The sequence below is a fragment of the Cinclus cinclus genome, chromosome 5 (assembly GCF_963662255.1).
Source record: "Cinclus cinclus chromosome 5, bCinCin1.1, whole genome shotgun sequence".
NCBI lineage: Eukaryota > Metazoa > Chordata > Aves > Passeriformes > Cinclidae > Cinclus > Cinclus cinclus.
Window position 1 is genome coordinate 5,206,564 of NC_085050.1, and position 142,899 is coordinate 5,349,462.

At 45.2% G+C, this 142,899-nt stretch overlaps 4 protein-coding genes across 5 annotated transcripts in view; 1 reads left to right on the forward strand and 3 right to left on the reverse strand.

Annotated features, from left to right (window-relative positions):
- Positions 1-7,952, reverse strand: part of SUCLG1 (succinate-CoA ligase GDP/ADP-forming subunit alpha) — a 16,488-nt gene extending 8,536 nt beyond the window's left edge. Inside the window, exon 1 of the mRNA XM_062493302.1 lies at positions 7,669-7,952. Coding sequence (XP_062349286.1) covers positions 7,669-7,720 — 52 coding nt within the window. The 5' untranslated portion in view covers positions 7,721-7,952. The remainder of the gene's footprint in view (positions 1-7,668) is intronic.
- A 17,316-nt stretch (positions 7,953-25,268) lies between these two features.
- RPIA (ribose 5-phosphate isomerase A) lies at positions 25,269-42,366 on the reverse strand. Of its 2 annotated transcripts, none has more exons than XM_062493303.1 (9): positions 42,132-42,366; positions 36,589-36,649; positions 34,476-34,531; positions 30,603-30,662; positions 29,849-29,913; positions 29,454-29,522; positions 28,806-28,947; positions 28,229-28,328; positions 25,269-26,530 (listed from the first exon to the last, which is right to left on the reverse strand). In XM_062493303.1, the coding sequence occupies exons 1-9, from the start codon at positions 42,312-42,314 to the stop codon at positions 26,433-26,435; spliced, it is 834 nt and encodes a 277-aa protein (XP_062349287.1). In that variant the 5' UTR covers positions 42,315-42,366; the 3' UTR covers positions 25,269-26,432. The 2 variants fall into 2 exon arrangements, with proteins under 2 accessions (XP_062349287.1, XP_062349289.1); XM_062493305.1 differs by lacking the exon at positions 42,132-42,366 and adding an exon at positions 39,311-39,475.
- A 7,515-nt stretch (positions 42,367-49,881) lies between these two features.
- Positions 49,882-91,091, forward strand: EIF2AK3 (eukaryotic translation initiation factor 2 alpha kinase 3). Its single transcript, XM_062493306.1, has 17 exons — positions 49,882-49,914; positions 56,664-56,793; positions 71,327-71,521; positions 73,133-73,263; positions 74,970-75,204; positions 75,459-75,621; positions 76,507-76,644; positions 77,173-77,295; positions 77,837-78,057; positions 78,382-78,494; positions 79,518-79,640; positions 80,873-81,022; positions 82,051-82,819; positions 86,730-86,897; positions 87,473-87,574; positions 89,775-89,837; positions 90,905-91,091. The coding sequence occupies exons 3-17, from the start codon at positions 71,342-71,344 to the stop codon at positions 91,079-91,081; spliced, it is 2,856 nt and encodes a 951-aa protein (XP_062349290.1). The 5' UTR covers positions 49,882-49,914; positions 56,664-56,793; positions 71,327-71,341; the 3' UTR covers positions 91,082-91,091.
- A 3,449-nt stretch (positions 91,092-94,540) lies between these two features.
- On the reverse strand, positions 94,541-102,204 carry LOC134044140 (histamine H2 receptor-like). The gene is made up of 7 exons (XM_062493229.1): positions 102,159-102,204; positions 101,630-101,679; positions 101,176-101,229; positions 100,688-100,727; positions 100,284-100,557; positions 96,399-96,575; positions 94,541-95,213 (listed from the first exon to the last, which is right to left on the reverse strand). Exons 1-7 carry the CDS (start codon positions 102,202-102,204, stop codon positions 94,541-94,543), a joined length of 1,314 nt encoding a protein of 437 aa, XP_062349213.1.
- Between the last annotated feature and the right edge of the window lie 40,695 nt (positions 102,205-142,899).

Sequence of the window (142,899 nt, forward strand, 5' to 3'; positions counted from 1 at the left end):
AACACCAGAGTTTTGAGGGGATCACAACCAATTTACTCCCTGCACGTGTTGACATAAAAACCTTAATTTATACATAAGAGTAAATCTGGGAAGGCACAATGCTAATGCAGGATCTCCAACAGATACACCAGTGTTCCTATTTAGCCCTTTAGCTCTTTTAAAACAGTGACACTGAAATCAAAGTAACAGATCCTGAATCATGGCTCCCAGACTGACCTTGTTCAGACACATCTGAACAAGGGATTATATTTTTCTTTTTAGGAAGGGAGTAAAAGCTTTTAGGGAGAAAGAAGTAAAAAAGTATTATGATAATGCACAGAATTTGTTAAGATACATTATTAAACTATTACAGTAACAGAACTTCTATGGGTTAGTAAATATGCAGAAACTTTTTAGGATCCACATATGCACACATTTCCACCACAGAGCTACACGGTTCTCTCTTGCCAACTAAAGTTTATTGCTACACTGCTTTTATGCTTCAGCTGTATTCAAAGGAGTGAACAGAAAAACCAAACCATGCCAGAAGCAGCCTACACACACCAGTGCTATTGCTAAACCTAAAGTCTTTACTCTGTGCTTAGAAGGTACTGGCAAACCCAGGGTTTAACTCCAGCCACCTCCTGCTGCTCTCTAAGGAGCTGCAGGAAATCCTCAACTCCACACATTCACGAAGTAAAACTGTACAGAAAGTTACAGATTAGGATGCAGTAAGCTTGTAAGGAAAGTGGCAAAAGTGCACTTCAGCTTAGTGACCTGCAGAGTTTTAACCTAAACCATAAAAAATACTGTTGCAGAACTTGCTATGCCAGGAAATACAAAACAGTAACAGACAAAATCTATGTGAAATCCTTAGGAAAAGCCATAAAAATCCAACTGTATCCTGGGCTGCATCCAAAGCAGGGTGGGACGGTCAAGGGAGGGGATTCTGTCCCTCTGCCCTGCTCAGCTGAGACCCCAACTGCAGAGCTGGGTCCAGATCTGGGGCCAGATCTGGGGACCAGCACAGGGAAGATGTGGAGCTGCTGAAGTGAGTCCAGAGGAGCACAGGAAGCTGGTGAGAGGGATTGAGCACCTCTGCTATGAGGAAAGGCTAAGAGAATTGGGATTGTTCAGGCTAGAAAAGAGAAGCCTCTGGGGTGACTCAATTCCCTTCAGTACCTGAAGGGAACTTACAGGAAAGATGGAGCAAGACTACTGACAAGGGCACGTAATGACAAGGGGGAATGGCTTCAAAGTGAAAGAGAGCACATTTAAATTGGATATTAGGAAAAGAAAACTGTACTGTGAAGGTGGTGAGGCCCTGGCACAGGTTGTCCAGGGCTGTGGCTGGAGTGTTCCAGGCCAAGCTGGATGGGGCTTGGAGCAACCTGGTCTAGTGGAAGGTGTTGTGTCCCTGCCCACGGCAGGGGGGCAGAACAAGATATTTAAGGTCACCTTCCAACCCAAACCATTTTGTGATTCTATGATTTTATGAAAATATGTCTGAGATTTAATGAACAGGGCTACCAAGCTGGCTCTGGGAGGGGAGAAAGAAGCCACTGCTACAGAAGACAACACAGGATGATCTTTGTCCTCAGCTAAAGACTTGGCCTTCCTAGGCAGGGCTCCAAGGCCCTGCACCTGCATCAACTCAAAGGCAAATCTGGTGAAGAGCAGCCTGACTCCAGCAAAGGAGAGGCAAAACAAAAACAAGAATGGCTGGAATGCTGGTCAGAAGAGCAGGGAATCAATCTACCTGAGCCCAGCCACTCAGGCAGCTCCTGAGATGGGACTGGGTGATACCCAACTGTGAGGACAGCAGAGGATGATCCCCCTTGGGAAGGAGCTGTTACAGCTCTTACCACCAGCGAGGCCTTAGGGAGAACACTCCAGGCTTCCAGGAGAATGGGAATGACTGTCTGGAAATGGGCCTGTAAGGGGAAAGAACAAACAGGCAACATAAACTGATTCAGACCTAAGTTTTATAGAGTCTGTGCCCAACCTCTGACAAATCCACCTGCAAAGCAAGATAGGGATGCTTGCTAGCCATGTATCTGTCACTGAGCAATTTCAGTACTTTGAAAAAAAATAAAAATCACAGAATGAGTCAGGTTGGAAGGGCTTACAGTGGGTCAGCTGGTTCAACCTCCCTGCTCAAGCAGGGTTGTCCTACAGCACATTGCACAGTATTGTGTCCAGACGGTTCCTGAGCATCTCCAGTGAAGGACACTCACTGGAGATATTCAAGTCTCAAAGTCTCTTTGCTGTTGACAAACTGACAAATAGTCACATTTCTCTACACCTTACAGCAATTCTGCACTCCCTGTTCAACTGTTCATTCCAGATATATTTTCAGGTATTTATAACATTGCACAAAAACATTTTTGAAAGCTTAAGTTTGTCAGTCTTTCATTTTCAGAAAACTGCATAAATATCTTTTCCAAGGATAAAAACCTTTTGAGCATTTTCCAAATTACCCAAAAAAAAAGAGAAAAATTAGGCACTGATATCTAAACCACAGCTTAGAATTTAAGCTTTGTATGGATTTACCCTTGAAAACCATATGTACTTCTTACACTATTGTATGGCCATCCTTCAGAGAAAATACAGCTGGTTCAAAAATCCTGGCTACAGATTAGAGCCATTTGCTGTCTCCAGAGACAGGCAGCTTAGCATGGGCAAATGTCTGGAGAGCAATATACTTTTGAACCAATTTATGGGGAAAAAAAACCTAAAAATCACCTTGCAATCTCTGGGCTGGATGAGTCTGAGTTTCAGGGGTTTTTAATATGGTTTGATACAGTTCTGTACTTGTGTTCCTGGCCCCACCTGCAGCAGCAACGTTTGCCCCAGTTATCAGCAGAGTGGGAGCAGCAGGGTCAGGGGTCAGGATGAGGTTCTGCTCCACCTGGCACAAACAGCAAGTCCTGGGTGCAAGCAGCTGGCAATTTTAACAGTTAAGACAGATACAAGAAGAGAAGGAAACAGGTGGAAAGTGGAAATGGCATGCCCAAGTTCACAGCAGGTATGAGTCATAAACAGAAGCCAAGTCTCAACTTCCACCCAGGACCTGCTTCACAACTTCCAAACCCACCCAGACAATCGATTTTACTACCAAAAAAAATCTGTGTGCTTAGGCATAAATGCATGCTGCTTCAAGAAGACTGAAGGGAAAAAAAATTTGGAAAAAAAAATGCTCTTCAGCTGTGAACCAGCAAGGCCAAACACATTGCTGATGCTATTTTAATGCTCACATCTAAATCACAGGCCAAGTTTAAAAGGTGAGGGCTCCAGATTAAGTCCTAGAGCATAAGGACAAGTCTTATCAAATCCAACTCTTCCCAAAAGCACAGGGGAAATGTTATATTTTGTTAAATCAGAGTTCTATGATAACATTACCATGTCCAACAAAGGCCTTGAATAGACCTTTAGCAAAAAAAGTGCACTAAAAAAAAAAAAAAAAAAAGACTGGACAATCTTTCCCAGGCACAATATTCATTTCTGCTCCACCCCTGTCCAGTTTGTGATTAAAAAATAAAGTTATACAAATAACAAGATGCATTGGTTTTTGCCTTTTCAGTACTTTAACTTCTACATAAAAAGTGAGGGGTACTGTGGCAAGAGCCTACTTTGGTCCATTGTAGAGGAAAACCAAGCAGTTATGAAAACTGCTCAAGTACCCAACTCCTGCTGTCTCAGGGGAGATTAGAGAAGCAGTATCTAAATTTAGCAATGGGGCATAAGCTTGTATATGGAACACAAGCTGTTCTACACTCAAGAAACCTTATTAGAAACCAAGGGACAGAGTTGCTCCAACATCACACAGTGCTGCTGGTTACTCTGGCATTTCCAGGCAACAAGGCCCCATCCAAGAGCAGAACTCACTGCAGTACAAATACCTGGAAAATCCACCTCATTTACCTCTTAGGAAAAAACTCACAATCCCGAGGCTCAAGCAGGACTTAAAGCTCACTTCTGTATTACAATCAACAAGCCTTTCTAGAAAAATACCCTATTATTTATCATGGAGTCCAAATAGGAATTTACATGTTGAGAAGAAAACTGAACCATTTACAAGGTATGTTAAAGCACACAGGGCATTTAAATACCATTTACACTGAGCTTTCAAGCTCTCCTTGAGTAGCAACACCTCTCAGGTACAAATCTCATTTAAAACAATGCAACTCAAGCTACATTTCATGGAACCATAGAATGGTTTGGGCTGGAAGGGACCTTTAGAGGTCTTCTAGTCCAAGCCCTTCCCTATGTGAGTTATGGACAGCACAGATACTAAAGGATGAATCTCTCCTTCATCCAAACTATACAAAACTCAAAACTTACTATTTTCAGGGCTTCTTGTAAGATTTCCTATGGACACAAATCCAATCAAAAGTGTCTCCTTCTTACCCATATTTACCCCAAACCAAAAAACATAAGGAAATTTGGAAGCTGAGGTAGTATCCGAGGCTGCTCATAAAACAAGGCCAGTACAAAAAGCAAGGTGAAAAAACAAATTCCTCTCCACAATGACCTGAGCTGACACCTACATTGCCAGAAGACTGAAATTCTTTCTCTATTGCTCCTTGAAACAGCCACAGACCCTGGAGATGAAGGAAGATACTCCCTTTCTTTGCTATTACCTATTTAAGGAAAGAAGAATGAGTGAAATTCTTCCTCTACTGCTCCTTGAAATAGCCACAGAACTTGGAGATGATGGAAGATACTCCTTTTCTTTTCTATAACCTATGTAAGGAAAGAAGAAAGCCTTAGAAATAATAGGAGCTCCAGTGTAAGGGAGGAAAATGGAGGCCAATGCAGGGGAAGCTCAGGGAAGGACTGAGGTATGAGGAACGATACTTAAAATGCTGTGTCTTTTTTTCCACACACCCATCCCAACCCCACCTCTTTATCTCCCATCAGTTAAGGGCCTTCAGTTTGCTCCTCAGAATTCCTTTCCGTATTTTCTACATGTTTAATTTACACTTTTATGACCATCTCCTTTATCCTTCCTCTGCCAACAAATGCAAGGCCTGAGGAAGACACAACAGGAATAGTTCTGGGGAGCTCCTGACAGTGCAGAGAAGCAGAAACCCATCACCAGAACTCACCCCTGAAGTTATCAGTTACACTAGCAGAAGATGCTCCTTGATGACAAGGAAGTCTTCATGCTATTGAGGGATGGCCCAAAAAATCTTACTCCTTTGTTTAAGAGGATTACATACTCCAAGGATTCCTGTTTCAGTCCCCAGGTTCTCTTCTCTCACCCTTCCTTTGCCAAATTCCTGTTAATTATGGAAACCCAGATCTGTGACCATGAAACAGGAGTTAAGGAATTAAGTACATTAATCAGGCTGTGAAGGGCAGATGCAATGTCTACACTACACCCATCACATTAAAACAAATCTAGGACTAGAGGGAAATGACATTCAGAATATTTTCAGTTCTTTCAACACATCTCTCTTTCCTAACCAAAATCTCTCCTCAGTACAAATCCTATTTCTTGTAACCCAACAAGCTGCTTTTCCCCAGGTATCCTCCACCAAGCATGTGAGCAGGGAAAGGTTTGTGAGCTTTCCTCCCTCCACACTGTTGATATAAAAACAATTAAGGAATTCTTCACTGGATTGTTATTTCTGCAGCAATTCTTTCCCAGGGTTACTCACGTAATTACTGTAATCTTTTAACCCAAGAGCTCTCCAAAGCCTTCTAACACATCCAGGACATTGAACCCCTAATCCTGACTCTCCAGACAGTTCAGATGCCCAAAAAAACTCTTCAAGGGTGTATGGACAAGCACGAGTCTCTCCTGATCCTGTCCATACACCAGCAGTGCTCTGAGCTGACCTTTGAGCAGCACTCACCATTCATTGACATATTCATACTCCATTCCCACAACTTCCTGATCTCAACCTTAGGGATACACACCCTGCATGTTTCCTTCAGCAATGCACCAACAAAAACAAGGTTTGCATCTCTTTTGCAAGAGAACACACTGGACACTCATGATTACAAATCACTAAGAGAAGCAGAGGCTAACTGTTAGTGAAAATAAACATACAAATTTAAGGTTTCAGTAGTCTTTAAAGGGTAAAGACTATCAAACCAAAGATTTCCAATGAAGGAATATTTCATCTTGCAAGAGTTTCTGTAAAAGATTTCATGAACAGCTGCAAAAAGACACTTCTTGAGCCACTTAGATTTCTTCCTCCTTTCTACCCCTCAAAATAACTTTAATAACTATTCCCTGAATCTCTTACTGCTATTTGTAAAGGGAACAATGTGGGGTTTTAACACATAAAACTGCGCCCAAGAGTAGCTTTTCTGGGAGTATAAATTAAACTAAATTGGAAGGTGCTACATTCCCATCTGTTCCCCTCCATCAGAAACAATTATTGGGCCCAGGGGAGCCAATTCAAAAAGCTGAAGTGGCAGAAATTAACAGCATAAATAGTTTTCTGATACTGCTTCTGGAGAACAAGAGGCAGGAATGGACATCCACCTGGACAGCAGGTGTGCCACAGGAACTACTTAGACCAGCCTGTGGTTGTGAGATCACATTACCTGACCTGCAAGTCACCATCCTACAGAGACAAAAACACTTTGTATGCAATCAAATGAGGTAGGTTTAAGTTTGTTCATTCATTTTCAGCTATAAGAACCACATTAGTACACAAATTCCTCTGTTTAGAGTCCTGGTAACTGCTCTTGTGCCTGGGCATACCCACACTGATCTCACAGAATGGTTTGGGTTGGAAGGGACCTGAAAGCCCATCTCATTCCAGCCCTGTGTCATGGGCAGGGACACCTTCCAATAGACCAGGCTGCTCCAAGCCCCATCAATCTGGACTTTAACACATCCAGGGATGGGGCAGCTACAGCTTCTCTGGAAAAATTGTTTCAGTTTTCTCACTGTAAATAATTTCTTCCTAATATCCAATCTAAACTTACTCTCTTTCACTTTGAAGCCACTGTTCTTGTTCTCTCACTACAAGTCTCCTCTTCAAGAGGATGCAGCCAAAAAAAAAAAAAAAAAAAAAAAAAAGCACACTGGAAAGGAAAAAAAAAAAAAAGGAGGGGGGAGAAAAGCACTTTATTTTTCATTGTGATGTCCAGAACAACACTTACTAAATGTTTCGAGCTGAAGTACTAGTGTCAGACTGCTCGTGTTCTCCACAAAGGGAAGCCTACAACCTCATTCTCGGCAACAAAAAGAACTTTACCACGCTGTGCTGAAACCACAGGGAAATCCAAGGCCCTCCAGAGGCCTCCAGCCCTCGCAGTGACCAGCCCCAACCTACGGGCTCCCTCTGGCCCTTGCCCTTCGGAGTCTTTCCGGGGCTACAGCACCGAGAACCTTTCCGTGCCCCCACCCTGCGGCCGCCCACCCTCCACGGGAAAACTTCCCACTGCATTTAGGAACAGCTCCCTCGCAGCCCGGCGTGCCCCTGCCCCGAGTGGGGCGATCCTGCCCCGCTCCGAACGCCCAGCGAGGGCCCGGAGCGGCGCCGGGAGCAGGCGGGGACCCCCGGGGACACCCCGAGTCCCGGCCCGGTGCCCGCGGGCCGAGCGCGCCCGGCCGCGCTCCGCCGTGACCTTGCCCAGCCCCCGCCCTGCCCTGCCCGGCCGGGCCCCGGCGCTGCCCGCGGCCCCCGCGGCGGGGCCGGCAGGGCCCGTCCCGGTACTCACGGCGGAGGAAGCGGCCGAGCAGGCGGGCGGCGGCGGGGCTGCAGCGAGACATCGTCCCGTCCGCAATGACGGCGGCGGCGGCCCCGAGCTCGGCCCGGCCCGCCCCGCCCCGGCGGCGGAAGCGGCTCCGCGGGGCCTTCTGGGTGTTGTAGGCACCATGAAGGTGGGGAAGGGCTCCGGGATCGCCGGGGACGAGCCGCGACCCGGCACCGCTACGGACACGTCAGTCTGTCCTTAAACACCGCCAGGGACGGTGGATGTGAGGAGCTGCTGACTCTCTCCAAGGCAGGGGGGCCCTGCAGAGAGACCCCAACAAACGGGAGGGCTGGGCAGTCACCAGCCGTGTGAGCTTCAACAAGGGACAGTGCCGGATCCTGCACCTGGGATGGGACAGCCCTGGATGTACGGACAGGCTGGGGAATGAGGGGCTGGAGAGCAGTGCCAGGGAAAGGGACCTGGGGGTCCTGGTCAGCGGCAAGGTGAACGTGAGGCAGCAGTGCCCTGGCAGCCAGGAGGGACATCCCTGTCCTGGGGACATCAGGGACAGCATCGCCAGCCGGGCACGGGAGGGGATTGTCCCGCTCTGCTCTGGGCTGGGGCGGCCTCACCTCGAGTGCTGGGGGCAGCTTTGGCCACCACACAATAAAAATGACATTGAACTATTAGAGAGTGTCCAGAGGAGGGCCACAAAGGTGGAGAAGGGCCTTGAGGAGAAGCTGTGTGAGGAGAGGCTGAGGGCACTTGGTCTGTTCAGCCTGGAGGAGACTGAGGGGAGAGCTCCGTGCAGGTACAAATCCCTGCCGAGGGGAAGAGGAGGGACACACACTGATCTCTGCCCTGTGCCTGGGGACAGTGACAGGACTGAGGGAATGGCCCGAAGCTGTGTCAGGGGAGGTTCAGGCTGGATATCAGGAAAAGGTTCTTCCCCCAGAGGTGTCTGGGCACTGAACAGGCTCCCCAGGGCAGGGGTCACAGCCCCAGCCTGACAGAGCTCCAGGAGTGTTTGGACAATGCTCTGGGCACAGGGTGGGACTCTTGGGGATGGGGCTGGGCAGGACCAGGAGCTGGACTGGATGATCCTTGTGGGTCCCTTCCAACTCAGGATAGTCTGTGATTCCATGACCCCATCACCTCACAGAATCACAGGATGGGTCAGGTTGGGAGGAACCACAGTGTGTTACCTGGTTCAACCCCTGCCATCAGCTATCTCTAGAAACATGTCCTGAAAATATAACCAGTGAAAATAATTGTGTATTTGTGGGCATAGATGTGCTGTGGGAGTGGGTCAGGAAGAGACAAAGTGTTGCTTCAGAATAAAAATAAACAAGCAAAATCATACTCTGATTTTTTCCTGATTTATTAACTGTGTCCCTAAAACTGAAGCTGTAATGAATAAAGCATCCAAATGTTAAGCTTCTTTTGAGGTATATATGATCCCCTTAGGAAGACACACACACACACACAGATTTTATAAGGAACTACCTCACTACTAAAAGATTTATTCCTGGATCCATTTCCAAATCAATTTTTCTTTAGGCTTTCACTAAGACTCTTGTGGAGATTACAGAATTTGAGTTAGACCACAAATGCCTCATCATTCTGTATACAGAAGCATTTTACTTTTTCAGTGTAAGATGAGGCTAGGCATTGCTGATTTGATGGTTTGGGGTTTTTTTAAACCTCTGTAGCAGAAACGTTTCTTCAGTCCTTTGCATTCAAAACCTTACTTTGTATAGAGTCTTTTGTTCCTGTAATTAACATTAATGCAGGGCGTCATCACTCTTAACTGTTGAAGTACATGAAATTGAGAAAAAATAAACTTATTTTCAATTGTTTTAATGCAGTGGTTTGGTTCCTGTCAGAGGACACTCTGTCCCTCTGACATGAATTTTGCTGATTTATTCAAGTGCCTAGAAGGAAACCATTCATCCCAGGGAGAAACAATGCAGCAATTATCAACACTCAGGTAGCAGCGACAGGGGCTGCCTCACAAAGCTCAGGTCAGTCCCAGTTCTAGCGGGGTGGCCAAAGGACTGCTCACTGTCCCAGGACTGCAGCCCCTTATGCCACAAACATTGTGGTGAGCTTCCCACCAGGCAGAAATCCTTTGGGATTATTTTGTTGCCCAGAAAAGCTGTGAATTCCCCATCTCTGGAAGTTTTTGAGACCAGACTTGATGGGCCTCTGAGTAGCCTGGTCTAGAGGGAGGTGTCCCTGCCTATGGCAGGACCTAGATGGTTTTTAATGTCCCTTCCAAGCCAAACCATTCTGTAATTCTGGGGCAGGAGTCACACACTCAATCCATACAATAAACTCATATTAAAAAACTTAAGGTTGTGTTCAGCCTGGTATCTGTACAAACTGCACAGTTGGTACAGCCACCAACTGCACTTTGTGGGCAGGTATTTAGCAGCATCCAATACACCCCTGATTTCCCATTCAGAATCTGAAGCAGATTTGTCTCCTGGTGCTGGCCAGAGATAAAAGACATCCCACTGACAAATGCAGGTTCCAATAGGGAGGGTTTAGCAGGAAAGCCATCCTTGGAGGGAAAGCCTGTATTTAGGGAAGTGCTAAACCAGAGACAAGTTATCGAGCTGCTTTAGCCCTTACTCACCTCAGTGGTGACTCTGGACCTACATTTCTGGAATCAGATGATGTCTGGTCGCTGTCCCCCAATCTTACTCTCGATAAAACAGCCCAGCAGCTTGAAATCCTCATGAGTCTTGTTAGCTGTAGTGTCATCATCACCTCCTATCACTGGAACTTGAGCATGTACAAACAAATTGGTCATTCCCCACCATCTCCCTGGAATCAAGGCAGGAACCCAAGAATGAAGCTAAATCTTGGCCTCACACCTATCTAGCTTCCAGCAGCTAGACGCAGCTCACCCTTCTAAAAACAGGCAAGTTTGTGGGTTTCTAAACTTTACTTTATAGGTTGCAAGTTAAAATAATCCCAGCATCTCAGCCCTGGGAAAGTGACTGGGGGAGCTGGACCACTGCTCTCCTTTCCTTTGAAAAGAGCACAGAGAAATTCAGAGCTGAGGATTCCCTCAGGAGGGATTTGCCACACTAGTGCTTAAACCTGCTTTATTTTGAGCCTGCAGCTTGTGGTTTTCAGTAACAGAGCTATGGCTGAGAGCATCTACTAAGGAATTAGTTAGAAATTGACTTGCTGGGACTTCTGTAACTCCAGAGAGCAGAGATAAGGACCAGTGGAGAGTTGTGGCAGGGAAGGTGTAGGTGGAGCAAGAAAAAGATCATCCAGCTTGCTCTTTTTCTGTGCAGTTCCCATTATGCTTTCAGCAAACAAATTCTAGATTTTGCTTCTGAAAGATCCTGCAAACTTTTGTGGTACTGCTATTAATATAGTTATTTTGGGGAGGGGGAGGTGGTTTCAGTATTATTAATGCCAAATGAAAATAAAGGAGCACACAAACACTACCCCTCATCCCCTGAGCTGTGCCACGGCTTGGTATTTCTAAACAGGCTGACATTTCTACGGTGCTTCACAAACAGGAGATCAGATTTCAGCTTGGCACCAACTGTGGTCACAACATCAACATCGGAATTGCTTCAGTGAGAAGTCCCAAGGATGGACACCTGCAGCCTGCCAGCCTCAAAATGATCCTTTCAGGTCCATCATGGCTTGGATTTTTACTTGAAGGAAGATGCTGACAAAGACCTGTGGTGATCTTCATCTAAATAGTGTTTTTTTCCTTTGCTCTGTGATTTGAAGCAAGTCTGGCTTTGTCACATATCAGGGGCTTATCAGGGCTTACTCATTTTAGTCAGTAAATTTTGCCAGAAATGCTTCAGCAGCTCCAGGTCTTAGAGAAAAGCTTGACATTTGATGGGTTTTTGTAGCAGTTCACTGGGCTGCAGCCATACACCTCCCACTGCCTTTCTCCCTCCTGGAGACCGGGCAGCCGAGCACAGAGATCTGGTTTATTAAAAACACAGGTGTCAGACCTGGGGCTGCCCCACAGTGCTGGGAAAGGTCAAGTCCTGCAGACCTGCTCTTCCAGATCATCAGGTTGTACTGCTGGTCACAGGGACTGAAGCAGAGTTGAAGATGGGAAGGGTTCATAAAGGGAAAACAGCAGACTGGGACAAATTCTGTTCTCAGAAACCCTGCACAGGTTTTCCTGGTGTTGGAGAGGGATACAGGATCCTGCAAAGCCTCTGCCACCCAGGAAGAAGCAGGAGCAAAATGGGATGTAAGTTCCTTGAAATGCATATGCCAGAAAATGGCTATGGCTTGTCCCCCTGCTGTCAGAAATTGAGTTTGGCTGTTAATTCTTCCATAGAATCATGGAATGGTTTGAGTTGGAAGGGGCCGTAAAGACCATTTCATTCCAACTCTATTTCCTTGCCCTGAAAAAGACTCCACTGAATACCAGCAAATCCCTGTGTGATAAATAAACTCAAGTCTTCTTCCCTGGAGGCCACGTTGGTTTTTAAGGTTTCAGGATTGTGGGGTGCATCTCAGCAGGAGTTAAGCTGAAAGCTGATAAAACCCTGACATCTAAGGGCCAGAACTGCAGCAGTGGAAATAGGGGCATTCCTTTTGACCTCAGCATCCCTGAAATGCTGTGGTTCATGTGTCTCTGCAAAATTCATCATGGAGCAATGATTTTTTTTACCCTTGTGGGGTTTAAGAAAGCCATAATTCTGAAAATCAGCATCAGAAAATAAGGGCGTGGAAAGGACTGGGAGCACCCAAAAGCCACATCCAAGAGGAAGATCTCAACCTGGCTAAATTGTAGCACAGCCTACAGCAGATCAGGTATGGTCTGGTGTCCCCAGAAGTCACAAACACGTGGAACAATGTGTTCACCTTCACCATGGAGAGTAGTAAATCCAGCTACTTCCCTTTTGTCCTGTTCCCCCATCATTGTCATCAGCTATTTCATAGGGAGATTGGTCCGGCCACTGCAGGACAATGGGGCTGGGCAAGGCAGGACTCTGTGATCCTGGAGGAGGAACTGGTGGCTTTTTTTAGCCCCAGGTGACAAACTCCTCCCTCCAGCAGTCTCCTGGGCCTATTGTCTTAGTTCCAGTGATGTTCACCCACCTCTCCTGGAGACACACACACAGAAGCACAAAGAGGAGCTCAGTTGCAATTCTTATTTAATTCGGCATCATAGAGCCATGGAATTCTTTGGGTTGGAAGGAACGCTTAAAAGTCCTCTAGGCAACTTCCCTGTCATGAGCAGGGACACCTTGCACTAGACCAAGTTTCTCAGAGCCCTGCCCAATCTGAATATATATCAACGCCTTAAGAAGTGCTGAGCTGAGAAATTACACATTTTTACTCCCTTTTATTGGATGCCATCAACTCGTTTTCAGTGGTCAGACAGGTCACCTGCAGTCTGGAAATCCCAGAGCTGGCCACAGCAGCTTCACAAACACTATTCTGTTGGAATTTTTTGCACTAAAATTGTTTTTTGTTTCTGGCACTGTGGGATTTATGAAGAGTAGAAATTCTCCAGAGTCCATCGTTTCTCTGAAGGCTTAACAGCCCCAGAATAAAATATGAATGTAGATTTATTCCACAGCAGGATTTCTCTTGCACCTAAATAAAAAAAGAATTTTGCTCAAATTTGTTGTTGCACTAAAGCCAGATTTGTCCTTGCAAAAGACAACATTAAAAGTACCCAGATTCTTTCCAAAGTAGAGTTTTATTTGATGTTTTTAATTTTGCAGAAGTCTTGCTGACACAGCAATGTCAGCGTGCAAAGTTCTGCAGGACCAAGTTAATGTTCTACTGAAATCCTTTGCTTCGGGGCTAATTCTTGAATGTCTACAAAATGTATACAAATGTCTAAACTAAATCCACAGGAGCTAATCCTCATTACACAACCTTGCAGTTAAAGTTGGAGCAGCAGCAGTGAAGGCATTGCAGTGGCAGCATTTGAGACCTGGTGACCTCTGTGAGATCCCTGTGGCTATTTATCCTTAAAAGCACAAAATCAGCTTTTACTAAGCACACCTATTTTTCATTTTTAATATTATTTTATTTAGTATATATTTTTCATTGGCCAGGGAAGCTGTGGTTGCCCCATCCCTGGAAGTGTTCAGGGACAAGGCTCTGACCGACCTGGTCTAGCAGAAGGTGTTGCTGCCCATGGCAAGGTTAGAACAAGGTGGTCTTTAAGGTTCCTTCCAACCCAAACCATTCCACGATTCCCTGATTTTTCCGTGCATTGTAACAACCACGAACACCACTAGATGTCACAACTGCTTCACTGTTCGACTGCTCACTCCTTAACAGCCTTGCCTGAAGAATTGCAAGTTTAACTGAGGAGCAAAACACAAAGACAACTAAGCAAAACCAAGGTTTTGTCCTCAGGAAGTGCAGGGTGCTTTAGGACATACCTTTCTCGAGAAAAAAGAAAAACACACACAAAAAAAAAGCGTTTCTCAAATTCTCAGATTTTGAGCATAAAAAGGCTCTGCAATTTGTTCAATATGAAGGAAATTAATGTGCAGGACCACCCTGACCCTTTGAAACCACAGCAAAAAGCTGGTGGGAAGAAGTTTGATGTGGGACACAGAAAGCAAAGTGACCACAGATATTATTTTTGCTTTTATTCTGATAATTTCAGTGCTGGAAGTGACTTTCCTGCACTTTCCCTAGTTATAACATATGGCATTTGTGTTGTCACTGAGGTTGTTGATGCTTGATGGTCCTGGAACACACAAGCACCCACCCACCTCCTCCTACTGAAATAGTGAAGAAATAGCAATAACATCAACTAAACTTAATTAGGCCAAACTCGAGGTGTTTTCTGTTGCAGGAGCTAATTTTAGGTGCCAAACTGCCACAGAGGCTGGCTATATCTCTGCCCTATTTTAGCAGCTCGTGGCAGAGCAGCAAATGATTGGAAGGTGAAGGAGTGAGCACAGTTGCTTCAGCCCATGTGAAGGTCAGGGAAGAATATTCTTCCTCTGTTCCCAAGGCAATCTGATTTCTGTCCCTGCTGGTGTTATCCATAGGAACCTGTTAATCCTCAGGACTTGGCACTGAGGTTGCCACAAAAGAAAAAGACGCTATTTTTGGAGGGAGGTTCAAACTAATTATCTCCCACAGGCTTTTAGGGAGTTTTTCTCCCTCCCCTAAACACAATGTAGTCAGTGCACCAGCCTGTGCTATCATTGTGTGCATGAAAATAATAGCAAAACTGAAGATAATTAATTCATTTATTCACTCTCTCATGACCAGTAATTGCTCCTGTGGATTCCTTTCTCACTCCAGTGACAATTATTGCAAACAAAACCAAAACTGAATTCCTGTGAAATTGCTGTTAAAGCATTCCCTGAAGATGAAAAACAAACAAATAAACAAAAAAAAAAACAAACAAACAAACCACCAAACCTAAAACTAATAAAAAAGTACAAAGAAAAAGAAAGCAAAAGTGATTGTCAGAACAACAGCACCTTACAAGAAGCAGTGTACATCTTGGTGGGGATGTTCTCACTGTGCTGAATTGTGAAACAACATCTTTGTGAGGGGAAGAGAAAGGGTAGACACTGATCTCTGCCCTGTGCCTGGGGACAGTGACAGGACTGAGGGAATGGCCCGAAGCTGTGTCAGGGGAGGTTCAGGCTGGATATCAGGAAAAGGTTCTTCCCCCAGAGGTGTCTGGGCACTGAACAGGCTCCCCAGGGCAGGGGTCACAGCCCCAGCCTGACAGAGCTCCAGGAGTGTTTGGACAATGCTCTGGGCACAGGGTGGGACTCTTGGGGATGGGGCTGGGCAGGACCAGGAGCTGGACTGGATGATCCTTGTGGGTCCCTTCCAACTCAGCTTATTCTGTGATGCTGTGAAGAACCTGGTTTAACTTAATCCCTAAAATGGATATGAAATGGGAAAGTCCAGGAACTTCAGCTAAATTAGTTCACATCTGAACTGTCCTCTAAAAGCTGAGTGCATTTAATGGGAAAACAGATTTTAAATCCCACAGAAAATAAATGGCAGTTTTACTCTGAGTGAGCTTTGAATCAGACCTGCAGTGGGTTCCAGAGGAAACCCACTGGAGGTGCTCCCATCTCTCTGGGGATGTCCCATCACAGGGCATTGGAAGCACAGGCAGGAGCTTGCTTTTCCTGAGCAAGGGGCATTTTTCGGTTCAGTGGCGTTTCTGCTTGGTTACACCACTTCAGTGTGTACCACAGAGGAGTGTTAGCTGTCTGCTCTCACACTCCACTGAAACACCCAGGCACATTTACCCTCAAACTGAAATATTTGCAGTATTTAGATTCACTAGGATTATTGACAGGTTTAGAATGAGACAAGCTCAAGTCCTGTAGGAGACCACAGCAAACTACCACTCACACACCTGTGTATGCCAAAATACAATTTTGATTAGACTGACCTGTGCAAGACAAGAAATATTTGAAAGATGAGGTTTTAAATGGCTGATTCTGGCTGTGCTTCCTCCGTGTTGGGGTGGACTGCAGAGGAAGAGGTGGACCACAGAGCAGGGGGTGGACCATGGGTTAGGACCCACATGTCTCCCCTGTGACAGGAGCCCAGAGTGGCACAAAGGTGTCTGAACTGCCTCAGGCTTGGGCAGAGGGTTCCCAGCCTGTCTGCATTCACCTAATTTGCATGACTTGCCCATCACAAGATTATTTATTACAGTGGCTTTAGTCAAATTCCTCTTCCTCACTTTAAAGCTGTGCTTTGTCCATCTGACTTCAGATGCAGCCTAAAACCAACTGAGGCAAATGAGTCTGTCCAAGCTGACAGGCTTTGCTAAGTGAGCATCTCTGCTGGACTCAGTGGTGCTTTCTTTTGAGATAACACCAGATCACAGCTCATCACCCAAGCCTGATGTCAACTCCCTTCATGACTGGAGGGAAGAGAAACTTGGCCCGTAATTTGCCCTGGAAGAAAAGAGAGACATTTTTTCACCCTCCCAACACCCCCCATTCTCAATATGCAACCCGGTTTTTTCTAAATCAATCTAACAAATTCTAAATGAAAACATTAATCACAGCTACGGATATAGCCCCTCCTCTGCCCCACATCAGCCTGGGAAGCACCCTGTGAGATCCAGGTAGGCTTCCTCCCTTTGGTGAACTTCCCAAGCTGTGCCAATTGGACCAGCCCACCCTCAGGGCTTGGAGCTGTATCAGAGATGCCTCAGGTGATCATCCTCAAGACACCAAAAGTTCCTTGTTGCCTTGACTCTTTGGACTGACCTCCCTATGCATTGCATATGCTTCTCTGAGGACGCCTTGCCTGTTTCCAGAAAAACAGGATGGTTTCAAACCATCTGTTTATCACCAGGGGTGACAATTACTATTGCTAGGTGAAAATTGAGAGTTCTCATCTCTTTTGTCTTCTTGGAACTCCACTGCAAAACAAACAGCCCCATGGCTGGTCAGGTTTGGTCACAACCCAGAAATTCTCTTTAGCAACCTGGCTGCTGGAACCTGAGTGCATTAAATCTGATCTTTGTAGGTGATGAAGACAATGACAGGGCTGATACTGGATTTAGGGGGTGACTGGCTGCCTGGCAAGCAGCCCCATCCCCAGCACAGCCACTTTCACCATCCCTGTGATGGGGAAGTAAACAACACAAATTTGAGTGTGTTGGCTTCGTCTCACTCTCCAAAAATCACCTGTCATGTTTCTGCAGTGACCTGGCTGGTTCCCAGAAAGCATCCCCCATTCTCACACATGGAACCCACAAAGATTTCAGCACGTGAATCTCCATATCCTTCCCCTGATCATACCTTTGCGAAGAACAAGCCAGTGGATGTGTCCCATCAGGGATCTTTCTGTGAAACACCTTGATTTTTAAAACTGCATTTCACTCAATCTTTCAAAACATCTTTCCTCTCCATCTGTGAATCCATCTGCAGCTGACAGTGCTTTCTGGCTCATCAGCTCCACCCACTTCACTGGAGCTGTTCCTGCTTGGTGTGGAGGTGAGGAGCTCTCACCGTGAGTTGTCACCCTCTGATCAGTGGAAGCCTTTTACTACATCATGTTTTCCTAGCAAGTAAGCAACAACTTGGGCCAACATGAGCTACTCTGTATACGTGAATAGATCTGAAAAAATCTCTCTGCATCCTCCACTGAATATTCTGAATTCAGGAAAATCTGGTAGCCATCCTTTCCACTTCCACACATCCCTCCTAGAATCTCATTTTCTGCTCTAAACAATGCAACACTTTGCTAAAGTGGTATTGTAGTTCTCTGGTGTTGAGAGACTGGTTGGCAGGAGGGGATGTGGGTTGCCTTTTTTCTGGGATGAGCACACCCAGGAGGTGAGGGGTCCTGCCTAAAATAGAAGGGGTGAATCCATTTGGCTCTTCCCATAGGGCTCTAGGTTTGTCCAAGCTCGTGTAGCTTTTGAGTGAGAAGTTATGTGAGATAAATCCTACTGCTGATGTAGGAAAACTAGGAGTAAGTTGTTCCTGGTCCTGCTCTATCCATGTTTGATCAGCAAAATGGCTGCAGAGATGGATCAATAGACAAATAAATGAATTATAGCAGAAAATATTTATCTGTGCTTGGCCAGCCATCTGGATAAATAGCGATATTGATCCTGTAAATAATGATATCCCTGAAATACCTCAAGCAATAAATACAGGTTTTAGGGCATGAATTTCTCCACTGAACTTTTCTTGAGGAAAGCATCCATGCACTACAGAGTAACAACAACATGTGGATTCTCTGTCTCACATTGATTTTTATCTTATGTATTTCTCTTAAATTAGTCAAATGAAGATTAAAAAAGGTATCAGGCTTTTTTCCTGTCTCATTTACTGAATATTCAGTTTGGAGCCCTGAGTATTATTTAATCGAGAAATGTTTGAGTCTTCTAAGCATTCATTGACCAAAGAAAGCTTATTTTCCCCTTTATAACCAAAATGTCCCCAAACTGGATGACTGAAATCAGCTTCAAGAGCTCACATTAGGCACTGAGTGACCACACCACTTTCAGGCAGCTTAGAGTAAGAGCCGAGTTAAAACCCAGAACACCATTTTTAAAATGATGTCCCCTGTGTGAGATGCCTCCAAGAAGGCTTGAAGAGAAATAAAGGCCCAAGGCCAAGTCAGATCAGGCCCAAGTCCTGATGCAGAGGGATGCCGAAGTCCGGAGCGAGGGTCTGGGTGGTGCTGGGCACGGGGGGCTCAGAGGGGACAGCAGGGGCTGTCCTGTGCTGGACACAGCCAGCCCCAGGTGGTTCTGTGCTTGCTGCAGGTGCTGGGGTGTCCCTTTGTGACAGAGGCTCTTTGTGGCACAGCGGCTGTGCTGTGCCCGGAGGCCACTGTGACCTGGGGGGTTTTTGAGGCACAGAGGCCGGGGTGCCACTGCCCAAGAGAACCTTTCTCGAGGCAGCAGCTGCCTGAGAACCTCTGTGGGAAAGCATGACACAGACACCCGAGGGCGAGTCCCAAAACCTTGAGGTGAATCCCAAATCCTCGCCCACCCAGGAGCTGCTGAGCCTGAGGAGGCAAAGGATGAGCAATGGGGCAGGAAAGAGAGGCTGGTGATGGGACAAAGCCCTGCCACGACAGCCCCCTCCACCCCACGCCTCCTCTGTCCCACAGATGGACTCGAAGCAGCCGCCGGTGGACCACAGGCAGCCACAGAAGGAGAAGCACTGCCCAAATGCTGCTCCTGAGGCACAAGAGGCAGCAAAGGCAGCAGCCCTGGGCGAGCAGGTGCCCTCAGCAGGGGCACAGAGTCGTGTGCCACCCCTGCAGAGCCCCTGCTCTCCCCCAGGCCCCTCGTGCGCCCAAACCCTCAGTGGGCAGCGGTCAGTGCTGGCAGCACCAGAGCCCAGGGAGGGGGCCTGGGCCAGCAAGGAGGAAAAGAGGGAAGCCTGCCATCCCCTTGAGCCCTGCCGGGGAGAAAACCACATGGAACAAGAGCTTTCCCAAGGGGAAGTCAGCAGAATCCTGGAGCTGTCCCAAGGGGAAAACAACAGCGACAAAACAACATTGCATGAAAACTGGAGGAGCATCACAATCCGGACTATCTGGCTCAACCCCAAGTACCCGGAGCTCTTGCGGGATCCCCTCCAGGAGCAGGCAAAGGCAGCAGCTCCTTCTGCCTCAGATGAGCAGGTGCCAGCATCAGGGACGCAGAGCCCTGCCCAGGACAGCCCCTGCTGCTGTCCCTGTTCCCCAGGGACCCAGCTGGCAGCCCAGCCCCTCAGTGACCTGCAGGGTGTCCACAGGCAGCCCTCCAGCCCCAGGCGGGCTCTGCAGGCGCTGTGCACCCTGCTCTGGTGCTCCTGCATGGAGGTGCAGCTGGATGATTAGCACCCGCTGGCAGACTAATTCAAATCAGTTCACCTGGGGAAGTTCAGATGTCAATAAATATTTCCTGTATTTCCAAAGAGCTCAGGAGAACCGTCACTGTCCTTCGTTAGTGCACGGAGGCTCAAAGCAACCAACACTTTTCCTGCAGGAGGACATGCCAATAAAAGATGCTGATTTGCCAGCACTGCTCAGGGACCCAGATGGGTTCCAGCAGTAGCAGATATTTGAAAATCAGTGTTTTCATGGTTGTGGTGGCCAAGATGACCACCTCACCCACGAGAGCCTCTCTGGGAACACGTAGCAGAGCACAGAGGGCACCTCTCCACATTAGCTCCCCAAGGTCCTCTGCCAAGAAGTTGTCATCCAGGTGTCTTGGGTATCTCCTGGACCTGTCTTTTCCCAGTTAACATCTGGCCACTGGAATTGCCCCACAAGGACAAGGGTGGTTGGGTTGCTAGTGTCCTGAGGGTCCTTAAAGAATAACTCCAATAGGCTATGTCCTGACTGGGTCCCAAGATGCCAGTGAACAATATCCTCTGACTGGTGCCCAGAATTCTGGGCACTTGGGGTGAAGAAATGTCACTTTGAGATAAAGGAGCTTGGATGAAATATTCCCTGCTGACCTGGCATATGGCAGATGTAATCAACTTTACTGTCAGTTCACTGTCTCTAGAACATCCATGATTTTTAAGTGTCAGGTATTAGATTTACTCCAGGGAAAAAAATCCCAGCTAAGTAACCAGAGGGGTTTTCCTCTTCACAACTCAACATAGGCCAAGCTCATCTGTGGAGAGGAAACATGGAACTGTGCCTGCCTGGGAGCCTAAAAACAGTTCCATCTGATTTTCAGAAAAAAAATAAATAAATAAAAAACAACAAACAAACAAACAAACAAACAAACAAACAAACAAACTACCTTTTCTATATTTTATACAGGACCCAAAACTGATTTAGTTGAAAAACAGAAAAGCCAAGAAATTTTCCAGGAAGGCTGGATTAAATGATACTGAACCTCTGTGTAATGTTTTGATGTGATTGTGACTGTCACATGTGGAAAACGGTACAATCCAGTGAGCAGAGATTTTTTCTAAAGATTCTACAGCTAAGGATGTTCAATTTGCTAAAGGATTCTTGCTGACTTGCTTTAAAAGTGATAAAAAGCTCTTGGCCAGCCTTGCTGGTGCTGAGGCAATGGTGTTGATGAGGCAGAACATCCCAGGAACTGGAAATGAAGTCCATTGGGCATTTGTAGGCATCAGAGATACAAATTACAGCAAAGCAACTCCTTGAGCAGCTTCCAAGGGTCAGATGAGGGAGCAATAATGGCCTTGGGCTGCTGGGGAGCCTCTGGAAGGAGGCTGGAGAAGGCTATTGGTAGCCAGGGCTATCACAGCATCAAATCCACAGGAAAACCCACAAAGCAGCAAATCCACAGAGCCCAAGGAAGAACACTTAGTCCAGCCCCCAAAGCCCCAGCCAGGGTCAGCACGTGCTGCTTGAGCTCTCAAATAATGATGAAAGAAGCATTTATATCATAAATGATAAACCACAGCCCACAGATGACCTGCAGAGAAACCTGCAAGTACCCTGTCCAAAATGTGGTGGTCTATGGTAAAGAGACTGGGTTTTTCCAAGGTGCTCAATTGCAGTGGATCATACCCTGAAAACCCTCTCAGTAGAAAGTGTGATTATCTGCTCGCTCTTCAATTAGACAAGATTTTGGTCTATGTTACTGATGAGCTGTTGGATTTGACCCTTCACTGATCTGGTCCAGCCCTCACTAAATTATATATAAAAGTAAAAGAAAGAATTACAATCTCCTCTTCAAAAAATAATACTCATTTAAGGGTTAGAGGAAGGCAAGACTGTCTTCTTTTTTTTTTTTTTATTTCCAGCAATAAATTAAGATAGTAAGAAGAGCATCCCAGTGTACCATTTAGATTTACAGTGGGGTTTTTCAATTTCATTTGTCATTGCCAAATACATTACATTGGGATTAAACTGTACAGGTTATTAAACACTGATTACGAGAAGACAGAGTGCTGTGGCAGGCAAATAAAACTTACAAGTTACTGAAATTAAGGCTTTGAAAGTGTTTTAAGGGAATTAATGTTTAATTAGAGATTTTGATCCATAAGGCATTCTAGTAATAGCTTCAATAGGAGATTACACAAACCTGTGAGACATTTATAAGTAGAAAGGGTACTTGATGTAGTATTTTCTTCAATTAATCCTGTGCTGGAAGGCCACCACGAGGGAATTTAGAGTTTGGAGCACAATAAAAAAGACCATTCCAGTGAGCAGGCACTTCAGCTTCTGTGAGGGTTTTTTGCATTATCAAATTCATGTGCATGTATTTTTAACAATATAGCATGAGATGAACTTTGAATTTAGTGTGATTAAGAATATTTCTAACTCAACAACCCCAAGTGCACTTGGATATTGAAGTGTTGGGAGGTTTATACATCTGAGGTATTTGGCTTAATAGTCACTTTTTTTCTTCTGCTGAATTTCATCTTTCTGTTACTGACTTCCAGAAACAACATAAATCATCAAAAGCATTTTGCTTTCCAACATGATTGATGGTTTTATCTTTCACTCAGACATTCTTGTACAAAATCTTCTGTTTTCAGTAAAAAAATGGTTTATGTAATTTCCTGTAGTCAAACCAAGTGACTGATCCTTCACTGTTTTGTTCACTACATTTAATGTTGATGGTCTGACATGATTTTCACAAGGCCAGAAGTGTCATTAAGGAAGGGCAAGAGGTGTTTGTGTCGGTAGTTGTAAAAATACACACAGAAAAGTCTCATGCTCTGAAATAAACCTCCTGGTCCCAGCTACCAAGGTTCTGGAGTTACAGGGATGATAAAACTCCCATTAAAGTTACTGGAAGGGGAAATGAATAAACTTCAGAAGTTTTGAGTACAAAAACCTGGCAGTTTTAGGTCTTTAAGTTCATCTTTAATCTGAAATGCATCACCTTTCTGCTGATGTACTGAATGAAATAAAGCTGCAAAGACATTTTTGAGGATTCAAATGGCTTGATAAGTTTGAAAAATCACTTTGAAAATGAGGGCATCTTTCCTTTCCCTCCTCTTTTCCTGGTGCAGCTGGACCACAGTGGCACTACACAATTTTTTCTTAAGTCCACACAGTTAAAAAATGGATCTGGCTTTATGTTTGAAAGATATTAATACATATTACAGTTTACTAATATTCCTCACAGCTAATTTTTATCACTGGTTATGCCATGCTGGATTTCTCCTCATCATTTTAGCTGTAATTGTTTGGTTTAATACCCAGAGCACACATCCTCTGTGCTGCCTTCTTAATTATTTTCACCTCTTTTTATGTCACATTTCTCAGATCAGTAATTATGTCAGATCATAAACCCCATCCTACACTGACTATAATAACTTGACAAATAGTAATACTTTCTATATAATATGGAACAAGGTGACTTGGTTTAACAAAACATGTAATTTCTTTCTAGTTAGTTTAATTAATTTATCTTAATTATTTAACCGAGTAACCATAGGTTAATTAAATTGAATCTGATGCACTCTCTTACTATACTTAGATTCCCTTTTTTTTTTTCTCTCCTGAATGGGACTAGTGTTTCATTATCTCTGTTGCTCATTAATTTTAGTGCTGCTGTTGCTCTTGAAACGTTTCTTTCCTCCAGGGCCAAGTTAATCCATAATTCAGTGCTAATGGTAAATCTCCATGCATTACCCACCACACACAACCCAAAAGGCAACAGGGGGCAGGGCTGGATGACATCAGGTAACAGAACACACTGCAGGAATGCACCCTAAATAGCCACAACCAGCCTGCCTTGGGTGTAAAAGGACACCTCCTTCCACCTGCTTTTGATACCATTTTTTTTCCCAATGCCATCTTCTAAAAATATATCCCTGCTTTTCATCCTAGGGTGCAATGGAGCAGGGTGGGACAGAATGGGCAGCCCATTTCTAAAGGCTTCTGAAGGCTCTATTAAAAAGCACCTTGAAAAATCAAAGCCCAGAGCAAATGCCACAGTGAAAGCAGCCAAGGTGGTAAAATCAAATTCAACAAACTCAGGCTCAGCAGCAGCTGCACTGCTTCTACCCAAGGAAGTGACAGGGAGCTGCAGTGCCTGCCCTCAGCTGGAGATCTACCACAGCATGCTCACCTGTAAACTGTCACCTCTCCAAGAACGTCTGTAATAATGGTGACAGCCTAGAAGAGCAAGGACCAGGGACTGGAAATGCCTCTGCTGCCTGTGCACTTCGCTTTCTTCAAGCATGCTTGTGGCAAGGCAGCTGAGCAGTCAAGTGTCAGGGGGCTGTGCTGTGAAAGGGCAGAGCCAGGGCACAAAGCCACCCCAGGAGAGGATGGACTCCCTGCACCACACCTGAATGTGCTGGCAGATGAGATGAGGGTGGTCATGACAGATGAGGGAGCCTGGCAGCCTCCACAGGAAAGGACACGACCATCCCTTCCCAAGAGCCCCTTAAGTCAAACCCCATCTACTGACTCCGCAAATGTGAGCTGGGGGAGCTTGCACAAGGATTCAGATGCTAAATTTTCTCCAGGGATTTTAATTCCACACAGACATTTTAATTCCAGCTGTGTGGTACAGTGCACACCGTGCCCATAGCCCACAGCCCAAGACCCACTCGAAGTCCCACCCCAGCAGGGGAAGGAGCTGCAAAAGCCCCCACAGGATCTACCCCAGCGCCCAGAGCAGCTCAAGAATCAGACCTGCCCATCTTCAGGCTAAGGAGCCCCTGCTAAGCACAAAGCTGAATGACATCACAGCTGGTCCAGGGCCAGAAAGTAATGGTGTAGTAATGGGTTTATTGGCTTTTTGAGAAGGCGCTGTTTGATTTCAGACAGAGGAGAGTCAACAGCAGCATTCACTCCCACTAATCTCATTTCCAGCAGCACGCTGAGTGAGAAGGCACTTGGGCACAAAGCTGTGCTCAAATGCTCTCTGTTTACCCAGGATTACATTAGGAGCCCAAGAGCATCTCAAAACAGCTCCTAGCCAGAGCTAGGGCTTTGCAAATGGCTTCTGCAGCACCAGGCTTGCAGGAAAAGAAATCCCAGTGTTTCCAGCAAGCTGCTGACAGTTTGGTCAGTACAAGAGCTGGATTTAGATGTGCAAATTGAAGACTGTCTGTTGAGGAAAGTACTGCAGGTAAGTGTTGACCAGATAATTTGGTTCATTTTAAATAATTCATTTACCTTAAGCAAAAAGAAATCAAATGCAGAAGAGTGGATTTGGCCAGGATGTGGTCCTCTTGCAAGGGGGAAGTCAGAAGTTGGTCTGACATTGAACTGCCCCACTATCCAGAAAATAAGTCACTTTGAGAACAAAATTATCACCAAGTCTGGTATAACAGCTCTTTATTTCAGTGTCTAAAACACAAAGAGAGGGCTTGCATATCGACATCAGAACCATGCAAAGCACCTATACACCAAAAATGAGATATTGAATGAGTGTCTCTCTCTCCTGCTACACATAGAAAATTCAGGCAGGAAGACTCAGTTTTCCTGTGCGTTCTGCTTTACCATCCACAAATCAACCAGCTGTGAGAAGTGATCATCAACCTTCATTCCAAACCAAATAATTTGCCACTGAACACTATTCCATACTGCCCTAAGCTGCTAAAATATGCTCCTGTAAACTTCATCAAGCACCCAGTTCTGCTCTTGGTCTACAAGGACAAAGTCCCAAATACCTCCAGCTACAGGACAGACTTTAATCAGAGGTACTGAATTAAATGAGAGCAGTTTGGCTCAAAGGATGAATGTCTCCTCCATACAGAAGCCCAGAAAAGGCCCTTATTAATGTCCCAGAGAGGGGGATGTAGAGACCACCCTAGGCTCAGAGAATTGTCTTGTACACAGAGGACAACCAGACATCCTGAACTATTAAAAAACCAGTGGTATAGAAAAATAAAAGGCATAAAATACTGAACCAAAAAGGTTCCAAATAAGGCATCAGCGGGTCCCAACTGGACGTGCTCCTGTTATATATGTCACCCTTCCAGCCAAGATAGTTAGGAACAATGCATCAGGATTGTATTTCTGACCTCCATCATTAAGCACTATGAGCAACCAGAAGGGTTCAAGTTCTCTTTGAAAAAAAAAAAAAACCAAAAAAAAAACCTCAGAACACAAAACCAGGGAGTAATCTTTTTGGTAAGTATTTCTTAGAAAAGAAAATAAAAATGTTAAAGCAATTTGTTGAAACGACTCATTAAAAAAAGACAACATTCCTGTAAAGTAAAAATATATATATATAAATAGAATCTATTTTTTTTCTTTGTTTGTTCATTTGTTGTTTTTTTCTTTTTTAAAAAGACATTCAGTATCACGTCAGCGGATTCTGATGGGCTTTCCTGCGACAGCCGCTGCTCCTTAAGGCAAAACGTGGGGTTGGCACCGAGCTGAGTCCCCGTGGCACGGCCCTGTCAGCAGGGCTGCTTCTCCCTCACGCTGATGGAGCCGTCCTCCATCCCAAAATACACCACCTGGGCCATGTCGATGAACAGCCCCGTCTCCACCACACCTGCGGGACGAGAGGTCGCTGGTTACCACCCCTGTGCTTCCGTGCTTCTGCTTAAGGGTATGTTCTGCCCGAGTTAATGCTTTAGTCCAAATTATAGCCTCCCACCCACCTTGTGAATCTATCCTGAATTACCTGTCAATCCTACCTTGTGCTAACCCCCTGCCTGGAATTCTTCTTTGGAAATCTCCTAAAAACTCCCAGTCTCATTAGTCCATGTGACCCAGTTCCCCCCGCCCACTGGATGATGCTTTTAGGATGAACTTAGAAGGGAAGGATGAACCTTGCCTTTGCCCCTCCCCAGAATTTCTCCAACTTCCTGATGATTTGTACCCTACCCATGAACCTCCCCCATATTTCAACTGTTGCACCCTTGCATTTTTGTCTTTTGCCCCCGAATTCCCCAGAGTAATAAATCCTCTTTATCCTGTGCAAAAGACCTCCCCCTCTTCAGATCCTCGACACATTTAGGCTCATCCACTTCTGGGTAGGGAAGAAGCTCTTCTTCCCTTGGCAGGTCCATTTCTGAGCAGAAAACAGTGCTGAGACCACACCCGCAGGATGGAACAGATTCCATTATTTACTATTCCTTTCTGAACCAAAAAGAAATGCAGGGAAGAAGTTCCTGGTGTGCAGAGCAAGCAGGCAGTCTGCTTCCAGTACAGACACAGCTCTAATGATACAGAGATTTGTACAGCCATGGGCAGCAATGGGATTAGGATATGATGGAGCACTGCACCAGGGGCAGCCCAGACCAGCAGTGGTCACCAGAGATCCCTTGCAACCCAAACAATTCCGTGATTCTGTGACAAGCACTGCTAAAGGAAGCAAAACCACTGACCAAAAACAACTAGAAGTTACTGGCCACTCTTCACCCAGCCTACACCCACAGCCTCTGCCTGGTCTGGTGTTTCAGTCGTGGAGCCAGGACAATGTATGGCTGCTTTGTGGGGATGCTGGCATTTGTGCAACAACATCCCAACCTGTTCCTGCATGTTCTGGCAGCACATGAGCAGTCAGTGAAGGCAGTTGTGTGAAGGCAGGACTTCGGGGACAGGCTTTGCCAGCTAACCAGAAAGACATCCAGATGCTGCTTCCCTGAAGTTCAGAGAGTGCCAGTGCCCCTGGGCAGACCTGGATGGTCCAGAGGCAGCTCTTGGCTGGGCAGCAGGTCTCATGCAAGGCAAGAGTCCTTGCAAAGAGGCTGTTTGATTTGCAAACAGAGCACTCAGCCACTGCTGCTCGAGCCCAGCAAGAGTTTGGGTACACTTTATCCTCACAGCAAGGCCAGCAGGGAGGGCTTCCCAATGGAATGGGATGCAGAGTTGTAAGAAGCTCCTGGAAAATGGCATAGCACAATGCAAACCCTCCCTCCAGAGTACACTGGCGTTTCCACTAAAAGTCCCTCTCTAAATGGGCACAAGGAGAGTAAGGAAGAGGACAGGACTGTTGTGCCTAATGGGAAGCAGTGTCACATCAACCAGCATCACTACAGGTTTTCATGGAAAAGCCACATGGGCACAATTGTACCAATTGAGCTGACTGCTGTCAAGTAGAAACAAATGCAGGGATCTGCAGGAGGGAAGAAAACACACACACACATTTCCTCATATCCAGGAAAGACCTGCCACAGTGCAGGTTACTTATCACACACCAAGCCTCAGCCAGCTTTTGTGGTTTTAAAAAAATCGCAGACATCACCTGGTATCATTTTTATAGCGGTGTTCACTTCACGCCACTCATGAATCTTGTCAAATTTCCAGTCCAGGATGAAGTTCCCATTGTCTGTCACCACAGGGCCCTGGAAGCAAACCCAGTTGTCACAGCAGGAGTCCTGTCTCTCCTGATCCCAGCCAGGGATTGTCACAGCCCTCGCTGGGACCAGCTGTGGTTTAGCATCTTCATTCAAGCAAACTGGGGCTGTCCCCACAATAAACCTGTCAGTGAAACCATCACCCCCAACTCGAGACCCTCTTTGGCAGCTCAGACTGCCCTGCAGCCCCCCAACACCCCCAGAGCAGCAGCCCCAGACCCAGGCTGCAATCCCTCTGCTCCCTGCTCTGGGATGCTGCTTTAGGAGTCACAGCCAGAGAGGCTTTCAACAAACACCTAAATACACAATTCAGTCACCAAAGTATATTAAGGAGGAATTGCACAAGATGTCACCTGGGGGACTGAAAGCCCAGATTTCACCAGATGAAGGGTCAGACCTCTGGTCCTCCCTTTGCCCACATTCAGGTGGTTCCTCAGGGGAAGCAGGGCTGACAGGGACACTCACTGCTTTGTTAACAGCCATCCGCAGCTCCACAACACCACCAAATTTTTTGGTCAGGGCTCTGGTGACAGGGACGTAAGCCATGGGGATGACCTCGATTGGAACTCCCTTCTTCCACTGCTCCCCAAGGCTGTCAGATTTTTTCCTGAGGGCACAGTTTGAGGTGGGATTAGTGCTGGACATTACACTGCTGACACCATTAACATCACCCCAGGCCCTTTGCAAGCCCCTCAGGCACAAAGCTCAGGAGGACACAGGGTCAGTCATGCGTGCCCTGGTGCAGCAAGAGCCAGTTTCATGTTCTGTGCTCTATCCACTCACAAACCCTGTTCTGACATGTTTTGGACAAGCACAACAGGAGTCGTTTTTTCCACAGCCCCATGGCTGGAAAATTTATCCCATGCTGACAATCACTGAGCTCAGAGAGCAGAACTGCCAGTTCCCCACAAGCTCTGCTGACTCCCAAGCAGGCCTGCTGAGTTGAAAATTAACAAAAAAAGATAAATTGAATTGCTGAAATACTGGGAGCCAAGCTAATTTCCACCCATTCCCGCTCTCCTGTAACCATTGGAATGACAATAATGGCCTACCACAGCACCATCTGAAACCTCCCATGGAGGAGAAAGGTATTATGAACAGTAATATCTTTACCTGTAATCAGCAATAACAATGAAGCACTTTGCAAATCCTGCGACTATCTTCTCCTGTGTCAAGCAGCCACTGCAAGGGGGAAAAAATATAAACAAAACCAGAAAACATCAGACTGCTCCTCACTGTGCCTAATGGCTTTCAAGTCCAGACCCCTCCAATATGTTCTTGCTGGTTTTGGTGCTGGCTTTTCCCCACACCTTATCCTCCTTATCCCCACTCCTCACTTTATGCCCCTTGTCCCTGGCAGCCTTGGCCAGGAACCATCTCTCACTGTGGGTGCACACACACCCCTGCACAGCATCCTCTCCAGCCCACCCCAGAGACACCCACAGCCACACAGGGATGCTCAGAGCCCCCACCAACCAGCTCTGGGACAGACAGACAGCAAGGCTCACCCGCCACCTTTGATAAGGTTGAGGTCAGAGTCCACCTCATCTGCTCCATCAATGGCAACATCAAGCTGTGGGAAGAGGAGAAAATTGATGTGGAAACCCCTCCTGTGCAGTGTCCAGGCCCTGCTCCTGCTGCATCTCCAGGGTGGAGTGTTCCAAGCAGCAGTCACAAATGTCACCAGAGCTGGGACCACCTTGGTGCCAGCCTGACCAGAGACAAGTGTCTGATGGGCCACCCAAGGATACCCTGAGACCACCCAAGCCCCTCCAATAACCACAGGCATGTGAGAGGAAAAGAAACCCAAAGCAAGAGCTGGCCTGCAAGGCACATCTCTTTAGCCGCTAGTGTTGTTTAAGGACCAGTGTGCAAGATTTTCCCAGGAAAAATCTTTGACAGTTCAGCAATATCCCTGTCTCAAGCCTCATCATTGATAGATCATTGAGTCCAACCATTCAACAAACCCTGCCAGATCCCCACTAAACCATGTCCCTATGCTGATTCCACCACTGCCCTAGGCAGCCTGTTCCAGTGCTTAACCAACCTTTGAGGGAAAAAATTTTTCCTAATATCCAGTCTGAACCTCCTGTGGCACAACTTGAGGCTGTTTACTGTTGTCCCAGCTCGAGATCTCACTCATGTTCTGCAGTGTGGCTGCCCAAACTCAGCCTCAGGGGAGGACTAAGGAGCTTGGATGCTTTCTGAAGGACCAGGTGAGAGGAAGGCCAGGTGAGGTTTCATCTCTGTGGTCCCACTTACCTCTGGATTTCGGTCCAAATCACTCAGTGTTAAGCCATTCTGCAGGATCAGCTGACGAGCCTGTGCACCAAGAAGACAACAAACACCATTTACCAGTGGCAGGAAAGGAAAACAGATTCTTGGTGTCATTCCCTGGCTGCAGAAAGGATGGAGCCTCCCTGGGAGAGCTCCACTGCTCTTGTCTGAGCTCGTGGAGAGGCTGCAGCAGGAACACACAGCAAGGAGAAAATTATGTTTCCAGACCAAGAAGTTTAATCAAGAGAAAATCCTACTGCTGATTTGAACTAAAATGCCCAGGTGGTGCAACAGGACTCCTGGGTTTGGGTCTCTCCATACTAAATAGCAGGAGGCCTCATCAGCTTGGTGGGAATCTCTTGTATCTAAGCACTAAAGCAGATATGGAATTTTTAAATCCTATGCTGTTTCAGCTTGGACATCATTCTCCCTCGCACCTATCCAGGCCTTCTTATCTCCTCTGGCTAAAAAAATGAGACCAAGAAAATAAAATACTTACACCACAGCAACGTGGAACAAACAGAGAAAATGTTTTTCATATTGGAAATAAGCTAAAAAGTGAATAACAAATGCACAACTCAGGGAAAGTGTGGGAAGCTGCTGAAACAGCTCTTGGTGGCTCTGATCTATACTTCCTGCAGAGGCTGAGTTTCCCTCTAGTGGCAACACAACACAGGGCACTCAGAGCTGCCCTTGGCTCAATCCCTCATCTTAAACAGGGAATCACAGAACTGTTTAGCCAGGTTTACCAACATCATGTCCAGCCCTTAACCCAGCACTGCCCAGGCCACCGCTAAACCTTGTCCCCAAGTGCCACACCCACAAGGCTTTTCATCCCTCCAGGGATGGTGACTCCACCACTGCCCTGAGCAGCCTGTTCAGTGCTTGCTCACCTTCCCAGTGAAGAAATTTTCCCTAATAGCCAATCTAAACCTCTCCTGGCACAACTTGGGGCCATTTCCTCTTGTCCTGGTATTTGTTACTCAGGAGAAGAGACCAACCCTGACATGGCTGCCCCCTCCTGTCAGAGTTGTGGAGAATGAGAAGATTGCCCCTTTTCTCCAGGCTGAACCCCCCCAGCCCCCTCAGCTGCTCCTCATCTCACCTGTGCTCCAGACCCTTCCCCAACTCCACTCCCTTCTCCAGCCCCTCAGTGCCTTTCTTGTCATGAGGCACAAAACTGGACACAGGATTCAAGGTGTGGCCTCACCAGTGCCCAATACAGAGGGACCATCCCTGCCCTGGTCCTGCTGCCACACCAGCTCTGAGACAAGCCAGGTGCCCCTGCCCTCCTTGGCCACCTGAGCACATGGTGGCTCCTGTTCAGTCACTGTCACCAGCACCCCCAGGACCTTTTCTGCTGGGCCACTTTCCACCCACTATGCCCACAGCCTGGAGCTCTGAATGAGGTTGTTGTGGCCAAAGTTGAACTTCAGACCATTGGCCTCGGTCGGTCCATCCATCCATCCATCCATCCGTCCGTCCGTCCATCCGTCCGTCCATCCATCCGTCCATCCATCCGTCCTGTCCAGATCCCTGCAGAGCCCTCCAGGAGATCAACTCCCACCCAACTTGGTGTTATCTGCAGCATCTCCAACTGGTTCAATTTTCTATGTTACACATCATCGTTTGTGTGAGATTCCCTCCTTGCACACACTCTGCTACCATGCTGCAGCTAGACCAAGAAACCCTAGTGCAATAGCCTGGGTCAGCCTGATTCCCCTGAATTCTACCCACTAACACTAGCAAAGTGCATCAATCACAGGTACTGGCATCCCAGAAACATTAGAATTACCAGGTGGCACTCCTGGCAATCAGATACTATTTGAATAGTTTATCATGGCATTCCATAGCATGCAATTTTAACACCCATGGGCTGTGGGTCCCTAAGGACTCACAAAATGAAAGGAATAAAAATCAGTGGGTTGGCATTCATCACATGGTGTTCACAAAAGGAGATTTCAGGGATCTGGAGAATTGAAAGCATTGAAAAACACTGTGCTGTACATGCAGGCCAGACCCTGAACAGTCAGCATTGTGGCAGCAAGGTGGCTTGGCTCTCTCCAGGCTCTGCTTGCAAGGTGATGGGAGCAGTGGGAATCAAAAGCAGAGCTCCCATAACTGAGGGAAAAGTGGTAGTAACTGCACAGCACTGGACAGGAGCAGTCCCACCCCGTGCTCTCGGCACACGTCCCGGTGAGAAGAGACAACGCAAACGCCAGGGCACAGATACTTACCCTGCTCTAGCTTTACTGATGCTGATGGATTAAAGACCTGACAACAGGGAAGGGAGGATATAAAAGCCCACTGAAACCAACTCTTCCTTGCCAGTGACCTCAGGCAGCCATCTACACCTGTACATAGTGAAAATAAAATGCTGTTTTGCTGACCTGGGAACGCCCCACTCGGAATTGGCTGAGGTCTGAGGGACTGCAAGAAATACAAGGAAGCCCCATGTTGGGAATTTTAGCTCCTGCAGGTGTACAATCTCTCTCTTCCCTTTAACAGCAACTTTTTTTGTTTTACGGGTAAAAAACTCTGTGGTGTTAAATGAACTATGGCAACATTTCAATGCAGGACAGGCTCCAGCCCACACACAAGAGCTTCATCAATATATTCTTTAAGAACTAATGACTGAACTCAGAGCACTTCTCCTAGATTAAAAGGGGACATGGCATTTCAGGGTGGGAATCGTTTGAGACAGATCAAAGACAGACTCTCACCACAGTCTTCATAAGCAACAGAAGTACTGATACAGGTAATTTTTTTTTTTTTTTTACTTTCTAACCTTTGCAGCACCTTTCACTACATCCCACTTGTTTGCAACAGCTGGGAAGAGAGAGCCCTGTCACCTCCACACCTAAACAACTGCAGGGTAAGAGGATGTTAGGTTCTCCTAAGATTTTAGGATAAGCCAGGTTGGTCTCTATCCAACCTCCAGGTCAAAGCAGGGTCAGCTCCCAGTTTGCTCAGGGCTGTACACACCCAGTCCCTGAAAACCTCACAGGACAGGCTCTGCCACACCTGCCACACTGCCTGACTGCCCTCACAGTGACAAGGCTGTGACAGAAGTGCAGTCCCCAGGCCCACACCAGGACCATGAGAAGAACACATGCCCAATTCCCTGACTGAGGTATTGCCACTCAGCCTTGAAGACCGCTTGTGTGATTCCCACCACGGCACCTCTGCCTGCCCAAAAGGAGGTTCCCATCTCAGGGAACAGAGGCAAAGAGACCAAAGCCAAAGGCCAAAGGCATGGGAGGTGCTCAGAAGTTTCCCCAGCAGATCTGTATTCCACCACCTAGCCAGGTTCTCCCTCTCCCTCCAGCCCTCTCAACATCTAGCTTGGTATGAACCAATTCCTGCAAAGGCTGCACAGCAAACAAGAGGTTAAGCCAGTTTCTCTTCTGCAATTTCTTATCAAATCCAGCTGATGCATTTGAAGTTCCTGCTAAAAACACACGAGCTTGCTATTATTCTTTACAGCTGTCAGGGCTGATACAGACTCAAAGGAGACAAAGTGTCTCCAGTGAGCTTTGCACTACATGTCTGGCTCACCACTAAGCAGCATTTTCCTGCAAATGAGATCCAGAGGAAGCCACATGCCAACCCTAACACAACCAGCCTCACCTAATTGGCTCCAAATACACCTCCCAGCCCTGAGCTCAGGTCAGGGTAACACAGCACCATCACCTTCTTTGTGAGATCTTTCTGTAGGCTGCACCACAACTGCTTTCACTTTTGGTTCATTCACAGCACTGGGAACCAGAAAGAGCCAAGGTGGTCTCCCACAGCCCAGGGGGAGATCCCCTGCAGGAGTGCTTGGACTGGCAGGAAGCAAAGGAGGAAAGCACTCACCTGAAAGGATGTAGGGATGCAGACAATTGTCAGGTTCTCCTCCTTAACTCGCTCAGCTGCAGGAAAAAAGAAGAAACCTTGATTTGTTCATGGCACAAGGCAAAAACACAGCAACTTGCACTTTAAGAAACCTCAGTTCAGTACAGCCCCTCTTATTCACTGCAATTACTTGCTTGGCTTGCAAATAACTCAGTCACGCTCAAAGCGCAAACAGGTGCTCCCCTCTATGGGCTGAGGCTCAGTTTCAACAGTCAGAAATGTTTAAACATCCACTCTGAACCAGCCCAAGCCACCATGAGCCATTAACCTTTATGTCTCCAGCGGCAGAGGAGCCCCATCAGCAAATCCTCACCTGGGAAATCGGCCCAATCCCCTCTCTCACTACATTAGACAGATTTTTGCTGCTCTGCATGTAAACACAGAGCTCCAGCAGCTGCCTGAAAGGTTTGCTGGCTTGTTGCCCTGGGGACATCACATTAATTTACTATGGAACATTTAAATATATAGCAGGGAAAAAAACTAATAAAGTACAGTATTCCATTAAATGGAAGGAAATATTTCCTCCCCAGGCTAACCTCAAATGACTAAAATCTATTACTAAGATATCATTATGGACAAAATGTTATTTTAGTAATTACAATACCCAGGCACAAGCCAACAGCCCAAGAATCAGCAAGAGCTCGTGCACCAGAGCAAGTACACGAGCCACATGCTCTAAGGTAATGCTGCTGTTGGAAGGACTGAACATGCAATACATAAGGCTGGATATTGTTACAAGCCACATCCCAGTTCTAAAGCAATCAGGAGACATGAAAAGCCAGAATTTGCAGCCTGGAACAGCCACACCTCTTCAAATACAATAGCCATTTATTTAGAGATTGATTCTGTGCTCAAGCAGGGAGTGGTTGCAGTTCTGAGCCAAGCCCAGAAGGCTGACCAGCAGCTCCCGGACAATAAAGTGCATCACACACACAGAGTGGGGAAATGGATGACAAGGGGCAGCCCCAGCCCTGCTGTGTCCCTGCACAGTGAAGGGCTGGGCTGTGCTCAGAACTCAGCCTGCTCTGGGCCGCAGGAGAGCTCTGCCCAAAGGAGCTGGAGGTCACCAGGGGACTCCCCAGACAGGCAGAGCCACCCAGGTGGGACACACTGAACTGTGCTGCCCAGGGAAGTGGTGGAATCTTCATACCAGGAAGCATGGATGTAACACTTGGGAGGATGGTTTGGTGGTGAACACAGCGGTGCCATGCTGGATTTGAGGATCCTGGAGGTGTTTTCCAACTTTAATGATACTGTGGTTCCCCCTCCGTATCCAAGCAAGGCCCCCAAGAACAACAGAGCTGATCCTGCACTCCCAACCCACCATGGCCCCCACGGCTGCTCTGCTCTGCATCCAAGGACATCCAAAGTTCAGCACCTCCACAAGCAGATCTAAGGCTGAGAGTGCCCTGCAAAGGAACTTTAAACCTCTGCACCCTCTGTAATGAGCCACGGCAATAATTAACCTCACACTCACTTTACAAAACTGCATTTGCCTCACTTGAATATTTTGCTGAAATTTTCTGAGTCACACCCTGAGCAAACCCCTCCACTTGGAGTAAGCAGGTAAACCTGGCTGCAGGGTACATAAATAAAATAAATGCAGCAGGATTTCACATTCCTCATTTTCATTACACCTCAGCAGGGCTCTCGGTGTGAATCGTGTGGATATGGGGAACAAAATGATCCACAGGCAAACGAGTTAAAGGAAGCAGAGCAGCTGCATGGCCCCGAGCCACACAGCAAGTCAGCACTGGGCAGATCTGGGCAAAGCTGGAACCAGACCAAGGAGTTCAGCTCCAGTTTCTGGTGGGTGCCAGTGGAGAGCTTTCCCTGGCTGTGTGGGGAGAACAGGTGGCAAAACATTACCTCTTCAGGATTCTCAGGCAATAAATTTGGAGCCCAATACCCAATTTTAACCTTCAGCTTCAAGCAGGACACAGCAGTCGGTGAACAGACCAAGGCATCAGCTCTAAGTCAGCACATAGGTGATTTAGGGTGTTTTTCAAGTAGTTAGGGCAGATGGAAAAGGGGAATTTTTGTGGTGGGAGGGACAGGAAGGGCAGCATCCTACCTAATCGTTGCACCGCGTGTACAATCGTAGATCCGCTCCCGATCCCAAGAACTTGATTGTTCTGCAAATCAAAGAGAGACAGAGGAATGCTGTTACTGGAGGCTCCAGATAGTCCACTTTTTACCCAGTAAAATTGGCATTGTAAACACATGCACGATGAGCCCTGTCCAGGGATGCACGTGGACACAGCATCTCAGCACTCTGCAGGCAAGGGAGGGAACACACTGTGCCAGTGAGGGCACGGCCATGGTCTGCAGCCAAGGGATTTTAATCAACTCTCCCTCTCATTAAAGGACATGTGCTTGCTAATTACCAGCACAGTCCGATCTCAGGGTGTTCAATGCACACTCGCTGGTGGTTGCTGGCATTCCATGAAAGCTCTCCTGCCGGAAAGCTGTGAATTTCAGACAATACCACAGAGGAAGAAGGGGAAACAACCTCAAGATAAAATCTCCCAAGGAAGCCACACAGCAAAAGGCTGGGTTTGCTGCCAACCATATCATTAGTAAACAGCACAGATGCACCAGCAGCCAAAGCAGAGAGCACAGCAGCTGTTCCTGTGAATAATGAAAAATGTTTTCCAAAACAGAATGTAAAGCTGCCTATAGGAAAGTCCAGCAAAACTTGGAAGGTGGTTGAGCCTGGCAGCATGTGGTGAAGAGGATGAAATTTTAACCACAGGTCCATCCTGGCCCTTCTCTGTATACTGCCTGATTTAACAAGGATCACTGCCCTGTGATCCATAGCACAGATACACTCCTAAAAGGTGCTGCAGGCTGAGGGTGGGTGGGTGCACTTATGTTACTTCTGCAAGACGTTCTCTGCCACGTCAGCCTCTGTTTATTATCAACTCAATTTCCCACTCCCTGTAAGTGACCTGCAGCCTTCTGCACTTCCCATTTTCAGTGTACTTCATTTTCTTTGGATGGGATCCAAAGCTTAATTTGACTTAAAGAGGCCCGGGATCACCACAGAGACTTCAGATGAGGAAGATATGAAGACAACCAGAGATGCAGGCATAGAGCTGTTGTGCATTATCTCTTAGACATTAGACAGATCTGGAGCTCTTTCCTCATGTGCAGCAAATCCGGAGTTCAGCAGCTGTGGAAAAAGCCACACCTGCAGCAATTCAACCAGCTAAAATCTTGCTGTCATGAAAGTTTTACCTGGAAAGATGAAGTTCAAGACAGGTCAGACTCCCCTAGGATTAGTAATTTCTCTTGCTCCTTCAACTTAAAAGCTTAAAGAAAACAGAAGTTCTCCAAAACGAGAGGCTCAGTTTCCATCCAGCCCTCACTAACCATCGTGACTCTGCAAAAACTGGGCAGAGCAACAGGTCACTGGTGCATACCTACAACGTGGCCAGCAGAAACACAGCAGCTCCTGAGGTTCTCAGTGTCACCCACCCAGCAGGCAGAGGAAAGCGAGGCCAGCCAAGGAAGAGGCAAGCAAAGCTGTGCAGAGGCTGGCAGGACATGGGCAGTACCAGTGTTCCCAAAAGACTTGCTGTGACCTGGGCAGAGGCAGTTTCTTCTCTTTGCCCTCATTTCTGTAGGGTGAGACAGCTTCTTGGAGTACCTGGGTATCCTAAAGGGATGGGGAAAGCCTCAGCATTGATGACTCCATTGTAAGGAAGCAGGAAGAGCTCACAAGGGTCCCAGCCCATCCATTTATCAGTGATCAGAGGTGAAGCAGCACTTTAAATCAGTCTAAACTGGTGCTGTCACAGCCCTTGACTTACTGCGACTCCCACCTCTCCCTCTTCAGCTCCAATCCCAGCCAGACCAGGGGCAAAAACAACCACAAAACATCCAGTTTTAAAAACAGGGGCAGGGCAAACATTGGTGAGAAGCAGAGCACTAAGGAGCAGCACCTCATGCAAAAAAAGTTTACATTTTGAGCTGTTCACCAAAAGCCCACCAAACAAAACCAAGGCACTGAGCTACAGCACAGCTGAGGACCCAAGTATGGGTGAAGTGGGCAGCGACCACAGCATTTTCTCAGCCAATCCAAGGGCCTAAAGACACTGCCCAGCATTACAGAAGCCAACAAGACAACACACATGGAGCAGTATCAGCAGCACATGGGCACTGGCCAGTCTAACCTAAGATTCCAAGGTCAGAGAAGAAACAGCTCCAGCTAAAAGCAGTAGATAAATACAGAGCAAAGCCCAGAGTTTGCTCAGTGCTCTCTGGGACAGCAGGACATAGGGCAGTACCTTCCATTTCTAAGAGGCCTGCCTTCAGAGGTGTTGTATAAACGCAAAGCCAGCTCTCCCCAAGCAGCTTACAGCTCTAAAGCCCCAAGCCCTTGCCAGCCCTGCTCCCCCACGGATCTGACTGTCACAGCCCCATAGTCTCTGAGGTTGGTCATCCCACTATCCCCTCCAGAACTGGGGAACTCTGCTCCTGCAGCTGCCTGGGGACAAGTGCTGTGGTAAACACACCAATCTATCTTTAATTTACCAAAAAAAAAAAGGGAAAAAAACCAAAACCAACAGCAACAAGTTTTCCTCTCCTAATCCCCCCTCCCACACCCAGGTTTACATCTGCCACACAAAGAGCTGCTGTCCTGGCAAGGCAGGGATGGGTGTGAAGGTGGATGCCAAGCAAGGAGCCTCATCCAGTACCACTCCCAAGCCCCCAGTGACACAGATTTATGGCACAGTTAAGCAAGAGAGATTTGTCCAGCAGAATCCAACCCTGATGTTTCCCTCACATACCTGCTGTGCAAGGGAAGCCCTAGCTTTGCTTTCAGAGATAATGTTGCTCCCTCCTGAGAGGTCTAATAAGCAAACACAAACATATCCATTAAAAAGAACAGCTGGCCGCTGACAGGGCAAACTGACAGCTGAAACCATCCAGCTCCTGGGCAGTGACTGAGCTTCTTCTCCACCACTTCTTGAAGCCAGCTTGCACAAGCATTGGGGTATTACACCAGACACTGCCTAGTTTACTTAACCAGCATCACAAGCTGGACATTGAACTTTCATGTTCAGCTGGAACATAGCCAGAAACATTATCCTAAGTTTGCCTGGCCATAAAACAACACAAAGGCCAGCTATTTCACTATAAAAGTCCAAAAGTACTGGTTTTACCACAAACAAAGGATTCCTCATTTATGATAAGTCACAGCAATACTGGCGTCTTGGCTCCACACCTTGTGAGACGACTCCTTCCTCCCACAACCCCTCAATGCACAATTTTGGGCTTTCCTTGGGTAATAAAGGGGATTTTTATGCAATTGCCAGAGCCCCCAGGCTCTCCCATCTCACAGACTGGCCACTTTTGATCATGTTGGCCTGGCAGGGGCTGGGTCTCACCCAGCATGTGGCTGTGCTCTCTCAGGCAGGTACAGACTGCTTCGAGGAAGGGGGCTGCAGAACAAGCCAAACTTTCATGGGACACAAGGGAAGCCATCAGCAACTGAACCCAGCGAGGGGGAAGCAGGAAGGAAACGGGATTTTTTTCTTCTCCCCTAACTGCCAATATCTACTTTCTTAGCAGCAACTCCTCACCCCAATTTCACCACTGTTATTGCGAAAGGGCTGGCATAGAAACTCTGATAAACCCCTGCGTGACTGTAACCGTTCATCTTCCAAATCAGGTTGTGCCAAACTTCAGGCAGCTCCAGCCCTATCTGACATTGAAGGGGCTGATTCAAGCCCATGGCTGCATTTCCCTCCCTGCAGAGGAAGAAGCCCCTGGTCAGGGACTGTTGCTCATTGCCTGGGTGCTCAGAACTGGGGTGCAGCAGCAGCGTGTCCTGGACTTGGAGAAAGGAGCAGGACACGGCATTAGCCTGAACTCCCACCACAGCCCTGCTTGCAGGAGGGTGCACAGTGAAAGCTTGGAGATGGGAGACATTACCCCCAATTCAATGTACACAGCACTGAGATGGATCACGCAGGAAGCTACTGCCCGGGAGGCACACACTGGGTAAGGAAAAGCAGTTTTCTCCTTTTGCCTCAGCTAAAGGGCGTGGAGTCCAAAGAGAAGGAGAAAGAGGCTCAGCAGGACCCACCCGTGTACCCCAGGGTTCCTCTTTGCACCCAGGACTGTTCATGCCCCGAGTGGTGTCCACTGCATGCATGGACCTCGGGGCTGCTCTGTGCACTGCAGGAGTCCATGCCACCCGAAGCCCATTCATGCCCTGGAAGTTCGTACATTCCATGGCCATTCCATACACTGGGGTGTCCTGGCACTCCACAGCCTGTCCCTGCAGCTGGAGCTGCGTCACACAGCCCTGGATCTGTCTGGGGCACCCCCACGTTTTGTGGTCACTCTGTGTTTTGTGGAGTCCCTGCACCCCAGAGCTGCTCACTGCACCCCAAGGTCTATCCACGCACCAGAGATTCTGCATACCCCATGGCCCCTCTGTGCATTGAGGGCTCCCAGCACTCCAAAGCCTGTCCCTGCACCCGGAGCCGCTCCATGAACCGCAGGGTCCATCCGTGCTCTCAGAGAGTCCATGGCAGCTCTGTGCTTTGGGGTGTCCCTGCACCCCAAAATCGCTCCATGCATCCCAGGGTCCGTCCATGCACCGGGGGACTCTGCACACCCTGTGGCTGCTTCGTGCTTTGGGGAGTGCCGGCACTCCAGAGCCACTCTGTGCGCTGGGGGATCCGTGCATCCCGGAGCCTGCCCACGCACTGGGAAACGCCGTGCACTTCACTGCCACTCTGTGTACTGCGGGGTCCCGGCACCCCAGAGCCTGTCCCTGCAATCCAGAGCAACTCCATGCACTGGAAAAATCCGTGCACTCCCTGGCCGCTTTGTGGAGTCCCGACACCCCGGAGTGGCTCCGTGAAACTCGCGGCCACTTGGTGCATTCAGAGTCCCGGCACCCCATAACCTGTCCCTGAGCCCGGAGCCGCTCCACGCAGCGCGGGACCCGTCCGTGCCTCTGGAGATTGCGGGCACCACATGGCCGCTCCGTGCAGTTTGAGAGATCTCTGCACCCCGGAGTTGCTCCGTGCAGCCTGGCGGACTCCACGCACTCCGTGGCCCCTCGTGCACAGGGGAGTCCCGACTCCCCGGAGCCTCTCCCTGCACTCCGGGATCTCTCTCTGTGCTGGGAGCGCTGTGCACTCCAGAGCGCTCCATGCACTGGGAAGCTCCGTGCACCCCATGGCTAGTCCGTGTACTGGGGTGTTCCGGCAGCCCAGATCCCGTCCCGGCACCCTGGAGCCGCTCCGTGTACTGGGGTGTCCCGGCAGCCCAGATCCCGTCCCGGCACCCTGGAGCGGCAGCGTTCGCTTGGATGCTCTGTTCACTCTCTATGGCCACCGCATGCATTGGGGTACACCAGCACCCTGCAGGCACTCTGTGCTTTGGTAGGTCCCCGCACCGCGGAGTTTCTCTGGGCTTTGGTAGGTTCCCGCACCGCAGAGTTTCTCTGTGCTTTGATAGTCCCTGCAGCCCGAAGCCCCTCCGCGCACTCCGGGTCCGTCCGTGCTCCCGGAGGCTCCGCGCACCTCGCGGCCGCTGCGCGCACCGGGGCTCCGAGCCCCCCGCGCCCCGCAGCATCCCGGGCTGCCTCACCTGGACGTGCTTGTCCACGGCAGCGAAGGCGGCCCGTTTCTTGGCCTCCTCTGCCATGGTGCTGCCGAGCCGCCCGCGGGAGAAGCCGCGCCGCGCCGCCGCCCGCCCCGTTCGGACCCTCCCTGGCGGCCGGGCAGCCAGGGGCGTGCTGCGGAGCAGGGCGAGCCGGCCGGGGAGCCGCATGCCGGCGCGGCCCGCCCCCGGGGGGCTCTTCCTCACGGGCTGCAGGCCTGGGCCGTGCCGGCTCCTCTCCTCCTCCGCCTCCACCTCCTCCTCTTTCTCCTCCGCTGGGAGGCTGGGACTTGTAGTGCTGCAAGCGGCGAACTACAGCTCCCACAATGCCCGACAGTCCCAGTAGCAACTTGTTGCATCGATCTATATACATATATAAATACCCTTATTCGGGTTTGTCAGGGCTGGAAGGCTTTAGGCATTTCCGCAAAGAGCAGATTGATGCGGGAGTCCCAGTGGGAAGTGCCGGGGCAGGAAGAAGGATGGCAGGGGGAGCCCTTGCAGGAGGCCAGGCAATGCACCTCAGCTTGGGGACTTACTGTAGCTCCGGTTGGTCTTCCCCAGATTTTGAGGAAGGGCCTTTCTTGGACTTTCAGTCAAACTTTGGAGCACGATCTCCCTCGAAAGTAGCAACATGCATATGAAAAATGCCAGGGGTCCTCTGAGCACATGATGTCAAACAGCACTTAGTCCTTACCCTGCCCTGCAGGAAGGTCAGGACAAAACCCCATGGACACCTCCTGTCCCGAGTGACACAGAGCCTTTTTTCATTTGCCATAGTTTTTCCCTCTATCCTGGGTTGACCTCTGATGAAGTTGTTTTTGAAACATTTTAAAGAGACAGAGCAACCTTGAAGTCCCTCTAAACCGAGTTTCCACTCCTGCGAGCCACATTACCACCATTCATAGGCACTTCAGTTTCTCTCCAGCTGCAATCCCACAAAGGTGGATGAGAACTGCAGGTGTTTACCTCTATTACTCACTCCAAGGTCAGGCCACAATTCGTAGAGAATAATCTTTGTATTTGCTCAACAGAAAAGCTGCCGCTGACTTCTCTTTTTTAATTCTGTGTATGACTGGATTGCTTTCCTGCCAACCTCTGCGATTCTGCTGTGATTTTCAAGGACTAGAAACATTTCCTTTTGTTCTCTCTGGGCCGGCACATCAGTCCTTGAACAATGGAGTGGGATTTCAACAAAGACTCTATTATCATTGCCCGGTTTATCTCAGCTCGGTGAGGCCCTACCTTACCATACAGAGCAGGTGACTCGGTGACTTGCTGTGAAGAGCAGAACGTGATTCTATGCAGTGGTTCAGTGCCAGCTGGCAACGATTTTTCCTGCAAGTTACACGTTTTAAAGTGTAAATACACACATCTAGTGGGATATATATTCAGAGGGAATCAGACCTAAGCCCTGTGTTCTTCCATGATGCAAGAAGGGTAAAACTGAACAAGCAGCTGGCTGAGCTTTGGGAGACATTACAAGAGCATGTAGTGACAGGACAAGGGGGAATGGCTTCAAACTGAGAGTAGGTTTAGATTAAATATTGGGAAAAAGATTTTACTGTGAGAGTGGTGAAACACTGGAACAGGTTGCCCAGAGAAGCTGTGGCTGCCACAGTGTTCAAAACCAGGTTGGAAGGAGCTCTGGACAGCCTTGTCTAGTGTAAGGTGTCTCTGCCCACGGCAGAAACCAGATGATTTTTAAGGTCTCTTCCAACCCAGGCCACTCGATGATTCTATGATTATTCTGTTCAGTATCCTAAGTATCTGAAATGAAGAACAGTCACTAGGGTTTTATGATGAGTCAGGAAGCCCATCCTGGGCTTCTCTCAAATCCCACTGTTTTGGGGAGTGTTAATGCAGAAGTGTGGGGTGATAAACCTGTTGTACCCTCACAGCAATGGCTTTGGCTTGAAACACATCTTGCAGTGCCCCGGGAAACACAAACATTTCCACTTCTAGATAATGATCTTTCTGTTAGCAATTTATCTGAATCTGTTGGTGAATTACAGCTTCAGTGAAAGCAGAAAATCTTCCATTTATGCTGTGCTGAGCCTTGCCCGTGTACAAAAAATTGGTATTGGACATTTTAGAAATGGATCTTCTGTGAATTTCAGTAACAACCAGCTCTGTTTGCAAACAGCCATTTGTCCAAGCCTGGTTTTGTCCTCCTCTCACCCTCTGTGCTTCAGTCAGAGGAGGAGTTTGAACCTGCTTTGAACAGACATCCTACCTGTCAAACAGTGGCAACTGCGAGGTGTTCACCCCAACAAAACCCTCACTGAGGAACAGAGCAGCTCAACCTTTTCAGGCATCTGCCTGACTCTGGGTGCTGAATTCTGCATCCGAGGCTGAAATTACATGGTAGGAAAATTACATGGTAGCTGAGATAACAGCTTGCTGTTGACTCCCTTCAGCCACCATCCACATGCAGCCTGTGTACAGAGTTTATGCTGGTGCTGGCATTCCCATGACCCTGTGCTGATTCACCTTGCCATGCAGGCAAGGAAAGGCAGTTTCTTCTTGCCAGGTGAGTGAGGTTGGTGCAGCCAAATTTAATATATCTCTCTGAAAGGGAGTTCTGTAACTGGCTTAAGCTGCCCTGGTCTAAGACAGAAATAGGGGAAAGGAAAAAAAAAAAAAAAGGAACATTCCCACCTCAAAAAAATCAAGGTCAGTTTTCCTTGACCTTTCCTGAGGAAGGCAGCAAGATTTATCAGTCGGGAGAGGGAAGGCTGTGGGACCATCTTCCATGGCAGGCTTAACCCAGGCTAAACCAGCTAGAAATGTGCATTCCAACCTGAGTGAAATCCTGGGAAGGCACAGCCCCTCTGGGTGGCAGAGGTGTTGATCCAATTAACTGTACTCCTCCCTCATTGATTAGGCATGAAACAGCTAAAATGCAAGACCCATTAAAGTAAAACTTCACCAACATACTGGTGAAACCAAGTGGAAGATTGAGAATTTCCCAGACAAACTCTCTTTCTGGTTGGCAGCAGCACTCTAAGCCTGTCACATCCCTGCAATTTACATTCCTGCAACCTAAATTTTTTACCCTGCAAACTCCAGTTCGGTGACATTTCCTCTGAATAACACCTGCCTCTCTTCTTGTCTCTGATTTGATCTGTCAGTGAAGAATTACTCGGTTTTATTCTGCTTCTGAGAAGGCATCAGCAGGGATGCTGGTATGCTAATTACAACATATGCAGCTTTTGGAAGGTCTGGATTCTCCTGGAAAAGGGAGGCACCAGGAACGGCCCTGGGCACAGGGCAGCCACGAGGTGGCACGCTGGGCTTTCACTGCCGTGCCTCGCTCTTCCAGGAGCAAGTTATTCGAGAAAAGCAGGCAGATCTTCGGTGGAGTTATGTAAAACATCATTCCTGTTAACATCCATCCATCCATCCTGCAAGAACAGGCTTTGATTTCCACATAAGTGGCTAGTCAGATTCAAAGTTATTGTCATATGACTGAAATAGATCTCTTATGTCAGTCAAAACAGAATGGAGGATGTGAGTCATGCTTTGCAAAAAGCAGGAAGTTTGGTTTTGTTGGCACAAATTTTTAATACAGAGAAAATTATAGGGCTGTATTGCCATGTTTCTCATAAGGATTCGAGAATAACGTTGTCCATCCCTTGGAGAAATGTTTCCAAAACAAGAAAAAAGAGCTTTTGCATTCTGATTCTTATTCATTATTCCTCGGTGCCACGGAATCTGGGCGGAGTCTAGAAGAAAACGCGTACTCTGGTGAAAAGTGCCAGATCCTCCCCAAAATAAAAGGCTGCAATCAGAAGGCTGCTATCTGGGGCGGGGTGTGGGAGGGAACACAAGAAAATGAGGTCATGCTCATGGCTGTGAGAGGGACACTTGCACGAGGTGACTGTTGTTTTGCCTTAAGTATAATAAACCATCGTGACCCAGCACAAAGGTATTAGGACAGGTCTAGTCGTGACACATCCTGATATTCTGGAAGTTTCTGGGGTCTGTGGTTATGTCTCCAAGTCCCTCAAATAATGGGTTGGACAAGATATAAGTTACCGTAAAAAACATGGCAAGGAATTATCTTTTCTTCATTGTGTAGAAATATAGCGGAGTTTAAAATTTAACTAAATTTACCCTTCAACGTGACTCTTCAAAATATCACCGTGCAAGAAAAATGAATGTAAATGGAGACAGGTGCAGGGGAGAGCAAGTTAAAGCAGAGAGCCAAATGTGTAAGGGAAGAATAAAAGCCTTTGGCTTGGTTTGCCTAGAGAAACAAGGAATTTGATTACTCTTTATAAACATATGAACGGGTAGACACTCAAGAAAGAGGAGTTATCTAAATGAAATAGTAGCACAAGACCATATGGGTACAGTAATAAAATGCCATTTAAGTTACTAAAAATAACATGCACTATTTGGCATGTGGCACAAGGTAAATTCTTTTGGACTTTGTTATAATGAAGTAAAAAAAAACCCAAACAAAGATCCCTGGATTGCAATTCAGTGGTTGGCTGGGGAGCGGTGTTTGTGACCTGAGTTTGCACACACCTTGTGCTCTAGAAGAGTAGTATTTCAAAATCATCAGGAAATAAGAGTGTAAGCAGGAAGAAAAAATTTAGGTAGAAGTCTAAAAATGACAATTATGAGCTCTTTTAAAAGAATTCACTGGGCGTTCAAAGAGCCACGAGTTCAAAATCGAGAGAAAAAAACACTGGCAACTCTTGTTTTATTAATGGATTGGAGAGTGTGAGTAAAATTAAAAAAGAAATAGCCAAAATGGAGAAAGCAGGAAATAAGAAAGTGTTGGTATAAATGAGAAGCTGTGAGAAGCAGAGTAGTTATTGGAAGTGAAGCACATCAAAGGAAATCCATAGCTGGCAAGGCTAAATCCCAGAAAGCCCTAGGAGTGAATGGTACAAGCCCATTAGATGGACATGATTAAAATGTCAATAACAATGCAGAAGTGTTCATTGAACATTTATGATCTATGTTTGTAAAGAAGCAGGAAGATATGTGTATGGGGGGGTCACTTGACAGTGATGTGATTAATTTCAGTGCATTAGTGGCCAGTGGAGCTCTTGTCTTCCAGGGATAACTGTGGCCCATGAGGTTGGAAACAGCTGACAGCAGACATCCCTTGTGTGTTGACCACCTTCTTTAGTGAACCTTGATAGACCAGGGCAACCCTAAGAGGCTAAAAAAATGCCAGGTTGGTGCCAGTCTTCAGGAAAGGAGGCTGCATGATATGGAGTAAATGTAGATTTAACAACATCAGATCTATGGATAATGTTTTGGATAAATAGCAAAAAAGGGTGTTATGTCACTCATTAAAGAATTAGTAATGCCAGTCAGAGGTCTAACAGAAATCTCATTTCATGCTTCTAAAAGACAGCAAAAAAATTCCATTTCCTCTGAAAGGTGTAATAAACTTTTAAAAACATTTTTACTTAGGGCTGCACAATATTTTAATTAAACAGGGTAATAAAGCATCAGTGAAGAATACATTAAACATTGGTCACAGAGATTATTTTTTTAGAAGTGGTTATAAATCACTATTGAATAAGGCTACTTCTAATAGGACCCTCCAGGATCATATGTGCTGTACTAAACACACACATAATCAGTATTTTCATTAGTCATTTGGAAGTAAATACAAAATCAGCCCTAATCCAGTTTCCAGATGACATCCTCATCAGTCGTACCATCAGTGGTACCACCAGGATGACAAGGACTGTTCTTCAATGTATGGTAAACTGGATCTGGAAAAAAATGGGGGGAAACTGATCCTGAAGGGGGCAATGATCTACCATATATATCATTTATATCAAGTATACCATAACTAGAGATTCACAGAATGACTCAGGTTTGGAAGGGACCTCAAAGACCAACTCGTTTCACCCCCTGCCATGGCAGGGACACCTTCCACCAGGCCATGGTCCTCAGAGCCCCATGCAGCCTGGCCTGGAACACTGCCAGGGATGGGGCATTCACAGTTTCCCAGGACAGATCTGTGGACACATGGAGAGAACACAAGTTTAAGGTACCACTGAAGCATGGAAAAACACTCTGTAACTCACAAAATAAGTTATAAGAGTAGGTATGTATTTATTCAGCGCTGAGGTGCATGGGGGATAGCTCCTCCAAAAACATGCACACCTTTGGCAACCTGCCCCTCTCATTCTCTACAAACTGAGACTACACAATACACCAATTCCTATTCACTGCCTATCCCTGCTTCACATTAAAATTAGTTTCATGCCTCTTTTCGACTGCGCATTGTTCCTTTGAGGTTGTTCTGGTGGTCGTCTGGGGGTCTTTAGGATGAAGTAAATAGTCTTCTTCTCAGTTTGAACTTTTTACCTTGCCTCCTTGTGCATGCTCTCTTTTTAGCCCTTTGGTCATTTTCTGCACTTTGGCATCAGTTTTCCTGGTCTCAGAGGTCTGAGGATCCCCTTATCCTTTGGTGTCTGTCCTTGCATCTTGTTTGCATATTCTAGCCCTTGACCTCACCTTGTAGCCTTGCTCTCCTCCTGTTCTTGTAAGCACCGTAAATTATAGCAAACAATACGGTTTTGTCAGTCCCCCTTTTAGTCTTAAGCATTTCTTGATGCTTGAGTCTTAATTCTCAGATTCTCTATTTCAGCACAGGGGCTTGCTGAGGCTGTTAGGACACCCGGCCAAAGTGCTGCGGCTGCCGGCCATGGGCCTGTGCGGGTGGGCACAGAAAGCCCGCAGAAAGGTGGGGTCACCGGGGGTCAGCACAGGCCCTTTTCAGTGTCAGGGGGAGGGTTACCTGCACCGCCCAGAACAGCCCGGAGGGGCACCACCGAACGACGGGATCAATTGGGCTGGACAAGCCCTCTGGGGTGAGCCGAGTCCCACCTCTGTCCGAACAGCCCCTGGCATTCAGTGCCGTGTCCACTCTTCCCTCGGTGCCCCCGGGCGGTCCCTCCCTCACGGCCCGCTTCCCGCCCGACGAGTCCATTCCGCTCCGGGCTGGAGGGAAACATTTCTGCGCTCTCACCCCCGCGCCGGGTGGTACGCGCCGCTAACCCCGCCCTGCCGGCGCCGAGGAACAGCCACGTCTCCAGCCCGGCCGAGGAAGGGGCGGGGCTGTGCCGCCCGCGCGCCAGCCGGCAGCCAATCGGCGAGCGGGCCGGTGAATCATGCGCTCGGCGATTGGCCGGCGCGGCGGTAGAGGAGGGGGAGACAGCGGCGTGGCTCCGATTGGCCCGGCTGGCTCTGTTGACAAACACCCAGCTCCTCCCCGCCCCCCACCGCCGGACGCGCCAATCAGAAGGAAGCGGCGGGCTGAGCGGCGTGGCGGCGGACCAATGGGGTGCGTGTCCGCCTCGCAGGGGCGGGTGCGCGTGGGGTGCCGGTACGTGGCGGGCGGGCGTGGCGCGGCGGGCAGGGTTGCGCGCGCGGCGGGCGCCCATTCTGTGGCGGCGACAGCGGCGATAGCGACGGCGGCGTTCATGTCCTAACGGGTGGCGGCGGCGGGCGAGCCGGGCCCCTCCATGCGGGGGCCGCGGGGCCGCAGCGCTCTGGCCGCCTTCGCGTATCTGGTGCTGCTGGGGGTGGCGGCGGGCGGCCCGGAGCCGCCGCCGATCGATGCCGCGGCTGTGGAGGCCGCGTTCGGGCTGGGGGCGGCCGCCGCTCCCGCCGCTCTGCCCGCTGGGTCCGCGGACGTGACAGTGGAGGACGATGAGGGTGGTGTGGCCCCCGCCGCGCCCGGAGAGCCGGAGGCTGAGGGCAGCGGAGAGACCCGGACCGGCAGCAGGTGACCGGGGGAAGCCGGTGACCGGGGTGGGAATCAGTGTCTGGGGCTGAAGGTGGGGTTCAGTGCATGGCTGAGAGTGCGGGGTCGGTCTCTGGGGTTAGGGTCGGTGCCTGGGTGCGGTAGGGGAGAGCGTCGGTGCCTGGGTTGGCTGTCGGTACTGGGGTTCCTGAGGGGGGGTCGGTGGCTGGGTGGGGTTCAGTGGCTGGGTGGGCGGTCGGTGTGGGCCGGCTGAGGTGGGGTCAGTTCCTGGGAAGGCTGAGGGGGGTCAGGAGTCAGTGGCTGGGTCTGGTTAGGGGCAGTATCAGTGCTTGGGATGGGGGTCGGTGTCTGAGGCTGTTGAAGGGTGTCTGTGACTGGGCTGGGGGTCAGTGGTTCTCAGCGTGGAGCTGCTGGGGAGGGGGCTCGGGTCCGGTGTGGGAGTGCTGGGTGGGGGTCAGTGCCTCGGCGGAGAAGGGTGCAGTGTCCAGGGTCGCTGTCTCGGGGTGCTGCGGGGGACACGACTGAGTCTAAGCTGGGAATCAGCACCTGGGGGTGCTGGGGAGGGGACAGTCCGTGGGGAAAGGGCTGCAGCGTCCCGGCAGACCTGTGTGGGAAAGGGACCGTGCAGGAGTGGGCTTGGACGGGAATATAGCGCTGGGATGGGTCGGGAGTGTTGGAGGGGGAAGAGTGGAGTGCGGAGAGGGAGAGTTGCGTTGTTGGGTTGTCTTAGATAGAATGGTGTTTGGGAAAGCGATGAAGTAAGGATGTGGCAGGCTGCTGCGTGGGACTGGACTGTGGGACCCACAGGGAAGTGTCCCAGGGCCGGAGGAGAGGTGCAGGGAGAAGGGGTGGAAGGGACGAGTCCCGTGACGGGGCTGGAGTAGCGCTACAGGCATGGACAGGCTGGACCGAGGGGGAGGCAGGGACAATGAGGAAAAGGGATTTCGGGACCTCACCAGCGCTGAGATGCTTGTTCTTTACGCGGCTGTTAGCAAGGAGAAAGGGTGTCTTAGTTCTTAAACAAACAAGCTGCCCGATGTCACGCTATGTGACATCTGGCCCGTCTGCTTACCCTGGCAATACCACGTCTCGATCCCTTCCTTAGTCCCAGGTGGCAGTTCTGTGCCTGCGGGGAGGAGACCCTAAAGTAGCTCTAGTCTAAACTCCTCCCAATACCCGCAGCTCACAGGTGTTCAGAGCACGCTGTCCCTTTTTGTCACTGTTTTGTTTTAAAGAAAATGCAGCTCTCCCGCGTACTTAATTGTCTGTTCAGCACAGAACTGCAGTGTGCCTGAGGGGAAGCCAAACATGCAAGGCAAATTGATGAACAACTTTCAGAATATAACAAGTGGAAATAAAATACTTAATAACTGCGTGTGGCAAGAAGCTCAGGCAGAAGCAAGACTTCGATGAATGAGTCAAGTGCTGAAATGTTGCTGAGCTGATTCCAGTCTGTTTCTGAATTGGCTGAGAACGATGAGGTGATAAGCCACAGCCAGCGTTTAAAGGAAGAACGGCATGACTAAATACCTGCTGTATTTGAAAACATGAAAGTGAATAGCCCAAAGCTTGTTCCTAGTATGCCTAACCATTCACTTAAAGCAAGAAACTGGCTGATAACTTGGCACCCTGTTTTCTTGGAGGACAGTCTCACCAGTTAGCAACAGATCATTATTTTGTGTATCAGATGATCAAAATACCACCTGGTTTATTGCAATTCTACTGTATTCAGTTTTTGATAGAACCCTAGTTTATTTAGCCTGGAAATTTTTTAAAAATATATTTCTGTTTGCCTTCTAGAGCTAAGTAGAATACACTAAAGATGTTCAATGTAGTAAAATAGGCCTGAGATTAAATGTAGCTGCTCTGTAATTGATTAGTATGTAGGAACAGATTTGCTGTCATCAAATAAAAATAGAATGGCTGCCTGGCCATAGTGTTTGCCTGCATTTCTTTATTTTTTTTATTAATCTGTGTTTCTGAGATCTCCACTCATCTCAGCTAATTGTTCTTCAGCAATACCCAGGCAATATAGAGGTCAGCATAATCTGGGGGGGAAAAAAAATAAGAAAAAAAAAAACAGAACAAAATCAAAACCCCAACTGTCTTTGCTGTAGGCAAATGAATATAATCATCTTGATTGGAAGATCTATTTTGTTTTTCTAGAAGAAAATACGAGGATTAGTGATTTACTGTGCTCTTTACATACAAGCATGCAGGGTTTGCTTTTGGAAAAACTGCTTAGAGCTGAAGTTTAACAAACAGCCATATTTGCAATGTCCCAATGGACTTTTGAGGGTTGAGGGTTTTAGTTTTGATGATTCTTTTAAACTGAAACAGGAACGGTGGCAAATGTACCAAGTTAAGTTCTGCTTTGTTTTTCTGACATAAGCAACTTATATGAATGAATGCAGAGTTTGGTGAGTGAAAGGCTGTTGGTGAGCTAAGGAAGTATTCCTCCTCTGTGCTGTTTGCAACTTCCCTTGCTATCTTAGCTCTTTTGTTTGTAGGTAAATCGTACCTTCACTTCTGTAAGGTAGAACAGTGCTGTGCTCAGGCCTCATGATGTCAGAAAGTGGGCTGTGTTCATTATGGGATACTAACCAAGGTTTTCAGGGCCAGGACTGGCCTTTTATCCACGTATGTGGAAGCTTGAAGTACATATTTTTGCATCATTTCAAGGGGGAACATTATGACTGCCCTGGAATAGCAAGTTCCTGTCTGTGGGTGAAAGAGGATAGGAACTGGTAAGAAAACATTTTTCATTCAGCCATAGAGGCTGTTTTCAGATGGTTGGGGTCAGGGAAGTGTATCCAGATGTGCTTTCATAGTGACAAAGTGCAAATGAAATCTAACTATACAACATTAGCTTCTTCTCTGCCAGCTGCTCCAATTACTCATAACTCTTTATGCTCCATGAATTGGCCCATTGCTTTAGTCCTGCTGTTGGCCATCTGTAAGGGCTCAGAAGGGATTTTGGTCTCCTCTGTCACTTGGTTCACAATAGGAGAAATGCAGGTCTTTATTTTACTAATGTTTATTTTTCAGGTGAAGGATGCTGGGATTTAAGTGACTGGCTTATTCTGAGTAATTTATTTTGTATCTTTTTTGTTCTGGTCCAGGCTTTTGGGGAGACTATTGAATTATGATTTTGTGGTATTGGTGATTGGGGTTTGTTTTTTTTTTTTCTTCTTGTATCACTGTGATATGATTCACTGCCTGGTATAGTCTGTGATTTACTGTCAACAAGCATTGATGCAGCCTTGATGCTGTTTGTCTCTATCCACTTCCTTGGTGTTATAGTTGTGACTTTTGACCTTAAGCTGGGTAGTATTTTGTGTTTTCCCTTCTCAGAAGGGAATCTGGTTTGGTAGTGTTTTCTGAAGAGCTGTGTGTTCCTGGAAGCTGGCTTCTTTGGTCAAGGCAGTCTTTCAGCTTTACCCCAGACAGGAAGTGATGTTGGTTAAACCAGCAATAAGGTGCTGTTTCTCAGAAAATAAAAGAACTTATCAGGCCTAACCAAAATATAAACTGAGTCAGGAATTCCTTTTATTTTCAGTTTATCAATTTAGTTGGCCCAAAGATGCATCAAAAATATTGTTTTTTCAGTTTAATGTAATGGAATTACAGGAATTGCAGCCCTGACATCTTGAGCCAGCAAAGGCTGGCAAACAGGTGGTGGAAAGGACTCTCTTTATTCTGGAACTATGGCTGTATTCTGCTCATGTTTCTAAGAGTTTGATGCAAGAATTGGCATCGTACACTGCAGTAAATCCACAGTGGCATTCTGGGGTGACAAAAAGCAAGTCACCCATCTGTTTGTTTTTAAGCTCTGAAATATTTTCTTGAAGTAGTTTCCTAAATTTCTTTTATAATAATCTGTTAATTTAGTGCTTGATTAGACTACCTGAGCACCGGAAAGATCTCTTGTCACCACTTCATGCTCCCAGTACACAAAGCTGCAAGCACTGGAATGTCACAGAAAAGGGGAAGGGAAAATCTGACAGTGAGAAAGTGTAACACTAGAGAGAGTCTGGGTACAAATTTCAGATCTTACACTCAGAGTACAAGTGACAGGGTTTTAACTTACTGGAGTCCATAAAAGAAGAGGAGAACAGGTATTAAGATTTTAACTCATAAATAAGTAGAGTAAGGAATGAAGGATTTTATTAGAAGAGTAAGGAGTTTTAGCTCTTTTTTCCTGGTATGTGATATTGCTGAAGAGCAAGATGAAGCTGGAACCAGAAATGTGGCTGTTTAGTTGAAAATTAATCACTTTTTTAAAAAGCAGAGAGAAATGGATGTTTTCTTACACCTGGTTCTAGTTCAAAAGGCAGCCACACCTACGATTTAGATATAGCTGGGCTGAGTCCGTTCCTCTGTCTCATGGAAGTGTTTGCTCAGTGGGTGAAACAAAGCCCATTCTACAGCTGGGGACAAACCAAGGAGACAAACCTGGAGTGCCACTGCACCAAAGAAAAGGTAGGATTTTTACAGTGTGCAGAAGTGGTTGGTTAAACCAGTTCCTCCAGGTGTGTGCTGCTGGCACAAAGGTTTCCCACACTCCCCTCCTCTTTCCTAATCAGCTGAACTTAAAACTGAAGTGTGGTTACAGCACAGTTTGGGTGGCTGGAGGTCAGGGTGCAGGTACAGACTCCAAAACCCTTGTCTTGAGTGGCGGTGGAGAGGCTTAAATAGTGAGGTAGCTCCTTGGGAAGGTTCAGGTTTGCATGTGGTGGGGAAAGATAATACAGAAATATAAGATACAAAGGCTTGAAACGTTGCTTACTTGAGGGAGAGGTCAACAGGAAGAATTAGATAAAGGAAAACAATGGGAGTACACGGGAAGAAAACATTTCACAGCGCGATTTTAGGATTTCTTTTCTCTGCAGTATGGCTGCCAAAATTCCTTTCATTCTAACTGCATTTCTACCTCTTTTTATAACCTAGTTGTCAGGAGAATCAACATAAAATTTAAGTAGACCCACTTGGAATAATATTTTTTTATGCAATGCTAGAGGGTTTCAGATAAATTGCTTTACCGTAAAGCAAACAGATTGTGTTAAATATGTGTCCAAGGCCTTTAGTGTTTGAGCACTTGTTTACAGTACTTGAAAATAGTCAGTCTCCTGCAATCTGGTTTATTATTAACCCAGTCTTCATTTCTGTACAGTTGGAAAAAGTGTTTGTAATCAGCTTATGAAAACTTATATCTTCTACTGTGCAAATATTTGCACAATTGGCATTTTTCTAACAGTTTCTTAAACTTAGCTTTTGGAGGAATATGATGCTTGGCCAGCTTCAGTAGGAGCTGCTATGGCATTTTTGGAGCAGGTTAAAGATACCTTTATTTTTCTGTTTATTAGTAGTGTAGTGCTATAAGCATTATAAAATCCTGTAAATTGTGTGGGTTACTTTAACATGTAAAACGGCCATGTTTTACATGTTTTTGTTAGAGATGATGTAATGAGCCACTCTCCCTGATTATGTTTTTAGATCATGATTTCAGTTTTTCACTCCTTAAAGCAAACTAGTAACCCTCATCACTTCCTCCCTAAATTCCCTGTTACTACACCATTAATTTTGGACAAATGAATATATTTGGCCAGAGTTTTACATAATAATTTATTGTGCCTTATTGTTTAGAGATTAATATACATGTCTGTGTGTGCACCACCAGCCCCCTACCCTTTCACCCTCACCTGAAACTGGTTAATCTTCCCATCAGTTTATTTGCACAGTTCCTTATTCTCATTGAAACCAGTGACTATAAAGGTCCTTTTGGGTCACTAGATCCAGCCCCCCTCAGTGCAAGCAGCCTGTGAAGTGATCAAGTTCTGCTCCCTCTGCCTTTGAAGATTGGTGAGCTGCTGCAAGCCAAACTGACAACACAGTCCCAGCTTTTTCAGGTCAGAGAGAAACAATCTTCAAGGAAAAAAAAAAAAGGCCCTTCAGAAATGCCTTGTCAGTGCTTTGTCTCTGATGTATTGTTTATTTTGTTTGTTTGTTTATTTTAATACCGGAGCTCTAGCCCAACCAGAAATGCTTTTTCTAATTGTACAGCTCTGTAAGAAACAAGATTTACTGAAATTGAGGAGCTTCAGGCACTAGAAATCAGCAGCCAGCCTGCCATGGTCTGTATCCTCAGACATCAGGCTACTCAAAGCCTAAGCTACAAAACCCAGTTTGGTTGCTTTGTGGTCTGCGGGAGTTGGAGGTTGGTTGTAGTGCCCTGTGTGTGCCTTTGGAGGGACTTGTTTTATTCAGAGACTTAGAAAATATCCCAGAAGTTTGATGTTTATTCCACAATCATTGAAAACTTAGTTGCAACTTAATATTTCTTACATCCTGATTGTCTGGCTTAATAATTTCAGGTTTAGATTGTTTTGAAAGGATGTATTAAAGATCAGTTTGGAAGGGCCTGGAAGAAGTGGGATCCATACTGTTTGTATAAATATCTCCAAAATGATCTCATTCAGTATTGTTGTGGTAACATCTGCATGCAAGAGCAAAAAGTCTACTGCCTACCTCTGAATCTGAACTCTGAAAGTGCCTTACAACATGGAAATTAGTTTATGACACCCAGCCGAAGACTTCAGTTCTTCTACTCTGTTGTTGGTCTGGGTAGAGCTACCCACTTGAATTGCTTTTCTGCAGAATACAGAGACTTAACTTAAGGGTTGGAGTTGTATTTTACCAAGCATAAAAGGCAGCTAATGGGTGAAGTCCATGCTGCTGTAGTTTTGACTGTGCATGTTTCCAACTTGCAGATCTCTTGTAATTATCAGCACTTTGGATGGACGAATTGCTGCACTGGATCCCGAGAACAGCGGGAGAAAACAGTGGGACCTGGATGTGGGATCAGGTTCTCTTGTATCATCCAGCCTCAGTAAGCCAGAGGTAAGGCTGCATTTCTTTCCTGACTAAATCTTTAAAAATGGAGATCTGTAATAAAAGGAATGCAGCTTCCTCCCTCTTTGGTAGATGTTAAATAATGGAGCTTTTTAAAAACGTAAAAAACTTTGTCAGTACTATTATCAAACTTTTTTTTTTTAAGTGCTTACATCATGTTGCCATTTCAAACTGGAGTGTGTCAGCATTTCAGCCTTGGGATTGATGTATTTGGTAACTATCAAACTAGATGATGTAACTGAGTTGGGGAATTGTATGTAATTGCTGATTGAAAACAAGTTACTTGTAATTTCGAGCAAATGAAAGGATCATCTGCTTTGTATTAGTAGACTGTGTCTTGGCAAGTACTGGCTTTTTTTTCCCCTCAAGAAAAGCAAAAGTCCTTGTGACTTACAAAGGATTGTTTTGGGTGTTTTATACTAGATAAGCAGGCTGCCTGTGAAATAGAATGTGTTAGCAATTAAACAGAGTGCTGAAGGTCACCCTGAAGTACTGAGTGGTAAAGGGTTGCATCACTTCTTGCTGATGAACTGTAAGAAGAAAATCTCGAGTTCAGTTTCTTGAATGGTGCTGTTGGCCACCATCAGTTTCAATAAATTAGGCTAAAAAACTAGAAGGAAGAGGTGTTTTTCATTTTTGACTTTTCTTGCACTGGGAAGATCTTCAATTCATTCTCTCCTACAATTGGGAGGAATAAAAACACCAACAAAGAGGTAATTTGTGATGATAACACACCACAAAAGTACACAGTTCTTCTCTGTCAGGGATGGTTGGATTTGATGACCAGTCCTGTATCATGCTTTTGCACAATAAGCATCAGAGAATGAAAGTTGAGTTCAGGATTATTGAGACTGCATGACTTTCTTGCTTGTAGTTCTTTGTTTCTATGAGTGGACATGACCTCTGTTTCAGTGTGAAGAAATCAAAGGAAAGATGTGGTCTGTTGCTGTGGTAGGGTAAGTATAAGACCTGCTAATGAGTATCTCAGGTAGCAGAAGTAATGTTAAAGTCTACTCACATTCCTTTGTTTCTGAGAGAGAATTTTATTTATGGATGCAGCTTTGTGAGATTTGTTCAGGTGTGCTTTTGTGGTTTAGCAAAAACACTGTAGGAAAGAAGAACTTTCCCCCCAAAATAGGTTTAAGAACAGAATTGAAAATACAAAAGAGAGAACTGTGGACAGAACTGTTAAGAGCTCTGTGAGGTGGAAGATGTCAGTGATGGTATGTAAATACATAAAATACTGGTCTGTTACCTCTTGCTGCAAATAGTTTCTGATGACCACATGAAAATAGAACCAATGGTTATGAAAAGCACACATTTGAAATCTGTGCAAATATAAACTCTTATTTTTTCACTACAAGTTAAGTCACAAGCACAAGTTTTTAAAGATTTTGGGAGTGTAAGCATTTCCAATGATAGAAGTGGTTTTAAATATAGATTTTGTCACTCAACTGTCTGTCCAGAATTTTGATATTTCTCCAATGTGGTATGACTGTAGTAATGAAAGGTTGGGGTTTACACAACAATTGTAGTTTGTCCATGTGGTATTTAATTCCCTTGTGTGATTACAAGTCAGTAGGTTGTGGCAGTCATAAAAATACATTTTTAAAGAGCATTTGTTATGGATAGAAGTTGGAAGTTCAGATGGGCTTTCAAATCTTTTCATTTCTACAGCTGTGGCCAAAGACACTGAGGGATTTTGGCAGAGCTTATGAGATAACTAATTTTGGAAGGAAAAGGTAATTTTGGCCTTTTAGAAGCTGTTAAATGTTATGAATATGGGCCTTTTTAGACTTCTTGCTGTCATGTAAACAAGTGCTGTTAAGACAGAATTTAACAAACATGATGAAAAGTGATGAATACTCTGAATAAACTGCATTTAAATATTTAAATTTTTAATCTGCTGTCAGTAATCAGCTGAAAGTCTTCATGCAGTGAAGCTAGGTTCTTACTTAAGGAAGTAATTTACTTCATTAAAATTGCTGGGAAAATTCTGGTTTGGGTCAAAATACTGATGTGGGCACGTGACCTGTTGAGTTTCATTCTCTCAAACTGAGTCCTGAGGCTTTTCCTTCTTCCAGCATTTTTGAAGTAACAAAGTTTTCTGTGCTAGCAACCAAATATTCATCATAAAACAGTAACATTATGTAAGCTGTTTAATTATGTTTTCTTGCAAGAAAAGGCAGATGAGAAACTCTGTGTTACACTTGCAGTGATAAAGATTTGTGTTCTTTCAGAGCAAGGAAAGTGTGTGCTGCTGGGTCTTAATTGTTTTGATGAGGGGTTTTTTTAACTAAAGTGTGAGTATAATGAACTGTAGTTTCAAGTCCTGGTGCAAAAACATGAATTTAATTTCCAAGTGCCTTTTAAGAATAGACATTAGATCTTCAGACTTCCAGTGTTTAACAGAACTGTAGTTAACTTCCTTTGCCTAACTGTAAGATGTCAACCTGGCTGTCTGGAGCTCGTGCGTTAATTAGGAAAGTGAGGCAGTGAAATTTCAAATGTTCCAGCAGCTCTGTCAAACGCTTCAGATCTTGAAACTACTGCTTAAGACACTGACAAGTGAGATGTTCATCATTTGTCATGTGAACAGATCAATTAGAAAGGAAAGGCTGCTGAAGTATTAATTGTGTGTCTGGGTAACTAAAATGCTAAAATTCTTTCCTTGGCCCTGAGCTCAAACATAAACAAATTGTGGTCAGGGTGCCAATGCTGAAATTTTGACTCTGCAGTTCAGGCTTGTGGTTGAGAATATAAAAACTCTGTTTGCCTATGTGTTGTTTTTAAGTGGAAAACCTTTCTCTAGAAAGGCCTGGTTACACCTCCCAAGTTTTCCTGTTACCTGAACGTAAAGATTGCCTGATGAAGTTCACAGTAAAGTTACTGAATCACAGCTTTTCTAAAAGGGAGCTTAATTGTAAAAAAAAATCACTTTGTTCTTTAAAATTTGGGTTTATAATTAATACACGGTCCATACTTAGAAAATAATACTTTTGGGAGAACAGCGTGTTGGAATAATGATTCTTAATTATAGTGAAAGTGGAGAACTGCTTCAGAAGTGGTGGGAAAGGTTCATAGCACATCATTTGCTAATGAGAATGCTTAATTCTTTTACCTGCAAGCTTTATGCTAAATTACTTAATGGCCACCAGTCAGAGTTGTTTCAGTCTTTGGGCAGAGGCTACACTGGGATGGACTCGATGATAAGTGTACCTGGTAGGCTTGGGCTGTTACAGACTAATCCCTAAGTAAGCATCTTATTTCCTTATTTGAGACATTGAAGATCATGGGACAAAATCAGTATCAGCTCACAAGGCTGACATTTATAGCAGTCAGAGTAAACATACCACTGTATCCTGGAAAAATGGAGTAATTTGATTATGCCATGTCACCTAATCTGTCAGCATTCTTATTCCAGTAAAGATTCTCATGACCTTTGTTTTGCATTGTGTGTATGTATATATATAAACATAAATATATTTTTGTATTGTAATAGCCGCATAAAATCAGCTTTTCTACAAACTTAGACATCTGTTTCATCTTTTTTGGACCTAGAAGTAGCATATTTTTATGGAATAGCCTAGTGTTACTTTTTTTTCTCCAGGGAAATACTGGGAGGTGAAGTTTTATCCTGAAGTCATCTGAAAATTCACTGCATTGTTAGTGAAGCGAACCCATAGAGACTTTGAGCAGATTGTTCCTTTTTTGCTTGGAGCAGTGAGTTGGAAAAGGATTTTGAAATCTCAGAAACCTCCACTAATAACTGGATTTAATGTACAATATGAGTGTATCTTCTTTCTTTTTCCTTCCTTTTCCAAACCTTTCCAAATTTTCAGTGCTTTGGTTTCCCAAAAGAAGTAGAGAATTCTGCTGGGATTCACTTTGAGGTAGAGACTTGCCTGCATTTTGCTGTACTTTGGGTAAGGCAAGCTCTGTGCCCGGAAAAGACAGAGAAGACCCCAAATCTGTCCTGGGTTGCTTTGGGAACACAGGAGGAAACTCAGCAATTCCCGTCCTTTGACCTCTTACGCTCTGGAGTAAAGAAAATGCAAAATCCACACTGAAATGGGTTAAGGCAAGGCAAGAGGTCAAAATGTTCTTTGAGGGGTTTGAATTGTGAATTCTGTTATGTGCCCTCCCAGAGGTTCAGAGAGGGTAAATAATTTAATAGTGTCTTTGAAAGAATTAGGAAAGTCTCACCCACCACTTACAGCACTGCTGCAGCAGTATTTTATTAGTTTGAATAAAACGTATATGTTTGTTTGGTTCATGGCTTTCTATTATAGGTATTTTTTGGTTGAGTCACTGTCTGTAAATATCATCCAAGGGAAAGCTGATAGTGTTTGTCTTGGATATGGGTGGGGAACACTTAAGACTGTCAGACACTTGAATGTTTTCACTGAAAAGGTTATTATAGCAGCTGTTAAATGCAGTGATGAATATTAGGTATTTATATTAATCCTGCATAAAATTGTTTGAATAATTCACTGGCCAAACAAAAAGGAGATTATTTTCAAACTACCCAGACATTCTGAGAAAATATCTTAGTTCTGAATTCTGCTTAAGAATGAAAGCCTCTGTCTAGTTCACTGTTAGTAATTTTAACTCTTAATCTTGGGTGCATCTTAAAACATCTGGAATGGGAGAGGCCACCAACAGAAACAGAAATTTTTCCTGCTTAGCACTTCGAAGAGTCTCCATGTACCATCCAGGCAGTTGACAAGGGGTTCAGACTTTCATATACAGAGAATAGCAAGTTGGTTCTCTGAGGTATTCGAGTGTGTGTACACAAGGTTTGTAAGAGACAGTTTTACTCAACAAAGAAAAACATTTTTACAATATCTGTTCATGCTGTAAAACTACTTTCCGACTGTAACGTGTTCTGAGCAGCTGTAAAGCACTGAATTGTCACTCTCTTCAAGCAGGCAGAGTGTAAATCTGTGGTCTGGTTATTGAGGTGACTAAACTGGGGAAAACGTTTCCTTGTAGGTTAACTGGTATAATTTTAGTTGTCCAAAGGTGTATTCTAATGTCCTGTAGTGACCTTTATTTTTATGTACTACTGAGACTGTAGAACCACCAGAAGCTTTGATAGTTGGAGGTGTCATTCCTGTAGAGAAAGACTGGTGCATCAGCTGGTTCTCAGCTGAGCAGGTTTTCTATTATAGACATGAAATTAAACTGTGCTAAATGAAATGCAAGATGTGGGGATTGATAACAGTTGTTTTGTTGTTGAAGGTTGGAGATGACCAGTTTAAAAGTGAGAAAACTGTGTACTAAGATATCCTATGACAGGTTATCAGCTGCTATCTCCATTCCACTGCAGGGGAAGGAAATGTGATTCTGTGTTGCCTGCGGGTAGAGAGAGAGAGACAGATTAGTGTCTTAAATGGTCCTGGAAAAGCTCATAATGAATAAGAAGTGAGTGTCCAGAACTGTACTTCAAAGGAAGATAAATTCTAATTGCAATTGAGGCAGAGAAGGCTTGTTAGGGCTATCAAGGGGAGTGGAGCCTGTGTTTTGCAGGAACAGAATGGTTGTGACTACTCTTTAACTGCGTGGATGTATTAGCATTCCCGATAGCACAAGTGGTTATTTTCAGTTCTGTTGCTGGAAATACACACATGTTTGCTTGAAGAGGTGACAGGATTGGGAAATTTCACTAGAGAGACCTGTGGATTTCTGAGTACAGCTTTTTGTTGCTTTCTTGGTGAAACTAAAACGCAATTTACAATTCTGAAAATAAACTTCTACTGTTGTTTAGTGGAGAAAAGTCATCAGCAAAAGATTAATTGTTTTACAGTACCTGACAACTGGAAGCTGTGCTTTTATAAGAAACATAAGCAACTTTTTTAGTGGGAAATGATAAATTTGAAGGAAAGGGGAATTGCTGAGAACTGCCTGACCTGAGCTGGTGGTTAGTGTGATGCAGCACCATCATACCATCATCACAAGCAGGGCTGTTGCTTAGGCAAAGTGGTGTTACGTATTTATCAAAACTTCACATCTTCAGTCCTCTTAGTTTGGTGTCCTGTTCACTTAAAAAAACCCCAAACTCCCTGTAGGAGCAGCTCGGGGGCTGCCTTGCTGACTCTTGTAGCTAGCAGTGATACAACGCTGAGGAAGTGCTGACACGTGTCCTGTCCGTGCTTTAAGGACCTTTTGGAGGGATGGTGGCTTCTGGTAGGGGACACGTGAGCAGCTGCAGAATAGGATGTTGTGGCTTGTGCGATACCAAAAATCTCGAGACCGGTCCTCAGGTGATGCTCTGCCTTGAGCAAAGCCAGGAAAGTTTCTCAGAGTCCCTCTGTGTATGACCAGCTTTCATCTCATGCTCACAGCCTTAGTTAAAATGCTCCAAATATTGGAAAGGCTTTTTACCGTCCCCGTTATCTTCGTATTTTTTTTCTCTTTATGGTATAGTAACAGAATGGTTTAGGTTGGGACAGACCTCTAAGATTACAGAATGACAGAATCGAAGTGCTAACCCTGCACTACCAAAGCCAGCACTAAACCACATCCTTAAATGGCACATCCACAAGGCTTCTATATCTCCCCAGGGATGGTGACTCCTGACCCTGACAGCCTGTTCCAATGCTTGACCATCTTTTCAGTGAATAAATTTTTCCTTACAGCCAATCTAAACCTTCCCTGATGGAACTTAAGCCTGTTCCTTCTTTTCCTATTGCTTGTTTCTTGGGAAAAGAGATTGACTCCTCTCACCTGGCTAAAACTTCCATTCAGGTAGTTGTAGAGAGCAATAAGGCCTTCCCTGAGCCTCCTTTTTTTCTCCAGGCTAACTAACCACAGCTCCCTCAGCCCTTTCTTGTAAGTCTTGTGGTCTGGACTCTTTACCTCCTGGGTTGATGTAAGGGCTGGAAGAGAGCTTGTAATTTAATTGTGTATGGCCCACTGCATGTTTTGTATTGTATTATATGTTTAGCAGTTCTGGTGTTTACAGATCTAAAATGGATCAATTCTAGTACCTAGAAAATACGAGTTTCAGGTAATCGATAACTTAGTTGGAATACAGCTGCCCAGTGCACAAAACATTTGTTAACATTTATAACATTATTCAGAGCCTTTTTTAACTTTCAGGCTATACCTTTATCTATATAAAGAGGGGCCCATTTCAAGGGTTAAGCATTTTAGTTCAGCAAATGATTCTTTTAGCAGCACAGCCACTGACATCTCATTTCCGAATTTCTTCTGGACTTTGTGCTCCATAAGGAGATAACTATTAATCTTTGTCAGACTTGCTGCATGTTTTGTGCACTCTTTCTTTGCATCCTTGAAAGCAGAGACGGTGATTTGCCATTCTGTTCTCTTCCTGTATCAGGCTTTTTTCCTATAGGAGTTGCTTTGTGACTTAGTTTTTCACATGGACTCTTTGTCCTTATGTGCAAAACCATCTTCTCTGTGCAGGACCAGGGGAAGAAACACACAGGGTCCAGCAGAGATCAGTTTGAATCCTGGTCTCCTGACGTGCCATTAGCTTCTGCTACTGCCCCTGAATGCATGCCAGGTGCCCACCAAAGCCACACTGTCACATCCTTCCTCCCCTGGCCAGGGGAGAGAAAAATCTATTGAAAAGGCTCATGGGTCAAGATAAGGGCAGGGAGAGATCATTCACCAAGCACCACCACAGGCAAAGCAAACTCGACTCAGGGAAGCCATTTTTATTGCAAATAAAACCAGAATAGGATAAGGAAAAATAAAACCAAAACTGAAGAAGACCTTCCCCCACCCTTCCATTCTTTCCAGGCTTAACTTCACCCTGATTTTCTCTCCTTCCACCCGAGTGGTGTAGGGGGATGGGGCGTGGAGACTGTAGTATGTTCAGCACACATTGTCTCTGCCATTTCTTCCTACTCAGGGGAGGACCCCTCACACTTTTCCCCTGCTCCAGTGTGGGGTTCTTCCCACCCCTGTAGCCCCTCAATGCCAAAATCTTGCCACGCAAACCAAAGTACAAGTACCAGTTTGCCATGGTGGCAGATGAACTTCTGTGTGGGGCCTGCTTCTGGAAAGACAAGGCTCTGGATCATTTTTTTTTCCATTAATCCACTCCCTTATGTGCTGTTATTTTCAAGGAGCTCAGTGATGGGTTCAGTAGCAGCAGCACCAGTTTGTCTCAGAAAGCAGTGCTCTTAAGTTTCAGAAGACTTACAGTCTTAATAAAACTTGCCATGTAAAAGAGGTGGATGGAATAATGTCAAAATAAAGTCTTAAAGCACCGTGCTGTTGGGTTTTTTTATTAAGGAGAACAGTTTTTAAAAGTCTGTTACCATGGCAGCAGAGCAGGCTGGCATCTCTGTATCTCAAAACCTCAAGTCTTGTTTGATTATGATTAAAGTAATGGTGGTATTTCAGTTTGCTTGTCTTCAGAGCAAGGGTCTGTGTGATTGCACAGCAAACGGTATTGAGTTCCTGATCTCTTTTGAAGCTGGGGTGGTCTAGTTAGCACACTGCAATTCCTCAGATTTCCTGTATAGCCCTTCAGGGCAGGGCAGAGCAGGAATAATTCCTTTAAGGGCAAACTCAAGCTGAACAAAGTACTGTGCCCCGATGCTGGAGAGTACAAGTCTCAAGCTGCTGTGCTTCTGTCATCTGTTGCTTTTTACACTGTTTGTGTAAAAGACAGTTTTGTCAGGAGCCTGGTGCTTACACCTGATCAGATTTTAAGATCTGAAGTGTAGAGTCATGACAGATACCAGCTCTAGTCTTTTATTAAAGTTCTCGGGAGGATGTTGCAGGTGTTGCTTCGAAGAGAGAGAAGAAAGGAGTTTTGAAATGAGTTCTTTAGTACTCATCCAGGCACAGGGTTATAGTGTCACTTCATACACTCATCATACAGAAAATACAGGCCCACGAAAGTTGAATTTATTACTCTTTTCCATGAAAAATTAAATAGAAGCTACCAGCTTGCGGAGTATAAGGTATAATGGGAGGAGAAAAGAAGACTGTAATAGATACCAACTTGTGTCGTTAAGGTACTTGATGTAGGCAGGAGTCAGGGGCCAGGTTTGGTCACTTGATAGATGCTGTGAGCTGTTGCTGGGTGAGCCATACAACTTGATGGTACAAATCAGCCTGAGCTGTGGAAAACATCTCTGCTCACAGTTGCTGTGTAGACCTGGTGTGCTCCTTCAGGCTGTCACACCTCAGCTGAGATGAAGCCTGTTTCTCTGATGTGCTGCCCTGGCACTGGCTGGCTCTCACCTCTGCAGAGGAGGAAGGCCACCCAATCCCAGCTCTGTAAACAGCTCAATAAAATACTGATTAGCTGATGTCCAGGTGCAGCCTTTCTCACGTCCTGGTCTCAAAGAGGGTTTGGGCAGTGTTCAGTGCTTAACAGGCACAGGAGGTGGTCAGGACAGGTATGCACTTTGTAAGCAAGTGTATTGCTGAGATCAGAAGTAATGGTTCTCACAAGAAGGTAACATTTTCTGGACAAACAACAACCTGTCTGTTGGTATTTCCTGCCTCAGCTTCCTCATTGCCCTTGAACATCTCAGGTTGTTTTACTGATGTAAATCATGGACTTCTCTTCGCACTCAGATTTCTTTTTCCTGGCTGGTTGAATCGAACAACCTTGTATGTTTTTTAAGAATACTTTGCTCATTTACCAGTGCTTTAGGCAGTGGAATAGCTCAACAGCCTCCATTTTTCAAAAGATTGTGCTTGTGTCTGGGTCTTTGTTCTCTTAAGGGAGCGGGGATGTTGTGGGCTTTGCAGGAGTTCAAAGGCTCTGGTTGGCCCCTTCATCCCACTGTGCTACTGCTTGATGAGGGTTTGCCTGTTAGTAATAGTACACTGTCATCCTTGGAGAGCTCTGTGCTTCAGGATTTCTGCAGGTCGCTGGAGGAAAAACAGATGAATCAGCATCCTGAAATCTAAGGTGAAGAGGGGAAATAACCTCTTCTGTTGGAAGGGAGTCATTAAACCCATGGCGCTGTGCAGATAACCTTCCTGCATGCATAACAAGAAAGAGCAGACAATAAATGAGTTCTAGACCAGCCCAAACTAGGGACATCTCAAAAACTGTGTGTGTGTGTATGTATGTATATCTATATATATCTGTATTACCTGAAAAATCTGTAAACATTTACAGTAGGGGTACCTATGTTATTCCCTGTCTGTGGATTTGTGTTTTTAATTTGTTTGTTTGTTTTTTTAATGTGGAACATACCAGCTTGCTTTCACTTTCCCAGATTTCTTTGTGCAGACTCTTGTTTCTACCCTTCAGTATAAAGCTGCCATATGTGATTTTTAATATGTTGCCTAGATTAATTTTAAAGAGGCTTAAAAGACATAGTTCTTAGTGAGAAGTAGTTTTTTTAAGAGCATGCTTGATGTTGGCTTTGATCCTGTTTGCTACAGTGATCCTATTGTAGGGGATAATCATAGAGGGGGAAAAACACTGGTACCCTTATCATTTAAGATCATATAGGTTGGTCTTAGTTAATTAGCAACTGGAATGAAGCTCTTGCAGCTTGTAGTAACAGTAAGATTTGAAAACTACAAGCCAGAAGTGTTAGAAAAACATAAAGACATAAAATCCTATTTTAAGGAAAATATTTCACTTGTGCGTGGTTATTTCCTTGGAGTTAGTAGATAGTCCAGCCCATCTGTAAACAATAATATTGACTGTTTTGGCACCAGACTTGGCTCAGATGTGTCTGCACGTGAGCAGGCTTGATTTTTGTTTCAGACGATAAAGAGCCTTAGGAAGGGGGTAGAATGTCACGCCTGCTGTTCAACAGCTCCTGGAAGCTTTAGTACTTCAGCTTGTTTTGATCTGTGTTTACACGATTTTTCCTTTTTTTTCTGTTTCTCTTCTCTCCGCCGCTCTAAATCAGCGCCTTCCTGCGCCGATCAACCTGCCGTGGCACCTGGCGTACGGTGCCCTCCTTTCCAGTAAAGAGTCTAGACAGCAAATTCCCTGGAAGCGTGTGCCATTCCAGATCGTTATGCCTTTTTGCTTTTTTGTGGAAGCTTTTTAGAAACTGCATTACCTCACCCGTCGGCCTGGAGATTGCGCAGCCCGCGCCGCTGATAGGGCTGCGGAGCCCCGCGCAGAGCCAATGGAGAACTTGGGCTGCAAACTCTTCACGAGCAAAAGAGCAGCGGCTCGTTTAGGGCCCCGCAGTTAATGTGGGGGCTTTTTTCAAGTGTTACTTCTGAAAGACAAGGCACTTAACAATTATGTGCCATATTGCTGACCAGTGAAGCTGAACAAATAGCTATTTACATTGACAGATCAGAGGAATGTGTAAGTGCATCGTGGTAACCTACATTTTCTGTGCCAAGAGATTTGCAGCTGACTGCCTGGGTGACTCACTCCTTGGATTAGGAGATGAGGTAATGCTTTTGAGATACAGGGTGATGTCATTCCTTTACCTGAGCTGCATGCCGATGCTAGTTGCTAGTACTTTCAAGGAAAGTCCCTTTTCTGCTTCTGTTGTACCAGAGAAAGAGCTGCATAATTGAGATAGTTATTGTTATTAATGTCCTTCCGAAACCTCTGGCTGAACTGCTCTTTTGAAAACGGAGCTCACCACAAGTAGCCATAAATGTCTTTTTGTTACACATGTATGTTAGCCCCTGCAAGTGGCACATTTGCATACCTGCCCCATTCTTCAAATAAAGCTTTTTTGTTAAAAGAAGACCTTCGTGGTAATCAGGTGCTGTCAGCACTGTGTCACGTAATCCATTTATAGATAGAATCATTTTAAAAGAAGGCGATTCTTTTCCCCCTGCTCTGTTTCTGTAGTGAAATAGCTCATTTGTGATGGTTAGTAACCCAAATGTCTCACTTGCACTTAGGGTCAGTTTAACCTTATCCACTCCTGCTCCGGCATTGTCCTTCACTGCAGCAGCTCTTCCTGCTGCCTGTGCTCCTTTTCCTGATGTGTTCACGGACAGTAGCTATGTGTTGTCTCAGCTTTTCCCTCCCGGTGTCACCCAGGACGTGCTGCTCCTGTGGATGTCCTCAAGGCTGGCAGCACAGACAGGTGATCAGCAGAGCTGACCAGCAATGTCACCTGTCCTCTGCAGTTTATGGGGACAGAGGCTTTAACAGTCAGGCAGGCAGAGAGCCACTGCCAGGGAATCTTAGAAGCCATGACCTGGTTTGATCCATATATTGGGAGCTGTGTGTTGCTGAGCCAGCTCCGCTATCTTGGAAATTTGGGTATGGTTCCTAGAAGTGGCCGGTGTGTGTGTGTGTGTGTGTTGTTGTTGGCCGGTGGAAAATTTCCTGCCCTGGAGCAAGAGCTTTGGGGCAGGGGAGGCACTTAAGGTGAAGTGTCCCCAAGCTGTCCCCAGAGCTTGCAGTTACCACAGGGAATCTTCCTTGCTCAGCAGCAATTCCTGGGTAGCTTACCCCATAGTCTCCATTCTTCACAAACCATGGAATGGTCTCCAGCCCTTGGAGCAGAGTATCTCATACTGGCATGGCCCTTAAGACTTACTTGCATGTGTATGGATCATGTGCAGATCCATTCAGAGGATTTGTTAATGCAAAGTAACAGCTGCACAGGCTAAAAGTTGTCATCAAAATTATGGGCTTCTGGAAGAATATATTACAGAAACATTTTGTGGTATTACTCCTTTGTGTTGTATGTTTTAACAAGGTACTTCCACCATGATTACAGCTGCAATTTTGGCATTGGCATTTTGGTTTAAAAAAGGTGTTTAACAAATCTTCCCATTCTTTTGTTTCTCAAGACTACAAGGTTGCACTTGAATATGAATGTTTATATAAACCTTATTTGTTTGCTTTATTTGTTCACTGATCAGGTGATCTCTACAAATGACACCCCCCATTCCTCACCAGAATATTTGCTTTTTTGTTGGTTTATTTCTCTTTGTGTGTGTAGAGCTGTGTGCATTTATTTTTCCTCCCCAATAGTAAACCATAATGCATCATTTGTGTATCACATGCAATGTCTTTTCCAGGATGTTTGGCCTTTATTGCCATAAGGTAAATATCTAAGAGGGAAAGAACGCACCTAGTTTTGATTTGTAAAGAGCTTCTCAGCTAATCTCAGGGGTTTATTTTTATCATCTCTTCAATTACACCTTGTGCTCCTAAGAGGAGTAGAGGAGTTTTTATTTCAATTGTCTGTCATCATGAGGATTTTCAAAGCTGAAAGCATCAGTGTTGGATCCTTTAGGGATCTTAAATACCAGCACTGTGGGGTAACTCATCTGAATTTTCTCTTTAAATGAGGTGTGTTGAACAGTGTATGAGAAGATGTTAGTCATGACATGCATACATCTGCAACATCTGTCTTTCTTACCCTGTTCAGGTGAATCCCAACTTTGCTTGAAGCTGTTTGCTCGACTCTGACCCAGTTAGAGGAATAAAAAGTTCCATGTTATATGAAATTTGAATCATGCAGAAGATGTGGTTTCAGGTCCTCACAGTGGCTCCAGAAATGATAACAACAAGGAACCTTCTGCATCTTTTGTACCACTTTGTAATACATATCCGTGCCTTGGAATCTGAGCAGGAATATTTTTTCCAAGTGACTAATACACATGTACCAGAAGCAGTCTTTAGTTCCTAATGTGTCAAATATCCAAATTTAATGTAATTATGTTGTAGGATACTGCCCAAATGGACAGAGGTTCTAAAAAGCACTAAAACCTCCCATGTTAATCCATATCCTCAGAAGCTAAGATTATGTGGATTACAGTTTCTCACTGTTCTTGGTGGGCACAGCCACTGTGGCTCCACAGCATTAGTTATGGTCCATCATGCTGATAATGAGTTTCTTAATAAGTCCCTTAGTACTCACTGACAGTGACTCATACTTCTGAGCTAGGATCTCCTTGAAAATCTCTGTGTAATGGATGAAATATCGTATCCCAGTGAAGATTCTTTTTCTTACTTGTGTGTTTAGGGAAAAACCAGGCAATTTTTAAAGGAACAGTGTGCTTAAAGGTAAGAAATTCTGAGAAGTCCGATTTAACTGTCTGGAGAGGCCAAGGGGAAATGTGAGCCCTGATCTCAGTGATAATTGCTCTCTCTGCTTTACAGAAAGTTGGATATTCTGGAATAGACATTAATCATGAGAACAGCCTCAGTTGTACTTCTAAAATTACTCTATCTTGAAACTATCACAAATAATCTGCAAAACTTTGCACTTTAACCAGTGCCTGTCTCTTGGAGAATGCTTCAGCCCACATCATATTTTCTGCAGTTTTGGATGAAACCTGTCAACTCATCGAGCTTTCAAATGTTTTGAAGAAGTGTCACACACTGAACTGTTTTTTAACTAAAAATAGTGAAATATGGATTTGATTTGAATGCCTGAAAGTTTTCGGTGTTCAGTATAACTTTGAAAAATAGGACTCTGAGATACAAAACCATTAGGACACTGGAGCAGAATGCACTGCTTTTATAATACATTGCTTATACAGCATTTCTGTTGCCATTTGTGGTCTGTGTGTTTCAATAAAATTATTGTTAAATCGTAGCTAACCTTGAATTCAATTATTTTAGGTGTTTGGAAACAAGATGATTATCCCTTCCTTGGATGGGGACCTCTTCCAGTGGGATCGGGATCGAGAGAGCATGGAAGCCGTTCCTTTCACGGTTGAGTCTCTTCTTGAGTCATCCTACAAATTCGGCGAGGATGTTGTCTTAGTTGGGGGAAAGTCTTTGACCACCTACGGGCTGAGCTCCTACTCAGGGAAGGTAAGAATCTGAAAAGGTGTTTTGTGTCTTTGTCTGAGCTCTGCCTTGCAAACACGTAACTCCAGAGGTTTAAACTGTGGTGCAGCTCAGGGCTTAAAAGGGCAGAACTTGAGCTGGGTGGGCTGCAGTAGGTGGCATGGTGCTGCAGTCTCCTCCTGCCTGGGAGCTCTTGCTCTGCCCCATGTGCTGGCCTTAACCCTTGTCTCACCATTTGCTAACCCAGCAGAGTACTGTTCACTTTTTACTGGGTTAGTTTTGTGCTGGCTTAGCTGTAGCAGGGGATCAGGGAGTGCCAGAGCCAGCACAAGGGAAGGGACAGCGGGTTTGTCACCAGAGCGTAGTGAGAGGATAAGAGGGATGACCCCTTTCTGTGGTAGGAGTTCAGCTTTATCATCTGGCTCTGCTTGAAGCAGACTTTGCAGTTCAGCTCACTGTATCAATTTATGTGTTAGGTGACACCTGTTTTATAAGTAATTTCAGATTTTTCATAACTAATGAGAAGAGAAAAAAATTCAACACATACTAAACTTGAGGACTTTTAGTTGTTGTCAGTGTGTTTACTATCAGAAGAAGTTCTTATATTTTAAAGTCATATTTGAAAGGTAAGTTAAATATCAGATGTCACTGAAGTGCTTGTAGATACTTTGTGTAATGAAGAACAGACATTTGGCGTTTCAGACAGTGCATTTTAAAACAAGTTGAAAAATAGATTTGCTTAAAAAAATTTAAAGTTCTCAGTGTGTTTTCCACAAAATCAGGGTGGGATTTTTTTGTTTGTTTGTTTTTTGTTTTTTTTTTTCATTTTCATGATGCGCTTTAATGTGGAATTGGTGTGGTGTGGAATGATCACTAATGATAAAGAGCACCAGAGTTCATGAATTCTTTTTGATTTCCTCACTAGTAGCAGAGGGCTCTGTGCACCAATAGGTTCCTCCTCCAGTGCTCAGAAGACGAAATTTTCATTTCTGTTTTGATTCCTGGCTTATGCTCACAGAAGCAAAGCTCCTCTTAGAGGAAATAGTGCCTTACTCTTCCTCCCAAAGAGTTTGGGCCGTTTCATCTCTCTGGTATTGCCCATATAATGCAAATTCTGTTTGAGATTGAGACTGTTGGAAATGGTGTGACTGAGAATTCACTAAGGTTTTCTTTTCCTTTTAATAGCCGACAAGGCAAAGGGAGAAGGCTTTGTGGTATTTTATATAAGTCAGTAGTACTTCATTTGAAGCTGATAGAGTTATGCTGAGACAAATATGACACGAAAGCAGAATCATGCTGTGGGTCTTGCAGGAATGTTCTTTTGATATCCATAGAAACAGTGGAAAAAGAGAGAGCTCAGATTTCTTTTTGTTAGAAGTATGTGTAAAATATAGTGAAATGGTAGTCAAAATACCACAGACCACAAACTTTCTGGAATCCTTTGAAATATTTCGTTCTGAAAAGCTGTTATCTCTTAAACTATACTTTTCAACATCCCTTCAGTCAAACATTTAAAGTCAGGGAGTTCCAAATTGCCTGCAGCCAAGAACAGGCTGTAAGGACTGTTAGCTTTGAATGTTGCCGTTGATGGTACTTGTTTTGAAGTCACACACGTGAGCCTGCCTTGTCCCTCAGGTGAAGTACATCTGCTCAGCCGTGGGCTGCCGCCGCTGGGACGACGAGGAGACGGAGCAGGAGGAGACGCTGCTGCTACACCGCACCCAGAAAACCGTCCGGGCTGTGGGGCCACGCAGTGGTAATGAAAAGTGAGTCTGAGAACTGTTCAGGAGCAGCCCCACAGAGATGGTGAGACAGAAAACATAGGAATCAGATCGCAGTTGCTTCTCTTGTCCTTGTTCACCTCGGAGGAGTCTGGCACTGCCTTGCTGCACAAGGCAAATGTCACTGTAATGTGTGTTCTAACTGTTGCTTTTGTACAAGAGGAGACAGTTTAAAAGTCTTCTTGTAATCTGCTCACTTTTAGGTTCTTCACCTACTAATAGTAACTGTCACTGGCAAGGGGGGGTTATACAATGATGTCTTAAGCTTTTATTTTAAGTTGATATTTTAAATCATGCTTAAATTTATATTGTTCATCCCATACTATGGGTGGTCTGTTCCATCTAAACTGTAGAAACTGGTTCAGTCTGTGATTTTTCTAACACTGTCACATTGAAGTTTTAATACATCGAGATTTCTGTAAAACTACAGACATGTATTTTCTGGAAAAAAACAACCCAAACCCACTTCATGAAACACAGACTTAAAAAAATGGGTTCTGTACATAGATACAAGTAACTGCCCAGCAACATTGTGGAGAAGCAGTCATTCCCTGTTCCCCTGCTCCCTCTTCTGTTTGCAGCAGGTTATGACAGGTTGTGAATTGGTAGCCTCTGAGAGAGAGCCTAATGAGAGAACTCAGTAGGTTAACGCATCAGATGTCTGAGAGGATGAATCTTGGTTTCTGTGTTTCTTGGAGACACATATTAGCCAGGAGAGGTATGTCAAAACCATTATTTAGTATTTAGTCTTGTGTCCCAGAATCCTCCTGTCTTTGTGGTGAGAAACAGAGGTGCTTTCCTGGTGACACAGAATGGGTAGGAAACATCTGGGGTTTTAACCCAGAGAAAGAAACATCTTTCATAAATCAACGAAGTGTATAAAATATGTCAAACTTTTACCATAAGGGTGTAAATTCTTTAAAGAGGCAGTTTGGGCTCCTGGTGGTTGCCAGACTGATGAGAAGCTTTAGGTACCCAAATACACTGTTCAAGAAATATTTACATCTTCATGCTGTCCAAACATGCTGTGATTTTTCAATCTGTATCTTTGTAGGTTTACAAGAATTGAAGAGGTTTTTTTTTCTGTGCAAAAAAACCTATGCTCCTTAAACGTTTCATTACACATTTGTCTGTTTTTGGTGTTAAACTATGGGACATGAGCAGTCCTGGTTTCATTAAGTACCTGTCAAGGGATCTGTGTTAGGTTGTATGTGGGGTTAACCAACAAAATCATTGTTCCTTTCTCAGTTTGAAAAATCTTACATTTCCAGTTAAATCCACTTTAATTAGTGAAGAGAAAAATGGCTTGTTAGAATGCTGCTTCCCAACAGCTTTGTACTTACTGCTTTCATCTGCTGCAGAATGTTTTCTTGCTAAGCAGACCCAGCTGTAATACATGATGATTTTAATTTCCCCCTTCATACACTAAACCTTTATTGGTCCTAATTTGCCAGCTTTTTTTCTGGGTTCACCCATCATGTTGGACAGCATTTCTCAGCTTGTCTGATTTGTGTTCTGGATTAGCACTCAGCTTCTGGTACAGTTCTGTTCATTTGACAGTCTGAGAGTTTACTGTGAAAATATGGGCCAAATATAGGTAATTCAGTTTAGAAATCTCCTGCACCGAGGACTTGGGACGTCCTTAGAATATAAAAGCTGTTTCTACAAAGGTTTTCTCTTTTTATTTTGAGGTGGAATTTCAGTGTTGGTCACTTTGAGCTGCGCTATGTCCCAGATATTGAAACCAGAGCAGGATACATTGAGAGCAATTTTAAATCATCTATGAGCAAAGAAGAAACAAAACTTATTTCAGATATGGATGAGCAGGAAGCTATGATGAAAGACACAGTGATAAAGGTCTCGGTGGCTGACTGGAAGGTGATGGCTTTTAACAGACGAGGAGGACATCTGGAATGGGAATACCAGGTAGGGAGAAAGACAGAATATTAAATACCACAAAAGTAGGCATGTTGAAGATGTCTTTCATCTTTGGTTTCAGGCACTGTCTTTGTAAAGGAGCACACATCTGCTTGTAATTTTTTAACTGAAGTTCTGACTTTGAGCTGCTGCATCTGTTAAAAAATTTAAGCAAGAAATTTAAGCACTTTGTTTTTTATTATTCTTTTTTTAATAACTTATTAATACAGCATTAATTTTCCAATTACCTCTCTTGCCTTCAGTTTTGCACTCCAATTGCTTCTGCATGGCTGCTTAAGGATGGCAAAGTAATTCCAATCAGTCTGTTTGATGACACGAGTTACACAGCAAATAATGAGGTACTGGAAGATGAAGAAGACCTTGTGGAAGCTGCCAGAGGGGCCACAGAATCCAGTGTCTATTTGGGTGAGACACCAACTGCAGCATTTTCTGTAGTAAACATTATTCATTTCTCTGTGGAGGTTGTAGTAAAGCAAATCTTTTTGTACTGGTAGATCTCAAGCCCACAAATCTTATCCATTTTGGTTCTGAAATGTTCCTTGCCTTGTAGTTTCAGTACATTGAAGATGACTAAAAATCTTGAAACTTTAGAAGACAGGTTGACAGCTAACACAGCACCCTTTTTGCCCATTAATTTGTACACTGATTGCAGTAACTGACTGTGAAGAAAAATAAAGATAAAAATTTACATGGCTTAGTTTTCATCCAGCTGTCAGGTTTGATTGGATGTGGTTTGTGACAATTTGAAATAGAGTGGCTTGAGATCCCCCTCCTCAGCTGTCTTGTCTCTGGGAGGTAAATGTACTTTATTTAGTTTTCTAAGACTTGGTTTGCCTTAGCCTTTTTCTCTGTCTTCGCACCTCATAGCTTTCCAGTTAATGGTTAGAATAACAGATAAAGAACAGCCCTAGGAAGAAACCAGATTGTTCCAGCCTTTCTGGTAATGGCTGTTCTGTACAGCATTAACAAGGGTAGGAAGTTTGAATGTGGTCTTACTTCTGCAAATCCCAAACTCCTTTATAGCTCTTAAAAATTGCTGGTGTTTTCCTGTAGCACCAGCTTTCCAGCAGTAAAAATGAAATGTCCTGAACTCTTGCTTTCCTAGAACAAAGGGAAGATATTCCTTGAATTCATCCAGCCTAGCAATCAGAGGCAGTATCTCAGGTTCTCTGTGTATGAAAGAATATTTTCAGAAATGTTTTTGACCATGTATTTTGACTAGGCAGTTTTATTCCAGGAGTTAAGAGAACCAAATCTAAGGACTAATACACTTCCTTGATTATTACTTAGGTATGTTCAGGGGCCAGTTGTATCTTCAATCATCAGTCAGAATTTCTAAGAAATTCCCAACGAGCCCAAAGGCTCTGGAATCCAGGAATGATAATGCAATTATTCCTCTTCCCAAAATCAAATGGAAACCTTTAATCCGTAAGTAACAATTCAGAGTTTCATTTATTACCTTAGCTCAGAAAAGACAGGACATCGTTTTTATTTCCATTGGATTTCAAACTAGTCTGATGTTTCCATCTGTAAAATACTTCTGTGCTTTATTAAGTGTTTATTTTTTTTCTAGTTAAATGTTTAAGGTCTGTTTTCTTTTACTATGGATTTGACAGGGTCTCTGTTAGCAATGAAATATTGGGTCTTCTTAATCACATTTTTCAACAAAAATAGGAAGTTTTTTGCAGTGATGTGAGTATGAGTGAATTGACTTGTCAAGGGGGAGAATTACAAAGTAACTGTTACCTTAAAGTACCTTTCTTAATGTTTGCTTCTATGAACTTAACTTCTTGTGACCTGATTCAAGAGGCATTTTGTAATATTATGCAATTGGTGTTCTCCTTAAATTAATGTGAGAACAGAATTTTACAAATAATTGACATTTTATATACTCTGTAGAATAAGCAGTCTATACTTGAAATAAAGCTCAGCAAATCTTCTCTTTTCTATGCTTAGATTCTCCTTCCAGGACCCCAGTGTTGGTGGGTTCTGATGAGTTTGATAAGTGTCTCAGCAATGACAAGTATTCTCATGAGGAATACAGCAATGGAGCACTGTCAGTTCTGCAGTACCCATATGGTAGGTGAAGTTCCAGACTTTGAACTGTTTCAAATACACAGGTTTTATTATCTGTCAATTTCAGTAAATGACCATAAATGTGTATTTTTAAAAATATTTCATGAACTAGGAAATTATTGCCCAAACTAGGATTTCCAGATTGCAATGTAGGTACAGTTAGTGCCACATAAAGCACAACACATTGCCAGGAATTGCTACTGAAGAGCTGTTGTGTGTGCTGCTGTTGCCACTGAGAGTTGCTTGGAGTGGAAAAATCTTGGGGATTACCAAGTAAATTTTCAGAATTTGCTAACAGTGCTGGAGACTCAGGATGGTTGTCATAAGTTTTCCATATGGAAGATATTCTGGTTTAAAGGTAGGGAGACCTAGCTGCTGTCCACAACCTTAATTGACTGAATTTGCTTATGTGCCATTTAAAATCATGGGGCATGGAAATAAAAACACCCCATGTCTGTTGAGGAGACCTATTAATGAGAAGCCAAAGTTGTTCTGTAGGTACCTGCAAGTAAATCTGCGTTCTCTTCGTGTGTTTTATGCATAGATAATGGTTATTACTTACCCTACTACAAGAGGGAGAGAAATAAACGTAGCAACCAGATCACGGTTAGATTTTTTGATGACCCAAATTACAAGAACATTCGCAAAAAGGATCCTGTTCTTCTGCTTCACTGGTGGAAAGAAATTGTTGGCACCATTGTGTTTTGTATCGTGGCCACAACCTTTATTGTGCGCAAACTCTTCCATCCCCACCCTTACAGCAGAGTAAGTATTTTTTTTCTGAATCCCAAATACAAATATTTTAGCTGTTTCTCTCAGTTTGGACTTGCAATGAGTAATATGAATAAGTTAATAACTAATGAGATAACAAAATCAAAAGCCTAAATTTATTGTTTAATCTGTGTGTGAAGGCTGCCAGCTGCCACATACAATTTGCTTAACTGCTTCAGCAAGCAGATTAGACTGCTTCTGACGTGTCTGGAGATATTTATTTAATGCCATATCTAGGGTACAAGCCAGTTTCAGGCGCTCAAGGAGTTGATTTTGTTTGTTTGTTTGTTTTGTTCTTGTTTTGGAAATCCTTGTTAGCTGCGGAAGGAGTCTGAAACACAGTGTCAGACTGATTGTAAGTATGAGCCCTCTTGTGGAGACATTAAAGACAACAGCTGGAGTGATGCCAAGAACTCTGGATATGTGTCAAGGTGAGGTCTGTTCAACACAACGCAAACAGGGTGTTTAATCAGTGTGGATACTAATACAATCTGGAGATAGAAGGAGTAGGTGTTCACCTGTTCTTACCTAGGAACTCCCAGTCCTGACTTTGCACGATAATCAGAAACTGGAACAAAGCACTCTGTGACCCCATTACTCATGGGACATTGCAGTTATGATTGTTCTCAGAAATTCCAGAGAGTCAACAGGTTACATGTGATCAGAAGTATTGCTCTCATACTTCTTACTGATATGCAAAATGTGAGATTGATCCTTGTAGGTCTTAATCAGTGTTTACTCCATCTGTTCTGTGTTTATGGTGTAAGGCAGAGAATGGCAGTTGCAGATGGAAACAGATGACATTTCACATACTTTGCAGAATAAGCAGTCTATACTTGGAATAAAACCTTTATTGGTTTTACAAAGGAGCTGGTTAAGAAAGGAGGCTTAATAGGGATATGTCACTGTGCTCCAGAGCAAATGTGGCCATTTCCTGTACACTTTTAACTCAAAATAAAAACTGGAGTGTTTAAAATGAGGAAGAGTAAGAAAAGTAGTGGTATTTAAGAACAGTGATGTTTTGGGTGCAGTGTTTAGAAGGACTAGTTGTAGAAGCAGTTATTCGGGGTAGGGTTAAAGGCAAATCATGATTTAGAAAATGCTCAGCTATAGAAATGTGGGCTATATACTCAGGATCCAGTAGGCCTGCAACCTTTTATTCTGAAAAACCTCTTCAGTTTGTCCGTTGCTTGCAGAATGGATCCTGCTGGCCTGTGATAGGCTCTGCATAAATACATATTTAGCAACTGTCCATTTCATAGATAGGGAATTGCTCACAGTGCGTGAGTAGGGAAAGATAAGAAATTCTGCAATTCCTTCAGCATGTTTTGCCTGTACAGAGCTACTGCAGTCATGGTCATAAATGTCTTTATTTTCCTATCTGTACTAATGTATTTTTTTCATCTACCCTCCCTCCCTTCTCCTGTCCCTTCCTCACACCCCTCTGTTCCCAGATATCTGACAGATTTTGAGCCAATTCAGTGTCTGGGTCGTGGAGGATTTGGAGTGGTTTTTGAAGCCAGAAATAAAGTAGATGACTGCAACTATGCCATCAAGAGGATCCGATTGCCCAACAGGTAATGAATGGGTTTGGTGGGACGCAGAATAATGAATGGTGGGATCCCATCCTACACAGAACCATCTGCTCCTGAACTGATTTTCCAGACTAGGATGAATGACATACTTTTTAATGGGAGGCTGATTTGAGTTTTGGCACAGAGGATTTGGCATATGCAGTCCCAGCAGAGGTGACCTGCTTGGCTAAAGCACATGCATAGCAGATCCCTTTGTGAGGATGCTGCTCCATAGGGATTTCCTGGGTGAATGGAGTCTTTGCTAACAGGACCAGTTATTGTAGTGCTGTTAATGTGCTTTTCTCCTTCCTCTCCTTACCTTACCTACTCCACTTCCCCTTTCTTTGCTCTCTCCCTCACCTACTTTTTTGACTCCATTTGCCCATGTGTTTAATTTTCTGGTCCCACAACCCCTGCCTTTTCTCTCAGTCATAGGTGGTCAAGCCATGCTGCTGAATTACCCTACCCAGAGCTTGCACAAGCACTTCCTTTTAGTGGGAGATGGGAGACACTGCTTCTGGAATTCTCAAGTTAGAACAGCAAGAGGGAGGGGGTAAAACTATCAAATCTAGAATTACTGGTTTGGTTTTCTTTTTAATGTGGCAAATAAACACAACTATTTAAGATTGAAGGTTTTGTTCAGTGATTTTAAGGTAGCCTAAATTCTTCTTTTCCAAGCATATTCAAAGCTATTGAATAAAACCATCAGACTTTATTTGATCCAGTTACAGTCTTATGAAGAGAAATAAATTCCTTCAGTGAGACAGGAGGCTGTCTGCTTTGCTGTTCACAGAACAGAAATAGTCCTTATGCAACCTCCTTACCTATTGCCAATTAAAAAACAAATAATAGGGTATTGCTGTCTGTCTTTTGTGTCAGTGTCTTCAACTTCCCAGCAGAATATTGCTGTTCAAAATACTTTTTTTCTATCCTTGAGAACAGTTGAGAGGAAGATGAACTTTCTCTTCTTGTTTTTGCTGCCTGTAATTATGTGAAAAGAGAAGACTAAATATTGAGCCATCCATTATGAGCACATTCTGCTCCTCCACACTTCTAAGCTAAAGGAGTCAGTCTGGGCAATTTAAGACATGTTTTTGTTTTGATGTGAAAAAGCAATGCTACTGGCCTGGTGTATACTGGGGCAGCTTTGATTATTCCTTTGCATAGAAATTTCTGTGCTGTGCTGTTGCTTTTTGTGACCGTGTCTCTTTTTCTCCTCACCCCAAACCCCGCAGGGAGCTGGCTCGTGAGAAGGTGATGAGGGAAGTCAAGGCTCTGGCTAAGCTCGAGCATCCAGGCATTGTTCGGTATTTCAACGCCTGGCTGGAAGCTCCCCCTGAGAGATGGCAGGAAAAGATGGATGAGCAGTGGTTAAAAGATGAAAGGTAACTCATGGGGCTCTTTTTAACAATTGAATTTGAAATTGTATGTCAAGAGAACTAGAGAGCTGGTAGAGGATCCAGGAAGATGGAGACACTATATAGGAGAGATGGTTGTCAACTTAGCCTGCCAACTTCTCAATTGAACAGGTGAAAACATATCACCCTTCTGCATAAAACTCTTGATTTATGGGTTCTCTCTTGTCTTAAGGTCCTTCTTTCAGCTTAGGAAACATCACATAGTTCTTAACTGAACTTGTGTAACTGGGTCTTTAGGTGATTGGAAGGTTGGAGCATTGCTGCTGTGATTCAGTTTCAAACTTTGGCATCTCTCCCTTCTTTGTTCCTTCCTACCACTTTTTTCTTCTTCATTATCTGAGTTAGATGGACCTGATACAGTACTCCAAGAAATGAATGAATTTATTTCAGCAGAATTACATGAGGGATGATCAGACTGACGATTCGTGAAGCTTGGTAGAAGTATGTTAAAAATGGAAAATTAGATAAAGGAGTTAGAGAATGTGAAGAGAGAGAAAAAAGTGGGTGTATGTTGGCATTTATAGAATGAGGCTTAATACAGGATTGCTGGGTGGTTTCATAATAACATTTTAGCATGCTTCACAATTTTTAGAATACATCAACCTTTATATTTCAGGCATCAAATTAACATTTCACAGCTGTAATTCTTCCAAGGCACTTTAAATAGTCCTTGCAGTGCATGTTCCAAAGGGCTGGATTTTTTCAAACTGAAGATAAGCCTGATTGCATATTAGAAATCCAGGCAGTAGAGCTTGTTAAATATTCCTTTATCAACACTTTTGTCTCAGTGGGAAAGCATTATCCTTGCTAAGACACAGATGCTAAATCCTGGTTATGAGTGATTCCCACACTTGGTAGTAATTCCTTGTTGCAGTATGACACAGGTGTCGGGGTAGCAGTTGCTAAAATCTGGGCTTTTGGAAGTACATTTCTAGTGTCATGATTGGAATCTACTACAATTTCTTTAGTACTGATCTCTCAACTTTGTCTTCCAGCACTGATTGGCCACTCAGTTCTCCCAGCCCAATGGATGTCCCATCATTTAAGATCACAACAGAGCCATTTTCAGCAAAGGAACACACTGAAGTTACTGCAACTTCAGCAGAAAGGGTGAGGTCTGTGGGGATACCCTGTGGTCAGTCAGATTCATCTGGAAGCCAGTTTTCCCCTCTGGAATTTTCTGGCACAGACAACAGGGACTTGCAGCACTCAGAAGATCCACTATTAAACCTTCAGGACAGTGTCCTTACAGGCTGTGATGTAGAAGACAGTACTATCAACAGTAATGAGCTGGGACACTCCTTGGAAATTTGTTCTTCAGCTGTTCCTGTTGTACATCTGAAGGAAGGGACCTCCTCCTCTATTGTGTTTGAGGATTCTGGCTGTGGAAATGCCTCTAGTAAGGAGGATAAAGTTGATGTTTCACATAATGAGAGTCCTTCTGAGGATAAAGGGAAGAGTACAAAGGAATCTGATAACAAGAAATCTGCTTCAGGAAATCCCCTCTCTGTTTCTCCTCCAAGGCCAACAAGTTTAAGCCTGGACCTTTCTAAAAACACTGCAGAAAAAGTCAAACCCACCTCTCCAAAAGTGTATCTGTACATCCAGATGCAGCTCTGCAGAAAAGAGAACCTTAAAGACTGGATGAGCAGAAGATGTACCATAGAGGAGAGGGAAAGGACAGAGTGTCTGCAGATCTTTCTGCAGATTGCTGAAGCTGTTGACTTTCTCCATAGCAAAGGATTAATGCACAGGGATCTCAAGGTTTGTATCCATAGGATGCTATACGTGGGAGGAACGTGGCACTGGAGACAAAGCCTGCCAAAATAGCTGACTCCTCTCAGTGACCTCAGCATGGGTGTTTAAAAAGCTGAATTAATGTCTGTACAATAATCTGGAGGTGCAGTGCTCCAGGAAATAAACATTCATCACTTGTCACTGCAATTAAAGTCTTTCTTACAGCAAGATTTCTTGAACCTGGCACAGATCAGTGGCATTTGTCCTCTGGTATTTTTAATTCGTGTTCTTTGTAGGGTTATTCAGTGCTGAGCTGTGTGACAAAGCTATTTTGGATCCTGTTCTACTATTTCAAGTGAAGCAGACAATTGGCAGTGTGGAGCTTGCAGTTGGACTTGATCTTACAAGTCTTCTCCAACCTAAATAATTCTGTGATTCTAATTCTGGTATTTTCCTTCTTTCTATAAAAATACAGCCTAAAAGGAGCAGTGTTACTCTTGGTTAGAGAAAATAGAAATTAAGTATTACTGCTTTGGGATTGAAACATAAACTGTCCTGGAGTGGAACTGTGAGCCAATGCCAGCAATCACAATGAAACTTTCTGAAGGATTCTCAGTATTTTTAATGTCTCAGAGCATCCAGACAGGACTGGGAAAGGTTGTTTGCACCTCTGGTGTAACTGAAGTCAGGAGTAACTTGTATCTTTTCTTCCAATTTGCTCATGAACTTCCTATGCTAGTGCCTAATTTTGCTGCAACTTAAAGCGCTGAAAGTGTCAGTATGTGTTACCATGTAAACAAATTTAATTGAAGAGCCCATCTTAAGTTAGTTTTATTAGGCCAAGCTCTGAGAAATCGATCCCTTTTGCCAAATGTGGACAGTTCTGTGTCTCTGCTTGTTTGAGGAGGCATTAAAACCCTACTTCAGTGGAGTAATTACTGAAATGATTGTGGCTTCTCAGATGGTAATTTGGTATCAGCGGAAGCTAAAACTAAAAGAAATGCCATCTTGGATATGTCAGTGAAAGGAGGTTCAGACTCAGTAATCCTCACAGGATATGCCAGAGTTAGAAAAACTCATGAGACCTTCCAAGTATTTTCTTTTCCCATCAGCATTAGGCAGTTACCTTGAACCAGTTATCTGACAAATCTTTAGTGCTTGAGAAACTGACCATAAAAGTAATTAAATCCTTGTACTAATATGTTGCTAGACATGTTAATTAATAACCTTTCTTAACAGTACTGTCAGTTGTAGCCCTCTGCAGTCTTAACTGAGCTCACTTCAGGTTAAGTAAACCTTACATGGATCTTCACTTCAAACTGTATTAGTCTTAATCAGCAGGTGTGGAGTGTTTTGTTGGAACATCTTAAAAGTACAGTGCTGGCAGCAGTTTGAACAAGAGATTTAATTTTGTTTACTTGGTATAACCAACTTGGAAACAGTCTCCCTGGGTGAACAACTTCCTCCTTCAGGAAACTTTCTATGCTTGTATAGATGTTATTCTTGGATCCCAAAGTTTATTTGTCTGTTACGTGTTAATTTGGTCAAAACAACAGCCAGTTTATTTAGTTATTTTCTGTACTTTTCAGAAGCTCCTAGGAAGAGATCTCATCTAATTTTGTAATTTGTCCAAGAGATTGGTCATGCAGCCCTGAGTCGGTGCCAGCACTAACAAGTGAATCAGAGTTGCTCTGGCTTAGCTACAGGCAGAGCTCAGTGATAGCAGAGGCCAGTTCTTGCTCCTATTGGCACCAACAAAAGCTGGTAGATCTGTGTGAGAAAAAGTTTCTATGTGGGCATATTAAAAGATCCAAGAAGTAATCTAAATATTTAAATTAACAGTGTACATTAAAAATGCATTAATTAGGCTCCTGCTAATCAGAGATACTGTCATGACAAAACGGCAGGAATTTATGTGGGTAAGCAAAGAGGTCAGAGTTCAAATTCTTTTGAAGAAGATGAAGGGCAGAAACAAAAGTCTGTCTGTCAAGTGAATTTATTGTTATTCCTAGGATAAGCTGTCGGTCATGCTTGGCAGCTCACAAGAAATTATCAATTTCACAGAACTGCAAGAACAGTCTTGGATATGTTTTACAGCATTAATTGAATTAAACAGAGTATTCCAGATGTGTGAGAAGTTTATTCATGTCTATGAAAAAATGAGAATTCTTATTCTGACTGAAGAATATGGAGAGAAATTTCTTTGTGCAGGTGGCAAGATAACTAAACTGGAGGATGGTCATATTTGATTGTACTCTTCTGATGATTTAAATCAAAACTGTGTGTTTCTGCCTTAGGCTCTTTCTTCTCCCAGATATGATCTTGATCATTAATTTTTGCTGGTATTTTGCAGTAGCAGAGAGTTCATTCTCCTTACTTGTAGAAACTATGTGCCAGCCTGTTCAGAGACAGTCTGTGTCCAGCCAGAGAGGTATTGAAATAAACTTTCTGTTATGAGAAGTTTTTCCCCAGGAAGCAAGATAAATCTTGACTCGTATGTTTGTTGGAAGAGAATGGAGATCAAGGCATCTCCTAATGGAGATGTTTGTTCCTTGAGAATTAAAATTCTGATGTCAGGAATTTTGACTATATGGGTGTGCACTGAGGGGTGAGTGGTCTGTAAATGCTTTAGCCAGAGCCTGGAGATGCTGTGGGTTTACAGGGAAGTGGCTTTTGTGCCCTGAATGCACTGTAAATCCAAAGGGCTGGATGTTCATTACAGGGAAATACAGTGGGAGATAACACCTGGCTCAGAAGGCAGTTTCAGGGGCAGGATGTGGGCACTGTGGAACTGTTGCTCTAGTGCTTCCTTCAGAGCTGGCCATTGCCTAAAAAAAAAAAAAAAAAAACCTTCTGTCTTGTTTGTCTTGCACACAGTAGGTTTCTCTTTAACTGAGGAAGTTAGGCTTTGAAATAAGTCAGCTTTGTGGTCCTTTGTCTTGTGGAAAAATACTGCCTTCTGTCTGTCTGCCTGCTCCTGTTGCAGGGCTTATGTCAGCAAAGCATGGACCATGATCTCCCAGCCTCGAGGGTCCTGGAGCTCTGAGAGGAGCTTGCCCAGCACCACCTGCCTCTTCTCAACTTGGCCCTGTACAACATCCTGCTGCTTCCTTCCCCTTGCAGGATCAGTCTGTTCTTCCCCCAGAACTCTCTGTCTGTATTGTAACCCAACTGGAATGGTTGTATTTCAAGCGAATAATCATTCTTTTGGTGGGTGCTGTTCTATCAGCCAGGAAGCAGATTTCTTGAAAACTTATGTGGGATGTGCAGCAGTGGCCAGGGGACATCTCTGTTCCAGTCTCCTTTATCAGTAGGCTAAGCTAAGGATGGTGGTGTGGGAGAGTTAAGCCAGATCATCACTGTTGCTGCCTTTATGAATTGCAAAGTTCTTAAGCTTCTATCAAAACTCAGCTTCTAATTCTGTTATGCAAACAGCTGTTCCCATGTTGAACTGCACAGTTACACTGAAAAGCAGAACTTGTTCTCATTGCATCTATAATTTCACACTAAGGTGATGTGCTGGTTAATAATACAGCAAACAACTTTAGCACTTGGGGATTAAAATACAGAAGCCCAGGAGATAGAACTGCAGCGTGTGGTGTGAAAGTGTCATATGATAGATGCTGGATAACTTTAACTGTGCTGTTCCCAGCAGTGTTGATTCTGTGTATGTTCCTCAGCAGAACTGTGTGCTGCTGGTAAACCTCTGCTGAACGACAAGAAATGAGCAGTCTTGAGTTTCAGGAAGAGACCGTGGTTAATGCAGGAATAATTCCTTTCTCCTGAGTAGTTAAAATTCTTAACTGCTATCCTTCAGCAGTTCAGTGAGTGTTTTTAAAACCCTGACAGCTTCTGAGTTAGAACCAAGTGTTGTAACCACTGGATCACAGACACTTTTTGTTACTTACTTTTTCTTTTCACGTCTTTGTTTTCTCAGCCTTCCAATATATTTTTCACAATGGATGACATAGTAAAGGTTGGGGATTTTGGACTGGTGACTGCTATGGACCAAGATGAGGAGGAGGAATCCGTTCTGACCCCAATGCCAGCTTATGCCAGGCACACAGGACAAGTAGGGACCAAACTCTACATGAGCCCAGAACAGGTTTGTGCTCTCTTCTCCAAAGCTGTATTTGGCAGTGCCTGGAAGAGCCCTGAATTTCTGGGAGCTCTGAGATCAGGCACACCTAGAAACTGTTGCAATCAAGGCACTTAAATTCTTTCTCATCAAAATAGAGTTTTGAGCTAAATTGAATTCCAGAATTAATATTTATATAAATATATATATACATATGTGTATATATACACACACACACACACACACACACATACATATATACATTACAGGAAAAATAGTGACCCATTATTCAGACTGGATGCATTTATTTTTCTTGCTTTTAATGCAGTATAGGAAGGTAACTGTAAAAGATTCCATTTAATTGAGGAAGGACACAGTCTTGTGCAAAAGGTTTAAGTAAGGTAAAACATTTTGCTTTGCAGCACAGAGGAGCTGAGGATCAGGACCTTGCTCCCTGGTGCTCATTGCTGAAGTGTGCCAACATTCCTGTGCTTCAGCCTTCAGCTCTGCACAGGGCTGGTGACTTGCAAGGGTGTTTACTTTGTAGATAATTGCATCCAGTGAGTAGCTGGATTACCCTGACCCTGCTTTTGCCTTCTCAGATCTGTGGCAACACCTATTCGCACAAGGTGGATATCTTTTCTCTGGGACTGATTCTCTTTGAGCTGCTCTACCCCTTCAGCACACAGATGGAGAGGGTCAAGGTATGTGTGGTGTTGGGTTATCTTCAGTTTGAGCATTTGTTTAGAACAGCTATTTGCTTGATGAAACACTGGCAAGAGGTTTCTGTTCTGTTTTCTTTGGAGAAAAGCCTTGCAGCTAGGAGCACAACTTTTTTATCAGCCTTGTACAGACCCCCTGAATCACTGAAAATAAACTGCAGTCTTCCTAATGTGTGCAGTCGAATTGAGGCTTTAATTTCTTAACAAAGCTCCTCTGTTGTCAAGCCAAGTAAGAGAAACTATTGAACTACGATATCCAAGAACTCAAGCAACAAATACAGCTGAAGGATCTTGTGACTTTAAGCCTACCAGCTTGGTTTTCATTCAGGAATTGGAACCATGCTGTGCATTTTGATTATTTCTTCCTTCATTTGCATCTGCAGTGCTTTTCCACCCAGAGCACTTGGTGAAAAATGGCTGTTCCTTTTCCTATAGAGAGTCTTAGCTATGAGTCTTGCTCAGCTTCAGGCACAATCTTCCCGTGACTGATGACATTCATTGCACCAGATGTGAATTTGGAATATTTGATGGTGCATTGCAACTCTTGCTTGGTGTTAAAATGTGAGATCTGTCTTGCTCAGGAGCAAGTTAATGGAGAACAGAGACTACAGCCAGACAGGTCTCTCCTCTGTGACAACCAGCAGCCTGTGCAGGAAAGAAAGAGTCATTAAAACTTGTATTTATAATTTAAATATGCTTGGGGATATTATATTCTCCAGTGAAGATGGAGTGGGTTTAGCAGAGAGATAAACAATTTGAACAGCAGCCTGACCAAGTGCTTCATCTGTTCCGTTCTCTTGATTAAAATGCTCTAGCTTTTAATGGCACAAAGAGTACAGTCTAGAGGAAGAATTGGTGTTAATTTGAACCCCTGGCACTGAAACCAGTTTCAATTTCTCTGAATCAGTTTTACTGAAACGAAATACCCAGGAAAGAGCCATCCTGGATTCTCAGATCTCTTGCAGTGGTGATTACAGGCTTTGCTACTCTTCTTCTAAGAATAGAAGCAAAGCAAGTAAGCAGAATGAAACCTAAACTCCATCAAATTCAATTGTTTTACTTCAAGACAGTGTTAAAAAGAGTGCCCTGACTTTCTAGGATTTTCACTGTCATTTCACTCTTTTTGCTGAAAAGAAACCTCTGCGCTTTCATTGCCAAGTTCTGGAGTTTGGCTACTTCAGTAGTTATTTCTGAGTTGTTACACTGAGGTTTTCATTGGCATCAGCCAAGCATTAGCACTGCTTGCTGAAGCAAAACATGCTCTGCCTGACCAAGTAACCCAGCAAATTCTAGGAATTTGTAACAAGTGGCTGGAAAAATCCCCAGAGGTGGAGCATGAGAGCTGCCCCTGTCTCAAGCTGCGAGCAGTTGGTCAGTAGCAGTGCAGTTTATTTCCAAATGACATGCTGGAAAACAGATCTCTAAATGCAGACTGAACTGACAGAAAAGGAGAAAAGTTATCTGAAGCATTCTAAATCATCAAACTCAGTTCTCTTGAACAGGAGTTTTGTCTGTTGCCCGTCACTACTAACTGGTCGCTTTATATTTCCAATGGAGTAATAGTGAAATGAATTTTGATTTAACTTTCGAACTCTTGTATTTTGTGCTCAAACTTTTCTTGTGAAAGGAGATCCTTCCAAAACAATTGGAAGTGCTAAAAAATACTGTGCTTCTGACTGAACATGGGAAAACCACTGTCACTAGATGGAGCCAGTGGCCTTTGTATGGAAGAAACACAGAAATACCCAAGACAACTGCTTTTCAAACTGATAAATCTCATTCCTCCTAAATGTTGAACAAAGACTGGTGCTTACATTGGTAATGCAGAGACAGTAATTTCATGTGTCTTAATACTGGTGTAGGCCATCTTGGGGGTTATGGGTGGTGCACAGATATGTTGATTTTGTTCCACTAAACTGAGAAAGTACAAGCTTATGTGTAAAATTGCAGAGATCACAATTCTTGTAGCACATTTCCTGTTGTAGGCTCAATACCTAGAGAAGCAGCAACTCACCTGTTCAACTACGTTGTGATTCTTAACCACTAAAGCAACACTTTAAAACAAATGGTTATTTTTCCAGCAGGCTGACTTGAGTAATTTGCATATTTTGGAAGGACAGAATAATACTGCTGAAGAATTATATTTTGGAAAATTTACATGTAATTCTTCATGTTTTTACAGACTTTAAGTGATGTTAGAAATTTGAAGTTTCCACCATTGTTCACTCAGAAATATGCACAAGAGGTAGGTACAGCTGATGCTATTAATTATAGCTTTTTCATTAATAATTGTAGCTTTTCTTTTCCTTTGTTTTCCAGTTGCTTTGCTGGTAAAAATGGAAAAACCAGGTTGTTTTCATGATACTAAGATGCATTTCTCTATCTCAGTACTCTTCTACATTTCAAAGCTATAACATTGCAATAATGGGAACAATGACACTTGTCACAGTTTTCCTCCAGGAATACAGTTTTAACTGGCTTCCCTTTGTCACTTACAGTCCTTCATTTCACATACATCCTGTCATTATTTCCTGCAACAAATCCATATTCCCAAAGAGAAAATGCAGAGTTTCAGACAGGTAGAGGAGAGGCTCTAGGCAGCACCATGGCTGCATGGGATCCCCTCCAGAACTGGATTTCCCAAGAGGGAGAACACATGAGCAGATTGTGCTGTGTTCTCATTATTCAGGTCTGTAAAGTGATGTGGTTGCAGGCAAAGAGGAGGTCATGTACAAAACCTCCACAGTAAAAAGCTGAGGTTCTCTCAGGTGCTCAGGGTAGCTTCAGACCAGTGGCCAAATGAGGCCAGCCTTTCCTGCTTTACAGCTGAAGGCTGCCTGGGAGAAGGGGCTGTGCTGTGCTCAGCTGGAACAGGACACTAATTCCAATGAAATTTGAAACAAATATTCAAACTACTTGTATATTTAAAGGAAAAATTCTAATCTGCCACGAGGAAAATTCAGTGTGGCTAAATATGTAAACATGAGTTTTAAAATTACTTTAAAATTATGTATAATATATTTAATTTTGATTGCAAATAACATAATTTTTTTTATAACTCTATTAAACCTTGAGTCCAGTTTGGATTGCCAGATTATTTGCAGTCCTTGACAGTAAAGACACTTTGAGATGCACAGTGATGCATTTGAAAATATTTAGTGCATTTCTACTACTGAGCCAAAGCCCTAACACCCAAATAATTCAGCTGAGGGTGTTTTCCACGTGTTCATACAGCCACAGCTGAAACCAGCACATGAAATGAGGAAGAGTTTATGGATTGGTTCATGTAATATCCGTTTTGTTTTCTTTCAGTACACCATGGTGAAGGACATGCTCTCTCCAAGTCCCACTGAACGACCAGAGGCTGCAGCAATCATAGAAAATGCTGTCTTTGAAGACTTGGAGCTCCCACCCAAACCCGTGCTCAGGCAGAGGTCACGGACAATGAGTCTATCAGGAAATAAACATTCCAGACAACCAAGCAAATAACTATCCTCAGGATCACTTCTTCCACTCAGCAGGTTTCACAGGGATTGTTCAGCAGAAGGATCCTATGATGTAGAATGTTTATCTTGGGAATAGTTTACTTCAGCTTTTTTTGCCATGTTTAATGTATAAGATGTGTTGGACAGATTTTGGTTTACTTTTACAGCCAAGGAAGCCCAGTAACCAAACCTTTCACATTCCATTTTCCTCACCTTTGCTCTCCTAAGCGGACGGGTCCAGCTGCTGTGCTTGCCAATGTTGTGCTCCATTATCCTTTTTTTGGGGGGTTTCTTGGGTTTTTTGAAGCTTGTAATTGTCAGCTTGCTGGGTGAGTGAGAGATCTGTAACATGTAAATAGAATTAAAATACTGTATTTTTATAGAGCAAATTACAGTCTCTAAGCCTAGTGAGTGTCTGACCGGGTCACTTGCTCTTTGGTGAAATGAAGATGATTTTGAAATGAACTTTGACTCCATTTTTGTCCCTGGTGGGTAAACTAGGAATCTGCACTATTTTTAAAGCAAAAAAGTACCACAGTTGTACATATTGTCACTGTCCATAGCCTGTCATTAGAGGAAGTCATTTCATATTTCTGCACTACAGTAGTTCTTAGGGAATGCATCTTATGCGGATGAAGCTGTAGAGAAGGAAAAGGAGCTTTTTGCCATTAAGTGGGGGATTTTATAGGCAGTGGTTGGAAGAGCCATAGTCAAAATTATGTACAAAATTGTTGTGATTCTGAAAATTTAAACCTAATGAAGTCATACGTGTCATATGTAATCTTGTAGATTTGTACTTTTAAAAAAAATCAACTGGTAGGCATTTGTGTAATCTGCTAATTTAACTGCCTAATGCCATGCTTTTATTTCTCACTGTAAATATGTTAATTTTTATTTATGAAATACAGAATCAATCCATTTGGGTTGGTGGTGTACAGGATGCACTTGCTGTAATTGTTCAGTGCATTGATTATTGTGACTTCTTTCAAGTCTAAATGATTTAATAAACGTTTTTTATTTATAAGACAAAATAGTAGTTGCTTCTGTTGGAAGCCTGCATCTGTGTGTGCTGCAGATGGCAGCCCTGTGCAGTGGGAGCAGGATGGGCTCTGCATTCCTGAAACTTCCTTTGCTTCCCTGTCTCACACTGGCCACAGCATGTGTGATGACGCCAAAGTGAAGGTGCTGCTTGGCAGTGAGATAGGATCTGGAGAAAGAAAGGAGCTGAGCTCTAAACTGGGTGGATTATGGAGGCAATCACTTGCCAGAGGGGGGAGAAGGGATAATTCTTACGCTGTTAGAACTGTTCTTGTACAATTGTATTTTTCTGTTTTACAGACTTAAATTTGTTAAAGTCTCTGAGATCAGTTTCCTAAAAGAGATACTGCATTCAATTCCTTCTGGGAATTACTGTACTGTGGTGTGACACTGTGACCAACAATTAAACCTGCTGACCCCCTGCAGCTTTATGATAAGGCACAAGTAGATTACAATGATTGTGATTCTCTTCCATGTCCTCTTTGGATAATTCTCCTAGATACTGGCTTGCCCAGGTGAAACCAGAACGCTGCAGTGAATATCTCATCAGGAACAGAATTTGTGTTTAGCTGGGTTAAAGCAGGAGAGTTAAGTGTGTCCTCTTCCCTTGGATGTCCCTGTTTGCATCAGCTACAGCTGCACAGTGAAATGGCCACTTGTGGAGCCTCTCTGCCTTCCCTGCCGGCTCAGTGGTTACAGGTGGAGCACAGGAAATGAGGAATAAGGTATTTTTACTTGCTGTGTATCTGTATGGGTAGCTGTCTATTCCGAGGGCCTTGCAGCATTTCAGTACCAGAACTAGCATATGTGTTGACACCAGGTGTATCTGCATATTCTGGGATGTTGCACTTGCCGTCCAAGGCATGGATGAGTTCTCCCCTGTGGGGTCCCTGCTCAGCCACAAAAGCATCAGGCCATGCTCAGCTCTGAACTGCCTGGTCAGTCTTTGCTTCTCGAAGCACTGGAGTATATTGTCCCTGTCTTTGTCCCTTATTGCTCCAGGGTTTGACAGAGAAAGACTCTTCTCTATTCTGAGAAGTTTTCCTCCTGAGTGGTGTGTACTTTCCTGCCAGCTGTTTTGTGGAAAAACACCCAAACTGCCACAGCTGTGAGCTCACAGCCCTGCAAGATGGGCTTTGGCCTGGGGTTCTGCTGTGCTGTGCAGCACTGGGGTCCTATCCCATTCTTTCACAGGATGTTGCCTTTCCCTCAGCTCCCTTCCTCCCCCATAGCTCTTGGGACTTACACCCCATTCCTTGTCCTGTTTTATCAAAATGTCCTGGGTGGCTGCAACAGGATTCCTGCCCTGTCCACCTTTGTGTCCACAGGATGCTTTCCCCAGAATAAGGTGTACTTACTTACCACTTCCATGTTGTTGCTGGAGTTGTAGGGTCTGGGACACCTGACCCTCTCCATGGAGAGTCATTTCACAAGGAGAACCACTGTTGAACCCCAGGTCAGGGATGTTTTTTCTACCAGGCTCTTTGAAAGAGAACTCCTGACCCTTGTGCTGGTATCTTCAGTTGCTCAGCTGGTCCAGGCAGGTCCTACTGCATTTTGCTACCTCTGAGGACAGTCCCCTGCTACCTTTTCAGTGAGGCACTTGTGGCTTTCCTGCAGGGAGCCAGTGCAGTTGGAAGTCCAGACAAGCACTTGGGAGTAATAAAAATAGTAATTTCCATTTATAATTTTTTATGTATCTGTGGTAGATACCACAGTGTACACACAAGTAATAATTCCTGTTCACATCCCATCGTAGCATGGTGTGAGCCACCTATAGCTTTGCAACCACTGTGTTCTAGTGTTACAGCAAGTCATTGTCATCTCCTGCCACATGGAACATCCCCTTCCAGAATTAACAAGGAAACCCACTGTTAATTCACAGAAAGCTCTGAATATCCAGATGTTGCAGAAGCCAGTGAGCTGAACCCAGGCTGCAGAGTGGTGCTTCTTTAGGAAGTGAGCTCTGCTCTTTGGCCACATCCCTCCTCTAATTCCCATACACAGACTGGCACACATGGAGTTATTAAAACTGTTCAAACCTGTAATGAAACTTCAAGATGAGAAACTACAGTGGCTTGGTAAGAAGCACTGTCCCACCTGACTCATATCACCAGGATGTGCACAAATGTCATATTGGTTTGGTTTTTTTAACCTGACATGAAGGTCGAATTCATCTTAGGAAATGCTCATTAGAAAAAATAATTATCCGGGAGTGAATTAGCTCTGTTACTATAACAAATTCCCCATAAAATATCCAAGTTCCTTGTTATGGGAGCTGTGGAAGGTGAAGAAATGTATCTTTGTTGTATTGTCCCCAGCTGTAATATTCCATCTCCTTCTTCCCCTATTTTCCTACCCTTTGTTTCTCCATTGGGACGTGCTCCATTCGGTATCATCACCTCCAGTGACTGGTCCTGAATTCCTATGACTTGGGTTTGCCTTTTGGGCCACCATTGGGCACCATCATACTGTATTCCAGGTCTGGAGCAGTCTTGGAAAACGTGGCTATGGAAACCATGTCTTCCCCAACATCCACCTGAGACCTGCGCCTGCAAATGAGCAGCTTCTTGAGGGCGTGCTGGAAGTCCCTGTTGAGGAAGGCGTAGAGCAGGGGGTTGATGGTGGAGTTGCAGTAGCCCAGCCAGGTGATGATCTTGAAGGTGCCGAGCAGCACCGTGCTGGTGGAGTCGGTGCCTCTGGCCGCCAGCCAAACGTTCAGCACGAAGTAGGGCAGCCAGCACAGCACGAACACCGAGATGATGATGCTGATGGTCCTCGTGGCCTTGTTCTCCAGCTGCAGGTGGTTCTGCCGCTTGCTGTTGGGGTGGTAGTGGATCTCCAGTGTCTGGGACATGATGCGGGTGGCCTTGAGGCGGGAGGCTCGGTAGATGAAGAAATACATGCTGCACATGACCATGAAGGGGAGGAAAAACGCCAGGGCAGAAGCCACAATGGCAAAAACCCAGTTGGTGACGAAGATGCATTCTCTGCCCGCGTCAAAGTCCACGCCGGGGATCTCATTCCAGCCTTGCATGACGGGAAGGAAGGAAATGAGGGAGGAATATACCCAGACCATGCAGGTCATCACGATGCATCTGCAAAAGGAAAGAGATGCGGAGGGGAGAGAGGGTCTGAGTAATTTTGAGTTGAGAACATCCAGTACGATTCAATCCCCATGGTAACCTGTGTGGGATATCGCTGCTGAGCAGTCCAGCAGGGCGTGGAGAAGGGAAAAAGCTGGAGTATAACAAGTCCAGACGTGCATAGCTCTAACAATTGGGTAATTGGTCTGTAGTTGACAGGATTGGGGTCAGCTTAAGGAGTGCTCAGAGCTAGCTGGGAAAAGATGAGGAAAGGTTTTACAGAAAACGTTTGTTAGTATTTGAAAGAGCACATAGATTTTTTGCTCTCAGCTTTAGTACCCGGCCATTATCTCACCCTCTGGGGCCTGATGGGGTGGAGCTGTTGGACACCAGATGACAGAGTCTGCAAGGGGGGCCACACAGCACCCTCCTCTCTTTGCCTGTGATCCACAAATCACACACACCAAGAGTGGGGACAACATGACTAGAACAGTCTGAACTCACCCTGTAAAACACCCCACTACTGCAGTGTCCTCTCTGCCCACCCTCAGATGACCTTAACCCTCCACTCCTCATTTCAGCCTTTCACATGAAACCTGCATGGGAGCTCAGAAACTCTCCCTGTTTTCCCTGAATATCACTTCAGAAAAGATGGTGAGTTTGAGAGAGGGATGACTACTGCTACATGCATCCTTCTGGGTCTCCTTCCACCTAGACCTTAGAAGAACTTCAAAGTCCTTCCCCACCTCTGAAAGTGTTTCAGGCCAAGGCTTGAGCAACCTGGTCTAGTGGAAGGTGTCCCTGTTCATAGCAGGGGGATGGAACAAGAGAATATTTAAGGTCCCTTCCAACCGAAGCCTTTCTGTGATTCCATTAAGTGTCTGAAATGACAGCATAGGGAAAACCTTATAGGTCCAACTCAGCCCATATCACTGGTTTCCACCCCTTTTGCAACCCTTCCTTCACCCAAAAAATATTCTCCCAGGAGTACCTTCCAACCCCCTCAGCTGCATCCTCCTTGTCCTCTCCTGCACCTCACTGGGCATTTTCTGCAATTTTAAATGGTGAAAATTCCTTTCACCACATCACTCTGCTTCTGGGAAGCACCCGTCAACAGCTCGTTCAGCCTCAGATCAACACAGGCCATAGCCAAGTGACAGCCTGGAGGGACCCAAAATGAGGAGCAGCTGCACTCACCTGCCACGGGACATCCTTCTGGAGTAGTGGTAGGGGGTGACCACAGAGCAGTACCTGTCCAGGCTGATGAAGCACAGCGTGACAATGGATGCGGTGCAGAACATGACATCGAAGGAGATCCAGACTTTGCAGAACAGCTTCCCAAACAGCCACATCCCTGTCACCTCGTAAATGATGCTGAGGGAGGAAACAGGTGGAAATCAGAGCTGTTTGTGCAGTCCCTGGAGGTGTATAAGGCCAGGCTGGGAGAGTGTTGGAACTTCAGAGTTCCTGTGAGTTTTGACTTTTCTACGCTTTGAGTTTTGACTTTTCTGTGCTTTCTGACACTGCCCTCAAAAGAATGCTGCTTCTGACTTGAGGCCTTGGAGAAGGCTTCCAAATTTGAGTGATGGAATTGGAATCACTGCTGTGTAGTTTGGATAGAAGTGTATAATTTCACATCGTGAAGGGTTTGGAATTTGGGAGTTTAGAATACAGTAATAGGTAATGGGACAAGATGGAGTTTCTTAGGCAGTGGCTCTTCTTCCTTCCTGTTCCTTCTTCCTCTTGGTTTTAGGTGGTACTTTTTTAATTGGTTAGAAGGCACCGCAGTGCAGGTCACAGGTGTTTGGTTATTGGGTCAAAAGTATAAATAATATATATGTTAGTTTTTAATTGGATAGTTAGCCTTTAAAAGACCTTGTAACTAGCTAGATCTACCTCCATTTTTTTACTTCCATCTTCTTAGCTGTAGGTGCTGAAGAACTCTCAGTACTTTAGATAAGAATTAATAAGCAACCAAGTCTGGACAAGAAAACCATTTCTCAAGTTTCAATCCTGGCTCTGAGTGAAGGCAGAAGAAAAAGGAAGCCAGCCACTGATATGTGGTGACAGTAATAAGGTGATGCAGCTATCAGGTGAGGCTCTGAGCAACCTGGTGCACTGGAAGGTGTTCCTGCCCAGGGCTGGAACAAGAGGATCTCTAAGGTTCCTTCCAACCCAAACTGTTCTGTGACTATTTCTTTATGACTGTCCTGAGGTAATGCTGTATTTTACACGACAGGTACTAAAGATGGGCACACAGCTCAGACAGCAGGGATTCATCCTCAAAACACAACCCAAGAAAGGAGCACCCCACAGCTGAAGCATGACTGAAAAAGAGCAAACCTACACTTCTTGCAGCCCAAGTGCCTTGAGAGAGGTGCTTTGCCCCACAAAGCTCCCCAGATTTACATCTGCACAGCTTTGTTTATCACAGCATTTTATGATTTCTCTCCAGTTCCTGGGGCATGGGACAGCTCCAAGAGAAACTCACTTCACATCCAATTGAATGCTTCAAGACTAGAAGGAATTTCCACTCTTGGTTAAAAAAAAAATACAAAACAACAGTATCCTAGGAAGAAGCCCATGCAGCTTGTACATTACGTGGCTCAGAAATGCCTCAGCAAGGTAAACACAGCAGCAAAAAGCAGATAAAGTACCAAAAATATTTTTAACAAAGTCAAGAGGAGCCTGTGAGAAGTGAGCAGTGAAGGAAGGAGCATATGGCAGCTGTAGGAAGGCTGATGCCTGTTTCTATAGCATTCAGTGAGATGCCATTTGCTTCTCCTTCCTTTCTCCAGCCTTCTGCAACTCCCGAGGTGCTGTTGAAATCACCATTGTGAGTGAATTTGATGAGTAACTCCCTAGTCCTGCAGAGCTTTAATTATCCTGTGACTTCCCAGCTTGCTGGTTAAATACATTGAGATCAAGGCTGCTGAGCTGCAGGTGTCCAGCAAGGGAGAAAGATTCAACCTGATGTCAGAAAACACTGCCTGATCTACATCTCACTGGCACCAGTTCACTAAATCGACTTGTGGATGTTGTTCCAGAGCACAGCAACTGCTGTAGGTGGGTGCAGTGCTGCTGAAGGGTCCTAGCCTTCTGCAGCTCTTTGTTATGTGGGATTCCATGCAAAAATCCAAGCAGACTACAGCAGAGCCTGTCCCTACACCATGGGCAGTGTGGAGGATCCCACAGCACACACATGGGAAGGTTTCATGACTCTTTCACAGAGGGGAAATGAGGCACTGGAATTGGAGCACAGGCTCAGAACTGGACTTGAGTGCCTCTTTGCCATTCCTCAGAGCCCTCCTTATCCCCAGAGATGCTGCAGAGCCTGTGGTGTGCCCTGGCCTCCCAGAAGGAGATGTGCTGCTGTTGGGACCCCCTTGCACACAGATCCCAGGTGAGCTGGTGCCCAATTCTCACCTGCACACATCTGGTGGGATGAACCTGACCTGCAGACATTCCCCACAGCATGGAATAATGGACACCTGACTCCTCTTCTTTGAGGTAGAAAGTCTCTGCAGCTTGGAAATTATGCTGGATAAGGAGTAGTAGAAGCCAAGAAAACCACACAATGAAGTCACCCCTGCCTTGCACTTTTGATTGCAGAGGAAAAGAATAGCTGGAAATATTCAGCATGGAAATGACAGACTGGCTGGAGTACTCAGACAATGAGCTAAGCTCAGCTGAACCACTCCTGCAAATCAGCCAAGCCAGGAACAAAATAAAAGCCTTACTCTTAAGAAATTAAGACAACAAGGGACAAATTTGTTTTTCCCTTCTGCCACATTTTCCTGAGCCAAACTGCCTCCTAAGATAATTTCTTTTCCTTCGCTTTGGCACGTAATAACCTGCCAACTGAGAGGCAAACTGAAATCCAAAAAAGCAACATAGATGTGAGGCCAAAATGGTGGGAAAGTGTGAAACAGCAGCCACTGTGTTGGCAGGGCTGGACAACACTGATGGAGCCAGCAGGGTCCATTCCTCAGCACATGGCCCACCAAGAGCTGGCAGCTCTTCCCACCAGGCAACACCAGGGCATTCAGGAGGGCACAAAGCACCAACCATGCTCTGATCTTTGCTCCCCTTTGTAATTGTTGTTGCTTAAGAAAGACATCACTAGAAGTAGAATCAAAATAGATAGGAGGAAGAATTTTTTTACAGTGAGGTTGCCCAGAGATGCTGTGGCTGCCCCATCTCTGGAAATGTTCAAAGCCAGGTTGGATGGGGCTCTGAAGGGGTTGGACTAGATGACCCCTAAAGATCCCTGCCAACCCAAGCCAATCTACGGTTCTGTGATAATTTCAGAACCTGAATTTAAAATTCATCGAGCATAGAACTTAAGTTAACAGTAGTATTTTTTTAAAAGAACATAATTGGCTGCTTTTTTTCACCCGATACCATGAACTTTTAACTCAGTTTGTAATTGCTTGTTGGGACAATATTTTTCAGTGCCAAATTCAAAAGAATGGGCAGCCCCCTAAGAACTGAAGCATAGAACACGAAAAGGGTTCAGCTTCCTCATATTGCCCCATGAACTCAAAAGAGGGTGCAACTCCCTGATTTACACAAACTTACAGCTGCTTTACAGGACAAGACAGCCAGGATCACAAGCCAGCTGTTTTCTGGTTTTGTTTCACTGTTTTAGCCAGGTAGTGAAACTCCCATAAATATAAACCTCATGCAGGAGCACCTGCTCTCTGAAGTGCCTCTTCCTCCATGAAATACAAGGGAAGCCTAAATTACTCTGCTTATACTGAATAAATTCCTTACATTCCATAGACAGGGCTAGTCCTGGAAGAGGGGCCTCAATCACTGCAGCTCCATGTGCGAAGCTGGAAATCAAGTTCACATCAGCAGCCAACAGGAAGAAAATCCCCTTGGGAAATGTGTCTCCATGCATTATAAGGGGATCCATAGCACAGAACAGAGACAGGGAAGCACATGGACCCACGGTCCAGCCCTTTGGGGAGCCCAGCCTTGAGCCCAGCAGGTGTATCCCTTGCTCCTAGAGCAGATGCAGAGCTGGGAGAAAGGACATTTGTCCTCCTCTGCTCCCACCCCACGGACACTCCTCACCTGAAGGGCATCACCAGACAGGCCACGAGGAAGTCTGCCGTGGCCAAGGACATGATGAACATGTAGGTGACAGTGCGCAGCCTCTTCTCCACCACCGGGCACAGGAACACGATGGTGTTTCCCAGCAGTGTGACCACGTCGATGAGGGTGAGGACAAGCCCAATGAGCACCTCCTGGAGCCCAACCCCTCCCCTTGCAAAGGAGGAGGCAGCAGAGGAGAAATTAGAGATCCAGGTTTCATTCCTGTCCATCAGCATCTTCCCACTGTTAAAATCTGAATGAGATAGAAGGAGAGAACCAGAACTACTTTAATGACTATTAGTAGGTGTGTGAAAGGGAGGACATTTACACTTCATTTTTATTTCATATTTACACTTCATTTGCTCCAGGAAAAATCCACACACCCTGCTGTGCCTGTGCCAGCACTGTCCTGTGGTTAGCAGCCTATTAAAAGTGTCTGAAATCCTGAGGGTGAGGATAAATGTGCAGCATTGACTGAAGTCCTTCACGGCAATTAAAAGCCCTCCCGTGAATGAAAATGCATCATCAGATGAAGCAGGAGACCAGAAAAAAAAAAATAGAAATGTACTGAGAGCAGAGAGAGGAAAAGAAAGCAAATGAAATCAAAAATTAAAGCAGCTGTGCTAAATCCCACTGAACAGCATGCCAAGTCCACATAATATGGGGGCTGGAACTAGATGATCCCTAAGGTCCTTTCCAACCTAAACCATTCTGTGGTTCTATATTCTCATTATCATCTTTGCCACCCCCAGACCAGCTGGGGCTGCTCGCCCAGTCTGGCTGCTTCCATAACCCCACTGTTCAGTCCATGCTATGCCCTGGGTTGTCCTGGTGCTTTTTCAGACTCTGAAGTTTAGAGGTTTTTTACTACCACAGTGGGCAGCTCCATCCTCCAGTCTGAATGAACAAGCAGGGCTGCCAGCAGCTACACAGGGAGCAGAATAGTGGAATCACAGGATAATTTGGGTTGGAACAACACCAAACTGAAGCGTCTCAGGTGCAGCCCTGACCCCAGACTTGTGTTCCCTCTGTGCCCAGATGGGAGGTGATGCTCCCAGTTCCTTAACTGGGGATTTTTCCATTGAGGAAATCCACATGCTTGTGTCCACAGCTCAGTTCCCAGACTTTGACCAAGTGGTGTCACAGGTAGGTGGGAAGGTGGGAATGATGCCCTGCAAAAATTCCAGCAGTTCAAAGCTCACTGGTGTAGCTGAGGGAATACAAACTTGTGAGGAAAAGAGAATTATAGAAATATTTCCCAGTGACAAATTGTTATATTTAAATATCATCATTTCTCCTGTGACCAGGATCTGCTTCCACAATACCCTGAGGTCAATCTCCAGGGCATCCTGCTGAGTGCAGTGTGAGCGTGGGCCTGGAAAACATCCCTGTAGCCCAATTTATCTCATAGGGGACAAACTTTTTCTGAGGAGGAGTGTAAGAACAAGGCAGCAAAATATTCACATCTCTTTGTCCTTCCTGCAGTCTGTGATCCAGAATTAACTCTTAAGATGGTTTCAGTGATTTCTGAATCACTAAAATTGTCCTGCTTCCCCCTCTGGCCCAACTAGCTTTTAGCATCCATGACCTCCTATAGCAACAACTTACATGGCTCAGCTCTGTACCCTGCAAAGAAACCCCTCTATTTCTTGTTCTGAGCCTGTCACCAGCCAGCTTCATTCAGTACCACTGGTCCTTGCCTTGGAAGAGACATCACACAACCCATCCCCACCCACTCCCTCAGTGCCACTGGTGGGCTCTTCAACCTCTGCCCACCCCTCCTGCTCTTCTGAGCCCCTGAGAAGGACCAAAGCTCCAAACAATTCCCAAGAGGTAAATGCTCTGTGGATTTACCTAAGGGCATGATCTCTGTTCTGTCCTGCTCCCCTTTCACCACCATCCCTGACCTGATTTGCTGGTTTGAGTGGCACTGAGCTTACCTTTCCACTGGGCTGTGGTCATTTAAAGGTCTTGTTCCAGAGCTCAGAGTCCAGTGCTTTAGATGGGAAAATAGGATGCAATTAGGAAATGAAGTTCTCCATGTTTTCAAAACCCCATCACTTCACAGCTGAATTCTTTCTTCCACTCTAATGCTCAATGAGTCTCATAAAAACTTTTTTCCACTTCATTAAGTCAGACATTATCCTTCATGCCCTGGTTCAATTTTCTTTTGCCTGTAAATATCACCACTTCATGATTCACAATTTTCCCAGCTGAAGATTTCCAGAACCCCACATATCCCAACCCCTATCCCTGTAAAGACCATCTCTGACCTCTCTGTAACTCGCCATGCACTTACCCCTCCTGCATGTCACCTCTCAGACATGTACTTTTTCACACAAGGAGCTTCCTTCTTAACTCAGGATTATTACATTTCCTTAAAAGCCCCCACCATGAGGGACTATATATCGAAAACCTTTCAGAATTCCAAGCAGCCTACACCACCAAGGTGTTTCTTTTGCACATGCTGACTTCTTCCAAGCTTTCCCATACAACTGTGAAGCTGGGCTTCATTTTCTGAAAAGCAGTAGTGACCTTGTGCTTGGGTGTAATTGTGCATTCATGCACCTATTCATCCTTCAAAATCCCCAGCTCCATCCCATGTTATGTTTATTTGCTGAATTTAGTGGTTTCCTTTCTTTCAAGTTAAAAACAAAAAAAAAAAATAAAACAAAATTAAGAGAAGACTCAAGCTGTCTAGGAAAAAAAAATAAAGAAGGAAAGCTCTTCCTCACTGGAGCTGGGAGTCACTCACTGATACTTGAAGCTCTCCTGCTCCTCCAGCACTGAGAACAAGCAGGGTTTTTTGGACATCCTCTCATGTAGCCCCCTGGGCCAGAACTGCTAAAAGCCTGTAGGATGTCTTAAGTATCTCAGTCCTAATGAAAATTCCTTGGACAACATTCCACATCCTGGTAACACCCCATAAAAATAAAATTTAAAAATCTAGTCTCCAGCTCCCCCATAATTGACAGGAAACAGGATAATCTGTGCCATTCTTCCTCACAGCTCCATGGAGGATGTCATCAGAATGGATGAGCTCCTGTGGAACAGTTGGATTTCAATGCAGCCACACTTCCTGGCAGAAAGAATTGTTCAGGCTGTTCTCCTCCCAGCATGTTCCACACAGACAGCTCAGGGACACCATCTGGAAAACCACAGGGACGCAGAGCGTGGTCACACGGGAGCCAGGCTCCAGAACCCGCCTCTGCAAGGGCCATTCCCTGCTCCACAGCCATCTTCCATCTCACCTCCCACGCCTGCTGGTGTCCTCACACCTCTGGTACCTCTACAAGATCTGGAAACTGCCCTCTGACCCCACCTCGGGTTGGCCCCTAACCAGTTTAAACACTTGACTATCACCCAGTGAACCCCAGGCTTTCCCAGGACAGCATGCAGGATTAGCATAGGCTCGTATGACATGAACAGCAAAAAATCAGGTTTGATGAAAAATAAATGTTGTAGAAAAAATGTTAAAAAATGTTGAATTTTAAAGTTTTAAACATCCTTTAAACATCCGTCTTCAGGTTTAAAAAAAAAAAAAAACCACTGTCAATTTTTTGTTCACAGGCAGATGAGAATTCTGGATTAATTATTTGGGTTTTTTTAGATACAACACTGAGACAAGAAGGTTTTGAAGTCACACCATCCTGCAAAGAATGACTGTTCCCACACAGTCATTAAGTTTGTATCGGCATTAGAATGACTCTAATTAAAGCAGATCATTACTCACACTTCTCTGTGAGCACACACCACTCTCAAACTTTGAGCAGAATTAGGACACGGTTATTAGAATTCCTCTTTGCAGCTTCTCTGTGCTCCTCAAGTACTATCTCAGCCACCAGCCTGGGTTAAAAGGTCTTCTCAAGTGGAAAAACTCACAGCAGGCTCCTTAATGCAGGATACATCCAGGAGTATGACAGTGCACAAAAACAGCAGACAGATGTGCCCACACTCACAAAACACTAGAGAAGCTCTCTTTTGTCATATTTTTTTTAACTTTTTATCAACACAAAAGCTGAGGGACTGGAAATAAAGCTGTCTTTATTTGACATCCATTACTCCAGCAATAAAAACAAGGGATGATGGATTCTTGAAACTTCAGGTTTGAACCTTGAACTCTAATTCAGGGTACAGACAACAGGATCCTGCTGTTCCTCATCCCTTTTAAGAATCCCAGGCTGAGTCCCTGGAAGCTCATCCACAGTCCCTCTCACAGCCAAGCAGCCTGGGGTGGATATCTGGACCCTTTTGCCTCTGACTGAGAAGCCAAACCTTATCCAAAATGTGCTAAATTAAGTTAACTAGTAAGTGCTGCTCTCAAACAGCCTGGAGATTTGTTAACACAGGAAAGCAGGGGATACCATCTTACTCTCTCCGTGGAAATTTTTGGGACAAAGCAGGATATGCCATCTTTCCCAGGGATTCACTTCCTCAGCTTAAGATGTTGGAACTCCTAAATACTCCTGTGAGCTGCAGCAGCCCATGTGGTTACACTGCTGGGAGAGCCCAAAGACTTTCTACATCATCAGTCTTTCCTGTAAGAGCCCTCTTAAACCAAAGGGATAAATGCCCAGTTGCACCATGATGTGGGATCTTCCCAGATTTCCTGGGGATATCAGGTGCCTTAGGGTTTGCACTGTTCTTTTTTGGATATTATAGTTTTACTTCCTTTCAAAAAGCTGATGGGCTGGATTCTGCTCTGAGGCTGCCTGAGCAAAGCAACTCCACCTTCTATGTTCCTTTTTAATATCCAGAAAGTTGGAACTAATTTATTCAATAGAAATATCCCAAAGCTAAAGGTTAATTTCATCAGTAAAAGGAGTATTTTGACGGCAAGGTAGGGGGAAAAATGCTCTGCAATCTCAAGGCTGACTTCACTTTAAAATCTTAGAGGAATGATGAAAACTGGAAATATATTTCTTGTAATACATTTGCTGCCAGGCTCTGCTGAATCAGGTACAAACCAGCCCATGGCAGCAGGGAACAGCACCTGTCCCAGGATCTCACACACCTTTCCCTTCTCCTCCCCACGAGAAAACTACAACAGCTCCGTGATTGTTGAACAGCGTGAGCAATTTGCTGAACTGCGCAAGGCTGTGGGTGGTGATGAAGGAGGGGGAGAATGCCTGGGAACGCTTCCACGGCTACAGCACTCGAGGAGGCCGTGCAGAGAGTGACCCTCGCAATGACTTTCCTTGTCTCTCTCCCTCTCTTCAACTTTCCCTTTGGAAGGACAGCATTCCTCAGGGCGCCACTTCTTTCCACCCCCAAACCAGCGCAGAACGACTCCTACAGCCTGTCTGAGAGCACAGCGAGACGCGGTATCTTACCTTGGGAACTGCCGGCTGGAGCAGCTGTGGAATCCTCATCCACAGCCGGCACAGCGGTTTGGGATCAGCCCGGCAGGCTCCTCCACAGCCACAGAAAGTCTCTGGCAGCCGCTGCCTGCTCCGGGGAGAGAGCGGAGACCGGAGCGACATCGCAGCACTGAAACTCGAGGCGAAGTTAAACCCGCGCTGCAAACACTGGGTGCTCACTGGCGTTAGGAACTGAGCCGGGGTGCCAAAACCCAAATTCTGGGGAGGCAAAATCCTCACCCTTTGGGGAGCAAAACTCCCAACCCCGGGGGTACAAAAAGCACCAAACCCCGGGGCGAAAAAAACCCCAAACCCTTGAGTACAAAGCGGGGCTCGCATCTACCCTTCCCGGGGTCAAACTCTCCAAACCTCTGGGGACAAAAGCGCCAACCCCAGGGCAGCAAAACCCCGGCCCAGGTAGGGCAAAAAGCCGAGGATGCTGCGGAGCGCATCTGCATCCGCCCGGGGCAGCGGGGATCATCCCAGGGAGAAGCTGGGAGGAAGAGGGGGGAACCCTTCCCGAGGGGGAGACAGTGTTTGAGGGGGTTGTCCTTTGGGCAGAAGGTTCAGGACGTGCCTCTGGGGAGCCTGTGATAGAGGGGATCCCAGCCGGAGCGGGGAGCAGCAGGGGCAGCCCTGCTCTTGGGGAGCCGTGCCCGGGGAAGGGGTGTCAGGATCGGCCTGGGGATGGGGATGGGGACGGGGATGGGGATGGGGATGAGGATGGGGATGGGGATGAGGATGGGGATTCGGCCGGCAGCACTTACCGAGGCAGGCGGAGGAGCCGCCCCCTTCTCTCCCCCGCACCGCCCGCTGCTCCCTGCTCCAGCCGGGAAACCTTCCTTCCCTCCGGGAAACCTTCCTTTCCTCCGGGAACGGGGCTCCGCGTGCAAACGATGCTCTCCTTCCCCCTGCTTTCAAACCAGCCCTTCCAACTCCCCTCGGCAGCTCAGACACGCGGCGACCCGATGCATGAAAACAGCAATAAAAAATAAGAGGCGTTCCGTGGGTTCGGCTCCTCTGTTGCCAGAGAGGGTGTTTCGTTCACAAACTAAACCGAAAAATCCGAAAAATCCGAAAAATCTCGGGCTGGAAGAGGAACCTGTGGCTCGAGGTTGGTGAGACGTCACCTGCCCAGCCCCTCTCTGCCTTGTCCCGGGTCTGGGCGGGCTGGGAGGGGTGGGATGGTGGGTACTGGGTTTTGGAAACTGGGCAGTGGGTTCTTTAGGCATGTCGGTGGGAGAGCCTGGCTGAACTGGTGCCTGGAAAGGAGAAATCCTCTTCCCAGCTGCAGCTCCGCGCTCGGGAGCCGCCGGCGCCTCTCGGGCTCCTCGGGGACCCGCTCAGCCGGCAGAAAACGAACACGGCAAGAAAAGGTGTGAAAATCGGGTTCTGCGAGTGCTGGGGTGAGGGTCACACACGAAGATGGGCATGTGTAACCCTCGGCCATAGCTCCTGTCCTAAAACAACCCCCACATCACGCCCAAAGCTCTTCACACTGGATCGCTGCTCATCGCCATGTTAGTCTCCTGTCTTTCCCTTTTGCTTTCCAAAGATTATCGCTAAGGTTTTGACCACTGGCTTCAGCCAACACCAAAAATGACACCTGAGAATTTTTTTCAGTGGGTGTGGGGAGGAAATCTCTTGATCAGGGTTAGTGGACAGTAAAGAAACTCAGATTTCCTGTCCTCTCCCTGGAGTAGCTCAGCTCCTGGCTGGCAGCCGGTCTCTCAGGTTTCAGACTTGACTTTGACATCAACAACCAAGATTGAAGAGCGCGTTAGGATTGTTTTGTGTCATATTTATTGCTCCAGAAATAGAGTATTGCCCTTTCAACATAAAAAGTCTACTTTAAATTATGGGGTTTCCACTCCAGGAAGGGAAGGAGGGAAAAAAAAAGTGAGAAAACGAAAGAGCAAAAGAAAGAAAGAGATAGAGGGAGAAAGAGAGGAAGAAGAATTGTGTCACAGCCAAACACAACCTCATCCCTGTATTTTCCTTTAATAAGAACAAAATATTTTCTATAAAGCAGAAGAAATAAGCAATGTGTGAATTCAGTTTTCTGTGAATTTAGATTGATTCCATTACTGTAGTCAACATATACCTCCATGTGTTTCTGAAAAAATCAGCTTTGACAATTTTGATGTAAATATTTTAAATCAATATTTTAAAAGTTTTCTTCTAATTTACATTTAATTTTATAGTTTTTAATAAAACTTCAGATTTGAGCAAAATATTTTATTTCTGATCAAAAGGAGCAATTTTCAAACCTGAATAAAAGGTTCACCAGCCTCTTTGCAAGCTGAGCTCTTGAAGGCACTTTCAGATCTCCTTCCTCACTCCATTAATGTCACTGAGCCAAACAGGAGCATCTGACCAGGGAAAATAAGCAAAGGGGTAGAATTTATTTAAAAGCTTGTACCAAGCTCTTTTATTTCTCCATTTGCTGAAAAATAAACATCAACAAATAGAATTAAATTGTATATATTATACACATATTTTATATTAATTGTGGTTTTGTGCCATATTAATATAACAAAAGCATAATAAATGCATTAAATTTAAATTTAGGAAAAAAAACTTGCAATTTTTAATAATGTCTAGTTTATTTGGAGGGGTTTTTTGACAGAACCTTCATAAAACTTAATTTTTATAGAATCTCAGAAGGTACTTTTCAAGGTCAGGTGGTTCCAATCCCCCTGCCATGGTCAGGGACCCTCCCAGTCCTTTTTGTCTGGGCTGTTCTTGCTCTGTTCTTTCCTCAGCCTGGATTGAGAATGAGGTTGCTTCCCCCACGTTCAGCACCAACACCTGGTCTTGCCAAAACCTCCTTCTCCTCCTTTTTTTCCCTCGAATTCATAGGACAAAAACAGTCCAAAATCCCCAAAGGAAGCTGCCTCTTTCCCTAATTAGTGTTAATTGTCCATTCCTGGGGGGTGGGGAGGGTCAGTCCTCCTGCCTGTGGTACCAGAGGATCACAGAGCTGGGTCCTGCCTTTCCTTTGGCTGGCCTCTTCTTTGTCCTCCTGGATTCCAGGCAGGCTGTCAGACTCCAGTAATTGAGTTTTTATGGAGCAGAGAATAATAGCAAAGGCCTGCAGCTCCTCCAAAGCACCAATCTCAAAAGAAATGACAAAAGAGAGAGATAACAGCAAGAAGAGGTGGTCTGGACAGAGTGCTGCAAATGTGTCAGCCACTCATATTAATGTAATCTGTGATCAATTCACCAGTCAGCATGTTACAAACCACCACAAAAAGAGAAAAATCTGACAAAATTTAATGTTTACTGGAAATTCAAGGATATTGTCAAGCAGGAATTCCTGGGATGTTGTCTCATGTGTTGCTGGGGCTCTGGTTTTGCAATATATTTTCAATGTTACCTGGAAAGGGATGAATGAGGTAAACGGAGTTTATTTAGCTTTCAGATCTTTACAACAAGGAGGGTAATAGGAAATGTAGGTTTCAGAGCCTTTTGCATGTCAAAAGCAGCTTGCTCTTAAAAAATTTGAGAAGCAGTAAAGCCGTTTATGCCAACACCGAGGTACAGATCCTTAAACTGGCAAATAAGGTTGTTCAGGGGCTGGAATACTCAGGAATGGTTTGAGGCTTCTTTTACACTTGGTAAAGTGTAAAGAATTATTAAATCCCTTGGGAAGGATGGAAGGAGCTCAGACCAATGCCTTATGTGTTGCCAAGTAGAAGGATACAAGGAAACCTGCTGGGTTTCAGTCCTTGTGGTTCAGCAGTGGAGATGCTGCTGTGGCAGATGATAACCCCACCATGCACAGAGGTTAATAAAATGCACAGGGAATAATGGATGAAAAAGGCCTGTAAATCACATGGCATTGGGCAAACAGGGCCACAGGAATGGCAGTTTTGGTGTTTGCCTTTGCCTCTTGAGGGGAAGCTGTCCTGGTAACATTGCCTCCTCTCCAGACCCTTCTTTAAGGCAGCAGCATGAGAAGGAAGGAAGCAGCATTTGCTTTCCTGTCTGTCTTGATTTAGCCAGGTGTGAAACTGTACAAACAGCTGTCTGAACTGTTAAAGGACTCTTTCCTAAGCCTGCTGACTGACATGCTTTCTGAGCAGAAACCTCTGGAGGTGCTTGCTAACCACTTGTGTGTCAGCCCCAGGGCCCAGAGGCAGCTGCCTGTGAGATGTGCTCTGTGCCAGGCTGATCCCTGTGGAATGCTGCAGGCACAGCCCAGGCAGAGGAGCTGCCTGGACACACAGTTCCTGCTGTGCTCCAGGGTGCTTTTTCAATATCCTGTGTGCTGCAGCATCTGTGGCATTTCTTTTGCTTGATGAATTCTACCTGACAATTTCTCTCTCCATCTTCCTTAATCAGGCCCCATACATTTATATTTTCTTTTTCAGGTGGGATTTGTAATCTTTCTATTTTGACATAATCACTCCTCAAATGAGGGATTGCTCCTGTTGCTTGTGGCAGGCTCAGCTGTTCTGTGCTGCTTCTACTTACCCCTCACACCCCAAAAGTGTTCTCTTCTTTCCAATGGATATGTAGGGGGTATACATCCCTGATTTTTTTCTGTCTTAACAGTATGCAGTTTATAATCTGGCAATTAATAGTACAGGTATTCACTCTAGCTTCCAGCAATATGCTTCCAGTTTATGCTGATACAAGTTTAAGACTGCAAATATCTCTATGTCTCTGGGTGTGCCTCAGGTAAACCGCTGAACTGTGTCACACTGCTGAAAAATCAGGATCCTCCCCAATATCAAGGGAACTTGATAGAACAAGAATTTGATTGAACAAGAGAGACCCAAAACATTCTTGGTGAAATCCATGGGAATAACTGGAGCCTGAGATCGCTTATTAAACATTTGTTATCATCACAGCCATTAATTCAAGGCAGTGAGATGCATATATAGTTATAGAATCATATAAAAAATAAAAGAAAAACAATCCTCAAAATTTAAACTGGCTCATGAGAACAGGTGTTTGTACATACCAGGAATTGTGTATGGATACGATCAGTGGTACTGGTCTTAAGGGCAATTTTGGGTCATTGGGTCAATCCCACTTGGAGAGGAAGAAGAGCAACCACACTTTAAATTTTCAAAACTCAAACACTAAAATGCTGTTGGCACCTCCCAGCCAGGTGTGGATTCAGCCCAGTCTTTCCTGGTGTTGAGGATGCAGATGTGACCCCTGGCACAGAGCAGTGGCCAGCTGTGACAGAGACCAGGACAATGCAGAGGGATGGTCTGCAGGGCACTGCTGAGGAACAGCCTGTGACTCCTTTGAAGACGCTTGATGATGAAAATGAGTTCCAGAATCTTTTTTATGTCACCTCCATGAGTTTCCCATTGGTACAAACCAACCACGTGTGTTGGCCAGAGGGACCTCTGGTCACTGTCCCCGGAACTCTGCTGACAACCTCTTAACAGCAGGGCTGTAGGTACTGAACTGAGTTAATTGGTATGTGAAGTTTTGTGCCCAAATTTTGCTCTGTCATGTATTTTCCCTTGAGACAAAGAAGAGTTTGAGGCTCTTAAGCTCTAAAAGCACATTCGGACAAAGAGATGGCCCAGCTCTGCCTTGAGACTTGCAAGAGCAACAACTCCTTCAAGTGCTCTTGAATGTTTGAGTTGTTCTTTGAAGCTTCACTTCAGCCACACTCTGGTGTCACTCCACATAGGAGTGAGCAATTCCAGCTGAACCTTCATCCTGCCTGGGGAGGCCTTGGGCATTTCATCCCACAGAGGGATAATAGAGCTGTTACTGCCAGATCACTGTACTCTCACAAGGGCTGATAATCCAAGAGACACATCCTGTAATTCAGGTAGAGCTATGGCAGGGAACTGTCCCTGAGTTTACCTGAAAGCAATAATGATTTTTGCTGTAGGACCAGCTGCCAGACATCAGGAGACTCTTTGGGAACTCTGGATAGCTTGCACTGGAGTGTGCACACATCTGCTACGTATTCCCATGGAACTGCTTGCTCACATCTCTGAAGTGGCTTGTTTATCTCCCTGTAGCTGTTGGGCAGATGACTTTTATTTGTGTGGGAGATCTCCCCAGAACTTTGATGGCACTCCTAAGCAAAATGTTTTTCCCTGCTCAGGGCATGTCCCAGCTATCAGATGGTCAGGGTTCCACCATGGCCATGCTCCTTGCCATGTTTACACCACAGCACTTTCACCTGAGGATCGCCGTGTTGTGCAAACAGAAACCCTTTGTTCAGAAGGAACCTTGGTGTTTTTACCCTTAAACTGAAACCCAGTGAGTAACATTTCCCAAAGTGCTTTCTAATTATGGGTTCCTCTACTCCTAAGCAACCAGATTGGGCTGGGCTTGCAGCAGGGTTGTACAGCTGAGCTTGGTGTGTGCTTTGGGTTCTCAGAGACCATCTGAAAATTCAAGCCCAAGAGGTATGAAAACACTCCAGATGAGTCATCAGAAACGAGTGGACATTTTTTAAGCTTTCACTGCCTGCCAAAAGCTGCACAATGACTCAATGTCTTGGTCTGAAGCAGAACCTCTGGTTGTGTGTGTTATCTATTTGACCATGTTGGATGTGAGGGATAGAGAAAATTATAAATCTAGTCAGAAATCCCACTGAGTGGACACCAGAGATCTGTTGCAGAGACCACCAAGGGGAGTTGCAATAGCTTTTGTTGATCTTGGAAAAAAGACACTATTGATACACAAAACAGTGTCCTGAGAGGGAGGAGAGCACTAAGCACCTACAGACAAAACCACTGGAGGAAAAAACTCAGGATATCCTACATGCTGTATCAGGGCACAGAATCTATTTGAATAGCTGCCATATTTTAATTGCTTCCAACAATCCTGTTTCTTGGCTCTGTTGTGTATTTCTAGCAACAGTGCTGAAATTATTGTATAACTCTGAGAAAAAAGAAGAGAAATTTATCATCAAAACCACTCGTCAGGCTGAAATAAGTTGCCAAAGAAAATTTTCTTTTTCCTTTTTATTGTTCTCATGACAAGCTGGACAGAGGCTCTTTTCTCTTGTGCTACAAAATCTAATTATATACATACATAAAAAAAGAGACAGCACTAACCATTTGTCTCACATGACTCACCACTCTTTGCAAATGTCATAAATGCTGGCAAGCAAACTGCAATCACAGAGCACATTAGTGTCTCACAAGGCAGCCTGGCTTGATTACAGGCTAGCTAGGATTAGGCTGAGTAATTGGGAGAAGATGGGAGGAAGATTTCACTGGACATCTGGGATTACTGTGTGCTGGAGGCATAGCAGGAGACAAACCACTGAAAACAATTCAGTGCCTTCAATGGCAATCCTTCTTGCAGGTTGATACTATTTGTACAGCCCGGAAGAGATGAAGGAACAGAGCCTTTATTTTAAACAAAGGGCTGTAAAAACCTGTTATTCATTTATCATTTATGCCTCCTGTTTTAAAGAAAAAAAAAAAAAAGAGATCCATCTCTAGAATACATCTTCATGGTCACCTCCTGTGCAGGAGCAAGGCTGGTGCCTGAAAGCCCTGCCCTGGACCAGGTGGTGTGAAGGGGATTTCTTCTACACCCCGGGGGCCCCTGGACACCCTCAGGTGTCCTCAGGGTGCACAGTAAATGCATTTTACTTCCTCACAAACCCCACTGGAAGACCATGGTCCCTCTGGGTTCTACAGCCCCTTTTCCACTCTGCCCTAGGGCTACACCAGGTCTTGAGACCCCACCTGCAGAGCTGTGTCCAGCTCTGGCACCTCCAGCAGGACATGGAGCTGTTGGAGTGAGTTCAGAGGAGGCCATGGAGATGCTCAGAGGCCTGGAGCATCTCTGCTGTGGATCCAGGCTGGGAAAGCTGGGGGTGATCACCTGGAGAAAAAGCTCTGGGAAGACCTTAAATCTTCCTGTGCCTAAAGGGCTACAAGGGAGCTGGAGATGGTCTTTTGGTAAGACATGGAGTGACAGGACAAGGGGAAATGGCTTCAGACTGACAGAGGGCAGGGTTAGATTGGATCTTGGAAGAAATTCTTCACTGTGAGGGTGATGAGGCCCTGGAACAGGTTTACTGGAAAAGCTGTGCCTGTCCCAACCCTGGAAGTGTTCAAGACTGGGTTGGATGATGCTCTGAGCAACCTGGTTTAGTGGAAGGTGTCCCTGCCCACGACCCAGACTATTTTATGGTTCTGTCAGGACAGACCAGAGCCACAGAGGAGTGCCCTGGGCTGAGCAGAAGATGAGATCATTAGCGTAAGTCTCAGAACATCAGACGTGGTGGATCTGTTATAGATAAGCTTTAATAAGTAGATAACTTTTTAAGAAGACAAAGTTACTTCTGAAACCCTGGAGAACTCTGGAGAAACTCAACCTTTCACAGTGAGATGGACAGTGAATTTCTGAAACACACGGTTTCTTAAATGCTCTTCCTCAGCTTCCATGGCACTGATGCCAGGAGCTGTCCCAACAAGAGCCAGTCTCATTTCAATTTTAAATCCCGTTTGAAAATGCATCCACTCCTGTTTAATCTCTGAAACACAGCACTCAGCCCCATCCACATGCACAGCACTTCCTGGTGTCACTGGGCCAGGGACTGCTCCTGAGCTGTGAAATGTCTGAAATACGTGAAATGTGCAATGAACTGTGTGCATTCCCCCAGTTCTTTCAACATCGGGGCAGTGATGCCTGATTTTTGGAAAAGTTTCACAGTAACAAGTGACAAATCAGGAGGAAATACTCATGTGGACAGGGATATTTTGGGCAGGAGCAGAACTATGCTCTGACTGTTTGAATGTGAGACCATCCTATGTTGCGTTGGGAAATTGCGCTCTTCTCTACAAAAAGCTGCGTTGCGCTTTTTTTCATTTGACAATTTATCTGTGGTTTATTTTTAGCTTTAATTAGGTATTCCTGCAAATCTTCTCACTGCCCACCCAGAGCAAGTGGAGTGGCATAAATACAGACACGATGTAGAGTAGCTTATGCTGAAGAGTATAGCAACAGCAAATTAATCTTTTCTTTTTCCCAGGCATTTCATCCTGAATCCAGGTGAGGACTTGTTTACTGGTGTGATTCATTAGTTGAAGAGTAAAATGTTGTCTGGCAAGGTTAATATTTCACATTTTATTATGGATTTTCACTTGAGGATCTAAAAATTATTTACAAGACTTGAAGCTTGAACTAAACACATTTTTTTTTCCAACAAATTTCGGTTCCCCTATCTCTGGCAGTACTCAAGGCCAGGTTGGATGGGGCTTTGTGCAACCTCATCTAGGGGAAGATGTTTTGGGAGTTTTTTAGAACATGATTTCCCTTCCTCCTTACCCCCATTACTTTACCTATCAAAAATTTTACATGCAAAGTCATAATTACAGTTACAAAATACTTCAGAGCTGTATAACAAAACATCCCTTGTCACTATACTTTCACTAAGTTAAGCAACCTGCATTTGCATGTGAAAAACATCTCACTGCTTGTCTTTTTAAGCTTAGCTAAAGCTGCAGAATACCTCACAGCTCCATGGGTGGAAAGTTCATCAGAGCAGCCAAAGCCTTGCTGTTCCACCGGGAATGGTGGGATAATTGCCCACGGTTGTGCTGAGAGTACACACCTGATCTGAATGTCTATGGAGGTGTTTGCAGAAACGAGGATGTGTTTGAACCAGCAGCAGGAGGAGCATGCTGCTCCTCTGTGATGGGAAATCACTCTCTGGAAATACTGCTTTGCTCCCGAGATAAGTAAGCCCCAAGGAGATTAAAAAAGCATATGCTGGAAATTAGGTGTCATTCTCCAAGGATTTTTCTTTCGGCATGATTTGTGAATATTACTTGGTTGCGAAATCTGGATGGCAAGAGAAGGGAAAGAATGTAAAAGCAAGGCCAGGGAAGGCAGATGAAAAAATGGAACGGTTTGGGGGGAATAAAGAATCACTGCTCATCTTGGTAGGTTGATAAGGGCACCTTAGCTTAGGTGTTCATGCTGGCATCTCTGCTGGGGATGCCCAGCTGTGCCCAGCTGTGCCCTCTGCCACCCCACAGCGGCATCTGTTGGGTCTCGGAAGGAGCAGGAGAGACAGAAACTCATTTGGTGGGTTATGATATAAAAGAGGCTGAATAGAGGAAAATGTATCTTGTCTGCCCAGATGATGAACTCCTTTGAGCTGGATTATACAGCTCTTCAGGGTCAGGACAAATATCCATCTCATCAAAACCCCATCTTTTCCAAGAACAGATATAAAGAAAGTGGGGAAGGGAATTAAAAATCCTCATAATTGATGAGGACAACAGAAATTGTGGTGGGGGGTAAGAGTGTGTGCACACTGCCCTGCCAGACAGACACACCCACCCAGCAGATCTCTGTATCATCTCACTGTTTTCTCATATTTGCTTTTTTGCCCCTTTTCCCTTGTTCTCCCCACTTAGCAATTCTTTCCCAGGAATTCACATAAAACGGTACACCAGGTGCTGTCCCTAGCCAATAGCTTAGGAACAAAATCCAAAAATGTATTTTGTTGACAACGGTGTCAGACTGATTCCTAAGGACCACCAAAACCCTCCTCTCCCAATAATAATTTCTCTGCTTTTCACTGCCTGCTCTGTAATACTAAAACTCATTTTTGTTTGTTGTGTTTTTCATGTCTGGTTCCATACAAGCTATGTTTATTTATTTGACACTGATTTGTGCTAGATAAATATGACCTATGCCAGATAAATATAGGTTGGATTCAAAGAATTGGTATCCAGGCCATTTATATTAGTAGCTTGACTGAATCAGTTTTAATCAAGGTAAAGAAGTAAAATCTGAATATAGAAAAGGAACCAGGTATAAACAAGAATGCAGGTTATAAGTTGCTTTCATTTTCTTCTCTGCTTTTCACAATTTTCTTCTCTTTGCAGAACTACGTTTTTCTGACCTTTAAGATGAAGTTGCCATCGCCCCCTTTAGATCTGACACCATCCATAGTCACAAAGCTGGCATTTCCCAGACCAGGGACACCCACAAGTGCAGGTGAAGGTCAGAGTGACCTCCAGCCTTGCCTAGGGGAGGCACAGTCATGTCTGGGTCTGACTGGGAGCAGTACCTGCAGCAAAGCTTTGCTCTCTGCTTTTGATCACTCAGGCTGTGCAACTCTCCCCTTCCAAAATCAGGAGTGGCAGCCCAAAGAAATCACAGCTGGTGGAGGATCTCCAGGAGTCTTTGGGCAATGAGCTGGAAGTGGCTGCATTTTACAGAAATTCATAGTCAAAATTTAGTGGCTTAAAAAATTAAATTATTAAAACTGCAGCTGAAGCAGAGTCGTTTGGCTCTGAAGGCTGAACCCCACATTATTCCAGGAATAAAATGAGGAAAGCAACCTGAAGCCATCACCACAGACAGCAAAGACTTCCCAAGCAGCATAACCAGGGTGCTGCCAGTTTGAGGTGTGATGCTCTCAGTGATGGGCAGTCCTGGGGAGGATCTGAGCACTGCTCATGTGAGACTGAATTTAAAGCATTTTACATTCTCTGCTACATTAACTCTGAGGATAAATGCCTTCCTGCAGCTTGGGGATGAGTCTGCAGAGGCAGACAAGGTGATGGATGATGTGTGAAAGCAGGGACAACTTCCACTATCCCAGGTTGCTCCAAGCCCCATCCAACCTGTGCTTGGACACTCCCAGGAGAGTTGCTGGGGCAGCCACAGCTCTGGGAAAAAAAAAAAAAATCATCCTAGTAACAAGCCCCTTTGATGGGTCATCAGATCTTATGTAAATTCATGAGATTTTATGTAGATTATTGCAGAAGATGACGATGCACATGAAGATTTTTTTCTGATAATTTGGTTTTTTACTTTTTTTTATATATACAGTTCAAGTTACACAGAGCATCGATGGAGAGTGTTGTAACCTGTTCCTTTTTTAATGTACATCCAGGGTGTGCCAAAAAGGCTGCTCAGAGCAATTTTGGTGCTTTCCACTGAGGTCACTTCTTGGGAAATGCCAATCTATGGAATAGAACAAAAAAAAATCATATAGAACCCCACCTACCCCCAAAGAACCCCAAACAAAATACAAAAGCAGTTACTGGGGAACAGGAGAAGAAAAAGGGTTTCTGGCAAGAGAAAAGACCCCCCATGCAAGATTAAATTCCTCACCAATGCCCAGCTGAGACTTTTGCTTGTTGTTGCTACATGGTGTTCTGCTAATAGCCTTTATTTTTTGGTAAAAGGAAATCCTGTTTTTCTGGCTTGTGCTTCTCATGATGGCCCCGAGGGAGTTTTAAATATTCATTTATTTTACCAGAGTTCAGGAATACTTAGCTCAAACCAATTAAGTTTTTAATTAAATGCATTAGAATGAGAATCTTGCATATTAAATTCCTCATTTTATTATATTTTTAAGAGACACAGTAATCAGCAGAGTTTGGCAGCCCCTGCATTACAACAAGTTGAAGCCCACGAACATTTTTAACCTTCTTTTTTGAATTGCATGACTCACAGAATTGAAACTCATGGAGCAGAACCTTGCAACTCCATTTCCTTTTCCCAATGTTCTGATTTATGTACTGACCATATTCCCCAGATTCCTGTGACAGAAATGCTGTCATTTTAAAAATAAGCAGCGTTTCATCTGCAGGCATCGTGCTTCTGTGCATTGCAAGGCCAATATCTGCAATTCTGTTAATGTAGGAGCTGCTGCAATAATTGATCTGTTCCAGCACCCACCAACACTTGAATAATAAATCCATGCTTTAAACAAACTGGTCTAAAATCTACAGTGAGCCTGGCAAAAAAAAAAAATAGCCTGGAGAGCCAATAAAGAAAGATGTGATAAAATAAACTGTTACAGAGCCTTCTCTGTGCAATGTCTTGGGAGGGGATTTAGGTGTGGGGTGTCTGGAAGAGGTGACTGATGATGTTGGTTTTAAAAGAAAATGACTCTTCAGTCTTCTTATTGTTTTGTGCTTACCCAAAACACACAAAATCCCACACCACTGGAACAGCAGGATACAGAAAACATTGCCATTAGTGGGATGAGTCTGAAATCCAGTTTTTCATGCTTGTTATTAGAAATAGGAAAACTTATTTACAGTCGTCATAAACTTGATTTCATGTAGGGCTGCTGATGTATGTTGATAGAAAATGAAAAATGCCAGTAAAACACAAAAGTACTTTTAGTTTGGTTGGAAAACAGATTCTGTACAGTGAAAAACAGCAAAGTAAAGATGGGAATATTTTATAAAGATACATTAATCTCGGGTGAATCTCAGGTGAAATTGCTTTTCTGTAAGACCAAAACAGTAAGAACAAAAATAAAGGAAAAAATCAGGGCTCATATCTTCTTGAAGGAGAAAAATGCCTGTATTTGAATATTTTCTAGACTCCTCAGATGGAGGCACCTGGCAGCAGCTCATGGTGTAACATAAAATAATGAAAAGATGATAACTGCAGAGGCAGAGACGTGTCCTCTGAGGTGGGGAATGAGCAACAGAGCCAATGCCCACCCAAAACACGACCTCAAGGGGCCCAGGAGAGCCTGTGAACTTCCATCAAAACACAAAATGTGTTGACTGGCTCTGAGCCTCGGATTAAACAGGCAGCAATTCTCCCTGTAGAATCTGTGTATAATTTTACCAATGACAGTGTCACCCTTGGCTGTTCCTTCTGAAGTGGCATCCTTCTCCCATGACTCACCCTCATCCCTGTCAGGGATAAATGTGGAATAAAAAAAGTGTGGTGAGAGGCAATCTATATTTTTCATTTCATGCTCTGACATGAAACAGAGCCTGTTTCAACTCAGTGCTTGGATTTTAAATTTACCCTTCCAGCTCTGTGTTTAGGCAAAAAAACCTGTTTGCTTTTTAAGCTTTTAGTTTCCTGTTATTAACCATCATTTGTCCCTTTAAATGGGGCCCATTGGTAACTTTCTCAAGTTGGCAAGAACACCTCAAGAAATATTTATTTCTAAATTGAGAAACAAATGTTTTAATCTTTTTTTTTTTTAATCTGGTACTAGCTAGAAACTTGGTTTTGGTGAACAAATGGACAGAGCTAACTTTTCAGATGCTCTTCCACAGCTATCCAAGTGTCATCTCCTCCCAGCCACGGCCCTCACCCCCAGATCCCAGCATCAGGAGTCAGCCCTGGCTGAGCTACACGGGAAAAGTCATGACCAGAACAAGAAATTTCTTCATGCCTATGAGAATGGGGGGAGCTGCCTGATTTCCCAGGGCAGAGCTGAGCTCAGCATCACCCCACGGAGATGTTCAGCTGTTTGTTTCCTCTTCCCACTGTGTCTGGATCACATTCCCAACATGCCCAATCCTCCCTTTGCCTTGTGGTGGGGTAGGAGGCACCAAACCCATGCAGATAAGTGCCTAAAAGACAATAATGGCGTTGGATGCTCTGAACATTTCTGGCCTTTCACAAAGAGCACCTTGCTGCCACACTTTGCAATTTTCCAGTGCTTTGCAGACCTGGCCTCACCAGTCCCTACTTGCCCTGGATTGTGGTGGGAACTCAGGGTGAAGAGGAGCAGAAGGGTTTGAAGACCATCCCCTATCCAAGCCTGGTTCCCAATCTATGGTCAGGACCAGGTCCTGCTTGGAAGGTCATCAAACATGAATTATAGATGGAATTTGGTCATACCTGAAGAACAATCAGAATTCTCTTTCTTTGTCAGATGATCAGGTCCTTAAAAACCCTTCCTACCAAAACCACAGGGAACACATGGATTTCTGAGCCATAATTTGGATTTGTGCACTTAAATCCTTTTATGGCATAGCCAGGGACCTATAAGTCACAGGAACACTTTGGAAAGAGACCCACATTCAAAAAACATATTTTCAATGTATTTTTAAAAAAAAAAAAAATGTTTTAGTTTGTTTGGAGGTTTTTTGCCTGCAGGAATCCTTTAGTAAATACATCTCACAGTGCCTGCCAAGTGTGATCAACCAGGGATGAACAAACATGGGGAAAAAACTGCTGGAGCCTGCAGGGCTCCTGTAGGCACCAGAGACCTGTTCATAAAAACAACAGGAAACTTTACAGCAGGACTGACCTACAACTCTCTGACCCCACTTCTCTGTGGCATTTAGGGTCTGCCTGTGTAATTGGCACATATTTATATTTATATTTATATTTATATTTATATTTATATTTATATTTATATTTATATTTATATTTATATTTATATTTATATTTATATTTATATTTATATTTATATTTATGTTTAGGTTTTATATTTAGGTTTAGGTTTAGGTTTAGGTTTAGGTTTAGGTTTAGGTTTAGGTTTATGTTTAGGTTTAGGTTTAGGTTTAGGTTTTGTTTGTTTTGAGGGTTTTTTTTGGTTGTGGATTTTTGTTTTTTTTTTTCCCTAGCCATAGAGGCAATGTCTGAAGCACCCACTGCATGTCAGAAACACCCAGAGGAAGGAAGCCATGAGTCTGAGTAGGGATGTATCAAACATTTAAACCTTCCTGCACTGCTCTCACCTGTCCTGAAGGTGTTCTTGAAACTTCAATATTTTATGCTCAGTATGGAAAGCTGAAGCTGCATCTTGATCTTGGCACAATAAATGGACTGACTGAAGAGAGTGCTTTATAACTGCAGAGTGCCCAGTGACCCAGAAGAGGCTTCAGCAGCATCCAGGTGCTGTATCCCTGGACATGGAATGGGAGGGAAAATGCAGATTTCACAAGCTGTCAGTGGAGATTCATGTGCAGCTGGTTATATCTCTAAGCTTTCCTCACCAGAAAAGTGCTGCTCCTTGTCACAGCGTTCTGTGCTGTGTGGCCAAGCCTGGCAGAGCAATTACTGCTGACCTGGAGGTGAAGGGCATGCAGGCACTGCCGGGATGCTTCTGGCATTGATGGATCTCACCACTCCCCATTTGGGAATGCAGCAGTTAAATACGCTCCATCCCATGCTGTGGCACACATGTGATCACTCTTTCTCAGCTCTCTGCAGTCTCTGCTGCCAGAAAAACACCACAATAACCTGATGCAGGCTGGAAGAAATGGATGTTAATTATTGTTAAACATCTCTAAATAAATGCCTGGAAAGTCCATAAAATGAGCAGAGGTTGGCTCACAGTAAGAGATACTGTACAGAGTAAGGTGTGCAGCCAGAATGTGCCAACAATTAAAACTTGAACTCCCAATGCAGAGTGCTCCGAGGAGCTTGCTGGGGTGTTAAGCAAGGAGATAAAAGACTTGAATTAATGAATGATTTGTGATAGAAGAATGGTTGGTGGTGACAGGGTGCAGGACGGGATTGATTAGGAGGAGCTGTCACTTGGGATGCTGTTTTTCCTGCAACATGCACACACACACACAGAGGTACAAAAAAAAATGCTCAAACCCAAATCCTGGCCACAAGGCTGGGCAGCCAGATCTGGCTTTCATCCATACAAATTGTCACTAATCCTCTACAGCAGCTTTGTCTTGGTGAGTCATGAGCAAAGCACAAATTCAGTTCCATGGACCATCCTGTTCCAGTGCTTCAGCTGATTTCCCTGGCCCTCTGATTCAGCATCATAGAATTGTCTTCAGAATTCCTTTTAAACCCACTCCTCATGGTCTGGTTAAATGAGGAAACAATACATTAAATAAAGATAATAATAAAAAAAAAAAGACAAAACAAAACAACCCCCCAAAACACAGCTTTCATTGCTACCCCACAGACAAGACTATTTATTATTCATATTGGTCAAAGTTTTGAGTGATCAAGGGGTGAAGGAGTGGGTTGCTGCCTTCTCTGAGGTGAAAACACCCTAATAAACAGTGTTTGAATAGGAAAATATCTATTAGAGGATGTGCAGTAACTGTGGAAAATGTAAATCCAGGAACAGCTTTATGAAGGGTGACTCAGACATTGGTCATCCCCAGAAGAGTGGTCAAAACAGTGAGGAGCAGCGTGGCAGGAGAGCACCTGCACTGCAGAGCTGGCGTGACTCAGGGGAGTGTTTCATCTCCAGCCTCACAGATTTCTGTCCTGTCCTGCAAGTCCTGTGCCCAGAAGCATCCCAAATCCATCCAGCCTGTCTTTCCCTGCCAGCTGCAGGCCTGGGAATTTGGGGCTCACACTCAGGAACTTTTCCCTTCCTTCCCAGAAGTGAGATTTTGGGGGAAGAGAGGGTCCCCTCCAATGCAGTTTTCATTCAGGGTGAAAAACTGTTTTAGCCACAAAACTATTTGAAAATTCAGGTGGGTTTTGCCAAACACCCCCTGCTAGCATGGTTAGGATTGTGTTGATTGAAGGGACAGCTGACTCTGCCCTGAAAAAGGTGGATAATCAAATAAAGTAAAAAATGAATGGGAAAAGAGGGTTACAGTTTTCTAAAAGCCCAAGTATTGTCTTTTCTCCAGTTCCTCTGTTTTTAAATCTTCTTCTTCAAAAGATAGAAATGTGCCAGTGAAAGGAAAAGGCCTGACTCTAGTTCAAAGACTATTCCCACACTTCTTTTAACCTAGAGCAGCTTGCTCCTGGAACCACAAAACACCCCAGCCTTGCACTCACCTGACACCTCACACCTCACTACCACCCAGGATGGGCTGGCTCCCACACTCTGCAGCCCTTCCCTTCTGCCTGGGCATCTCCACGTTGTTCTCCATCCCCCAGAGCCACAGCACCACTCTGGTCTCACCAGGGTGACCTCCAGAGAGGACTGGAGCTAGATAACTTCAGTGGATTGCAGAAATGTTGCTTGGATGTTTTCCCTGCAAACGCGATATTGGGATCAGAAAGAATTGTATGAAAAACCAAAGCATTAGAGCTGGCATTTCTCCATCTGGCTTGCAAAGCTCCATTTGGAATTTTTAATAAAGCCCATTTATTTTGTATTAGGCAAACAGGAAAATGGTACAAAGTAACACAGGGTACCTACCACTTCTTTTATGTGCACTGGCTGGGTTTCAAGGCAGCAGTGGAGAGGCACAACCTCAGAGGGTACCTAATTCCCCAAGCACATCAGCTGCTGCTCAACTCTCCTTCTGCTTTGCACCACTTCTTGATTTCTTTGCTAGCCTTGAAGCAATTTTTCCCACTTCTCAAAGTTCCCACTTCTCCAAAAGTCTCAGTGGGATGTGAAAAAGTTCAGGGCTCTGTTTTGAGCCAGTGCCCCAAATTTAGAGGGTTCTGTTGTTGTGCCATCTTTACTGCCCTATCACACCTGGCACTCTGCACCAGTGTGGGCAGCAGCATCACATGAACAAACCTAACTCAGCCCCAGCACCTTGCAAAGCCAGGGTAAGGTAGAGTTAAAACATGTAGGCTGGTATTTGTAGCAGCAAGATTTGGTTTCTTGATTTTATTGCAGGAAGCTGTGACCACTGCTGGAAACAGTGCAGGGGAGGCAATGGGGAAAGTGAGTACTTTCAACTGTGGGACTGCAAAGAGTCATATCATAATATTTTTAATTGAATTTACTTCTAATTATTTTCCTTCTTTATTTTTTACAAAGTCTGAACCTCTTGAAATAAGTGGAAAATTTTCCAGGGAACCCAATAACCAGGATGCAGTTTTCAGGGTGTGTGGACCCAGCACCACAGTGAGAAATGCAATGGGATTTTGGGAGCTCCTGTCAACTGCAGTACAATACAGCTGATCTCCATGAAAGGTAGTTTTTTGTGACAGCAGAATTAAAGAGGATGTAGGTGATTGTAAAGGTGTCACATTGATCACAGACTCATTTTGAGGCAGTTTGATTGAAATAAAACACTGAAGTGCTTGTTTTCACTTTTTGTCATTATTTATGTCTTTCATATGCAAGTTCCTTGGGTAAATACAGTGAAATCTCACAGTGTGAACCATGATGGAAAGCAGGAGCAGTGGGCAGATGTTGGAAGACCCTCACATGTTAATTAGAGCAGGAGCTTCCTGATGAGACTGTTTGCCCTGCTGACCTGATGAATTAATTGACTCATTATCAGCAACTCACCCAGGAGCCATCAAACATCACCCATGAAAATATTTTTCTTTTATGTCCATCCCATTGAGAAATAAAATCTGCTTATTTTTCATATTTCTCTGGCATTATCATTTTCCTGCTGAGTAACACATACAGCTGGATGCTTCCAGTTGGCCATGGAAGGATGAGAGCTCTATTTGTAAATATTGCAGCATGTTTCCATTTAACTTTTTTTTTTTTAAGGGAAATATTTTGTATAGGCTTAGTTTGATGCAAGAGTGGTTCTTCCTAAGGGGGATAGGCTTGGTTGGATATCACCACTCTTCACAGGGAAAGCAGCAATGCTCAGGTCTACAGAGGCCACATGATCCCAGAACACCTGAGATGTGTCCACTGCACCAAGAATGACCTGCAGGATAAAGGAAAGGCTCAGGCCACCGAAATAACAGATTTTTTTCAAGGTCCAGTGACCAAGGAGATGAAGAGGAAAGTAAAACATGTGGGTCAGCATAACACTTGGTCAAAACATTTTGTTTTGAACTCATGGAAGGAGAACTGAAAAATATGGGTAAAATCAAAACATATTACAGAATATGTTGTTTGTAATTTAAAAATTAAAATAAAGTAGTATCAGTGGAAAATTCTAACAGTTTTACCAGCATGGTTTATATTTGATGGAGGCAAATCCATTGAGCAGCTTTCAAGCTGACCACAGAATCACAGAATAAGCTGAATTGGAAGGGACCCACAAGGATCATCCAGTCCAGCTCCTGGCCCTGCCCAGCCCCATCCCCAAGAGTCCCACCCTGTGCCCAGAGCATTGTCCAAACACTCCTGGAGCTCTGTCAGGCTGGGGCTGTGACCCCTGCCCTGGGGAGCCTGTTCAGTGCCCAGACACCTCTGGGGGAAGAACCTTTTCCTGATATCCAGCCTGAACCTCCCCTGACACAGCTTCGGGCCATTCCCTCAGTCCTGACAGCAGGTTGTGTGTTTCCTTCCAGAAGAAGGAGATCTGAGGCAAAGCACTTGGAACTCACCTCTGAGCTGAGCACAGGCCAGGCAGGTGCATGAAGAGGACTTGTCATCATCATGTAGTCATTTATAGCTGCAGTCATTTATAGCTGCAGTCATTTATAGCTGTAAAATCACTTTTATCTTACAGCAGCATCAGATGGACCTGTACACCAGAGATGGAGTCATCCCATCTCAGTAATACACCCCCTTTCATTTTCTATTGGATGATTCATGTAGCTTTCAACCAAACCAAAGAAACCCTCTTCATCTAAGAAAGCTCAAATAAAGGCAGTAAAGAACTTTTTAGTGTTTACGAACTTTTAAGGAGGTCGTGTCCCACATTCACACCCAGCAGACTGTTCCCAAACACTAACAGCACCTGAGCTGCCACAGAAAGAGCAGGGAAACAGAATGGAAACAGGTATGAGGCCAGCTGAGTCTGGTTGGAAACCAAAATACCCGATTTTAGGGGAATTGGGAGGAGTGGCTCGCACTTGCTTGTATTCTGGACTGCCAAGCCATCACAACAAACCTTTCACACTTCTCTCTGTTTGTCTCCCTCTCTTTTGAACTCCATCATTTGCCCATTGAAACTACACCACTCAAAAAGAGTTGTTTGACCACCATCCCTTGACAAAAATCAGTTTGGCAAAACGTGTTAATTGGCAAGTTATTTGCTTATAAATTCTGCTCATGTTGGTAGCTGAGCCAAGGGCAGGGCTGACCTAGCTGCAGCAGATGGTGGATTTGCATCATTAACTCTTGCTCTGTTGACATTAAGCATATGCTAAATGATTTACTGCACACTTGTGAGGTGGGTGGCGGCCATGGGAAGAGTTTTGTCCAAAACAGGAGAAGTTGATTGCTCAGCGATCAGGCTGAGGATCAGCCCTTGAATGTCCTTGCAGCCTTCAAAGATGTGGTGGCATTATTGGGCAGTGCTGTTTACAGAGCAGTGAAGGTGTACAAGCATTTACTGCAGGTGCTTCTCTTTTATAAATGTCACATCATGCCACTGAAACCCCAACCACCAATGTTTTGTTCTGCTGGGCTAAATTAATCCTCTAATTACATTTGTAAAAACACCTCTGCAAATGTGTGCCTGTTACAACACAAATCACCGGTTCTTCCCAAGCATGCCCTTCCAAGGAAGCTGTTGTGGGATTTATGCCTGTTCCCATGCAAGGTGCAGGCAGCATCAAACACATTTGAGGGTTCAGTCATTCCTTGGTGAAGTAGATGCTCTGTAGTGGTGGCCAGAATGACCACAGACATATTTTAGCCTGTCTTAGCACTGTGAAATTCATTTAGCCATTCAATAAGGATGTTTTGCAACTCTGATGTACAATGAGATAATTTGTGGAGAGTTCTAGAAAGACTCAAAGCAGAAAAAGTCACCAATGGATTAACCCATGATAATTTTTAATTAATTTTGCCATAAAGGATGTATGAAGGAAATTTAGAGTTCAGTTGGTACTTCCATGCTGGGAAAGAGAAAAGACAAAACTAAAGATGGAAAATGCTATTTCAAAATTCATTATGAAGATGAGGGATGAACCCAGGTAATCCTTTTCCCTGAACAGACATCTCCATTATGAATCTCAAGGAAGACAATTGTTTTTAGCAGGACCAGGTAGAGTGTGGGATCCTGATTAGAATCAGGATTCTAATGACTGAACAGCCAAGGGAGTTCAGACCAAGTGTTCCTCCTCCAAAATGAGAATTTCCTCTTCTACCCAGGAGATGGCACTAAGGCATTCAGGAAGAAAGCATCACTTCAGCCTTACTAAAAACTGTTTTTTCTGAAATCGTATGTTGGGGGGGAAAAAATGCAAATTTTACATCCACTGGGTTGTGTTTCTTGTGATGGGACCAACTGAGTGTCTTGAGAGCAAATATGTTTCTGATTGTCCTTCTCATGGCTCCAGTGATTTCTCACAGGATCAGAGCAGCCTTCATCCGGGGATGTTCCTCTGTTTTGGACACAAAGAAGCACCAAATATTCTGAAGAAATATGCCTATGGCTCCATCATAGCAGTAACGAGGCATCAGGATCCTGGAAAACATCTCCTACTCTTTGCCAGCCACTTCCTGACTCATGCCAGGCTTGTTTCTCTGTTATTTCATGGGTTTTCTCTCTTGGACTTTGTTACTACTGTAAAACCTGTTTGCATCCCTCTTTGAACCCTGTTGAGCTCAGGGCTGGTATCATTTGGGTGTTGCAGAAAAAGGGCTGAAAATGGATGGTGTTGAGGTAAAGCCAGTATTATCTAGAGATTCTCACCTCTTTTTGACCCCAGTGCTCTTCAGTGTTAACCCTGTGTCACTCACAGGATCCATCCACTGAAAGGCCAGGACATCGTTGCATGCAATTTGAAAATGAAAATTGAAAACCTGTTTCTGTGTCTGCTCCCTTCTGCCATCTGGATATATTTGCACACAGCCTGAATGTCCCCTGCTTGCAGCAGTGAATCCTGGGGAGGTGTGAGAGCCTTTTGGTGTGTTTGAACTGCCTTGGGACCATCACAGTTTCCATTGGGAGTTGGGATGGGGGAAAAAGCACTAACAGCAATCACTGCCATGAAACACAGACCTGTATTTGGAAGGGGCAACAAGGTCTAGAGAAACAAAGATTTGAAAGGAAATTTTGGGAAGAGAAATGGAAGGAGGTGGGGATGCAACAGGCTGGATCCTGGGTGGGGGCTGAACTGTGAGTGCAGGTTTCAAAAGCTGCATCTCTAAGCCTGGTTTCCAAATCTGGGAAATACCTGAGCAAGGATGCTACCAGAAAAAACAGCAAGAACATTTATCTCCAACATCAGCAGCTTCCTTCCTTCTCCTGGGCACAAATGTAAGGACCATTTTAGCAAACCCAGCATCCATCTGCCTGATTGAATAGCCTCACTAGTGGTCCTGATAGGGTGTAGCACAAACCCAAGATTCTTATCCAGGAATGTTTTTCCACTGTGGCTGTGATTAGAATTTAGCAATATTCTTTTTCCTAGTGATACTACCTTGTATATGTGCTCTGAGAACTCATCTAGGCACAGCCCCCATCAGTGCAGCATGGTCTCTTTTTCCTCAAAGAAGTGAAACTCTCTTTCCTCTCTGATGTAAGAAAGTAGTTTCCCCTATTTTTAAGATAAAGGTAGTTTCATTGTTTCTCTCCTCCAAAACTGCCACTAGTCTGCTACACTTAGCTACAGTGGAAATCCCAAATGCTTCATGAGTTGTGGTCAGCAATGCCCCACACCAGAGACACTGGCCCCTCCTAATTCCCTGCATCATCTGCTTGGAGCTTGGCCCTGCCAGACATCGTTTTGCTAAATCTTGCAGAGCTCAGGTGATGAACTCCTTGGGGCAGGGACCAGTGTGCTGCTGTCTACACAGGTCCTGTCACCAACAGGTCTGGGGCTTGTTGCTATTACTGTAAAATAAGTTATTTGCTCTCATTATTTTGACTTTTAGTTGTTATCCCTCAATACTGCAAGGATGTCCTTTAAAAGGAATACCTTTTTGGAGTCAGGGAGAGGTTTCTCTGCACCACCTACTCTGGGATAATTTTGGCATCAATTTAGAAGACCCATCCAGATCACTACAGCGAGAGCAGAGCGGCTGTCAGCCCTTCCCAGGTCTGGGTTCGGCGGCTCTCCATTGCCATCTTCAGGCTGAGCAGCAGCCTCGATCCTTCCAGAAACAGAAATCCCGAACGGACCCGGCAAACTCAATTCCCGTTTACCCAGCATTAGGTGAAATTGATGGTCAAAACCTGGAATAAGCTGTTAAATGTAAATGAGGCGAAGGAGCTGGGCAAGGCTGGTACTCAGCTGCCCGGGATCACAGGGGTATTTCTGTCCCGGCAAGTGCACAAGGTTTCAGAGAGTAAATTAACAATAACAGCGCTGTTTAGCACACACTGCTTCTTGCTGAGAGTCACAGTTTTATCTTTAAAGTACAGAAATTTTCTTTAAAATACAGAAATTGAAACTGCCCGAGTGATTTTAGCTCTGTAGCCTCCACTGTCCCCCCAAAATCTCCTGGGAGATTTTAATCGTAATTTACATTTAAATAGGTCTTTGCCAAATATTTCACATCTGACAGACACAGTGGTGGGTTGGGTAGAGATGAGGTTTCCAAGGCTTTTTTTATTGTTTCTGATGATCAGTATCACACAGGCAGCTTTGCGGGCCAAAGAGTTGTAATCCTAGGACAACATAGGTAACACATCCTAAAAGAAATCAGAAAAATGTGGAGTAATGTAGGTGTCCTGGCCCAACAGAGCCAGCCTAGATGAAGCTCCTCAGACCCAGCATTGCCACCCAGTGAACATCTCCATGCCACTTCCCCACCTTGCCAGTCTCCAGACAGTGTCTGATCACCCTCACAGTAAAAAAACAGTCTCTTAATTAGATCTGATTGGAAAATGACTTTCTAGGAGCCCAGAAATCACAGAATCATGACATGGTTTTTGGTTGGAAGGAACCTTTGAAGGTCATCTTGCCCAACCCTCCTGCATGGAGCTGGCACAAACACTGCTGTTTAGAAGAACATTCCAGCAGCCAAACTCTCAGATCTCATGGTAGTTTGCACCAGGTCCCACGACCATTTGCACTTTTTGCCACTGCCCCAGTCCCTGAAATCCCAGCTCTCAGAGCCAAAATGGGTGACCCTGGTGCTCACCACAGCCCCTTCAGCAGCACTCAGTGAGTGGGCTCTCTCCATCGCGGTGTCCATCGCGCATCCTTCCCAAAGGGCAGCCATTGTGCAGAGATGGGAGATGACCAGTCCAGCCTCTTCAGGAAGATGCTGTAGCTGTCTGCATACTCAGTAACCCAGCGGCCCCTGCAGAGAACACGGAGAAGGGCGTAAGGAGAGCACCTCCACCCTGTGCTTCGTGCACCAGGACAAGAGACCTGCCTCCCCTTCTGCGGCGTTCAACCACCCAGCCAGGAATCTGTGTAGAGCAAAAAAAAAGCACATTCAGGTGGGATGGGGCAGAGGGGGAACAGCCTGTCTCCATCAGGAACAGGGCAGATGCTGCAACACACAGAGCTGCCATCGATCCAGGGTCGATCTCCCACCTGGACCAACCATTACACAGGCACGGTCTCCACCCCACATTAACTCCAGGATCACAGATAAAAATCTGCAATGCAGACCTGAAATATATGTGTGTTAGGAGAAGGTGGGGGGCATGAGGCAGTGGGCAGGAATCACCTTTCCAGAGAGAAATGAGAGCTCAGGAGCAGTTTATGCCTGTTTGGTTCATAGTGTGCAGATGAGTCACATTGCAAAGAGCTCCTGCCCTGTTTGATTGGAGAGAGCCCTTCCCCAGGGGAGGCCTGGGCATGGAAATGATGAGACATGCCTCCTGCCCCAGCCCTATGGGGATCTTCTTTCTACAGGGATAAGGCTGTTCCAGAAGCTGTCTCCCCACTCCTATCAACCCTGCTGCAAAACTTTTCAAGAAAAGGCTGATCAGGCTTTGGGAGTGGATTTGTCCTGGAGGGAATTTCTTGGGGCTCATTGCATAACATGGACAAGGAGAAATACGCTTGAGAAACACCTTCCGATTCCAAGCAGCTCCAAAGCCTCCCTGACCTCTTCCTACCTTGTCCACCATTTCCAGCAGCCACCCTCTCCTCCCCATCCCAACTTCTCCCTTACTCGTTGAAGCGGTTTTCTTCAGGGAAAACAGGAGAAGGCCTGATCTCCTCTGTGTAGAGTCCACTAGGGACTCCTCTCCGGTGCTGATAATCTTGCTTGTAGATACTTTTCCACTCAAGGTCAGAGTAGTCTAGTGAAAGAGAGTCCAAATAATTTAAAGATTTTTTTTTTTTTTTTTTTTTTTTGATCTTGCCCAGTCTGAGTGTTCCCCCCTTCCCCTGAGCTTCACTGTGATTCCAGTACTCCTGTGGGAGTTGCCGTGATGAAGGGATTAACCAAGGCAAAATGCAGGAATTGCTTCCCTGGTGTAGATAAGGTCATTTAGGTGAGATTATTCAGCCTTTTTTTCTATAGCCTGTGTGAGGGAAGCCACACAAGGCAGACCTGGAAATGATAGCTTGTGATTTTCCTGTCTGGATACTGACTTGTCACCTGGCATAAATTTTTCCATACTGTATATTCTCTTTTCCATCCTGCCACTCATCAGGGATTAAACCAAGGAAGAGATTCTTGGCTCACTCAACCCCTAACTGAGGACTATCACATCTGTGGTATCTTCCCCAAAAATCCCTGTGGGAGCTGGTTTGAAGGGGTATCATCTCCCATCTGACTCTCCAGAGACATCTTATCTGTGTGTTAACAGCTTGGTGTGTGTCCTTCTGGTCAAGCAGATCTAACTGGGAATAAATATGCAGGGAGGTCACACAAAGAAGAGATGCTCATTGTAGACAGATTTCCTGGGAATTTTAAAAATGACACATTGCTATAATGAGTAATTGGTAGAGCATTTCTGTTGTTTTCACTGAGGCTGAGGCTATAGGTGTCTCACATGCATGGCCTTGTCAGGTTGTTAATGACACCCAGTAGCAGTTATTGTCTTATGACATTATTTCTAGGAAAACCACATCAAGCAGGGCAGTGGTGGGGGGCAAGAAACACCATTTACAACACTCCAACCTCTTCTAGAAGCTAAGTGTTTTTCTCTGCCCTGCTTCCCCCGACAATGGGCAGATGGTTACAGGGGATCTGTGAACCCTTCCTGTGTCACTCACTTTCACTTCACCCTCCCAGTCTCTTCTGGAATTATATTAAAAACATAAAACCAGGCTGAAGGCCACCAGTCATTCTCATGGGGCAGCTGCCACAGCTTCCACCCACTGACCTCGCATTAGAATAGATGAGCTCAGGTTGTGGTTTTTGTTTTTATCAGCATTGTACAGCCTCTCCTGGTACAAATCTCGGGCAAATTGCTGGTAGGTGACCAAGTTCGCAGATGGCAGTTCCCTCAGTGCCAATGCCCCTGAGACATGGGAGGAGAAGGAGGTGAATTAGTCAGAAATCACCATCAATTACTCACCCAAATCCTCCGCTTTGGATAGGGTAAATTGGAGTGCCAGCTGGCAAAAATCAGAGCAGACCCAGTCACTTCAGCAGAGCTTTGCTGAGGTGCATCAATTTTAGTGGTTCATGACACAAGTAGGGGAAGGATTTCTCTTGGTGCAAAGCAAGTGGAAGGAGCCTGCTGGCTCCACATTGCCCTGGAGTGTTAAAAGGAGACCCTCTGCAGCAGATCTACATGTGAGAGGGAGAAAAACTGCACTGCTGGCATACCCAGGGGCAGAGCAGGAAGGGAAAAGCCCACATGACTTTTGTCATTAGCATGAGACATCTTCAGGTGGGCTTGACAAGGTGATCTTTGAAACCCTCAGATGTAAGTGGAGTCCACATGGAGACGCATCTGACGATGCTGCTTGTCCAGACTCTCCCACTGAGTGGAGAGAAAAACCCTGCCAGGGCTTTCTTCACCTCATTGTCAGGGTGGCTTTAAGCTACAGGAGATGGCTGTGTGTTTACTCTCCTCTGAGCATGAAAGGATCCAGACACAGGCATCCCACACCGGGAGATAGCAGCTCAGGGAACAGAGTAGACATCCCTGGCCATGTCTCCTGTTTGCTCCTGGAGCACTGCTGAGAAATTACACCCTCTTCACTCTCGAGCTCCTGCTTCACTCTCAAGCAGGAGCTCAGAGAAAAGTCCCCACTGCTTTAGGATGGTTGAGCATGGCTGAGTGATGTTGGGTGATGACTCCTTTTGTATTCCTGACTTCCATGAGCATTTTAATCCATGCAAGTGAGCTGTTAAATGGTGTGGCTGAGGGCTGGCTACCATCCCCTTTGCTGTCATATCATAAGGGTATGCTGGCTACCATACCCTTAGCAGAAGGCGTTTGAACCACCAAAACCCCTCACACCCAACCAGAGTCCTTTTCCCTCCCTGCACTTCTGCAACATGGGGTTGACTACATCTATATCCCAACAGAGCCGTGAGGATAAAACCCTTGCTACAAGTGGCTCTTCATGCACCAAGATGTTTCTAAAACCCCAGCTCCCTACACCCATGCTTTGAGCTGGCCTGGGAGCTGCATATTCCTGGTGACAGGGTGCTGTGCCCATGTGTGGACCCTCGCCAGGCTCAGCCCAGCACTGAAGCATCACCAGGATGTTTCCAAACCATCCATGTCTGTCCAGCCAGCACAGACCAGGGGCTGGGGGACTGGCAAAGGCCCGGGCAGACAGTCCCAGTCCCTGGGGCAGCTGTCCTCCAGCAGTGACAGCATCAGCAGTTACCCTCAGTTTCAGCTGCCAGGGCAGGAGATGGAAGGGGCGGGCAGCAAGACAGGTCGTGCATCGGCTCAGCAAGAATCTCCAGCTTCCCCGCCCGCCTCGGTGTCAGGTCAGAGGGCTGGCACTCTGGCAGGTAGCACTTGGGTACTTCTGCCACAGGAGGGTATGAAGGTTTCTGCAGAAAAACGTCCCCTGTGAATGGACAGGCTGCAGCTGGGGAGGGCAGCTGCTAAAGCATCGTCAAACACCCGCCCACAGCAAAGCCTGGGCTTGGAGGGGGGTCAGCATCCCTGGGGATGCACTGGCCACAGAGCAGCTCTGTGGCTCTCACTGAAGTACAGGAACCATCACAGCTTCCTCTGTCTGCCCATCTTACAGCCTGGGACTCTGCTGGGCCCTGCGTGGGCAGTGAGCGGGAGGGAGCCCTGGCAAAAGCAGTGGGAGAGGGAATGGCTCCAGGGTTCATGTCAGGGAAAGGCTGAAGAGGATTCTGGTGTGGCTGCTGCCTCCAGCCTCTCCACCTGCACACTGCAGCTCCAGATGCTCTTTAGGGGCTCAGAAAGGGATTCTCCTGCTGCGAGCTGCCCCAGGCTGCTGGGCCAGCAAGGACCCTCCTCACAGGGTTTGTCTGTTGTTGTTTTGGATCTCTGTAGGTTTCTGCTTGTCTCCCAAACTCCAGGGTATCCCAGGGCAACTCCAGGTTTCCGAGGGCAACCCCCTAACATTTTTCTTTTGCCAGGCTGACAGCAGGGCAGCTGGAGGCAGCAGAGCTACAGGAATTACCAGTGTCTGGGGTCTTCCCCTACTGAGAATGGTCAGAACTTCTCCTGGGGCATCTCCAGAGGGACAAGAACCTGCAGGAGACCCTGGTGGGGATGGTTTACCAACCAGGGCTTTTTTCCTTAATCCAAGGAGTTCCTCTTCCCCTTGGGAGTGGGTTAGTGCCAAAAATTTCATAGATAAAAGTAAGACGGTTGGTTTACACTCTTAACCAAGAACAAATCCTATCAGGGACAAGAGGGAAACCTGGGCCTCCCTCATCATCACACTACCCAGTGGGATAGCTTTCTTTGGCAGGCCTTGGGAATTAATAAAGAGTCAAAGGGAGCTGCAAACCAAGAGAATCAGACAGTGTCCTCCCCTCCTATCTCCCAAGCTACACTAGCATCTCCACAGGAAGTGTGCACTCTTCCAAAAGTAAAATTTAAATTAAATGAAGGAAAAGGAGAAAAGAAAAATAACCTGAGATGCATGGATTGGAAACTGTGTTCCAGCAGGCAGGGGTTAAATTCTGCCCTGCCAGCTGGACTCCTGGAAGCAGAGCAGCCACCTAAGGCTGGGGCTGCCCGGGACAGCAAGAACAGCAGGAGCCCCGGGCAGCAGCGCTAATGAAGGCTGCTGGCAGCGGGAGAGGAGAGGAGAGGAGAGGAGAGGAGAGGAGAGGAGAGGAGAGGAGAGGAGAGGAGAGGAGAGGAGAGGAGAGGAGAGGAGAGGAGAGGAGAGGAGAGGAGAGGAGAGGAGAGGAGAGGAGAGGAGAGGAGAGGAGAGGAGAGGAGAGGATGCCATCCTCTCCTCATCCGGGCAGGGATGGCAGCAGCGTCCCCAGGCAGCCCCTCTGCCCCGGCGGGCATCCTCACACAATGATTTCTCTGCTGTTTCCCCCCGCCTTTTCCTCCCCAGCCCCAAATTTTTCCCCTCTACCATGGGCGTATGAGCCCAAAGCACTCCCAACATGCCCCCCACCACCTCTCCGCAGTGGCCCAGAGCAAACCGCAGCTGTCCCCACCGGGCTGACACAAGCAATTAAGGCAGGGCAGGCGGAGCGAGGCAAATCAGATTAAATAGCTCAGGGGGTCGGTCGCACTGCAAGGAGATTAGAAGGGGGAAAAAAAAAAAAAAAAAAAAAAGAAAAGAAAAAAAAAACCAACCCCAGCTTCCCCACAGAAGTCTTCTCAAGCCCGTGTCAGGGTAAGGAGCCATCTCCATCCCAAAAGCAATCCCCATTCCCAAGGCGGTCCCGGGATGGGTCTGATCCTGACGCACCCACCAGCCCCACGGGGAGCGAGAGGAGTGCAAGGCTCGGGCACGGGTTCAGCAAGCAGTCGTTAGTGCCCTGACTTAATGAGCGTAATTAGCATCGCTCCCCAGCAGCAGCTCTGCCGGAGGGCGCACGGGGAATTCCCGCAGGAGGGATGGGGGCACAAGCCGGGGGCGTTCGGGCCTGCTGGGAGCTGCTGCTGGGTCACAGGCGTGGGACCAGGGCAGGGCAGACAGAAGCCACCCCTGCTGCCCCTGTGGCACCATTCCCGTCCCCAGCTGAGCTGAGGGCAGCCCGGGCAGAGACGAGCACGGTACCGGTACGTGTGCCTGGGTGGGGGAGTGGTAATCGTCGTGCCAGCCGAAGTCCTTCCGATACGTGCTCTTGTACTTGTCCAGGGCCGGGGGCAGCTGGGAGGGACAGGAGGCAAACACAAGGAACCGAGCCTTTAAATGTGCTGATACAAACCCGAAATGCTCCCGCACAGCTCGGGAGAGGATGAGCTGCTCTTCTGAGCCACCCGAGGCCAGTCCAACAGGGCGATTCCTTGCTCAGTTAAGCCCCAGGCAGGGTGGCAGGGAAGGTCCTACACTCTTTTGGCAATGCTTTATTAGGCTCTTCTTGTCCCGGGATTTCCCTTGCAACAAACACCTTCCTCCTGCTCTCTTAAAACCTCCTCTGAGTGCCCAAATGGCCCCAGGCAGAGCACTAATACAGAGCTGCCGAAATACTTTGATCAGCTGCTGAGGTCCAGTGTCACTCAGGTTAAATCAGCACATGCTTCCATCTTCTATTTCAGTAACATTTGCTATGTGCTTATCACATATTTAAAGAGTTGCCTGTGTCAATATTCATTCTGCAAAGCCATTGCAGAAACTATGGAGGAAAACTCTACCAGGGGATATAAAGACAGTGACACCTGCACCAACACCAGAAATCCTTGCAGTGCAAATTTCTGGAGGCAGGGGGAGGATTTTAGGGAGAGAGCACTATCTGTGTGTTTTGCAGTGCTGGAGCCAGGAAAGCTGGTGAGATGAGCCTTCAGGCTGGCTTCAGAGATGTTTCTATGCTGAAGCACTAAAAGTGATAACTCATCAGTGCATGGCAAGGGCTGAGGGAGGAAGCTCTAATTGCAGGAGTTACTGTGATCTCCACAGTTACACAAGCACATCCAACACACGGGGGTGGCTTGGTTGGCCCAGGCAGGAGCTGCACTGCCATGTCCCTGTTATTTGGGACACTGCAGCAGCACACAGCACCTTAGGAAGGGCTTCGTGTGCCTTGCCAATAGTCACCCACCTCGAGCAAGGATATATTTTATGTTCTCAGTCCTTTTGTTCCTAATATTTCACTTTTTTTTCCCTCTCTGTGCTTCCCAGACCAGTGTTTGCCTTTAGCCAGGACGCAGAATGCCATGGTCACTAGCTCCTAGTATCTTCTCAGACCAGTAGACCCAGCCAAACCCATAACTGAAACACCAGTGAGGATGAGAGCCCTGTGTGTACTTCACCTTCCATGGCTTTGCATCCCTCATTATCTCCATGATGAACCAGGAACCTGGACCAGAAAAATCACTCAGTTAGAAACCAGCATTGCAGGTCTTCTCCTCCACCCCACCTCAAGGCATAAGGGAACTGGAGACCTGAAGCTGGGTACTGGCAGAAGGAAGGGGATTCAGATGGGGCTGAAATACTCAAATTAGCAGAGTATGACTGATTTCAGCCAACTTCAGGAAAGTAAAATATACCAAACCAGGACGTATACAGATGGACACCTCAGGGGATGCAGCCTGTTGGAACCCAGAAGGGATGAGATGGAGGCATCCCAGCACAGCAACCCCCAAGTCACCCAGAGGGTGAACAGGTGTGATCCCTCCTGGGACAGGGAACATCAGTGATGGGATCCAATAATGCCTGTGTGGTCACTGTGTTTCCAGGGTCAAGGGAAAACTCCATTGTGACATCACTGAACCTCAGAACCCTGGAGGCCCTGGGGGCAGAAAGGGGGCCTGAGGGGGGCTGGTGTTATTTCTTGGAGGTAAAGGCACCCAACAATCATGCTGGGGAGCTGTTACCCACTTTTTCAGCTACAGGCAGCCATGCTGGGGACATGTGGCCAGGAGAGGGACAAAGCCTGAGCCTTGTGAGCTCTTGAAGATCTCCCCCCACCCCCCCAAATCCTGCTAAAGAGATGAGCAAAAGGTGGGGAAACTGAGGAGAGAAAAGGACATTACTTTGTAGGTGTGCTGAGCAGAGGAAAACAGCATCCTTACCTCCCTGCATCGAAGGATGGGGACCACTGCAGAATTAGGCAGGCAGGGATCTCCACTTGGGCTCAGAGGGTGACACCTAAACTGTCCCCATCAGATGCTGCCATTCTCTTCCTCTGATGAGGCAGCAGGGGATGCTCAAATGGGGTCCTCTCTCCCATGAACAGAGAAGAACCCCACACCAGATACATGGAGCAGCACTTAGTCTTTAAAAAACTTGGATGCATTTGGAAAATTTGGATGCATTTCACTGAAAGACTAATCTTGCCCGATTTTGGGTGTACACTAGGAGGACATCGCTCTCTCTGAGCTCATCCTTCTTGATTTCCTGGCTCATTTAGGACAATTCATGTGAACCAATGCAGGTACCATGTGACCAATGTAAGTACATAGCTGGGGCTGAAATAAATCCAGAAACCCAGGTTTGGTGAGCTGAATCTCATCCAAGAGTCCAATTTCTGTAGCTGCACATGAGCCTAGTGCAGCCATTGGCTCAGAAACGAGATTCTCTGCCACAACAGTGATGCAAATAGTAGTGAATGCTGGTGATGAGGCAGGAAGATGAGATCTCAGCTCCAGGAGGAGAGCCAGTCACGGACCTGTGCTCACAGGCACCATTGGAATGAGCTGAATTCCATGAGTTACTTCTCTCTGCACACTGTTACGTATCAGTGTGCAACTGGAGCCCAAGGATGCTCTGGCAAGGGTTGTGTGCTGCTGACTGCTCTGCACTGGTGTCAGGAAAGAGAAGCCCTTTGTCCTCACTGCATTTTATGGAAATTAATATTAAAATAAATAATGCAACAAGGAAAGAAACTATTTCCAGAAATGTGAAACTCTCATGTTCTCCTGTGCTTATATTAAAGGGATTACACTCCATTTCCTTCTTAATACAGCTAATGCTCTATGGGAAGCCCTCAGGCCAGGGATTAAAGCACTTATTCAATTAATTAGGAACAAACTTCTGCCTTAAAGTCAAACACACAAATATCAGTAAGCCCTTGAGAGTGTCTTCCTTCCAGGGCAGAGAAAATGGATCCTATTTCTGATGTAAATGAAACCAAGTTTTCAATCTAGAATTACCAGGAACAATAAAAATTAAGAAGAATTACTTTTAAAATATCACTATTCTGCAACACAGCAGAGTAAAAAAAGGATAGTCCCATCATCTTGAATTCAGCATTGGAAGCCCCATAATGGGGACAAAAACCAGGTCCTCCAAGGATAATATAAATGAGATATAATTTTAGGATATAACATTGGTAACCAGCTCCAAGCTGCAGGCACATCAGTGTTCGGCAATATTTGAAGTTAGGGATGAAATCCTGGCCCTGGTAAACACAAAAAAGGAAAACGCTTATTCAGTAGGATCTGAATTTAACCTAAGGTGTCTGATTCATTACTGAGATAGGAGACAATTTTCAAAACCTGGCTCCAAATCCTAATCTTTCTTGATGATAACTTGATCCTTCCGTCTTCTCACAGGCACAGCTCACATGAAATTTAAAGGCTGTTTGCCAGAATAGTTTATGCAGGAGCAGCCGACTATTTCTGTTCAGTTTCCCATTTCTTCCTCCCAAATATCAAAAGATGGGGCTGATAGTTGCCAGTATAATCCAAATTAGAAGTGGATAGGAACCAGACTCGCAGCTCTCACTTTCCTCTGCCTCCAAGAGAACTTATTTGCCTCCTCTTAATAATGCAGATAGGGAGAAATCTGTGCCCTGCATGGCTGCTCTCAGCGTAGCTGGCTGCACATCCCTGAGATAGAAGATAGTGCTGAAGACCAAAAACACATCTGCAGGAGGAAATTACTCTTAAATAATTGGTTTATTTTCACAATACTCCAGGGAGACGATGGCTCAGATTCCCAGAGCCAGGAGCTTAAACCATTCACCTGCATGGCAGTGCCCCTGTTTCTCAATGCAATGACAACTCCAGACATCCAGGAAGGTATTCAGAGGGTGCTGGTGTCTTTGGCCTCTCCACATTGTGCTACATACATGCACAAAAGCAAAGTACACATCAGCCAGGACCAGAAAGTCAAAGGCAAGCATTTATGTGTTTGAGCAGCACCTTAAGAGAATTTTCCAGTGGGCCCAAATGTGTGATAGCTGAGCTCAGATCCTTCAAAATCACATAGGAAGAGTTTGAGTCAAGGACCTCAACTATAATGTAAAACAATGAGATTTGTGCACCTGACCTGTGCAGATCCTTCCTGGCATCCTGCTGGTCATTCTCCCTGTGTTCAGAGGTACCTATGTACCTCTGGAAAGTGGACTTTGTAGTCTCAGTAAGACTGCAGTTGCATATAGGACATGATGCAGAGATAAATTTCACCTCAGTTTGGCCCTGACTTACCGTCTTTTCTGTCTTTTTCCACCTGTGAAACACAAGAGTTTTCTCTAGGTCTGTACAGTCCTTGTGCAAGGAGCTGCTCTGGGCACTGGCAGGATCTGGTTGACCCATCTCAGCTATTAACAATTCCATGCACAAAAACATGGCCAAGGAGGACATACCTCCCTGTCAACCCAGCCCTTGACAAGTGCTCCTTGGGCCAGGAACAAGATTCATTGCCCCCATGAGGATGTTGAAAGAGGGAAGTGATGGGTAAGCAGGACCTCCAGTGCATGGAAGAGGCAGGGTGTAATCTGGGAATCTCCATTCAGATCATCACCACCAGGAGACAAAGTGCAAAGAGGGGACTCCTCTTCAAGGGATGAGTGTTGACAGCCTGCTCTGTCAGCAGGAGGTCAGCCACCCATCTGGGTGTAAAAACATGAACTTTCGTGGCAGTGCAGCAGTCCAGCATGGGCACATTTCCCATGGAGTTATTTATTTCATCCTTCTCTCCTGCTTGCTTGATAAATTGGTGGAGCATTTATGACTTTTTGTGAGCAGAAACAAGCAGCATCCTTCAGCTTAAATTTGAGGCCCCTGTTGCTCTCCTCCAGCAGCCTAAAGCACTTATAGGACTGAGCCCTCAAAGCCAAACTCCTTGTTGCACAGACACTCATCTGTCCAGAAGACAAGGGCAGATGGTGTTCCAAATCTTTGGGCAATTCTGCCGTGACCTGCTAAAACAATCCATTGTTTGTCTTTGATAATCCCAAAAAAATCATCCATCAGCAGAGGATGGCTGAAATCTCATCACTGCCTATGCGATGTGTCTTGTGATATAAATCGTGGCATATTTATGCACCTGTGTAAGGCAAATACATATGGGTATTGTTGGAGAGCCGAAATCTGCTCCCTAATGCCGTTGTTTAAACAGCCCTTTAACCACATCACTTTTCTCCTCGTTAGGTTAAGTTGCTGGAGGTGAAAAAGTCCTTCCAAAATGGTTTTCACTCACTCACTCAGCCCAAAGTAAACATGCCTCTGGGACCATTATGTGTATCAGGTATCCGAGGCTTTGTTAAGAGCTTGCCTGTTAGGTGAATTCTGCTTCTCTTTCTCCTCGGAAGAAGCAGGTTAAAATTAAAGACAGGCTCACACGAGTGAAGCATTACAGAGAAGCATTAAAAGAGCAGCATTACAGAGAAATAGGAAAAGCAGACAAAATTCAGAGCAGCACACACAAGTGGCCCAGGCCAGGTCTCTTGATCTAATGTAACTCTGGTTACAATATGACATTGTCTTGACTTATGCCTGTCACTTGTGATCACATTCATCACAGTTCTCATGGTCGGGACATTTTCACCAGCAGTCATCAGAGTCACCCTATGGAGCTAAGAGCCCAGACTAACAAGCACCAGCCTTTGCTAACAAGACATAAAGAGGAAATGTGCATCTTTAGCACTTCACGAAAACCCTCCAGCTGTATGCTCACTGGCCTGGAGGAGCTCCTGGTCTTTCCATGAGTGTCCCCTCGAATTACACCCACATGTGCTTCTTAAAGGCAAGTCTGGCAGGGTAAGGACCACTCTGAATCTGCTCATCCAGACCCCATCCACACTTGACTGCAGTGAAGAGGAGCTTTTCCACTGACTGCTCCAAGCTTTAGGCTGGCTGTGCCACTAGGAGACTTTCATTGCAGCCATTAGAGCTGTTCAGCTGATCTAAACTTGTCGGGGAGAATAAAGAAACCACCTGCTTCCAGTGACAGGAAAAGTAAAATGAGATCAAACAGAAGCAGGAGGAGAGAATTTAAGCAATGCAAGAGGTGGCTGCATGTCATTTCAGAAGTCACCTTTTGTCTTTGATCTGTGCTTAGGAAGTGGGCACCTCCTGGATCAGATGGCCAGTGGAGAAGTGTGCCACCAAAGTCATCTCACCTTGAAGTCTCAAGTGTTTGCTTTCCCCAGGGATCCTCCTTCTACTTCCTCTGCTGTGTAAATCATCTGCCCTAAGATTTCCTTTAGAAAAGCCAAATAATACAGGTTAGGGAGCAGGGAGCAGAGATCAGGATTTGTGTCCTCCCCTAATGCCAGGATCATTCACTGCGATGAAGCTGAGCCTTCCCTTTTAAAACTGTATTACACGTGCACAGGTAGGTTCCCTAGAGATCTGGGACTTACTACAAAAGCTGCTATGCAAATAAAAAAGCCCTGTCCCTGAGAAGCTTACAGTCTGAATACGTGAGACACATGAGGACTTTGACTGGTAAGATTTTAAAGATGAAGCACTTTGAGACAAAGCAAGTTACAGATCATACAGAAAATCTGTGGCAAAACTGTGGATAAATCCCACTTTGCTGAATCCTCACTTCTGCTCTTAACACTCCTTAGAGCAATGCCTGGGTTTTGCTAACAAAGCATTTATTTTAGCAGCACGCTTTGG

Bases quoted from the DNA above. Each gene is read 5' to 3' on its own strand.
- EIF2AK3 (XM_062493306.1), top strand. From the start codon at position 71,342: ATGATTATCCCTTCCTTGGATGGGGACCTCTTCCAGTGGGATCGGGAT. The intron at 71,522-73,132 runs GTAAGAATCTGA...CTTGTCCCTCAG, and splicing joins TGAGCTCCTACTCAGGGAAG to GTGAAGTACATCTGCTCAGC. The intron at 77,296-77,836 runs GTAGGTGAAGTT...TTTTATGCATAG, and splicing joins AGTTCTGCAGTACCCATATG to ATAATGGTTATTACTTACCC.
- LOC134044140 (XM_062493229.1), bottom strand. From the start codon at position 102,204: ATGGTGGTGAAAGGGGAGCAGGACAGAACAGAGATCATGCCCTTAG. The intron at 101,680-102,158 runs GTAAATCCACAG...GATGTTTTCCAG, and splicing joins AACAGAGATCATGCCCTTAG to GCCCACGCTCACACTGCACT. The intron at 101,230-101,629 runs GTATTGTGGAAG...CTCCCTGTGTAG, and splicing joins CCCTGGAGATTGACCTCAGG to CTGCTGGCAGCCCTGCTTGT.
- RPIA (XM_062493303.1), bottom strand. From the start codon at position 42,314: ATGCGGCTCCCCGGCCGGCTCGCCCTGCTCCGCAGCACGCCCCTGGCT. The intron at 34,532-36,588 runs GTAGGATGCTGC...TTTTTCCTGCAG, and splicing joins ACACGCGGTGCAACGATTAG to CTGAGCGAGTTAAGGAGGAG. The intron at 29,914-30,602 runs GTAAGTGGGACC...CTCTTCCCACAG, and splicing joins ATTTGGACCGAAATCCAGAG to CTTGATGTTGCCATTGATGG.